Source organism: Lingula anatina, unplaced genomic scaffold, assembly GCF_051362555.1.
Source record: "Lingula anatina isolate TDL-2025a unplaced genomic scaffold, LinAna3.0 unanchor82, whole genome shotgun sequence".
Classification (NCBI taxonomy): domain Eukaryota; kingdom Metazoa; phylum Brachiopoda; class Lingulata; order Lingulida; family Lingulidae; genus Lingula; species Lingula anatina.
This window is the reverse complement of record NW_028257603.1, coordinates 6,332,032-6,476,210: the sequence shown is the minus strand read 5'-3', so window position 1 is coordinate 6,476,210 and position 144,179 is coordinate 6,332,032. Positions and strand designations below refer to the sequence as shown.

Below are 144,179 nucleotides of genomic sequence, written 5' to 3'. Positions count from 1 at the left end.
AATGTTGACACCACCACTCTTCCAGCACTTTATTCTTACTACAAATGACCGAACACACCTACCTGACACTATAATGAAGAAAAAAAATTTTCATCCCTACCTGGCCAAAATTGAAGAAATCTCACAGTGCCGGCACTGTTCAAAATCACTCAAAATCACCAAAAATCGACCCGTCTCTGATTTTTCCAAAAAGTGACGAAAATCAATCTACCACACCTGTCATTCATAAAAAATGTGGAAACGCGCCCGGGTCACTTCATCAAGGCCCCCAATTCTAGCTTTAAAGATGATCCAAAAATAAGCTCTGAGAACAGAATCTGAGAGGGGGGGGGGGGAGAGAGAGTTTTTGCTCTATTTCTTCCTTAATGTTGACACCACCACTCTTCCAGCACTTTATTCTTACTACAAATGACCGAACACACCTACCTGACACTATAATGAAGAAAAAAAAAATTTCATCCCTACCTGGCCAAAATTGAAGAAATCTCACAGTGCCGGCACTGTTCAAAATCACTCAAAATCACCAAAAATCGACCCGTCTCCGATTTTTCCAAAAAGTGACGAAAATCAATCTACCACACCTGTCATTCATAAAAAATGTGGAAACGCGCCCGGGTCACTTCATCAAGGCCCCCAATTCTAGCTTTAAAGATGATCCAAAAATAAGCTCTGAGAACAGAATCTGAGAGGGGGGGGGGGGGGAGAGAGAGTTTTTGCTCTATTTCTTCCTTAATGTTGACACCACCACTCTTCCAGCACTTTATTCTGACTACAAATGACCGAACACACCTACCTGACACTATAATGAAGAAAAAAAAAATTCATCCCTACCTGGCCAAAATTGAAGAAATCTCACAGTGCCGGCACTGTTCAAAATCACTCAAAATCACCAAAAATCGACCCGTATCGATTTTTCCAAAAAGTGACGAAAATCAATCTACCACACCTGTCATTCATAAAAAATGTGGAAACGCGCCCGGGTCACTTCATCAAGGCCCCCAATTCTAGCTTTAAAGATGATCCAAAAATAAGCTCTGAGAACAGAATCTGAGAGAGGGGGGGGAGAGAGAGTTTTTGCTCTATTTCTTCCTTAATGTTGACACCACCACTCTTCCAGCACTTTATTCTTACTACAAATGACCGAACACACCTACCTGACACTATAATGAAGAAAAAAAATTTTCATCCCTACCTGGCCAAAATTGAAGAAATCTCACAGTGCCGGCACTGTTCAAAATCACTCAAAATCACCAAAAATCGACCCGTCTCCGATTTTTCCAAAAAGTGACGAAAATCAATCTACCACACCTGTCATTCATAAAAAATGTGGAAACGCGCCCGGGTCACTTCATCAAGGCCCCCAATTCTAGCTTTAAAGATGATCCAAAAATAAGCTCTGAGAACAGAATCTGAGAGGGGGGGGGGGGGGGAGAGAGAGTTTTTGCTCTATTTCTTCCTTAATGTTGACACCACCACTCTTCCAGCACTTTATTCTGACTACAAATGACCGAACACACCTACCTGACACTATAATGAAGAAAAAAAAAATTCATCCCTACCTGGCCAAAATTGAAGAAATCTCACAGTGCCGGCACTGTTTAAAATCACTCAAAATCACCAAAAATCGACCCGTATCGATTTTTCCAAAAAGTGACAAAAATCAATCTACCACACCTGTCATTCATAAAAAATGTGGAAACGCGCCCGGGTCACTTCATCAAGGCCCCCAATTCTAGCTTTAAAGATGATCCAAAAATAAGCTCTGAGAACAGAATCTGAGAGAGGGGGGGGGAGAGAGAGTTTTTGCTCTATTTCTTCCTTAATGTTGACACCACCACTCTTCCAGCACTTTATTCTTACTACAAATGACCGAACACACCTACCTGACACTATAATGAAGAAAAAAAATTTTCATCCCTACCTGGCCAAAATTGAAGAAATCTCACAGTGCCGGCACTGTTCAAAATCACTCAAAATCACCAAAAATCGACCCGTCTCCGATTTTTCCAAAAAGTGACGAAAATCAATCTACCACACCTGTCATTCATAAAAAATGTGGAAACGCGCCCGGGTCACTTCATCAAGGCCCCCAATTCTAGCTTTAAAGATGATCCAAAAATAAGCTCTGAGAACAGAATCTGAGAGGGGGGGGGGGAGAGAGAGTTTTTGCTCTATTTCTTCCTTAATGTTGACACCACCACTCTTCCAGCACTTTATTCTGACTACAAATGACCGAACACACCTACCTGACACTATAATGAAGAAAAAAAAATTCATCCCTACCTGGCCAAAATTGAAGAAATCTCACAGTGCCGGCACTGTTCAAAATCACTCAAAATCACCAAAAATCGACCCGTATCGATTTTTCCAAAAAGTGACAAAAATCAATCTACCACACCTGTCATTCATAAAAAATGTGGAAACGCGCCCAGGTCACTTCATCAAGGCCCCCAATTCTAGCTTTAAAGATGATCCAAAAATAAGCTCTGAGAACAGAATCTGAGAGAGGGGGGGGAGAGAGAGTTTTTGCTCTATTTCTTCCTTAATGTTGACACCACCACTCTTCCAGCACTTTATTCTTACTACAAATGACCGAACACACCTACCTGACACTATAATGAAGAAAAAAAATTTTCATCCCTACCTGGCCAAAATTGAAGAAATCTCACAGTGCCGGCACTGTTCAAAATCACTCAAAATCACCAAAAATCGACCCGTCTCTGATTTTTCCAAAAAGTGACGAAAATCAATCTACCACACCTGTCATTCATAAAAAATGTGGAAACGCGCCCGGGTCACTTCATCAAGGCCCCCAATTCTAGCTTTAAAGATGATCCAAAAATAAGCTCTGAGAACAGAATCTGAGAGGGGGGGGGGGGGAGAGAGAGTTTTTGCTCTATTTCTTCCTTAATGTTGACACCACCACTCTTCCAGCACTTTATTCTTACTACAAATGACCGAACACACCTACCTGACACTATAATGAAGAAAAAAAAAATTTCATCCCTACCTGGCCAAAATTGAAGAAATCTCACAGTGCCGGCACTGTTCAAAATCACTCAAAATCACCAAAAATCAACCCGTCTCCGATTTTTCCAAAAAGTGACGAAAATCAATCTACCACACCTGTCATTCATAAAAAATGTGGAAATGCGCCCGGGTCACTTCATCAAGGCCCCCAATTCTAGCTTTAAAGATGATCCAAAAATAAGCTCTGAGAACAGAATCTGAGAGGGGGGGGGAGAGAGAGTTTTTGCTCTATTTCTTCCTTAATGTTGATACCACCACTCTTCCAGCACTTTATTCTTACTACAAATGACCGAACACACCTACCTGACACTATAATGAAGAAAAAAAATTTTCATCCCTACCTGGCCAAAATTGAAGAAATCTCACAGTGCCGGCACTGTTCAAAATCACTCAAAATCACCAAAAATCGACCCGTCTCCAATTTTTCCAAAAAGTGACGAAAATCAATCTACCACACCTGTCATTCATAAAAAATGTGGAAACGCGCCCGGGTCACTTCATCAAGGCCCCCAATTCTAGCTTTAAAGATGATCCAAAAATAAGCTCTGAGAACAGAATCTGAGAGGGGGGGGGGGGGGAGAGAGAGTTTTTGCTCTATTTCTTCCTTAATGTTGACACCACCACTCTTCCAGCACTTTATTCTTACTACAAATGACCGAACACACCTACCTGACACTATAATGAAGAAAAAAATTTTTCATCCCTACCTGGCCAAAATTGAAGAAATCTCACAGTGCCGGCACTGTTCAAAATCACTCAAAATCACCAAAAATCGACCCGTCTCCGATTTTTCCAAAAAGTGACGAAAATCAATCTACCACACCTGTCATTCATAAAAAATGTGGAAACGCGCCCGGGTCACTTCATCAAGGCCCCCAATTTTAGCTTTAAAGATGATCCAAAAATAAGCTCTGAGAACAGAATCTGAGAGGGGGGGGGGGGGAGAGAGAGTTTTTGCTCTATTTCTTCCTTAATGTTGACACCACCACTCTTCCAGCACTTTATTCTTACTACAAATGACCGAACACACCTACCTGACACTATAATGAAGAAAAAAAATTTTCATCCTTACCTGGCCAAAATTGAAGAAATCTCACAGTGCCGGCACTGTTCAAAATCACTCAAAATCACCAAAAATCGACCCGTCTCCGATTTTTCCAAAAAGTGACGAAAATCAATCTACCACACCTGTCATTCATAAAAAATGTGGAAACGCGCCCGGGTCACTTCATCAAGGCCCCCAATTCTAGCTTTAAAGATGATCCAAAAATAAGCTCTGAGAACAGAATCTGAGAGGGGGGGGGGGGAGAGAGAGTTTTTGCTCTATTTCTTCCTTAATGTTGACACCACCACTCTTCCAGCACTTTATTCTTACTACAAATGACCGAACACACCTACCTGACACTATAATGAAGAAAAAAAATTTTCATCCCTACCTGGCCAAAATTGAAGAAATCTCACAGTGCCGGCACTGTTCAAAATCACTCAAAATCACCAAAAATCGACCCGTCTCCGATTTTTCCAAAAAGTGACGAAAATCAATCTACCACACCTGTCATTCATAAAAAATGTGGAAACGCGCCCGGGTCACTTCATCAAGGCCCCCAATTCTAGCTTTAAAGATGATCCAAAAATAAGCTCTGAGAACAGAATCTGAGAGGGGGGGGGGGGAGAGAGAGTTTTTGCTCTATTTCTTCCTTAATGTTGACACCACCACTCTTCCAGCACTTTATTCTTACTACAAATGACCGAACACACCTACCTGACACTATAATGAAGAAAAAAATTTTTCATCCCTACCTGGCCAAAATTGAAGAAATCTCACAGTGCCGGCACTGTTCAAAATCACTCAAAATCACCAAAAATCGACCCATCTCCGATTTTTCCAAAAAGTGACGAAAATCAATCTACCACACCTGTCATTCATAAAAAATGTGGAAACGCGCCCGGGTCACTTCATCAAGGCCCCCAATTCTAGCTTTAAAGATGATCCAAAAATAAGCTCTGAGAACAGAATCTGAGAGGGGGGGGGGGGGGGAGAGAGAGTTTTTGCTCTATTTCTTCCTTAATGTTGACACCACCACTCTTCCAGCACTTTATTCTTACTACAAATGACCGAACACACCTACCTGACACTATAATGAAGAAAAAAAATTTTCATCCCTACCTGGCCAAAATTGAAGAAATCTCACAGTGCCGGCACTGTTCAAAATCACTCAAAATCACCAAAAATCGACCCGTCTCCGATTTTTCCAAAAAGTGACGAAAATCAATCTACCACACCTGTCATTCATAAAAAATGTGGAAACGCGCCCGGGTCACTTCATCAAGGCCCCCAATTCTAGCTTTAAAGATGATCCAAAAATAAGCTCTGAGAACAGAATCTGAGAGGGGGGGGGGGGGAGAGAGAGTTTTTGCTCTATTTCTTCCTTAATGTTGACACCACCACTCTTCCAGCACTTTATTCTTACTACAAATGACCGAACACACCTACCTGACACTATAATGAAGAAAAAAATTTTTCATCCCTACCTGGCCAAAATTGAAGAAATCTCACAGTGCCGGCACTGTTCAAAATCACTCAAAATCACCAAAAATCGACCCGTCTCCGATTTTTCCAAAAAGTGACGAAAATCAATCTACCACACCTGTCATTCATAAAAAATGTGGAAACGCGCCCGGGTCACTTCATCAAGGCCCCCAATTCTAGCTTTAAAGATGATCCAAAAATAAGCTCTGAGAACAGAATCTGAGAGGGGGGGGGGGAGAGAGAGTTTTTGCTCTATTTCTTCCTTAATGTTGACACCACCACTCTTCCAGCACTTTATTCTTACTACAAATGACCGAACACACCTACCTGACACTATAATGAAGAAAAAAAATTTTCATCCCTACCTGGCCAAAATTGAAGAAATCTCACAGTGCCAGCACTGTTCAAAATCACTCAAAATCACCAAAAATCGACCCGTCTCCGATTTTTCCAAAAAGTGACGAAAATCAATCTACCACACATGTCATTCATAAAAAATGTGGAAACGCGCCCGGGTCACTTCATCAAGGCCCCCAATTCTAGCTTTAAAGATGATCCAAAAATAAGCTCTGAGAACAGAATCTGAGAGGGGGGGGGGGAGAGAGAGTTTTTGCTCTATTTCTTCCTTAATATTGACACCACCACTCTTCCAGCACTTTATTCTTACTACAAATGACCGAACACACCTACCTGACACTATAATGAAGAAAAAAAATTTTCATCCCTACCTGGCCAAAATTGAAGAAATCTCACAGTGCCGGCACTGTTCAAAATCACTCAAAATCACCAAAAATCGACCCGTCTCCGATTTTTCCAAAAAGTGACGAAAATCAATCTACCACACCTGTCATTCATAAAAAATGTGGAAACGCGCCCGGGTCACTTCATCAAGGCCCCCAATTCTAGCTTTAAAGATGATCCAAAAATAAGCTCTGAGAACAGAATCTGAGAGGGGGGGGGGGGGAGAGAGAGTTTTTGCTCTATTTCTTCCTTAATGTTGACACCACCACTCTTCCAGCACTTTATTCTTACTACAAATGACCGAACACACCTACCTGACACTATAATGAAGAAAAAAAATTTTCATCCCTACCTGGCCAAAATTGAAGAAATCTCACAGTGCCGGCACTGTTGAAAATCACTCAAAATCACCAAAAATCGACCCGTCTCCGATTTTTCCAAAAAGTGACGAAAATCAATCTACCACACCTGTCATTCATAAAAAATGTGGAAACGCGCCCGGGTCACTTCATCAAGGCCCCCAATTCTAGCTTTAAAGATGATCCAAAAATAAGCTCTGAGAACAGAATCTGAGAGGGGGGGGGGGGAGAGAGAGTTTTTGCTCTATTTCTTCCTTAATGTTGACACCACCACTCTTCCAGCACTTTATTCTTACTACAAATGACCGAACACACCTACCTGACACTATAATGAAGAAAAAAAATTTTCATCCCTACCTGGCCAAAATTGAAGAAATCTCACAGTGGCCGGCACTGTTCAAAATCACTCAAAATCACCAAAAATCGACCCGTCTCCGATTTTTCCAAAAAGTGACGAAAATCAATCTACCACACCTGTCATTCATAAAAAATGTGGAAACGCGCCCGGGTCACTTCATCAAGGCCCCCAATTCTAGCTTTAAAGATGATCCAAAAATAAGCTTTGAGAACAGAATCTGAGAGGGGGGGGGGGAGAGAGAGTTTTTGCTCTATTTCTTCCTTAATGTTGACACCACCACTCTTCCAGCACTTTATTCTTACTACAAATGACCGAACACACCTACCTGACACTATAATGAAGAAAAAAAATTTTCATCCCTACCTGGCCAAAATTGAAGAAATCTCACAGTGCCGGCACTGTTCAAAATCACTCAAAATCACCAAAAATCGACCCGTCTCCGATTTTTCCAAAAAGTGAGGAAAATCAATCTACCACACCTGTCATTCATAAAAAATGTGGAAACGCGCCCGGGTCACTTCATCAAGGCCCCCAATTCTAGCTTTAAAGATGATCCAAAAATAAGCTCTGAGAACAGAATCTGAGAGGGGGGGGGGGAGAGAGAGTTTTTGCTCTATTTCTTCCTTAATGTTGACACCACCACTCTTCCAGCACTTTATTCTTACTACAAATGACCGAACACACCTACCTGACACTATAATGAAGAAAAAAAATTTTCATCCCTACCTGGCCAAAATTGAAGAAATCTCACAGTGCCGGCACTGTTCAAAATCACTCAAAATCACCAAAAATCGACCCGTCTCCGATTTTTCCAAAAAGTGAGGAAAATCAATCTACCACACCTGTCATTCATAAAAAATGTAGAAACGCGCCCGGGTCACTTCATCAAGGCCCCCAATTCTAGCTTTAAAGATGATCCAAAAATAAGCTCTGAGAACAGAATCTGAGAGGGGGGGGGGGAGAGAGAGTTTTTGCTCTATTTCTTCCTTAATGTTGACACCACCACTCTTCCAGCACTTTATTCTTACTACAAATGACCGAACACACCTACCTGACACTATAATGAAGAAAAAAAATTTTCATCCCTACCTGGCCAAAATTGAAGAAATCTCACAGTGCCGGCACTGTTCAAAATCACTCAAAATCACCAAAAATCGACCCGTCTCCGATTTTTCCAAAAAGTGAGGAAAATCAATCTACCACACCTGTCATTCATAAAAAATGTGGAAACGCGCCCGGGTCACTTCATCAAGGCCCCCAATTCTAAAAGATGATCCAAAAATAAGCTCTGAGAACAGAATCTGAGAGGGGGGGGGAGAGAGAGTTTTTGCTCTATTTCTTCCTTAATGTTGACACCACCACTCTTCCAGCACTTTATTCTTACTACAAATGACCGAACACACCTACCTGACACTATAATGAAGAAAAAAATTTTCATCCCTACCTGGCCAAAATTGAAGAAATCTCACAGTGCCGGCACTGTTCAAAATCACTCAAAATCACCAAAAATCGACCCGTCTCCGATTTTTCCAAAAAGTGAGGAAAATCAATCTACCACACCTGTCATTCATAAAAAATGTGGAAACGCGCCCGGGTCACTTCATCAAGGCCCCCAATTCTAGCTTTAAAGATGATCCAAAAATAAGCTCTGAGAACAGAATCTGAGAGGGGGGGGGGGAGAGAGAGTTTTTGCTCTATTTCTTCCTTAATGTTGACACCACCACTCTTCCAGCACTTTATTCTTACTACAAATGACCGAACACACCTACCTGACACTATAATGAAGAAAAAAAATTTTTCATCCCTACCTGGCCAAAATTGAAGAAATCTCACAGTGCCGGCACTGTTCAAAATCACTCAAAATCACCAAAAAATCGACCCGTCTCCGATTTTTCCAAAAAGTGAGGAAATCAATCTACCACACCTGTCATTCATAAAAAATGTGGAAACGCGCCCGGGTCACTTCATCAAGGCCCCAATTCTAGCTTTAAAGATGATCCAAAAATAAGCTCTGAGAACAGAATCTGAGAGGGGGGGGGGGGAGAGAGAGTTTTTGCTCTATTTCTTCCTTAATGTTGACACCACCACTCTTCCAGCACTTTATTCTTACTACAAATGACCGAACACACCTACCTGACACTATAATGAAGAAAAAAAATTTTCATCCCTACCTGGCCAAAATTGAAGAAATCTCACAGTGCCGGCACTGTTCAAAATCACTCAAATCACCAAAAATCGACCCGTCTCCGATTTTTCCAAAAAGTGAGGAAAATCAATCTACCACACCTGTCATTCATAAAAAAATGTGGAAACGCGCCCGGGTCACTTCATCAAGGCCCCCAATTCTAGCTTTAAAGATGATCCAAAAATAAGCTCTGAGAACAGAATCTGAGAGGGGGGGGGGAGAGAGAGTTTTTGCTCTATTTCTTCCTTAATGTTGACACCACCACTCTTCCAGCACTTTATTCTTACTACAAATGACCGAACACACCTACCTGACACTATAATGAAGAAAAAAAATTTTCATCCCTACCTGGCCAAAATTGAAGAAATCTCACAGTGCCGGCACTGTTCAAAATCACTCAAAATCACCAAAATCGACCCGTCTCCGATTTTTCCAAAAAGTGAGGAAAATCAATCTACCACACCTGTCATTCATAAAAAATGTGGAAACGCGCCCGGGTCACTTCATCAAGGCCCCCAATTCTAGCTTTAAAGATGATCCAAAAATAAGCTCTGAGAACAGAATCTGAGAGGGGGGGGGGGAGAGAGAGTTTTTGCTCTATTTCTTCCTTAATGTTGACACCACCACTCCTTCCAGCACTTTATTCTTACTACAAATGACCGAACACACCTACCTGACACTATAATGAAGAAAAAAAATTTTCATCCCTACCTGGCCAAATTGAAGAAATCTCACAGTGCCGGCACTGTTCAAAATCACTCAAAATCACCAAAAATCGACCCGTCTCCGATTTTTCCAAAAAGTGAGGAAAATCAATCTACCACACCTGTCATTCATAAAAAATGTGGAAACGCGCCCGGGTCACTTCATCAAGGCCCCAATTCTAGCTTTAAGATGATCCAAAAATAAGCTCTGAGAACAGAATCTGAGAGGGGGGGGAGAGAGAGTTTTTGCTCTATTTCTTCCTTAATGTTGACACCACCACTCTTCCAGCACTTTATTCTTACTACAAATGACCGAACACACCTACCTGACACTTATAATGAAGAAAAAAATTTTCATCCCTACCTGGCCAAAATTGAAGAAATCTCACAGTGCCGGCACTGTTCAAAATCACTCAAAATCACCAAAAATCGACCCGTCTCCGATTTTTCCAAAAAGTGAGGAAAATCAATCTACCACACCTGTCATTCATAAAAAATGTGGAAACGCGCCCGGGTCACTTCATCAAGGCCCCCAATTCTAGCTTTAAAGATGATCCAAAAATAAGCTCTGAGAACAGAATCTGAGAGGGGGGGGGAGAGAGAGTTTTTGCTCTATTTCTTCCTTAATGTTGACACCACCACTCTTCCAGCACTTTATTCTTACTACAAATGACCGAACACACCTACCTGACACTATAATGAAGAAAAAAAATTTTCATCCCTACCTGGCCAAAATTGAAGAAATCTCACAGTGCCGGCACTGTTCAAAATCACTCAAAATCACCAAAAATCGACCCGTCTCCGATTTTTCCAAAAAGTGAGGAAAATCAATCTACCACACCTGTCATTCATAAAAAATGTGGAACGCGCCCGGGTCACTTCATCAAGGCCCCCAATTCTAGCTTTAAGATGATCCAAAATAAGCTCTGAGAACAGAATCTGAGAGGGGGGGGGAGAGAGAGTTTTTGCTCTATTTCTTCCTTAATGTTGACACCACCACTCTTCCAGCACTTTATTCTTACTACAAATGACCGAACACACCTACCTGACACTATAATGAGAAAAAAAATTTTCATCCCTACCTGGCCAAAATTGAAGAAATCTCACAGTGCCGGCACTGTTCAAAATCACTCAAAATCACCAAAAATCGACCCGTCTCCGATTTTTCCAAAAAGTGAGGAAATCAATCTACGCACACCTGTCATTCATAAAAATGTGGAAACGCGCCCGGGTCACTTCATCAAGGCCCCCAATTCTAGCTTTAAAGATGATCCAAAAATAAGCTCTGAGAACAGAATCTGAGAGGGGGGGGGGAGAGAGAGTTTTTGCTCTATTTCTTCCTTAATGTTGACACCACCACTCTTCCAGCACTTTATTCTTACTTACAAATGACCGAACACACCTACCTGACACTATAATGAAGAAAAAAAATTTTCATCCCTACCTGGCCAAAATTGAAGAAATCTCACAGTGCCGGCACTGTTCAAAATCACTCAAAATCACCAAAAATCGACCCGTCTCCGATTTTTCCAAAAAGTGAGGAAAATCAATCTACCACACCTGTCATTCATAAAAAATGTGGAAACGCGCCCGGGTCACTTCATCAAGGCCCCCAATTCTAGCTTTAAAGATGATCCAAAAATAAGCTCTGAGAACAGAATCTGAGAGGGGGGGGGGAGAGAGAGTTTTTGCTCTATTTCTTCCTTAATGTTGACACCACCACTCTTCCAGCACTTTATTCTTACTACAAATGACCGAACACACCTACCTGACACTATAATGAAGAAAAAAAATTTTCATCCCTACCTGGCCAAAATTGAAGAAATCTCACAGTGCCGGCACTGTTCAAAATCACTCAAAATCACCAAAAATCGACCCGTCTCCGATTTTTCCAAAAAGTGAGGAAAATCAATCTACCACACCTGTCATTCATAAAAAATGTGGAAACGCGCCCGGGTCACTTCATCAAGGCCCCCAATTCTAGCTTTAAAGATGATCCAAAAATAAGCTCTGAGAACAGAATCTGAGAGGGGGGGGGGAGAGAGAGTTTTTGCTCTATTTCTTCCTTAATGTTGACACCACCACTCTTCCAGCACTTTATTCTTACTACAAATGACCGAACACACCTACCTGACACTATAATGAAGAAAAAAAATTTTCATCCCTACCTGGCCAAAATTGAAGAAATCTCACAGTGCCGGCACTGTTCAAAATCACTCAAAATCACCAAAAATCGACCCGTCTCCGATTTTTCCAAAAAGTGAGGAAAATCAATCTACCACACCTGTCATTCATAAAAAATGTGGAAACGCGCCCGGGTCACTTCATCAAGGCCCCCAATTCTAGCTTTAAAGATGATCCAAAAATAAGCTCTGAGAACAGAATCTGAGAGGGGGGGGGAGAGAGAGTTTTTGCTCTATTTCTTCCTTAATGTTGACACCACCACTCTTCCAGCACTTTATTCTTACTACAAATGACCGAACACACCTACCTGACACTATAATGAAGAAAAAAAATTTTCATCCCTACCTGGCCAAAATTGAAGAAATCTCACAGTGCCGGCACTGTTCAAAATCACTCAAAATCACCAAAAATCGACCCGTCTCCAATTTTTCCAAAAAGTGAGGAAAATCAATCTACCACACCTGTCATTCATAAAAAATGTGGAAACGCGCCCGGGTCACTTCATCAAGGCCCCCAATTCTAGCTTTAAAGATGATCCAAAAATAAGCTCTGAGAACAGAATCTGAGAGGGGGGGGGGAGAGAGAGTTTTTGCTCTATTTCTTCCTTAATGTTGACACCACCACTCTTCCAGCACTTTATTCTTACTACAAATGACCGAACACACCTACCTGACACTATAATGAAGAAAAAAATTTTCATCCCTACCTGGCCAAAATTGAAGAAATCTCACAGTGCCGGCACTGTTCAAAATCACTCAAAATCACCAAAAATCGACCCGTCTCCGATTTTTCCAAAAAGTGAGGAAAATCAATCTACCACACCTGTCATTCATAAAAAATGTGGAAACGCGCCCGGGTCACTTCATCAAGGCCCCCAATTCTAGCTTTAAAGATGATCCAAAAATAAGCTCTGAGAACAGAATCTGAGAGGGGGGGGGGGAGAGAGAGTTTTTGCTCTATTTCTTCCTTAATGTTGACACCACCACTCTTCCAGCACTTTATTCTTACTACAAATGACCGAACACACCTACCTGACACTATAATGAAGAAAAAAAATTTTCATCCCTACCTGGCCAAAATTGAAGAAATCTCACAGTGCCGGCACTGTTCAAAATCACTCAAAATCACCAAAAATCGACCCGTCTCCGATTTTTCCAAAAAGTGAGGAAAATCAATCTACCACACCTGTCATTCATAAAAAATGTGGAAACGCGCCCGGGTCACTTCATCAAGGCCCCCAATTCTAGCTTTAAAGATGATCCAAAAATAAGCTCTGAGAACAGAATCTGAGAGGGGGGGGGGAGAGAGAGTTTTTGCTCTATTTCTTCCTTAATGTTGACACCACCACTCTTCCAGCACTTTATTCTTACTACAAATGACCGAACACACCTACCTGACACTATAATGAAGAAAAAAAATTTTCATCCCTACCTGGCCAAAATTGAAGAAATCTCACAGTGCCGGCACTGTTCAAAATCACTCAAAATCACCAAAAATCGACCCGTCTCCGATTTTTCCAAAAAGTGAGGAAAATCAATCTACCACACCTGTCATTCATAAAAAATGTGGAAACGCGCCCGGGTCACTTCATCAAGGCCCCCAATTCTAGCTTTAAAGATGATCCAAAAATAAGCTCTGAGAACAGAATCTGAGAGGGGGGGGGGAGAGAGAGTTTTTGCTCTATTTCTTCCTTAATGTTGACACCACCACTCTTCCAGCACTTTATTCTTACTACAAATGACCGAACACACCTACCTGACACTATAATGAAGAAAAAAAATTTTCATCCCTACCTGGCCAAAATTGAAGAAATCTCACAGTGCCGGCACTGTTCAAAATCACTCAAAATCACCAAAAATCGACCCGTCTCCAATTTTTCCAAAAAGTGAGGAAAATCAATCTACCACACCTGTCATTCATAAAAAATGTGGAAACGCGCCCGGGTCACTTCATCAAGGCCCCCAATTCTAGCTTTAAAGATGATCCAAAAATAAGCTCTGAGAACAGAATCTGAGAGGGGGGGGGGAGAGAGAGTTTTTGCTCTATTTCTTCCTTAATGTTGACACCACCACTCTTCCAGCACTTTATTCTTACTACAAATGACCGAACACACCTACCTGACACTATAATGAAGAAAAAAAATTTTCATCCCTACCTGGCCAAAATTGAAGAAATCTCACAGTGCCGGCACTGTTCAAAATCACTCAAAATCACCAAAAATCGACCCGTCTCCGATTTTTCCAAAAAGTGAGGAAAATCAATCTACCACACCTGTCATTCATAAAAAATGTGGAAACGCGCCCGGGTCACTTCATCAAGGCCCCCAATTCTAGCTTTAAAGATGATCCAAAAATAAGCTCTGAGAACAGAATCTGAGAGGGGGGGGGGAGAGAGAGTTTTTGCTCTATTTCTTCCTTAATGTTGACACCACCACTCTTCCAGCACTTTATTCTTACTACAAATGACCGAACACACCTACCTGACACTATAATGAAGAAAAAAAATTTTCATCCCTACCTGGCCAATCACGGACTTTTATAACGAATGAAGTTCTGCTTGAAAAATTAGTGATTGTTTCCAGTTTTTTTCCTGCCTTTTTTGTGTGTTGCTAGTGGTTAATTTGGTGTCAAGTAGCAGGTTTGGGCCTAAATTGCTTCTTATTTTTGGCGAGACCTGGCTCAGTGCTATACAGTTTCGGACATCTGGCGGAGGGAGCTTACAACTGTGAGCAGTGCAGTGGTTTGTTTACAAACAAGAGAATGCACATGTTCAATTACAGTACTGCCGGTATGAAAAGTAACTTTTTGTGGCATTGGGAGTTACGTCAGTGAGTCTGCTGTCTATGAGAATAGGAAATGTTTCACCAAAATATTCTGTTCATGCAGTTTTGCAGGAATTTTTTAGTGCGGCCGTCAATATCTCCGCAGCTACAAAGCTGAATGACTTCTCACTGAATGCAGCTCAATAGAATTAGTCCCAAAAACATCTTTCATAAAATTTATAATTCTACAGAAATAGGGAGATTTTTTGCTCTGTTTAATAATTACATGAAAACTTATGTGGCGAAGGGAGTCACCGGGGTGTTTTGTCATGGGAATTAAAAAAATTATGCATTTATGCTCCTCTCTGTACAAACCTATGTACTTTTTGGAGTAGAATTGCAGTAGGCTATTATGCAAATATGCTCCCGCCGCTTTGCTACTTCGATACTACTGCATTTTCGTGCGGGTAACTAAAAAGAAATATATAATTATTAAAGGTGGGGGTGCAAATGTGTGTGCCTAGATACACAGCAGCTAAGAAATTCCTTAACCCGGGACATCTGTTATCACCTTGCCTTGGTCAACTACTTAAGGTAAAAATGTGCAGACACAAGACCCAAACTACCATCCTACTACCTACTACTAACTAACCAGACTAATTTCCTATAAACAAAACGTTGATGTATTACCAAAAAGTTAATACCACCACTAAAACAACCCATTTGCTACATAAATACAATTAATTATCTTAATTGAAGTTTGGTGGTTTCCGTTGTTATCATGATGTGTCAAACAATCAGTTTGAAAAAGAAACTGATTGTTGAAGAAATTTGCCCGTAGCTCCTTATAATTAGGCCTCACATTTTAGAATAAATTACATTTATGTGCTAATATTAGGATTTAAAACAAACTTTAAGTGCAAGAATCACACTGCGACACACCAGTTTGAAACTTTTTTTTTTTTTTTTTTTTTTTTTTTTTTTTTTTTTTTTTTTTTTTACCAGAACAGTCACCGAGTGGAATGAACGAAGTGACCAACAAGTTACTGCTGAAACTGTGGAAGGCTTTAGATCCGGCCTACACCGTCATTTCCCATGCGCTCCCTCTTCCCGTCTATCATATACCAGCAGTTTTTTTTTTTAAGATACAGATAGGTACCATGTGGCGGATCCAGGGACGGATCCAGGAATATTTTAAGGGGGCGGGCCGACCCCGCCCCCCCCCTCCCTGTACAGACAGCTTGTTCAAAATATACTATAAGAGAATGTTTACAACTGCTGATTCCCTGTGTTTACAGATCACGAAATTAATATGCGCCAGCAGGGCCATATCACCGTCGTTATTCGGATATTGATTTGTTCTTGATTTGTTTGAGCTTCTTTGTTCAGGCGAGGGTGAGGACCACTGCTAAGTCCATTCCTGATCCCAAATTAAGCGATATTGAAAACTCTGTTTCGGAGTGAGTGTCTTTTAAATGTGCTTAAATATCTCCAATAGATCTTATCAAACATATTTATATACAGGTACATGTATATATAAGGGTTGCTTTGCATTCTTTGCATTTGAAAAAGGGCACATACTTTAATAACATTATTACAATAATCTATTTTAATTTTGATAAAACACTTAATCAAAAACTTTATTGCAAATGTGTTATTTAAACTTTATGGATTAAATGGATTAATCTAAAATTTTAACTAAATGCGTGTTTTGTTTCTATATCAAGTGTACCCATGTCCACAAGTAGAAGCGGTGGATGGAAGCAGTGGTTCTGATGTTCTGGTTGTGACCAGTAGGCCTAAACCACAGCAGGGACTTAATTGCTATAAAGCAGACCGACATACAACTGTACATCTCTAAACAGATGGAACTTATATTGTCTTTCATTAAATAACATAAAGCTTTACATTTAAAGGCAAGACACACTTTGAGAAGGAATAAGATGAAAATAACATGGGTTGGCATCCTAAAATATAATTTGAGTATGACTTATTACCCTCTATTCCTTTGGAAATTATATATATATATATATATATATATATATATATATATATATATATCAACAAAAGGAACATGAACAATTTTATTTCTTAGAGGGGGGGGGTTACCTATTCAGCTGATAGCAGTGAAAATCCGTGCCAAGTCTGGTCGATCAATGTAGACCTGTGGTGTCTATAGGAATGTGTCCTAAATCCCACCAAGTGTTGTTTTAGGAATTGTCGCACCACATATTTATGATGTCCGTGTTTCGATATATCCCATTTATTCATAGTTGATGGCAGAATGGACAGCCCAGGACATAGTGCACAATATTGCGCGAGCATTATTGTTGACTATGAAACAGGGGATGTGTTGGAAGCAGAAGTTGTAAGGAAGAAAGAAACCAAGCTGAGTAGCTCTGTAATGGAGAAGGAAGGGTTTGTCAGGGCTATGGATTTCCTGAAAAAAAAAAAGGAATCAGTGCAACAGAAGTGGTCAAAGATGCCCTTGTTGCACACTTAAGTACAAAGTGCTGTTTAGGTCTTACTATAATAATTAGAAAGCAAATTTAGTATGTGAAATGTATCTACATGTATGTGATTATTTAGTTGCAATTCTTGCTATTTTTTTGTTATATCTCTCTATATATTTAGCTAAATTTTTCTTATTTCAGGAAAAAAAAATGAATCGGGATAAAACATTCGTGGGACATTTGGCATGGGGCAAAAATCTTGGAAAGAAGATAATCACTGTGAGTAGATATGCATGAGAACAACACAAACTATTGCACCATTTTCCATATCTTCAGGTAGAAAAAATAAATGAGTTTTTTCCATCATGGACATTTTCCTTTTTAATAGAGTTATGCATTTAGAATTAAATAGCTGTCTTGCAATTTTAGGCTGAACAGACAAGGAGGACAAGAGATCTGGTTGCATGGACCAAAGGCATATTACACTCTCACTTTTGGGAATGTGAGCAAGACCACAGATAATATTTGTTGAGATAATTCTGCAGTTTAGTGTTGTGTTTATTTATTTATTCACCATTTAGATATTGCTCCGGCATCTCAAACTTTTTTAAATCAACGGAAAGAATTCTTTTTTTTTTTTTTTTTTTTTTTTTTTTTTTTTTTTTGGTACTTTCGTTTGGCCTTTCTTCAGCACCGTTTATTTTTACTAAAATACTTAGACGTTTAGTTGGGTATTGGAGAAAAATGGAATCCCCATTGTTGTTTATTTAGATGACGGTATTGTGTCTGAAAATTCTCTAGAAAAATATATTACATTTAAAACTACATTCTAAAAAAATTAAAATGGATCTGTTTAAAGCAGATTTTGTTTTAAACGCTGAAAAAAGTAAATTAGAACCAGTCAACAAATTGGAATGGTTGGGGATTATTTGGGACATGGAAGTAAGGGGATTGTTTATTCCCGAAAGAAGGATTTCTACATGTACTAGTAATACTCTGTGTCTTTTAGACGAATTGGTTTCAGATTTACCGTATATAACAGCTATAAAATTGGCCAGGGTTACAGGTAAAATTATTTCTGTTTTATTATTATGTCTCCATTGATTGGAAATGTATCTAGATAAATAACTAGAGGAAGCATTGGGATTTTAATATTAATATTAAAGACGAATGTCTTGCATTAAAGAATTAATTTTTGGAAAGACAATTTAGTTTTCTTTTTTTTTTTAAATGAGAAAAGTCTACGTGTACAAAGCTTGCCTAGTAAGTTAAAAACGGTCTATTCAGATGCCAGAAAACCCGGTTTGGGACCATTTGTTTTAAATACGAATAAGTTTTTCATATTTAAAGGGATTTAAAGTAGATGAATAATTGGTCATCTGTTTATAGAATTTAAAACTCACTTTCTTCGAAGGAGAGATAAACAGACGATCACTGGATCATTGATATAATGGAGATGGCTTTGTTTATGTATTTCTTAGACCGATTTTGATGAATTTTTCAGGAACTGTACGAAGTGGGCCAAGGAAGAGATGATTATTTTTTGGTGGTGATCCGGATCAATAATCAATCAAAAATCAATAATAATAAAAAATCGCTGCCTTGGCGGAGGTCTGCGCTCTAGTTACCAATGGGTTATCGATACAACATGCTGTAATGGAGTTCTGCAACATTGAAGGAAGGAATGGAAGAAATGGCCATTAGGATCACAATCATTGATCAATGACAGTTAACATGGACATGATTATTGTCCAGGATGAACAGAGATTATGGGAACGATTGCTAGAGTTTTGTTTTCAAAAATTTTCTTTTTTTCTTTTTTCATGTTTTCTTGATAATGCTATCCTCCAAGACGTGGAGGTTACAAGCAATAAAAGTTTGAAGGCTTTAGCAGATTCATTACCAGATGTCATTTTGAAGTCAAGAGCAGACAACACAGTGAGAAAATATTCTTACGGCTTCCAAAAATGGCTTGAACGGTGTAATACGATCGGTGTGACCTCTTTCTTTACAGCGAAAGACTCGATTGTTGCTTTTTATCTTCAAAATTTGTCACAAACTTGTAATTATTCTGCTGCGGTTTAGACATCTTTTTACACTTTAAAATGGTTTCATGGTACAGCCAACTGTAAGAAAAATCCGAAATTACGAGTCAGTACTTTCCGTTTGTTTGATTTCATATGCTGGATTCTAATGCAGGGACTAAAGACAGACTGTTTAAGAAACACGGTAGATGGCGATCTGAAAACACAAAAGACGGTTATGTTAAGGATACTGTCGAAGAAAGATTATTAGTTTCTAAAAATTTGGGAATTTAATTTTTTTTACTTGTCTTCCTCTTTTTATGCTATTTCAAATGTTTTACTTCAGTTTGGCTTCTGTGGCAAGTACTACAAGTTTTAATTGTTGCTTTTTATTTATTTGAATCAAGAGTGAAGAGTTTACAAATTATTTATGAAATTGAATAGATAAATAAGAACATAATATTAATTTGTTTCACATTGCGCTCCTTCACACACCCCCCCCCCCCTCCCTTCTCTTGGGTACTTTTCCTTCTCTCTGTAATGTTTACGATCTTTTGTGAATACGACCAGTGTTAAAATAGGTAAATTTATTAGTATCTCTAAAATCTTAAATTGATTACTTCAATAACTTCCCTTAATCATGGTTATTTTTATTTAACTTTGACCACGGACCCGCAGAATCTTCGAGCGGGCCAGTTTATGTCTATTACTTACAATCGACAGCCAGGGGGGCGTACAATACAATATATTTCATCCTACGCAAAGCTACTCCCCGAATGTATGAGCATCATCATTTACTTGTTATACCTATCTTCATTGCTATTTTTAGTTTTTGATTTAATATAAACTAGTTGTCCTATTATGTATGGTGACAAATAGGTCTACGCGGGTAATAGCCTTGTCACAATAGTAAAATAATATTCCATAATTTCGCCGTTCTTTGAGACCAATTTCCACAGCAACTCCTCAAATGTGCCATGCACTGTACCAGTTGTAATTTGCATAAGAAAAAGTCGCGCATCGCAGTGCAAGCTATGCTCCTGGTTGGTCACTGGATAGCTAGACCCTGTTAGAAGACGACCTGCATTCAGTGGTGGTTGGAAGGGTATCACGTGATACGTCAAAAGATGCGCACGCACGTCAGTCATTTGACGTTTTGCCGTCGAAGAGTGAACATCGAAAGTGAGCTCCCGGCGACGTCTTCCTGCGTCTTCGTCCAGTAAAGCGTTAACGTTGGCGCAACTGTGTGCGATGCATTGTTTATTGGGGCATTTGCGTAACGTTACGCCGACTTTGTTTCATTATGTATAAATGTATATAAATATAAATATGGATGCTACAAACTAATAATGAAACACTTGAAAAAATGTGCAATTTATGATCAACAAACCGACGAGTAGAGTTGTAAAATGTCACCGTGGCATAGGTATCACATCTCTGTCAGTGTGTAGGCCTACTATCCTATATATAGTGACTGTAGCTTGGGCAGAGTAAAATTTGCTGGCAGTGTTGATTTGTTATTGACTTTAATTTTTCTGTGTATAATTGATAATTTCTTGTTTGAATAAGAATAATAATTAACTCTAGAAATTAAAATAGTAAATTATGACAAGTTGATAATTCAGATAACTATAAGAAAGGGCATGTGACAAAGTTTTTTTTTTTTTTTTTTTTTTGTGGAAAGTAAGCTTGACCAAAGTTTAAGGCAAAGAAAATGTAAAATGACAAAATTATCATAAACAAATGGAAGAACTTTGATATGATTATAAACTTTTTATTTCACATATTTCATAAAAACATAATTAACAGTATATTTTATTTCTTACATTTTTCTTATAAATTTTATAACTCATTTAAATATTCACAAAATATTGAAATAATATAATAATACTTTTTAAATGATTTAAAAGGGTGACAACCTACAAATACATACATAGCACAGGCAAGACTGAAATCCTGATAGAATTCAGATTACTTTAAATTCGTATTGGTCAGATTTTAATATCACTTTTTTAAAACTATAAAATATGCCTTGAATTTCAAGTTAGTTTGCCAGATGCGAACATTACTCAGAGTGAGAAATCATGGTAAATGCATATAATAAGAGACAGAAAATGTAATGTATTATCAACATTTACAAATCCTCATATCTGACAGAAATCACAATAAACGAAGTTTTTTCAAGATCTGCAGTATTTAATTTTCTCCAAGTTCATGAGACTTACTACTCACTTTACTTAATTAATCAAAACTTAACTTACAAAAGATGAGGGGAATTCTCTATGCAGATAATACAATATTTGATATTGTGACAAACTACTAATTTAACATTTGATGACTGAGTAATTAAAAAGCAATCATGTTTATTACAATGTCACACTCCATGAAGGCACAGATTTTGGAAATAACAAACATCATTCCTGTTATCTCAAGTCTCTAATTTCAGCTACAATCCATAGGCGGTATCCCATTATGAGGTTAAAAGCTGTTTCCATTCCCTGAAATTAAAAAGCAGTAAATGTTTTATATTTGATATTATTATTATTTAACTGGATAAGGCTTCAACTTTTTAGGTAACCTGTTACCATTATACTTAAATATGATTTCAATTTTTATGATAGTAAGATTAAAATGAAAGTTTAGGCAAAACAAACACAGAACATGTTTTTGTCAATGTTAACGAAATAGATGAGCAATGGAAACATAAGTCACAAGTTTACAACTATGGTATTCCGATGAATTACATCTCACCTTTATAGTGCACAGCATTTCAAAAATAAAAATTGTAGTCCATGCTGAAAAAGATATGAGACTATCATCAGTATTTAAAAAAAATGTTTATTTGATATGTACTTGAGCCAATTACTGTATGTGGCATAAAAGAGTGCTATTATATGGAGCTACAGTTGAGATATAATAGGCTCTTGTACATCATACACAGTGAATGACAAGTAGTTGTAACTGACTAATACCATGACTAGCCCTTCAACAGTTGTAGGAATGTGCTTGTATAGTGATCAGATTGCACATTATGCTTTAAAATACAGACAAGCATGTAAGTGATATACAAGTGCAATTATGCTGTTGTTATAAATGCTGGCTGTGGGATAACCAAAACAGTACTTTGGCATGCACTATATACAGCCTATAATTCTCAAGATCCTGGGGTGCCATTGGGTGCCATAGGCTCTTTTTGCTAACCAATATCTAAGCAACATTTCTGACAATTTTGAAAATAATTGTCCGATTGCTTTTTCAGATATTTGATTTGAAAGACGGGGTCTGCGTGATCCAAAATTCACTCAAACAAAAATGGCCGTAATTTGCCATGGCACTGCATTGTCTATATATCCCAAGACCCAGGGGTGCTGTCAGTTGCAGGCTACATATTATGTAAAAAGGTACACGAAAAACGTCAGATTAAGATTTGGAAAAAATCTACTGTTTACTTTTTCAGAAATATGCTTTTTAATGAGGGAGTTTAACATTATAAAGACGCATTCCTACAAAAATGGTCGTAATTGGGTATGAAGGATTATACCGTCTATAACTCCAAAGATCCAGGGGTGCCATCGGCACTTTTTGTCAACAAATAAATGAGCAACATTACTGAAAAGTTGGAAAAAAATCGTCCCAGTGCTTTTCGAGATATTTCACTTGAAAGAAGGCTTGTGGTGTGAAAACTTCAGTTTACAATTGTCAAACTACATATGAAGCTATGCCTAGTTTAAATTGTCATAAAAACATAAACAGACCAAACACTTGAAAATCACTTCACATGAGTTAAGTTGAGATGGTACTGATTGTTGTAAATAGTAAAATGCTTTTAAAATACCCACCAAATTTATGTGCATGCCTCCTAAATAAACAATCCTCCCGGTGCGTCGAACGTGCCATTTTGTTTACCTATAACGGAGTGTAAAATTCCTGCTTTTTTCATTGGCTCCCGAAAATCACGTGATACCCTTCCACCCACCACTGACCTGCATTGAAAGTTTTCAAGTGGGTCGAGTCCATTCGATTTGAGGGGTGACAGGTGGGACAAGTCCATTCCATTTGAGGGGTGACAGGTGAGGCGAGTCCATTTCATCTTAGGGGTGACAGGTGGGGCGAATCCATTTCATCTGAGGGGTGACAGGTGGGGCGAGTCCATTTCATCTTAGGGGTGACAGGTGGGGCGAGTCCATTCCATCTGAGGGGTGACAGGTGGGACGAGTCCATTCCATTTGAGGGGTGACAGGTGGGGCGAGTCCATTCGATTTGTGGGGTGACAGGTGGGGCGAGTACATTCCATTTGAGGGGTGACAGGTGGGACGAGTCCATTCGATTTGAGGGGTGACAGGTGGGGCGATTCCATTCGATTTGAGGGGTGACAGGTGGGGCGAGTCCATTTCATCTGAGGGGTGACAGGTGGGACAAGTCCATTCGATTTGAGGGGTGACAGGTGGGGCGAGTCCATTTCTTTATATCAAAGGATCAATTTATTTTAATTATGATTTTAATGAGACATTTTCAAACATATCAGAATATGCAGTTCTAAGTTTTGGGTGGAGGAGCAAATTTCATTGTTCCCATTTCAAAAGTGTGTCAAGATCTCTTATATTTTCGTTTTAATTTAAAATTGAAGCGTTCGTTTGATGAGAAGGTCGTGAAATTTGAAACAATTTTCTCTAGCAAACCAAAACCCTTAGAATATGGACTTATATTAAATTAAGAAAATTTTATCTGGGAGGATGAACTAATTTATAAATAGATATTAAAAAACCCGTCTCACTATAAAAAATGTAGGACAGATTTTTAAAAAAGCAATATCGTAAATTCATACAAATTGTATTTATAAATGTGGGCTGTTGGAAATCCTGTAGATGTATTCTTAAAATGCTCTCAATTATTTACAAAATACTGGGCATATTAACAAAACTTTTAATCCTTTCGATTTACGACATCCTCTGTTACTGGAGAAATCATCAATCCCAAACACAATGCTTACAGATCAGTTTTAGCAGATTTAATTTGAAAGTGCCCAAACAATAATATCTTTACAATTTTACCCCTAACCCTCTATTATTATTATTATTAATATTTTATCATCATTTCATATGGAAGTGAATAAGAACACAAGGAATGACAAACGTATTTATTCAATTTTAAAACAAAAGATGCATGGATGTGCGTAGGGTTCCAGAGGGTGAATGACAGGCTTGGTTGCTAGCAGCCAGGTGCCGTGCAGTTCTCAGTATCTCAGTGGACTTCTGAAATAAGAAGGTAATGTTAACAATATCTGACTTGTCCATAGTTCAGGCTCAGATAGCACCCCAAAAAAGCAATCGATTCTATGTTGCCTAACGCCACATTTAAGACCTGAAGTTAGTAATAAAGATATTTCAGATATCTTGCTTTGAAAAAAAAATAAATATTGAAAACACTCCTCTAGTTTGTGTAGGTTATCACTATTTATTTATTTTACCTACTATATAAAGTTGTAATATCTAAAATCGCTTTGCATCACGCGTTTGGGAACCATATTTCGCTTTAGAATAAATCATTTCCCCGTGTTTCAACACTGCTTACAAGCATTTTACAGGTACATGTATAATGAAATTAACAAACCTACTAAAACTGACTATCGTTCATTGTCTTAGGATCAAAAGCTCGGAACTGTGACAAGTACGGTACCATCATGTAAATATGTCCGTGATCTTTGTGGTAATATGCCCATTTACTAATTTGCTAAATAATATTTTGAGTGGCATAACAGAAACGACAGGCGACAGCGACAACAAAGAGTAGTAATATACCCGTAAATACTCGTCGCAAATTTCTTTGCATTTTTCTACTCTCTTTCTATCAACTGACATACGATACTGAAGAAAAAGTGCTACTTACGAAACATGCATTTGCTTCTACGCCTCATACGACTGCGTTGCGACTGCACCCGCACGTTGAACATTGCGTCTTCACCTAGCTGTGTCCTACTGCCTACTGAGCATTCGGAAATACAGCTCGCACTACGATGAGCAAGTAATTGTTATGCAAATTACAGACAGGCATGGCTCATTTCAGGCGAGGGACTGTGGTTGAAACTGTTCACGAATGTTCACGGTCTAATACATGTACATGGCGGATAAAGAGGGGGTGTCAGGGGGGATCCAGACCCCCTCCTCCCTTCGATTTCTGATAAAAAAATTACACCCAAAATCTATAGCTGAATAATAGTTATAAACCGTATCAAATGGAGATATTTTCCCTCTAAAACACCCTTTTTCGTGGCCCTCGAGCGTGCCCCAAACATAACTCCAAAGGGGTGAGGGTCGGCCTTGCACTCCGAGGCCTTGTCAATCCGTAAAAAAAACACCACCACCCTTCCAAAAAATCCTGGATCCGCCCCAGATGTACATGTGGATTTGACTTATTCATTCACACATTAATTGATCAATAAGACCACGGGCGCTAATATACATGTATATTCCATAATACTGTAAAATGTATTCATAAATTACTGTTGTACGCGCACCGATACTCCCCCTCGTCGTTATACAATTTTCATACATAACTGTCATTGTAACTCAACGATATTATATTTAAAATAGGCCATGTAAATTTGAAAAGCTGTAGCTAGGATCGAGGCCTACCAATGAAATCTAAATATTTTCAAGAACTTTTACTGGGCATAAATACGATTTAACCCGATTTATCAAAAGCCAATTGCCACCTCTATATCTCGACTTTTCAATAAGAAACTAGGTAGCATCTAAAAGCTTAAAGCTTCAAAAATTTTGAGACCATAACAGAGTCAGCCAAGGGCACGTTTCGGTGCCACATTTGATTACGTCATGATGGATATTTACAGGTGAAGGACCAGAACAGTCTGTCGGAAACAATATAGAAACAAGGAGTCTGTTGTAACTCATTGGTAGAAATAAGAGACTGAATTTGATCTGAGGACCAGGATAGATCCGTAAATGACGCGTTTCCCATTCACTGTTCCTGAATTCTAAAATCTAGAGTAAAAATATGTACTTTAGCATTGTAGCAGGACGTTAACCAATCCACTTCATGAGGACCCCATATCTTATCAAAATGTGAGAATAATTCTTTAGAAATACCCCAATTGTCAACATCCACACTTCTACTTATATAATCTGCATGGGTATTCTCTTCTCTCAGTATCCTTTCATTTCTATTGAATAACTCCATTAGAAGAAAAACATCAAAAATAATAGGTTGTAATTTACTCCTCATGCTACTTTTTTCTTTAATGTTTACAACATCTTTGCTATCAGAAAACCACTTCAATCTCAAAACACTCAACGTGTTTGCCATGGAGAACAGGGCCCTGAAAACAGCTATCAGTTCTCTGTAAGTAGAGCTCTCCGTCGCTTCGCCAGCTGACCATTCCCCGCAACACACCCTTTTAGGTGTCTCCACACAATATCCTCCAAACCCAGTACTACTAGCATCAGAATAAACTACCTTATTGCACTGAGGTGAAAACTGTAAAATTCTGATTTACTACACCAAGGTCTAATTTGACTGCATGCTTTCACACACATTTTCTGATTCTAAGAAAAAGCACTTGAAATAACCATGCTAATATAATTTGTCATTAGTTGTTTTACACTTCCCAACACATGAGACATAGTATAATCCGACCGACATAGCCAGACCTCTGCTCACTTTCGTGCGAATATAATGTCAGATCTCTTAGCACTTGCTAATCTAATATCAAGAACTTTGATTTCCCCAATACTAATATCTATTTCGATGCCTATAAATGCCAGACTCTGTACCTACGACCAAAAAGTATTCTCATATATTTACATAAAACCTGACTTAGCAATATCATCTTTGATCTCAGCACCCTGATGCTCCAATCTATCTATGTTACTGCAGTACCACAGACCGTCATCCAATTACATCGAACCATTCTTTGATTAATTGCCAAGTCAATTTTGAAAAAAAATATTAAGTGCTAATGATAACCCAAATGGAAGAACTAAGAATCAAAAATAAATCTGCTGATCTTGAATTTTCCATGAAAAACCTCAATAATCCGTATGAGGATAATAGATATCTAGATGTTGATTAGCTGAATCAAATTTAATCAACCAACCACACAGTTTCATAAACATAAGAGCCGTTCTCAAATGTCCGTAACTACCAGACTGCTTACGGACATGTTTGTTTACTTCTCGTACATCTAAAATCAATCTATTTTTTTCACTGCTATGCACTGCTTCTGTTTAAGGGTTATCAACAATTGGTTGTTTGCTACACCTTTTAATCAAACGCATCTTTTTCAATTCAAGAATAGCTTTTTAACAAAAAACTTATTTTTCAATGGTGAAAGCTGTTATCTTTCCTCATCCCACAGGGTGTTGCTATAAACGGAAATTTATAACCATTTTTATCAAGTCTAGAATAAAAAATGAATACCCTACTTCTTCCCAAAAACTTAAATTGGTTCTTAACCTACTTTTCACGGGTATGAATTTCTGATTTTGCTCATGTTCATAATTATGCAACTCTTGATTGAAACTAACGCACTCATACATGTACCGGGTACTTATCTATTTTTCAATGCTTCCGCCTTCTATCCCATTCCAGATGTTCCTTTATCTCTGGGGTTGGACTCTGGTAGAATAACTTTCCCCTCTGTAAGTTGGTCACTCAAGCATGAAATGGCCCTTTCCTCAACAAGCTAAGCAAAGTCACGACCCGCTGCTGCGATAAAGACTTCTCCGCTGAGAAGTATCGCCCACCACACCTATCGGTCGGTCTGCTGATATAACCTTATTTTTTTGGCTCCCTTTTTGTTTTCTTTTATTTTCTTTGTAGCTCTCTCGCTCTCAGAATCACAAGCAAGAGGATTAACAGTATGTTCCTTAACAGTGTCGAAAGTGTCAGCAATTCTGATAAGTTTGTTTCTCTTGCCAAGACTGTAAGGCACTGTCAGTTTGTTCACCACAATAATCTTATTTTCAAATACTGTTGAGTCAAATTGCTGGTGATTACCTTCTATTTTCCAAGATAAATATTGTCGACTTTCAGTTTTTACCGGCTTCGGCATTAAAAGTAGACAGTCTATGGTCGAAATAGTCTTTCGTCTCTTTCTTTTTACTTTCCATTTTTTTCATTACATCAGCCAAGGTAAAGTGTTCGCCTCCACTGGACTCATCAACCATGTCGTCTACGGAGTCGTAATCATAAGCGTGTTAACAGTACCGTGTCAATCGCCTAAATGACACGAAAACTCCCCTACACCAATCCCGCCCTCTTCTGGCGTGTCATAACCAGAGAGAAATTAATTTCACTTTAATTCCTCTCGTCAACCGATTGAAATTATATTTATATTGACTCGCTACATCGAGCTGTACGTGACGCAGTTTAGATGGTACAGAACAAAAGATTTGTGCCAGTGGTGGATTTAGGAGGGTCGGTGGGGGCGGGGGGGGGGGGGGGAGTTACGACCCCGACTGAATTTTTATAAATATAATATACATTTTTTTTTTTAGAAAATCGAACTCCCCTACACTCGATAAAGTCAGGTTTGCTTATTTCTCAAATTCGTTCCAAGGGTTCGTTACTACTCCACTCGTTTAATTCAATAGATCAGGTGATGGTCGTCGGCGTAACACTGATTACTGTCTCATAAACAAAGGTGGCTGACCGTGATTCTTACTTCGCGTTAAAGGGTAGGTACTTTAATATTTATAAAACTTAAGTTTAAAGCTTAAATGCACAAATGCCAGATATGTAATTAACCTGTGTCCACCGAGGTCCATTGGTAGTTGCAGTGGCGGATTGGGAGGGGGGGGTCAGGGGGTCCTGACCTCCTCCCCTTCAGTTTCTAAAAATAATCACACCGATGGTCCCCTTATGAAATAAGTATTTTCTCTAGCCGAATCATAGTTCTAAAAAGTACCAAATAGCACCGTTCGCCCTCTAAGATAAGGGTCGGTTTTGCATCCGTGGACCCCCCTTCAAATAATCCTGGTCCCGCCCCTGGGTTGGTCGCCCTTGTAACCTACAGCAGGTAAGTGATTCTTGCTATTGTCTGTTTTTGATAATCGCCTAAGATATCAATCAAGTTGTTGTATTTGTAGCGGCAAAAGGTTTCAATCTAACGCTCTTAATGGCTAAAATTAATCTGCAAACCACGTGCACTTAGTACAACTGGAAATTTTAAAAGGTGGCGATTTTATAATGAGCCGCGCAACTTTGCAACTTTTCTATCTCCAAAACTAGCAGAGATATGACCATAATCACTATTGAAATTGAATAGGCAGTCATATGCTGACAATCTGTGTTCTTGAAATTGAGCTTTGACCTACTTTTTGCCATGAACTGCACTTCACAAATTTGAATTTAAACTTTTACTTTTCCTCATGATTTTGTTTTAAATGGTAATTTTCAACAAAACTATTTAGAACTTTTGCTTACTGCATGTAGAGCTTGTCCAGCACAACACTGGAGGTGGTGTCCCTTTTTTCACTTTTCTATACGAATGAGCTTACTCCAGCTGGTGGTACAATACCCTCAGGCGGTATCACCTCTCTGATCCTCTAGTTTTCATGGTTTTTCAAATTCATGCTTCATTTGACAAGATAAAGTGGCGTAATAAACAAAGCATTTTGTTCTGTCACACAAGTATGTTATTGCTTTTTAACCTCATTCACGGATCGTTGTGGAAATGAAATTAGGGGGTGTGAAAAATACATGGTTACCTAGAAATTCAGTGTTCAGACCAGGCTTTCTCTTACTGCCTACCAGCTTGCTGCTTACTTTTTTCGTTTTTCTTACATTTTAGTTAAACATGTTTCAAACAACAAAAGCTCTAGATATTATAAAGGTTTGACAAACATTTTATTTCGAAACTTGTACATGTACCTGTTAAGTTTCCGTTTTGCTGATTATGTGACCATCTCCATAAATAGAATAGGCCTGCATTGGTGCACATGGACGCGGTCGCAAATTACAGTGGAATGCTTTTTATTTCGAACAAAATTAATACACATTGCTAAGTTTAACTAGAAAAGCAAATATATAAATGGGCATTCAAGGTGTGTTTACATTATCGCTAGTAGAGTCCGAATTACTGGTTGCCTATGTGTGGACGAAAACCGCAGTGAGCCATCCTGAAGTATGTATAATTTCTTTATTTAGTATTCTTTACTGAGAAATGGACCATGTAATGCTAAATGCCATCGAACTCCTTTCGATTTTTTCCTTCAGCTGCCTTCAAATAGTGCCTCTACCCCCTACATCTAAACAGCCATACCCAAGTATGTCGTGAGATCATCTTAGATGTAGTCTGACAAGCGACTTTGCGGCATAAATCTTGCATTACTAATCATCATGCATCGTTATTTTATTTGATTTAATTTTAATGAATATTAATTCAATTAATTTATTCAATGTTAAAAATGAACCGTTCCGTCCACGTAGAAGCGGGGTCAATAAAAACTAACCACCTAGTCTTCGAAATCCTGGATTCGCCCCTGAGAGCTGTTCGTTATTGATTTCTTAATAACGATCTTGCTGCATACTGGCAATAAACACAATCGGATTTGTTATCTATTTTTTTAAGGATTTATGATGTTACATTCAAGTTGTAATTTTTTCTGTCCTAGATTTCTATTACAAACAGAACCGTAAAGAAAAAACAGTAATTTAAGCGCATTATACTGTAGGTGTTCAGTCACAATGTTTTTTTGTTGTTGTTGTTGTTTCAATTTCTTTGTGGGTGGTTCCTACAATCGCCCAAGGACAGCCTAAATTGTAGAATCTCACATTTCCTGGAGGACAAAGGCGGCAATTTCTCGCTTAAACAATGTTTTTTTTTTGTTGTTGTTGTTTCAATTTCTTTTACGAATAGAGTGGCCCCTGAAGAAAAGATTATGTCGTCTTTGCTATCTTTTGTTAAAAACATACTTTTAGTAAAATAATTAATAAACAAATCAAGAAGATGCACATATTGTATACAGTAACCACTGTTGAAGAACGAAGTGAAGTATACAGATATTTCTTAATAATCACAAAGCCGAGCTGCATACATATTAGATCGACTATGTACTTTGTTACTAAGCAGACCAACTTTAGTAATTCCCTTATTTTTCCACAATATTTCTAATGAAATGTGTCACTTTTGGGTCCCAAGAGGGTGGTGCACTTTCGGAAAAATAGTATTTCGAGAGTTTTTAGATCAATCATTGTGTTTTGTTGGTAGCAGTTTTAACCAATTACAAAGGCTGTGAGAGAGTATCGTTGCAGGAGCTTTAAGATGCGGGTGAGGTCGATGGAGTGTAAGGGGTAGTATAGGCCTATCGGTGCGAGGGAGTAATGGTGCGGAGGAGTATCAGTGCTGAGACGGAAAGGGATCATTCACAATAATTGTCTAAACATATCAACATCTCATCATTAAATCCCCAAATTGCATCTTTATAGTACTTCAAAAAGCTCCTCAGGGGTTTGAGGTTGGGGAGGGGGATGGAAAAATATTTTTTTTAATTCACAAGAAATATTGGGAAAAAAAATTACCTGTGGATGGCTAGAAAAAACAAAACACACCTTCCTGACATCATTATTTTAATTATTTTAAAAAGACCCAAACTTCATCTTTATATTATTTCAAAAAGCTCCCCAGGGGCTTGAGAGTGGGAGCTGGAATTTCATCCCGTGGGAGTTCCAAGTCTCACGAAGAAAATGCTAATATGTGAAAAAAAAAATATTTTGAAAATAATAATAATAAATAATAATAATAATGATAATTAGATAAATAAATAACTCTCAGAAAAAGAATGCAATCAGTTCAGTTTTCTAACTCAAGCTGTATTTCAGTCCAATTTACCTTTTCTGTAAGATTGAGATCCATGAGTAACATGGTTTTACTTAAATTGTCATCAGTGTTCAAAATGGGGTTTCTTTAACTTTGACAAAATCAGCCCAGATCATCATGTGAAATGTGATTTATGTGAAATGTGTTCAAAAATAAGCATTAAAACCTGTCTTTATAGATATTGATGTTTGCTTTTAAAATCTCATTTGAGGCAGGAGTGGGGCATCCAGACAAAGTTGTTCATTTAACTAATATGCTGACAAAATCACATTACCTCATAAAGACCCAAAATAACAACATTGTGCTTTAAAAAAAAACGTAATTAACTAGAAGTGCACAAATGATTTCATGCATCTCACCTGGATATTAAGAGAATGTATATTGTGTAACATTATATAAGTATAATTTTTTTTTCTCTTTCATTTACTTACTATCCTTACTATCTTTCCATATGTATAATGTATAGTAGCTAGAGAGCTTCTAAATGTAAAAACATTTCAGTGCTCAATAAATTATTATTATTTAACCCAAAACTTGGGAAATCTGCCAAATTTGCGTAAGCACCCTCAAGTGGAAATAGCAAAAAAATAAATGAATAAATAAATAATGATAATAATTAATCAATGAATGTTCATTCATTTCTCATTATTGCCAAAAATACAAAATGTGGAAATCTTTTCAGAGTTTTTGTTCACAAGGAAGTATCAGTTCATAAAAAATGCACACTCAAAGTTAATTAAGCCTTCTCTAATAATTGCAATAGTCGTTTTTCTAATTTCCAAAAAGAGATTTCAACATGATTTTAATGCATGGACTTATGGCTGTTTTTTCTTTTTAACTTCCAGATTAAGCTGCTGGTTTGTACTTTCTATACCAAGGGTTTGAAGACCCACTATGCAAGTACCAGAACCTGCTATAGACAGTTGTCTTGGAGCCTCCAGAACACTTGCAATCCATATCCCTATCATCAAGGGGTCATTTCTTCGATGACATGCTGCGGCGTGGGGCGAGTACCTTAAAGACTTTGATGCTTTTGGACCTTTAATATATTGTCCATACTGACTTACATCATACTAGTCCTTGGAAGGCTTGGAATACTTGATTTGACCCTTTGACACCGGTTTGCAAAGCTAAGACCATTTCTGCTTAATTTGACTGATGACTTGTAAAGCACTCTTCAAACTCTTTGGTGCTCCTGTGCTGTAAGTAACAGGATTCGTTTGACAGCACAGGCAAGGTGTCTCGGGAACAGTAATGGCTGCTGAAATTGTTGGAATAAAAAAGACAGACAAACTGAAAACTTTTGTTCCAGGTTTTAAAAAACTGATACGGTAATTATTTTAAAAAAGGACTATGTATATAGGAAAGGCATCATAAAATTCGATAAATTAAAGATAAAATAATAATATAGCAGGAATCTGTATACATAGTTTTTGCTTTATTTCTTCAATAATGTTGACACCACCACTCTTCAAGCATTTTATGCTTACTACAAATGACCAAACACACCAACCTGACACTATAATGAAAAAAACATTTTTTTCATTCCTACCTGGCCAAAATTGAAGAAATCTCACATGGCTGGCACTTATGAAAATCACTCAAATTAAAAAAAAATGTCATGAAAATCAATCTATCACACCTATCATTAATAAAAAATGTGGAAATACGCCCGGGTCACTTCATCAAGGCCCCCAATTCTAGCTTTAAAGATGATCCAGAAATAAGCTCCGAGATCAGAATCGGAGATGGGGGGAGACAGAGTTTTTGTTCTATGTCTTCCTTAATGTTGACACCACCACTCTTCCAGCACTTTATTCTTACTACAAATGACCAAACACACCTACCTGACACTATAATGAAGAAAAAAAATTTTCATCCCTACCTGGCCAGAATTGAAGAAATCTCACAGTGCCGGCACTGTTCAAAATCACTCAAAATCACCAAAAATCGACCCGTCTCCGATTTTTCCAAAAAGGGACGAAAATCAATCTACCACACCTGTCATTCATAAAAAATGTGGAAACGCGCCCGGGTCACTTCATCAAGGCCCCCAATTCTAGCTTTAAAGATGATCCAAAAATAAGCTCTGAGAACAGAATCTGAGAGGGGGGGGGGAGAGAGAGTTTTTGCTCTATTTCTTCCTTAATGTTGACACCACCACTCTTCCAGCACTTTATTCTTACTACAAATGACAGAACACACCTACCTGACACTATAATGAAGAAAAAAAATTTTCATCCCTACCTGGCCAAAATTGAAGAAATCTCACAGTGCCGGCACTGTTCAAAATCACTCAAAATCACCAAAAATCGACCCGTCTCCGATTTTTCCAAAAAGTGACGAAAATCAATCTACCACACCTGTCATTCATAAAAAATGTGGAAACGCGCCCGGGTCACTTCATCAAGGCCCCCAATTCTAGCTTTAAAGATGATCCAAAAATAAGCTCTGAGAACAGAATCTGAGGGCGGGGGGAGAGAGAGTTTTTGCTTTATTTCTTCCTTAATGTTGACACCACCACTCTTCCAGCACTTTATTCTTACTACAAATGACCGAACACACCTACCTGACACTATAATGAAGAAAAAAATTTTCATCCCTACCTGGCCAAAATTGAAGAAATCTCACAGTGCCGGCACTGTTCAAAATCACTCAAAATCACCAAAAATCGACCCGTCTCCGATTTTTCCAAAAAGTGACGAAAATCAATCTACCACACCTGTCATTCATAAAAAATGTGGAAATGCGCCCGGGTCACTTCATCAAGGCCCCCAATTCTAGCTTTAAAGATGATCCAAAAATAAGCTCTGAGAACAGAATCTGAGAGGGGGGGGAGAGAGAGTTTTTGCTCTATTTCTTCCTTAATGTTGACACCACCACTCTTCCAGCACTTTATTCTTACTACAAATGACAGAACACACCTACCTGACACTATAATGAAGAAAAAAAATTTTCATCCCTACCTGGCCAAAATTGAAGAAATCTCACAGTGCCGGCACTGTTCAAAATCACTCAAAATCACCAAAAATCGACCCGTCTCCGATTTTTCCAAAAAGTGACGAAAATCAATCTACCACACCTGTCATTCATAAAAAATGTGGAAACGCGCCCGGGTCACTTCATCAAGGCCCCCAATTCTAGCTTTAAAGATGATCCAAAAATAAGCTCTGAGAACAGAATCTGAGAGGGGGGGGGGAGAGAGAGTTTTTGCTCTATTTCTTCCTTAATGTTGACACCACCACTCTTCCAGCACTTTATTCTTACTACAAATGACCGAACACACCTACCTGACACTATAATGAAGAAAAAATATTTTAATCCCTACCTGGCCAAAATTGAAGAAATCTCACAGTGCCGGCACTGTTCAAAATCACTCAAAATCACCAAAAATCGACCTGTCTCCGATTTTTCCAAAAAGTGATGAAAATCAATCTACCACACCTTTCATTCATAAAAAATGTGGAAACGCGCCCGGGTCACTTCATCAAGGCCCCCAATTCTAGCTTTAAAGATGATCCAAAAATAAGATCTGAGAACAGAATCTGAGAGGGGGGGGAGAGAGAGTTTTTGCTCTATTTCTTCCTTAATGTTGACACCACCACTCTTCCAGCACTTTATTCTTACTACAAATGACAGAACACACCTACCTGACACTATAATGAAGAAAAAAAATTTTCATCCCTACCTGGCCAAAATTGAAGAAATCTCACAGTGCCGGCACTGTTCAAAATCACTCAAAATCACCAAAAATCGACCCGTCTCCGATTTTTCCAAAAAGTGACGAAAATCAATCTACCACACCTGTCATTCATAAAAAATGTGGAAACGCGCCCGGGTCACTTCATCAAGGCCCCCAATTCTAGCTTTAAAGATGATCCAAAAATAAGCTCTGAGAACAGAATCTGAGGGCGGGGGGAGAGAGAGTTTTTGCTTTATTTCTTCCTTAATGTTGACACCACCACTCTTCCAGCACTTTATTCTTACTACAAATGACCGAACACACCTACCTGACACTATAATGAAGAAAAAAATTTTCATCCCTACCTGGCCAAAATTGAAGAAATCTCACAGTGCCGGCACTGTTCAAAATCACTCAAAATCACCAAAAATCGACCCGTCTCCGATTTTTCCAAAAAGTGACGAAAATCAATCTACCACACCTGTCATTCATAAAAAATGTGGAAATGCGCCCGGGTCACTTCATCAAGGCCCCCAATTCTAGCTTTAAAGATGATCCAAAAATAAGCTCTGAGAACAGAATCTGAGAGGGGGGGGAGAGAGAGTTTTTGCTCTATTTCTTCCTTAATGTTGACACCACCACTCTTCCAGCACTTTATTCTTACTACAAATGACAGAACACACCTACCTGACACTATAATGAAGAAAAAAAATTTTCATCCCTACCTGGCCAAAATTGAAGAAATCTCACAGTGCCGGCACTGTTCAAAATCACTCAAAATCACCAAAAATCGACCCGTCTCCGATTTTTCCAAAAAGTGACGAAAATCAATCTACCACACCTGTCATTCATAAAAAATGTGGAAACGCGCCCGGGTCACTTCATCAAGGCCCCCAATTCTAGCTTTAAAGATGATCCAAAAATAAGATCTGAGAACAGAATCTGAGAGGGGGGGGAGAGAGAGTTTTTGCTCTATTTCTTCCTTAATGTTGACACCACCACTCTTCCAGCACTTTATTCTTACTACAAATGACCGAACACACCTACCTGACACTATAATGAAGAAAAAAATTTTCATCCCTACCTGGCCAAAATTGAAGAAATCTCACAGTGCCGGCATTGTTCAAAATCACTCAAAATCACCAAAAATCGACCCGTCTCCGATTTTTCCAAAAAGTGACGAAAATCAATCTACCACACCTGTCATTCATAAAAAATGTGGAAACGCGCCCGGGTCACTTCATCAAGGCCCCCAATTCTTGCTTTAAAGATGATCCAAAAATAAGCTCTGAGAACAGAATCTGAGAGGGGGGGGGGGGAGAGAGAGAGTTTTTGCTCTATTTCTTCCTTAATGTTGACACCACCACTCTTCCAGTACTTTATTCTTACTACAAATGACCAAACACACCTACCTGACACTATAATGAAGAAAAAAAATTTTCATCCCTACCTGGCCAAAATTGAAGAAATCTCACAGTGCCGGCACTGTTCAAAATCACTCAAAATCACCAAAAATCGACCCGTCTCCGATTTTTCCAAAAAGTGACGAAAATCAATCTACCACACCTGTCATTCATAAAAAATGTGGAAACGCGCCCGGGTCACTTCATCAAGGCCCCCAATTCTAGCTTTAAAGATGATCCAAAAATAAGCTCTGAGAAGAGAATCTGAGAGGGGGGGGGGGAGAGAGAGTTTTTGCTCTATTTCTTCCTTAATGTTGACACCACCACTCTTCCAGCACTTTATTCTTACTACAAATGACCGAACACACCTACCTGACACTATAATGAAGAAAAAAAATTTTCATCCCTACCTGGCCAAAATTGAAGAAATCTCACAGTGCCGGCACTGTTCAAAATCACTCAAAATCACCAAAAATCGACCCGTCTCCGATTTTTCCAAAAAGTGAGAAAATCAATCTACCACACCTGTCATTCATAAAAAATGTGGAAACGCGCCCGGGTCACTTCATCAAGGCCCCCAATTCTAGCTTTAAAGATGATCCAAAAATAAGCTCTGAGAACAGAATCTGAGAGGGGGGGGGGAGAGAGAGTTTTTGCTCTATTTCTTCCTTAATGTTGACACCACCACTCTTCCAGCACTTTATTCTTACTACAAATGACCGAACACACCTACCTGACACTATAATGAAGAAAAAAATTTTCATCCCTACCTGGCCAAAATTGAAGAAATCTCACAGTGCCGGCACTGTTCAAAATCACTCAAAATCACCAAAAATCGACCCGTCTCCGATTTTTCCAAAAAGTGACGAAAATCAATCTACCACACCTGTCATTCATAAAAAATGTGGAAACGCGCCCGGGTCACTTCATCAAGGCCCCCCAATTCTAGCTTTAAAGATGATCCAAAAATAAGCTCTGAGAACAGAATCTGAGAGGGGGGGGGGGGGAGAGAGAGTTTTTGCTCTATTTCTTCCTTAATGTTGACACCACCACTCTTCCAGCACTTTATTCTTACTACAAATGACCGAACACACCTACCTGACACTATAATGAAGAAAAAAAATTTTCATCCCTACCTGGCCAAAATTGAAGAAATCTCACAGTGCCGGCACTGTTCAAAATCACTCAAAATCACCAAAAATCGACCCGTCTCCGATTTTTCCAAAAAGTGACGAAAATCAATCTACCACACCTGTCATTCATAAAAAATGTGGAAACGCGCCCGGGTCACTTCATCAAGGCCCCCAATTCTAGCTTTAAAGTTGATCCAAAAATAAGCTCTGAGAACAGAATCTGAGAGGGGGGGGGGGAGAGAGAGTTTTTGCTCTATTTCTTCCTTAATGTTGACACCACCACTCTTCCAGCACTTTATTCTTACTACAAATGACCGAACACACCTACCTGACACTATAATGAAGAAAAAAAATTTTCATCCCTACCTGGCCAAAATTGAAGAAATCTCACAGTGCCGGCACTGTTCAAAATCACTCAAAATCACCAAAAATTGACCCGTCTCCGATTTTTCCAAAAAGTGACGAAAATCAATCTACCACACCTGTCATTCATAAAAAATGTGGAAACGCGCCCGGGTCACTTCATCAAGGCCCCCAATTCTAGCTTTAAAGATGATCCAAAAATAAGCTCTGAGAACAGAATCTGAGAGGGGGGGGGAGAGAGAGTTTTTGCTCTATTTCTTCCTTAATGTTGACACCACCACTCTTCCAGCACTTTATTCTTACTACAAATGACCGAACACACCTACCTGACACTATAATGAAGAAAAAAAATTTTCATCCCTACCTGGCCAAAATTGAAGAAATCTCACAGTGCAGGCACTGTTCAAAATCACTCAAAATCACCAAAAATCGACCCGTTTTGGATTTTTCCAAAAAGTGACGAAAATCAATCTACCACACTTGTCATTCATAAAAAATGTGGAAACGCGCCCGGGTCACTTCATCAAGGCCAACAATTCTTGCTTTAAAGATGATCCAAAAATAAGCTCTGAGAACAGAATCTGAGAGGGGGGGGGGGGAGAGAGAGTTTTTGCTCTATTTCTTCCTTAATGTTGACACCACCACTCTTCCAGCACTTTATTCTTACTACAAATGACCGAACAAACCTACCTGACACTATAATGAAGAAAAAAAATTTTCATCCCTACCTGGCCAAAATTGAAGAAATCTCACAGTGCCGGCACTGTTCAAAATCACTCAAAATCACCAAAAATCGACCCGTCTCCGATTTTTCCAAAAAGTGACGAAAATCAATCTACCCACCTGTTATTCATAAAAAATGTGGAAACGCGCCCGGGTCACTTCATCAAGGCCCCCAATTCTAGCTTTAAAGATGATCCAAAAATAAGCTCTGAGATCAGAATCTGAGGGGGGGGGGGGAAAGAGAGTTTTTGCTCTATTTCTTCCTTAATTTTGACACCACCACTCTTCCAGCACTTTATTCTTACTACAAATGACCGAACACACCTACCTGACACTATAATGAAGAAAAAAAATTTTCATCCCTACCTGGCCAAAATTGAAGAAATCTCACAGTGCCGGCACTGTTCAAAATCACTCAAAATCACCAAAAATCGACCCGTCTCCGATTTTTCCAAAAAGTGACGAAAATCAATCTACCACATCTGTCATTCATAAAAAATGTGGAAACGCGCACGGGTCACTTCATCAAGGCCCCCAATTCTAGCTTTAAAGATGATCCAAAAATAAGCTCTGAGAACAGAATCTGAGAGGGGGGGGGGGGAGAGAGAGTTTTTGCTCTATTTCTTCCTTAATGTTGACACCACCACTCTTCCAGCACTTTATTCTTACTACAAATGACCGAACACACCTACCTGACACTATAATGAAGAAAAAAAATTTTCATCCCTACCTGGCCAAAATTGAAGAAATCTCACAGTGCCGGCACTGTTCAAAATCACTCAAAATCACCAAAAATCGACCCGTCTCCAATTTTTCCAAAAAGTGACGAAAATCAATCTACCACACCTGTCATTCATAAAAAATGTGGAAACGCGCCCGGGTCACTTCATCAAGGCCCCCAATTCTAGCTTTAAAGATGATCCAAAAATAAGCTCTGAGAACAGAATCTGAGAGGGGGGGGGAGAGAGAGAGTTTTTGCTCTATTTCTTCCTTAATGTTGACACCACCACTCTTCCAGCACTTTATTCTTACTACAAATGACCAAACACACCTACCTGACACTATAATGAAGAAAAAAAATTTTCATCCCTACCTGGCCAAAATTGAAGAAATCTCACAGTGCCGGCACTGTTCAAAATCACTCAAAATCACCAAAAATCGACCCGTCTCCGATTTTTCCAAAAAGTGACGAAAATCAATCTACCACACCTGTCATTCATAAAAAATGTGGAAACGCGCCCGGGTCACTTCATCAAGGCCCTCAATTCTAGCTTTAAAGATGATCCAAAAATAAGCTCTGAGAAGAGAATCTGAGAGGGGGGGGGGGGAGAGAGAGTTTTTGCTCTATTTCTTCCTTAATTTTGACACCACCACTCTTCCAGCACTTTATTCTTACTACAAATGACAGAACACACCTACCTGACACTATAATGAAGAAAAAAAATTTTCATCCCTACCTGGCCAAAATTGAAGAAATCTCACAGTGCCGGCACTGTTCAAAATCATTCAAAATCACCAAAAATCGACCCGTCTCCGATTTTTCCAAAAAGTGACGAAAATCAATCTACCACACCTGTCATTCATAAAAAATGTGGAAACGCACCCGGGTCACTTCATCAAGGCCCCCAATTCTAGCTTTAAAGATGATCCAAAAATAAGCTCTGAGAACAGAATCTGAGAGGGGGGGGGGGGGGGGGGGAGAGAGAGTTTTTGCTCTATTTCTTCCTTAATGTTGACACCTCCACTCTTCCAGCACTTTATTCTTACTACAAATGACCGAACACACCTACCTGACACTATAATGAAGAAAAAAAATTTTCATCCCTACCTGGCCAAAATTGAAGAAATCTCACAGTGCCGGCACTGTTCAAAATCACTCAAAATCACCAAAAATCGACCCGTCTCCGATTTTTCCAAAAAGTGACGAAAATCAATCTACCACACCTGTCATTCATAAAAAATGTGGAAACGCGCCCGGGTCACTTCATCAAGGCCCCTAATTCTAGCTTTAAAGATGATCCAAAAATAAGCTCTGAGAACAGAATCTGAGAGGGGGGGGGAGAGAGAGTTTTTGCTCTATTTCTTCCTTAATGTTGACACCACCACTCTTCCAGCACTTTATTCTTACTACAAATGACCGAACACACCTACCTGACACTATAATGAAGAAAAAATTTTTTCATCCCTACCTGGCCAAAATTGAAGAAATCTCACAGTGCCGGCACTGTTCAAAATCACTCAAAATCACCAAAAATCGACCCGTCTCCGATTTTTCCAAAAAGTGACGAAAATCAATCTACCACACCTGTCATTCATAAAAAATGTGGAAACGCGCCCAGGTCACTTCATCAAGGCCCCCAATTCTAGCTTTAAAGATGATCCAAAAATAAGCTCTGAGAACAGAATCTGAGAGGGGGGGGGGGGAGAGAGAGTTTTTGCTCTATTTCTTCCTTAATGTTGACACCACCACTCTTCCAGCACTTTATTCTTACTACAAATGACCGAACACACCTACCTGACACTATAATGAAGAAAAAAATTTTCATCCCTACCTGGCCAAAATTGAAGAAATCTCACAGTGCCGGCACTGTTCAAAATCACTCAAAATCACCAAAAATCGACCCGTCTCCGATTTTTCCAAAAAGTGACGAAAATCAATCTACCACACCTGTCATTCATAAAAAATGTGGAAACGCGCCCGGGTCACTTCATCAAGGCCCCCCAATTCTAGCTTTAAAGATGATCCAAAAATAAGCTCTGAGAACAGAATCTGAGAGGGGGGGGGGGAGAGAGAGTTTTTGCTTTATTTCTTCCTTAATGTTGACACCACCACTCTTCCAGCACTTTATTCTTACTACAAATGACCGAACACACCTACCTGACACTATAATGAAGAAAAAAAATTTTCATCCCTACCTGGCCAAAATTGAAGAAATCTCACAGTGCCGGCACTGTTCAAAATCACTCAAAATCACCAAAAATCGACCCGTCTCCGATTTTTCCAAAAAGTGACAAAAATCAATCTACCACACCTGTCATTCATAAAAAATGTGGAAACGCGCCCGGGTCACTTCATCAAGGCCCCCAATTCTAGCTTTAAAGATGATCCAAAAATAAGCTCTGAGAACAGAATCTGAGAGGGGGGGGGGGGGAGAGAGAGTTTTTGCTCTATTTCTTCCTTAATGTTGACACCACCACTCTTCCAGCACTTTATTCTTACTACAAATGACCGAACACACCTACCTGACACTATAATGAAAAAAAAAATTTTCATCCCTACCTGGCCAAAATTGAAGAAATCTCACAGTTCCGGCACTGTTCAAAATCAATCAAAATCACCAAAAATCGACCCGTCTCCAATTTTTCCAAAAAGTGACGAAAATCAATCTACCACACCTGTCATTCATAAAAAATGTGGAAACGCGCCCGGGTCACTTCATCAAGGCCCCCAATTCTAGCTTTAAAGATGATCCAAAAATAAGCTCTGAGAACAGAATCTGAGAGGGGGGGGGGGAGAGAGAGAGTTTTTGCTCTATTTCTTCCTTAATGTTGACACCACCACTCTTCCAGCACTTTATTCTTACTACAAATGACCAAACACACCTACCTGACACTATAATGAAGAAAAAAAATTTTCATCCCTACCTGGTCAAAATTGAAGAAATCTCACAGTGCCGGCACTGTTCAAAATCACTCAAAATCACCAAAAATCGACCCGTCTCCGATTTTTCCAAAAAGTGACGAAAATCAATCTACCACACCTGTCATTCATAAAAAATGTGGAAACGCGCCCGGGTCACTTCATCAAGGCCCCCAATTCTAGCTTTAAAGATGATCCAAAAATAAGCTCTGAGAACAGAATCTGAGAGGGGGGGGGGGGGGGAGAGAGAGTTTTTGCTCTATTTCTTCCTTAATGTTGACACCACCACTCTTCCAGCACTTTATTCTTACTACAAATGACCGAACACACCTACCTGACACTAAAATGAAGAAAAAAATTTTTCATCCCTACCTGGCCAAAATTGAAGAAATCTCACAGTGCCGGCACTGTTCAAAATCACTCAAAATCACCAAAAATCGACCCGTCTCCGATTTTTCCAAAAAGTGATAAAAATCAATCTACCACACCTGTCATTCATAAAAAATGTGGAAACGCGCCCGGGTCACTTCATCAAGGCCCCCAATTCTAGCTTTAAAGATGATCCAAAAATAAGCTCTGAGAACAGAATCTGAGAGGGGGGGGGGGGGAGAGAGAGTTTTTGCTCTATTTCTTCCTTAATGTTGACACCACCACTCTTCCAGCACTTTATTCTTACTACAAATGACCGAACACACCTACCTGACACTATAATGAAAAAAAAAATTTTCATCCCTACCTGGCCAAAATTGAAGAAATCTCACAGTTCCGGCACTGTTCAAAATCACTCAAAATCACCAAAAATCGACCCGTCTCCAATTTTTCCAAAAAGTGACGAAAATCAATCTACCACACCTGTCATTCATAAAAAATGTGGAAACGCGCCCGGGTCACTTCATCAAGGCCCCCAATTCTAGCTTTAAAGATGATCCAAAAATAAGCTCTGAGAACAGAATCTGAGAGGGGGGGGGGGGAGAGAGAGAGTTTTTGCTCTATTTCTTCCTTAATGTTGACACCACCACTCTTCCAGCACTTTATTCTTACTACAAATGACCAAACACACCTACCTGACACTATAATGAAGAAAAAAAATTTTCATCCCTACCTGGTCAAAATTGAAGAAATCTCACAGTGCCGGCACTGTTCAAAATCACTCAAAATCACCAAAAATCGACCCGTCTCCGATTTTTCCAAAAAGTGACGAAAATCAATCTACCACACCTGTCATTCATAAAAAATGTGGAAACGCGCCCGGGTCACTTCATCAAGGCCCCCAATTCTAGCTTTAAAGATGATCCAAAAATAAGCTCTGAGAACAGAATCTGAGAGGGGGGGGGGGGGAGAGAGAGTTTTTGCTCTATTTCTTCCTTAATGTTGACACCACCACTCTTCCAGCACTTTATTCTTACTACAAATGACCGAACACACCTACCTGACACTAAAATGAAGAAAAAAATTTTTCATCCCTACCTGGCCAAAATTGAAGAAATCTCACAGTGCCGGCACTGTTCAAAATCACTCAAAATCACCAAAAATCGACCCGTCTCCGATTTTTCCAAAAAGTGACGAAAATCAATCTACCACACCTGTCATTCATAAAAAATGTGGAAACGCGCCCGGGTCACTTCATCAAGGCCCCCAATTCTAGCTTTAAAGATGATCCAAAAATAAGCTCTGAGAACAGAATCTGAGAGAGGGGGGGGAGAGAGAGTTTTTGCTCTATTTCTTCCTTAATGTTGACACCACCACTCTTCCAGCACTTTATTCTTACTACAAATGACCAAACACACCTACCTGACACTATAATGAAGAAAAAAAATTTTCATCCCTACCTGGCCAAAATTGAAGAAATCTCACAGTGCGTTCAAAATCACTCAAAATCACCAAAAATCGACCCGTCTCCGATTTTTCCAAAAAGTGACGAAAATCAATCTACCACACCTGTCATTCATAAAAAATGTGGAAACGCGCCCGGGTCACTTCATCAAGGCCCCTAATTCTAGCTTTAAAGATGATCCAAAAATAAGCTCTGAGAACAGAATCTGAGAGGGGGGGGGGAGAGAGAGTTTTTGCTCTATTTCTTCCTTAATGTTGACACCACCACTCTTCCAGCACTTTATTCTTACTACAAATGACCGAACACACCTACCTGACACTATAATGAAGAAAAAAATTTTCATCCCTACCTGGCCAAAATTGAAGAAATCTCACAGTGCCGGCACTGTTCAAAATCACTCAAAATCACCAAAAATCGACCCGTCTCCGATTTTTCCAAAAAGTGACGAAAATCAATCTACCACACCTGTCATTCATAAAAAATGTGGAAACGCGCCCGAGTCACTTCATCAAGGCCCCCCAATTCTAGCTTTAAAGATGATCCAAAAATAAGCTCTGAGAACAGAATCTGAGAGGGGGGGGGGGAGAGAGAGTTTTTGCTCTATTTCTTCCTTAATGTTGACACCACCACTCTTCCAGCACTTTATTCTTACTACAAATGACCGAACACACCTACCTGACACTATAATGAAGAAAAAAAATTTTCATCCCTACCTGGCCAAAATTGAAGAAATCTCACAGTGCCGGCACTGTTCAAAATCACTCAAAATCACCAAAAATCGACCCGTCTCCGATTTTTCCAAAAAGTGACAAAAATCAATCTACCACACCTGTCATTCATAAAAAATGTGGAAACGCGCCCGGGTCACTTCATCAAGGCCCCCAATTCTAGCTTTAAAGATGATCCAAAAATAAGCTCTGAGAAGAGAATCTGAGAGGTGGGGGGGGGGGAGAGAGAGTTTTTGCTCTATTTCTTCCTTAATTTTGACACCACCACTCTTCCAGCACTTTATTCTTACTACAAATGACAGAACACACCTACATGACACTATAATGAAGAAAAAAAATTTTCATCCCTACCTGGCCAAAATTGAAGAAATCTCACAGTGCCGGCACTGTTCAAAATCATTCAAAATCACCAAAAATCGACCCGTCTCCGATTTTTCCAAAAAGTGACGAAAATCAATCTACCACACCTGTCATTCATAAAAAATGTGGAAACGCGCACGGGTCACTTCATCAAGGCCCCCAATTCTAGCTTTAAAGATGATCCAAAAATAAGCTCTGAGAACAGAATCTGAGAGGGGGGGGGGGGGGGGGGGGAGAGAGAGAGTTTTTGCTCTATTTCTTCCTTAATGTTGACACCACCACTCTTCCAGCACTTTATTCTTACTACAAATGACCAAACACACCTACCTGACACTATAATGAAGAAAAAAAATTTTCATCCCTACCTGGCCAAAATTGAAGAAATCTCACAGTGCCGGCACTGTTCAAAATCACTCAAAATCACCAAAAATCGACCCGTCTCCGATTTTTCCAAAAAGTGACGAAAATCAATCTACCACACCTGTCATTCATAAAAAATGTGGAAACGCGCCCGGGTCACTTCATCAAGGCCCCCAATTCTAGCTTTAAAGATGATCCAAAAATAAGCTCTGAGAACAGAATCTGAGAGGGGGGGGGGGAGAGAGAGTTTTTGCTCTATTTCTTCCTTAATGTTGACACCACCACTCTTCCAGCACTTTATTCTTACTACAAATGACCGAACACACCTACCTGACACTATAGTGAAGAAAAAAAATTTTCATTCCTACCTGGCCAAAATTGAAGAAATCTCACAGTGCCGGCACTGTTCAAAATCACTCAAAATCACCAAAAATCGACCCGTCTCCGATTTTTCCAAAAAGTGACGAAAATCAATCTACCACACCTGTCATTCATAAAAAATGTGGAAACGCGCCCGGGTCACTTCATCAAGGCCCCCAATTCTAGCTTTAAAGATGATCCAAAAATAAGCTCTGAGATCAGAATCTGAGAGGGGGGGGGAGAGAGAGTTTTTGCTCTATTTCTTCCTTAATGTTGACACCACCACTCTTCCAGCACTTTATTCTTACTACAAATGACCGAACACACCTACCTGACACTATAATGAAGAAAAAAAATTTTCATCCCTACCTGGCCAAAATTGAAGAAATCTCACAGTGCCGGCACTGTTCAAAATCACTCAAAATCACCAAAAATCGACCCGTCTCCGATTTTTCCAAAAAGTGACGAAAATCAATCTACCACACCTGTCATTCATAAAAAATGTGGAAACGCGCCCGGGTCACTTCATCAAGGCCCCCAATTCTAGCTTTAAAGATGATCCAAAAATAGGCTCTGAGAACAGAATCTGAGAGAGGGGGGGGGGGAGAGAGAGTTTTTGCTCTATTTCTTCCTTAATGTTGACACCACCACTCTTCCAGCACTTTATTCTTACTACAAATGACCGAACACACCTACCTGACACTATAATGAAGAAAAAAAATTTTCATCCCTACCTGGCCAAAATTGAAGAAATCTCACAGTGCATTCAAAATCACTCAAAATCACCAAAAATCGACCCGTCTCCGATTTTTCCAAAAAGTGACGAAAATCAATCTACCACACCTGTCATTCATAAAAAATGTGGAAACGCGCCCGGGTCACTTCATCAAGGCCCCCAATTCTAGCTTTAAAGATGATCCAAAAATAAGCTCTGAGAACAGAATCTGAAGGGGGGGGGGGGAGAGAGAGTTTCTGCTCTATTTCTTCCTTAATGTTGACACCACCACTCTTCCAGCACTTTATTCTTACTACAAATGACCGAACACACCTACCTGACACTATAATGAAGAAAAAAAATTTTCATCCCTACCTGGCCAAAATTGAAGAAATCTCACAGTGCCGGCACTGTTCAAAATCACTCAAAATCACCAAAAATCGACCCGTCTCCGATTTTTCCAAAAAGTGACGAAAATCAATCTACCACACCTGTCATTCATAAAAAATGTGGAAACGCGCCCGGGTCACTTCATCAAGGCCCCCAATTCTAGCTTTAAAGATGATCCAAAAATAAGCTCTGAGAACAGAATCTGAGAGGGGGGGGGGGGGGGAGAGAGAGAGAGTTTTTGCTCTATTTCTTCCTTAATGTTGACACCACCACTCTTCCAGCACTTTATTCTTACTACAAATGACCGAACACACCTACCTGACACTATAATGAAGAAAAAAAATTTTCATCCCTACCTGGCCAAAATTGAAGAAATCTCACAGTGCCGGCACTGTTCAAAATCACTCAAAATCACCAAAAATCGACCCGTCTCCAATTTTTCCAAAAAGTGACGAAAATCAATCTACCACACCTGTCATTCATAAAAAATGTGGAAACGCGCCCGGGTCACTTCATCAAGGCCCCCAATTCTAGCTTTAAAGATGATCCAAAAATAAGCTCTGAGAACAGAATCTGAGAGGGGGGGGGGGGAGAGAGAGAGTTTTTGCTCTATTTCTTCCTTAATGTTGACACCACCACTCTTCCAGCACTTTATTCTTACTACAAATGACCAAACACACCTACCTGACACAATAATGAAGAAAAAAAATTTTCATCCCTACCTGGCCAAAATTGAAGAAATCTCACAGTGCCGGCACTGTTCAAAATCACTCAAAATCACCAAAAATCGACCCGTCTCCGATTTTTCCAAAAAGTGACGAAAATCAATCTACCACACCTGTCATTCATAAAAAATGTGGAAACGCGCCCGGGTCACTTCATCAAGGCCCCCAATTCTAGCTTTAAAGATGATCCAAAAATAAGCTCTGAGAAGAGAATCTGAGAGGGGGGGGGGGGGGGGGGGGAGAGAGTTTTTGCTCTATTTCTTCCTTAATTTTGACACCATCACTCTTCCAGCACTTTATTCTTACTACAAATGACAGAACACACCTACCTGACACTATAATGAAGAAAAAAAATTTTCATCCCTACCTGGCCAAAATTGAAGAAATCTCACAGTGCCGGCACTGTTCAAAATCACCAAAAATCGACCCGTCTCCGATTTTTCCAAAAAGTGACGAAAATCAATCTACCACACCTGTCATTCATAAAAAATGTGGAAACGCGCCCGGGTCACTTCATCAAGGCCCCCAATTCTAGCTTTAAAGATGATCCAAAAATAAGCTCTGAGAACAGAATCTGAGAGGGGGGGGGGAAGAGAGAGTTTTTGCTCCATTTCTTCCTTAATGTTGACACCACCACTCTTCCAGCACTTTATTCTTACTACAAATGACCGAACACACCTACCTGACACTATAATGAAGAAAAAAAAATTTCATCCCTACCTGGCCAAAATTGAAGAAATCTCACAGTGCCGGCACTGTTCAAAATCACTCAAAATCACCAAAAATCGACCCGTCTCCGATTTTTCCAAAAAGTGACGAAAATCAATCTACCACACCTGTCATTCATAAAAAATGTGGAAACGCGCCCGGGTCACTTCATCAAGGCCCCCCAATTCTAGCTTTAAAGATGATCCAAAAATAAGCTCTGAGAACAGAATCTGAGAGGGGGGGGGGGGGGGGGGAGAGAGAGTTTTTGCTCTATTTCTTCCTTAATGTTGACACCACCACTCTTCCAGCACTTTATTCTTACTACAAATGACCAAACACACCTACCTGACACTATAATGAAGAAAAAAAATTTTCATCCCTACCTGGCCAAAATTGAAGAAATCTCACAGTGCCGGCACTGTTCAAAATCACTCAAAATCACCAAAAATCGACCCGTCTCCGATTTTTCCAAAAAGTGACGAAAATCAATCTACCACACCTGTCATTCATAAAAAATGTGGAAACGCGCCCGGGTCACTTCATCAAGGCCCCCAATTCTAGCTTTAAAGATGATCCAAAAATAAGCTCTGAGAACAGAATCTGAGAGGGGGGGGGGGGGGGGGAGAGAGAGAGTTTTTGCTCTATTTCTTCCTTAATGTTGACACCACCACTCTTCCAGCACTTTATTCTTACTACAAATGACCGAACACACCTACCTGACACTATAATGAAGAAAAAAAAATTTCATCCCTACCTGGCCAAAATTGAAGAAATCTCACAGTGCCAGCACTGTTCAAAATCACTCAAAATCACCAAAAATCGACCCGTCTCCAATTTTTCCAAAAAGTGACGAAAATCAATCTACCACACCTGTCATTCATAAAAAATGTGGAAACGCGCCCGGGTCACTTCATCAAGGCCCCCAATTCTAGCTTTAAAGATGATCCAAAAATAAGCTCTGAGAACAGAATCTGAGAGGGGGGGGGGAGAGAGAGAGTTTTTGCTCTATTTCTTCCTTAATGTTGACACCACCACTCTTCCAGCACTTTATTCTTACTACAAATGACCAAACACACCTACCTGACACTATAATGAAGAAAAAAAATTTTCATCCCTACCTGGCCAAAATTGAAGAAATCTCACAGTGCCGGCACTGTTCAAAATCACTCAAAATCACCAAAAATCGACCCGTCTCCGATTTTTCCAAAAAGTGACGAAAATCAATCTACCACACCTGTCATTCATAAAAAATGTGGAAACGCGCCCGGGTCACTTCATCAAGGCCCCCAATTCTAGCTTTAAAGATGATCCAAAAATAAGCTCTGAGAACAGAATCTGAGAGGGGGGGGGGGAAGAGAGAGTTTTTGCTCCATTTCTTCCTTAATGTTGACACCACCACTCTTCCAGCACTTTATTCTTACTACAAATGACCGAACACACCTACCTGACACTATAATGAAGAAAAAAAAATTTCATCCCTACCTGGCCAAAATTGAAGAAATCTCACAGTGCCGGCACTGTTCAAAATCACTCAAAATCACCAAAAATCGACCCGTCTCCGATTTTTCCAAAAAGTGACGAAAATCAATCTACCACACCTGTCATTCATAAAAAATGTGGAAACGCGCCCGGGTCACTTCATCAAGGCCCCCCAATTCTAGCTTTAAAGATGATCCAAAAATAAGCTCTGAGAACAGAATCTGAGAGGGGGGGGGGGGGGGGGAGAGAGAGTTTTTGCTCTATTTCTTCCTTAATGTTGACACCACCACTCTTCCAGCACTTTATTCTTACTACAAATGACCAAACACACCTACCTGACACTATAATGAAGAAAAAAAATTTTCATCCCTACCTGGCCAAAATTGAAGAAATCTCACAGTGCCGGCACTGTTCAAAATCACTCAAAATCACCAAAAATCGACCCGTCTCCGATTTTTCCAAAAAGTGACGAAAATCAATCTACCACACCTGTCATTCATAAAAAATGTGGAAACGCGCCCGGGTCACTTCATCAAGGCCCCCCAATTCTAGCTTTAAAGATGATCCAAAAATAAGCTCTGAGAACAGAATCTGAGAGGGGGGGGGGGGGGGGGAGAGAGAGTTTTTGCTCTATTTCTTCCTTAATGTTGACACCACCACTCTTCCAGCACTTTATTCTTACTACAAATGACCAAACACACCTACCTGACACTATAATGAAGAAAAAAAATTTTCATCCCTACCTGGCCAAAATTGAAGAAATCTCACAGTGCCGGCACTGTTCAAAATCACTCAAAATCACCAAAAATCGACCCGTCTCCGATTTTTCCAAAAAGTGACGAAAATCAATCTACCACACCTGTCATTCATAAAAAATGTGGAAACGCGCCCGGGTCACTTCATCAAGGCCCCCAATTCTAGCTTTAAAGATGATCCAAAAATAAGCTCTGAGAACAGAATCTGAGAGGGGGGGGGGGGGAGAGAGAGTTTTTGCTCTATTTCTTCCTTAATGTTGACACCACCACTCTTCCAGCACTTTATTCTTACTACAAATGACCGAACACACCTACCTGACACTATAATGAAGAAAAAAAAATTTCATCCCTACCTGGCCAAAATTGAAGAAATCTCACAGTGCCAGCACTGTTCAAAATCACTCAAAATCACCAAAAATCGACCCGTCTCCAATTTTTCCAAAAAGTGACGAAAATCAATCTACCACACCTGTCATTCATAAAAAATGTGGAAACGCGCCCAGGTCACTTCATCAAGGCCCCCAATTCTAGCTTTAAAGATGATCCAAAAATAAGCTCTGAGAACAGAATCTGAGAGGGGGGGGGGGAGAGAGAGAGTTTTTGCTCTATTTCTTCCTTAATGTTGACACCACCACTCTTCCAGCACTTTATTCTTACTACAAATGACCAAACACACCTACCTGACACTATAATGAAGAAAAAAAATTTTCATCCCTACCTGGCCAAAATTGAAGAAATCTCACAGTGCCGGCACTGTTCAAAATCACTCAAAATCACCAAAAATCGACCCGTCTCCGATTTTTCCAAAAAGTGACGAAAATCAATCTACCACACCTGTCATTCATAAAAAATGTGGAAACGCGCCCGGGTCACTTCATCAAGGCCCCCAATTCTAGCTTTAAAGATGATCCAAAAATAAGCTCTGAGAAGAGAATCTAAGAGGGGGGGGGGGAGAGAGAGTTTTTGCTCTATTTCTTCCTTAATTTTGACACCACCACTCTTCCAGCACTTTATTCTTACTACAAATGACAGAACACACCTACCTGACACTATAATGAAGAAAAAAAATTTTCATCCCTACCTGGCCAAAATTGAAGAAATCTCACAGTGCCAGCACTGTTCAAAATCACTCAAAATCACCAAAAATCGACCCGTCTCCGATTTTTCCAAAAAGTGACGAAAATCAATCTACCACACCTGTCATTCATAAAAAATGTGGAAACGCGCCCGGGTCACTTCATCAAGGCCCCCAATTCTAGCTTTAAAGATGATCCAAAAATAAGCTCTGAGAAGAGAATCTGAGAGGGGGGGGGGGGAGAGAGAGTTTTTGCTCTATTTCTTCCTTAATTTTGACACCACCACTCTTCCAGCACTTTATTCTTACTACAAATGACAGAACACACCTACCTGACACTATAATGAAGAAAAAAAATTTTCATCCCTACCTGGCCAAAATTGAAGAAATCTCACAGTGCCTGCACTGTTCAAAATCACCAAAAATCGACCCGTCTCCGATTTTTCCAAAAAGTGAGGAAAATCAATCTACCACACCTGTCATTCATAAAAAATGTGGAAACGCGCCCGGGTCACTTCATCAAGGCCCCCAATTCTAGCTTTAAAGATGATCCAAAAATAAGCTCTGAGAACAGAATCTGAGAGGGGGGGGGGGGGAGAGAGAGTTTTTGCTCTATTTCTTCCTTAATGTTGACACCACCACTCTTCCAGCACTTTATTCTTACTACAAATGACCGAACACACCTACCTGACACTATAATGAAGAAAAAAAATTTTCATCCCTACCTGGCCAAAATTGAAGAAATCTCACAGTGCTGGCACTGTTCAAAATCACTCAAAATCACCAAAAATTGACCCGTCTCCGATTTTTCCAAAAAGTGACGAAAATCAATCTACCACACCTGTCATTCATAAAAAATGTGGAAACGCGCCCGGGTCACTTCATCAAGGCCCCCAATTCTAGCTTTAAAGATGATCCAAAAATAAGCTCTGAGAACAGAATCTGAGAGGGGGGGGGGGGAGAGAGAGTTTTTGCTCTATTTCTTCCTTAATGTTGACACCACCACTCTTCCAGCACTTTATTCTTACTACAAATGACCGAACACACCTACCTGACACTATAATGAAGAAAAAAAATTTTCATCCCTACCTGGCCAAAATTGAAGAAATCTCACAGTGCCGGCACTGTTCAAAATCACTCAAAATCACCAAAAATCGACCCGTCTCAGATTTTTCCAAAAAGTGACGAAAATCAATCTACCACACCTGTCATTCATAAAAAATGTGGAAATGCGCCCGGGTCACTTCATCAAGGCCCCCAATTCTAGCTTTAAAGATGATCCAAAAATAAGCTCTGAGAACAGAATCTGAGGGGGGGGGGGGGGGGGGGAGAGAGAGTTTTTGCTCTATTTCTTCCTTAATGTTGACACCACCACTCTTCCAGCACTTTATTCTTACTACAAATGACCGAACACACCTACCTGACACTATAATGAAGAAAAAAAAATTTTCATCCCTACCTGGCCAAAATTGAAGAAATCTCACAGTGCCGGCACTGTTCAAAATCACTCAAAATCACCAAAAAATGACCCGTCTCCGATTTTTCCAAAAAGTGACGAAAATCAATCTACCACACCTGTCATTCATAAAAAATGTGGAAACGCACCCGGGTCACTTCATCAAGGCCCCCAATTCTAGCTTTAAAGATGATCCAAAAATAAGCTCTGAGAACAGAATCTGAGAAAAGGGGGGGGGGGGAGAGAGAGAGTTTTTGCTCTATTTCTTCCTTAATGTTGACACCACCACTCTTCCAGCACTTTATTCTTACTACAAATGACCGAACACACCTACCTGACACTATAATGAAGAAAAAAAATTTTCATCCCTACCTGGCCAAAATTGAAGAAATCTCACAGTGCCGGCACTGTTCAAAATCACTCAAAATCACCAAAAATCGACCCGTCTCCGATTTTTCCAAAAAGTGACGAAAATCAATCTACCACACCTGTCATTCATAAAAAATGTGGAAACGTGCCCGGGTCACTTCATCAAGGCCCCCAATTCTAGCTTTAAAGATGATCCAAAAATAAGCTCTGAGAAGAGAATCTAAGAGGGGGGGGGGAGAGAGAGTTTTTGCTCTATTTCTTCCTTAATTTTGACACCACCACTCTTCCAGCACTTTATTCTTACTACAAATGACAGAACACACCTACCTGACACTATAATGAAGAAAAAAAATTTTCATCCCTACCTGGCCAAAATTGAAGAAATCTCACAGTGCCGGCACTGTTCAAAATCACCAAAAATCGACCCGTCTCCGATTTTTCCAAAAAGTGACGAAAATCAATCTACCACACCTGTCATTCATAAAAAATGTGGAAACGCGCCCGGGTCACTTCATCAAGGCCCCCAATTCTAGCTTTAAAGATGATCCAAAAATAAGCTCTGAGAAGAGAATCTGAGAGGGGGGGGGGGGGAGAGAGAGTTTTTGCTCTATTTCTTCCTTAATTTTGACACCACCACTCTTCCAGCACTTTATTCTTACTACAAATGACAGAACACACCTACCTGACACTATAATGAAGAAAAAAAATTTTCATCCCTACCTGGCCAAAATTGAAGAAATCTCACAGTGCCTGCACTGTTCAAAATCACCAAAAATCGACCCGTCTCCGATTTTTCCAAAAAGTGAGGAAAATCAATCTACCACACCTGTCATTCATAAAAAATGTGGAAACGTGCCTGGGTCACTTCATCAAAGCCCCCAATTCTAGCTTTAAAGATGATCCAAAAATAAGCTCTGAGAACAGAATCTGAGAGGGGGGGGGGGGGGGGGGAGAGAGAGTTTTTGCTCTATTTCTTCCTTAATGTTGACACCACCACTCTTCCAGCACTTTATTCTTACTACAAATGACCGAACACACCTACCTGACACTATAATGAAGAAAAAAAAATTTCATCCCTACCTGGCCAAAATTGAAGAAATCTCACAGTGCCAGCACTGTTCAAAATCACTCAAAATCACCAAAAATCGACCCGTCTCCAATTTTTCCAAAAAGTGACGAAAATCAATCTGCCACACCTGTCATTCATAAAAAATGTGGAAACGCGCCCGGGTCACTTCATCAAGGCCCCCAATTCTAGCTTTAAAGATGATCCAAAAATAAGCTCTGAGAACAGAATCTGAGAGGGGGGGGGGAGAGAGAGAGTTTTTGCTCTATTTCTTCCTTAATGTTGACACCACCACTCTTCCAGCACTTTATTCTTACTACAAATGACCAAACACACCTACCTGACACTATAATGAAGAAAAAAAATTTTCATCCCTACCTGGCCAAAATTGAAGAAATCTCACAGTGCCGGCACTGTTCAAAATCACTCAAAATCACCAAAAATCGACCCGTCTCCGATTTTTCCAAAAAGTGACGAAAATCAATCTACCACACCTGTCATTCATAAAAAATGTGGAAACGCGCCCGGGTCACTTCATCAAGGCCCCCAATTCTAGCTTTAAAGATGATCCAAAAATAAGCTCTGAGAAGAGAATCTAAGAGGGGGGGGGGGAGAGAGAGTTTTTGCTCTATTTCTTCGTTAATTTTGACACCACCACTCTTCCAGCACTTTATTCTTACTACAAATGACAGAACACACCTACCTGACACTATAATGAAGAAAAAAAATTTTCATCCCTACCTGGCCAAAATTGAAGAAATCTCACAGTGCCGGCACTGTTCAAAATCACCAAAAATCGACCCGTCTCCGATTTTTCCAAAAAGTGACGAAAATCAATCTACCACACCTGTCATTCATAAAAAATGTGGAAACGCGCCCGGGTCACTTCATCAAGGCCCCCAATTCTAGCTTTAAAGATGATCCAAAAATAAGCTCTGAGAAGAGAATCTGAGAGGGGGGGGGGGGGAGAGAGAGTTTTTGCTCTATTTCTTCCTTAATTTTGACACCACCACTCTTCCAGCACTTTATTCTTACTACAAATGACAGAACACACCTACCTGACACTATAATGAAGAAAAAAAATTTTCATCCCTACCTGGCCAAAATTGAAGAAATCTCACAGTGCCTGCACTGTTCAAAATCACCAAAAATCGACCCGTCTCCGATTTTTCCAAAAAGTGAGGAAAATCAATCTACCACCCCTGTCATTCATAAAAAATGTGGAAACGCGCCTGGGTCACTTCATCAAGGCCCCCAATTCTAGCTTTAAAGATGATCCAAAAATAAGCTCTGAGAACAGAATCTGAGAGGGGGGGGGGGGGGGGAGAGAGAGTTTTTGCTCTATTTCTTCCTTAATGTTGACACCACCACTCTTCCAGCACTTTATTCTTACTACAAATGACCGAACACACCTACCTGACACTATAATGAAGAAAAAAAATTTTCATCCCTACCTGGCCAAAATTGAAGAAATCTCACAGTGCCGGCACTGTTCAAAATCACTCAAAATCACCAAAAATCGACCCGTCTCCGATTTTTCCAAAAAGTGACGAAAATCAATCTACCACACCTGTCATTCATAAAAAATGTGGAAACGCGCCCGGGTCACTTCATCAAGGCCCCCAATTCTAGCTTTAAAGATGATCCAAAAATAAGCTCTGAGAACAGAATCTGAGAGAGGGGGGGGGGGAGAGAGAGTTTTTGCTCTATTTCTTCCTTAATGTTGACACCACCACTCTTCCAGCACTTTATTCTTACTACAAATGACCGAACACACCTACCTGACACTATAATGAAGAAAAAAAATTTTCATCCCTACCTGGCCAAAATTGAAGAAATCTCACAGTGCCGGCACTGTTCAAAATCACTCAAAATCACCAAAAATCGACCCGTCTCCGATTTTTCCAAAAAGTGACGAAAATCAATCTACCACACCTGTCATTCATAAAAAATGTGGAAACGCGCCCGGGTCACTTCATCAAGGCCCCCAATTCTAGCTTTAAAGATGATCCAAAAATAAGCTCTGAGAACAGAATCTGAGAGAGGGGGGGGGGGAGAGAGAGTTTTTGCTCTATTTCTTCCTTAATGTTGACACCACCACTCTTCCAGCACTTTATTCTTACTACAAATGACCGAACACACCTACCTGATACTATAATGAAGAAAAAAAATTTTCATCCCTACCTGGCCAAAATTGAAGAAATCTCACAGTGCGTTCAAAATCACTCAAAATCACCAAAAATCGACCCGTCTCCGATTTTTCCAAAAAGTGACGAAAATCAATCTACCACACCTGTCATTCATAAAAAATGTGGAAACGCGCCCGGGTCACTTCATCAAGGCCCCTAATTCTAGCTTTAAAGATGATCCAAAAATAAGCTCTGAGAACAGAATCTGAGAGGGGGGGGGGAGAGAGAGTTTTTGCTCTATTTCTTCCTTAATGTTGACACCACCACTCTTCCAGCACTTTATTCTTACTACAAATGACCGAACACACCTACCTGACACTATAATGAAGAAAAAAAATTTTCATCCCTACCTGGTCAAAATTGAAGAAATCTCACAGTGCCGGCACTGTTCAAAATCACTCAAAATCACCAAAAATCGACCCGTCTCCGATTTTTCCAAAAAGTGACGAAAATCAATCTACCACACCTGTCATTCATAAAAAATGTGGAAACGCGCCCGGGTCACTTCATCAAGGCCCCTAATTCTAGCTTTAAAGATGATCCAAAAATAAGCTCTGAGAACAGAATCTGAGAGGGGGGGGGGAGAGAGAGTTTTTGCTCTATTTCTTCCTTAATGTTGACACCACCACTCTTCCAGCACTTTATTCTTACTACAAATGACCGAACACACCTACCTGACACTATAATGAAGAAAAAAAATTTTCATCCCTACCTGGTCAAAATTGAAGAAATCTCACAGTGCCGGCACTGTTCAAAATCACTCAAAATCACCAAAAATCGACCCGTCTCCGATTTTTCCAAAAAGTGACGAAAATCAATCTACCACACCTGTCATTCATAAAAAATGTGGAAACGCGCCCGGGTCACTTCATCAAGGCCCCCAATTCTAGCTTTAAAGATGATCCAAAAATAAGCTCTGAGAACAGAATCTGAGAGGGGGGAGGGAGAGAGAGTTTTTGCTCTATTTCTTCCTTAATGTTGACACCACCACTCTTCCAGCACTTTATTCTTACTACAAATGACCGAACACACCTACCTGACACTATAATGAAGAAAAAAATTTTCATCCCTACCTGGCCAAAATTGAAGAAATCTCACAGTGCCGGCACTGTTCAAAATCACTCAAAATCACCAAAAATCGACCCGTCTCCGATTTTTCCAAAAAGTGACGAAAATCAATCTACCACACCTGTCATTCATAAAAAATGTGGAAAAGTGCCCGGGTCACTTCATCAAGGCCCCCAATTCTAGCTTTAAAGATGATCCAAAAATAAGCTCTGAGAACAGAATCTGAGAGGGGGGGGGAGAGAGAGTTTTTGCTACATTTCTTCCTTAATGTTGACACCACCACTCTTCCAGCACTTTATTCTTACTACAAATGACCGAACACACCTACTTGACACTATAATGAAGAAAAAAAATTTTCATCCCTACCTGGCCAAAATTGAAGAAATCTCACAGTGCCGGCACTGTTCAAAATCACTCAAAATCACCAAAAATCGACCCGTCTCCGATTTTTCCAAAAAGTGACGAAAATCAATCTACCACACCTGTCATTCATAAAAAATGTGGAAACGCGCCCGGGTCACTTCATCAAGGCCCCCAATTCTAGCTTTAAAGATGATCCAAAAATAAGCTCTGAGAACAGAATCTGAGGGGGGGGGGGGAGAGAGAGTTTTTGCTCTATTTCTTCCTTAATGTTGACACCACCACTCTTCCAGCACTTTATTCTTACTACAAATGACCGAACACACCTACCTGACACTATAATGAAGAAAAAAAATTTTCATCCCTACCTGGCCAAAATTGAAGAAATCTCACAGTGCCGGCACTGTTCAAAATCACTCAAAATCATCATAAATCGACCCGTCTCCGATTTTTCCAAAAAGTGACGAAAATCAATCTACCACACCTGTCATTCATAAAAAATGTGGAAACGCGCCCGGGTCACTTCATCAAGGCCCCCAATTCTAGCTTTAAAGATGATCCAAAAATAAGCTCTGAGAACAGAATCTGAGAGGGGAGGGGGAGAGAGAGTTTTTGCTCTATTTCTTCCTTAATGTTGACACCACCACTCTTCCAGCACTTTATTCTTACTACAAATGACCGAACACACCTACCTGACACTATAATGAAGAAAAAAAATTTTCATCCCTACCTGGCCAAAATTGAAGAAATCTCACAGTGCGTTCAAAATCACTCAAAATCACCAAAAATCGACCCGTCTCCGATTTTTCCAAAAAGTGACGAAAATCAATCTACCACACCTGTCATTCATAAAAAATGTGGAAACGCGCCCGGGTCACTTCATCAAGGCCCCTAATTCTAGCTTTAAAGATGATCCAAAAATAAGCTCTGAGAACAGAATCTGAGAGGGGGGGGGGAGAGAGAGTTTTTGCTCTATTTCTTCCTTAATTTTGACACCACCACTCTTCCAGCACTTTATTCTTACTACAAATGACCGAACACACCTACCTGACACTATAATGAAGAAAAAAAATTTTCATCCCTACCTGGCCAAAATTGAAGAAATCTCACAGTGCCGGCACTGTTCAAAATCACTCAAAATCACCAAAAATCGACCCGTCTCCGATTTTTCCAAAAAGTGACGAAAATTAATCTACCACACCTGTCATTCATAAAAAATGTGGAAACGTGCCCGGGTCACTTCATCAAGGCCCCCAATTCTAGCTTTAAAGATGATCCAAAAATAAGCTCTGAGAACAGAATCTGAGAGGGGGGGGGGGGAGAGAGAGTTTTTGCTCCATTTCTTCCTTAATGTTGACACCACCACTCTTCCAGCACTTTATTCTTACTACAAATGACCGAACACACCTACTTGACACTATAATGAAGAAAAAAAATTTTCATCCCTACCTGGCCAAAATTGAAGAAATCTCACAGTGCCGGCACTGTTCAAAATCACTCAAAATCACCAAAAATCGACCCGTCTCCGATTTTTCCAAAAAGTGACGAAAATCAATCTACCACACCTGTCATTCATAAAAAATGTGGAAACGTGCCCGGGTCACTTCATCAAGGCCCCCAATTCTAGCTTTAAAGATGATCCAAAAATAAGCTCTGAGAACAGAATCTGAGGGGGGGGGGGAGAGAGAGTTTTTGCTCTATTTCTTCCTTAATGTTGACACCACCACTCTTCCAGCACTTTATTCTTACTACAAATGACCGAACACACCTACCTGACACTATAATGAAGAAAAAAAATTTTCATCCCTACCTGGCCAAAATTGAAGAAATCTCACAGTGCCGGCACTGTTCAAAATCACTCAAAATCACCAAAAATCGACCCGTCTCCGATTTTTCCAAAAAGTGACGAAAATCAATCTACCACACCTGTCATTCATAAAAAATGTGGAAACGCGCCCGGGTCACTTCATCAAGGCCCCCAATTCTAGCTTTAAAGATGATCCAAAAATAAGCTCTGAGAACAGAATCTGAGAGGGGGGGGGAAGAGAGAGTTTTTGCTCCATTTCTTCCTTAATGTTGACACCACCACTCTTCCAGCACTTTATTCTTACTACAAATGACCGAACACACCTACCTGACACTATAATGAAGAAAAAAAAATTTCATCCCTACCTGGCCAAAATTGAAGAAATCTCACAGTGCCGGCACTGTTCAAAATCACCAAAAATCGACCCGTCTCCGATTTTTCCAAAAAGTGACGAAAATCAATCTACCACACCTGTCATTCATAAAAAATGTGGAAACGCGCCCGGGTCACTTCATCAAGGCCCCCAATTCTAGCTTTAAAGATGATCCAAAAAAAAGCTCTGAGAACAGAATTTGAGAGGGGGGGGGAGAGAGAGTTTTTGCTCTATTTCTTCCTTAATTTTGACACCACCACTCTTCCAGCACTTTATTCTTACTACAAATGACCGAACACACCTACCTGACACTATAATGAAGAAAAAAAATTTTCATCCCTACCTGGCCAAAATTGAAGAAATCTCACAGTGCCGGCACTGTTCAAAATCACTCAAAATCACCAAAAATCGACCCGTCTCCGATTTTTCCAAAAAGTGACGAAAATTAATCTACCACACCTGTCATTCATAAAAAATGTGGAAACGTGCCCGGGTCACTTCATCAAGGCCCCCAATTCTAGCTTTAAAGATGATCCAAAAATAAGCTCTGAGAACAGAATCTGAGAGGGGGGGGGGGGGGGGAGAGAGTTTTTGCTCCATTTCTTCCTTAATGTTGACACCACCACTCTTCCAGCACTTTATTTTTACTACAAATGACCGAACACACCTACTTGACACTATAATGAAGAAAAAAAATTTTCATCCCTACCTGGCCAAAACTGAAGAAATCTCACAGTGCCGGCACTGTTCAAAATCACTCAAAATCACCTAAAATCGACCCGTCTCCGATTTTTCCAAAAAGTGACGAAAATCAATCTACCACACCTGTCATTCATAAAAAATGTGGAAACGCGCCCGGGTCACTTCATCAAGGCCCCCAATTCTAGCTTTAAAGATGATCCAAAAATAAGCTCTGAGAACAGAATCTGAGGGGGGGGGGGGAGAGAGAGTTTTTGCTCTATTTCTTCCTTAATGTTGACACCACCACTCTTCCAGCACTTTATTCTTACTACAAATGACCGAACACACCTACCTGACACTATAATGAAGAAAAAAAATTTTCATCCCTACCTGGCCAAAATTGAAGAAATCTCACAGTGCCGGCACTGTTCAAAATCACTCAAAATCACCAAAAATCGACCCGTCTCCGATTTTTCCAAAAAGTGACGAAAATCAATCTACCACACCTATCATTCATAAAAAATGTGGAAACGCGCCCGGGTCACTTCATCAAGGCCCCCAATTCTAGCTTTAAAGATGATCCAAAAATAAGCTCTGAGAACAGAATCTGAGAGGGGGGGGAAGAGAGAGTTTTTGCTCCATTTCATCCTTAATGTTGACACCACCACTCTTCCAGCACTTTATTCTTACTACAAATGACCGAACACACCTACCTGACACTATAATGAAGAAAAAAAAATTTCATCCCTACCTGGCCAAAATTGAAGAAATCTCACAGTGCCGGCAATGTTCAAAATCACCAAAAATCGACCCGTCTCCGATTTTTCCAAAAAGTGACGAAAATCAATCTACCACACCTGTCATTCATAAAAAATGTGGAAACGCGCCCGGGTCACTTCATCAAGGCCCCCAATTCTAGCTTTAAAGATGATCCAAAAATAAGCTCTGAGAACAGAATCTGAGAGGGTGGGGGAGAGAGAGTTTTTGCTCCATTTCTTCCTTAATGTTGACACCACCACTCTTCCAGCACTTTATTCTTACTACAAATGACCGAACACACCTACCTGACACTATAATGAAGAAAAAAAATTTTCATCCCTACCTGGCCAAAACTGAAGAAATCTCACAGTGCCGGCACTGTTCAAAATCACTCAAAATCACCTAAAATCGACCCGTCTCCGATTTTTCCAAAAAGTGACGAAAATCAATCTACCACACCTGTCATTCATAAAAAATGTGGAAACGCGCCCGGGTCACTTCATCAAGGCCCCCAATTCTAGCTTTAAAGATGATCCAAAAATAAGCTCTGAGAACAGAATCTGAGGGGGGGGGGGGAGAGAGAGTTTTTGCTCTATTTCTTCCTTAATGTTGACACCACCACTCTTCCAGCACTTTATTCTTACTACAAATGACCGAACACACCTACCTGACACTATAATGAAGAAAAAAAATTTTCATCCCTACCTGGCCAAAATTGAAGAAATCTCACAGTGCCGGCAATGTTCAAAATCACCAAAAATCGACCCGTCTCCGATTTTTCCAAAAAGTGACGAAAATCAATCTACCACACCTGTCATTCATAAAAAATGTGGAAACGCGCCCGGGTCACTTCATCAAGGCCCCCAATTCTAGCTTTAAAGATGATCCAAAAATAAGCTCTGAGAACAGAATCTGAGAGGGTGGGGGAGAGAGAGTTTTTGCTCCATTTCTTCCTTGATGTTGACACCACCACTCTTCCAGCACTTTATTCTTACTACAAATGACCGAACACACCTACCTGACACTATAATGAAGAAAAAAAATTTTCATCCCTACCTGGCCAAAATTGAAGAAATCTCACAGTGCCGGCACTGTTCAAAATCACTCAAAATCACCATAAATCGACCCGTCTTCGATTTTTCCAAAAAGTGACGAAAATCAATCTACCACACCTGTCATTCATAAAAAATGTGGAAACGCGCCCGGGTCACTTCATCAAGGCCCCCAATTCTAGCTTTAAAGATGATCCAAAAATAAGCTCTGAGAACAGAATCTGAGAGGGGAGGGGGAGAGAGAGATTTTGCTCTATTTCTTCCTTAATGTTGACACCACCACTCTTCCAGCACTTTATTCTTACTACAAATGACCAAACACACCTACCTGACACTATAATGAAGAAAAAAAATTTTCATCCCTACCTGGCCAAAATTGAAGAAATCTCACAGTGCCGGCACTGTTCAAAATCACTCAAAATCACCAAAAATCGACCCGTCTCCGATTTTTCAAAAAAGTGACGAAAATCAATTTACCACACCTGTCATTCATAAAAAATGTGGCAACGCGCCCGGGTCACTTCATCAAGGCCCCCAATTCTAGCTTTAAAGATGATCCAAAAATAAGCTCTGAGAACAGAATCTGAGAGGGGGGGGGAGAGAGAGTTTTTGCTCTATTTCTTACTTAATGTTGACACCACCACTCTTCCAGCACTTTATTCTTACTACAAATGACCGAACACACCTACCTGACACTATAATGAAGAAAAAAAATTTTCATCCCTACCTGGCCAAAATTGAAGAAATCTCACAGTGCCGGCACTGTTCAAAATCACTCAAAATCACCAAAAATCGACCCGTCTCCGATTTTTCCAAAAAGTGACGAAAATCAATCTACCACACCTGTCATTCATAAAAATGTGGAAACGCGCCCAGGTCACTTCATCAAGGCCCCCAATTCTAGCTTTAAAGATGATCCAAAAATAAGCTCTGAGAACAGAATCTGAGAGGGGAGGGGGAAAGAGAGTTTTTGCTCTATTTTTTCCTTAATGTTGACACCACCACTCTTCCAGCACTTTATTCTTACTACAAATGACCGAACACACCTACCTGACACTATAATGAAGAAAAAAAATTTTCATCCCTACCTGGGCAAAATTGAAGAAATCTCACAGTGCCGGCACTGTTCAAAATCACTCAAAATCACCAAAAATCGACCCGTCTCCGATTTTTCCAAAAAGTGACGAAAATCAATCTACCACACCTGTCATTCATAAAAAATGTGGATACGCTCCCGGGTCACTTCATCAAGGCCCCCAATTCTAGCTTTAAAGATGATCCAAAAATAAGTTCTGAGAACAGAATCTGAGAGGGGGGGGGGGGGAGAGAGAGTTTTTGCTCTATTTCTTCCTTAATGTTGACACCACCACTCTTTCAGCACTTTATTCTTACTACAAATGACCGAACACATCTACCTGACACTATAATGAAGAAAAAAAATTTTCATCCCTACCTGGCCAAAATTGAAGAAATCTCACAGTGCCGGCACTGTTCAAAATCACTCAAAATCACCAAAAATCGACCCGTCTCCGATTTTTCCAAAAAGTGACGAAAATCAATCTACCACACCTGTCATTCATAAAAATGTGGAAACGCGCCCAGGTCACTTCATCAAGGCCCCCAATTCTAGCTTTAAAGATGATCCAAAAATAAGCTCTGAGAACAGAATCTGAGAGGGGAGGGGGAAAGAGAGTTTTTGCTCTATTTCTTCCTTAATGTTGACACCACCACTCTTCCAGCACTTTATTCTTACTACAAATGACCGAACACACCTACCTGACACTATAATGAAGAAAGAAAATTTTCATCCCTACCTGGGCAAAATTGAAGAAATCTCACAGTGCCGGCACTGTTCAAAATCACTCAAAATCACCAAAAATCGACCCGTCTCCGATTTTTCCAAAAAGTGACGAAAATCAATCTACCACACCTGTCATTCATAAAAAATGTGGAAACGCACCCGGGTCACTTTATCAAGGCCCCCAATTCTAGCTTTAAAGATGATCCAAAAATAAGCTCTGAGAACAGAATCTGAGAGGGGGGGGGGAGAGAGAGTTTTTGCTCTATTTCTTCCTTAATGTTGACACCACCACTCTTCCAGCACTTTATTCTTACTACAAATGACCGAACACACCTACCTGACACTATAATGAAGAAAAAAAATTTTCATCCCTACCTGGCCAAAATTGAAGAAATCTCACAGTGCCGGCACTGTTCAAAATCACTCAAAATCACCAAAAATCGACCTGTCTCCGATATTTCCAAAAAGTGACGAAAATCAATCTACCACACCTGTCATTCATAAAAAATGTGGAAACGCGCCCGGGTCACTTCATCAAGGCCCCCAATTCTAGCTTTAAAGATGATCCAAAAATAAACTCTGAGAACAGAATCTGAGAGGGGAGGGGGAAAGAGAGTTTTTGCTGTATTTCTTCCTTAATGTTGACACCACCACTCTTCCAGCACTTTATTCTTACTACAAATGACCGAACACACCTACCTGACACTATAATGAAGAAAAAAAATTTTCATCCCTACCTGGCCAAAATTGAAGAAATCTCACAGTGCCGGCACTGTTCAAAATCACTCAAAATCACCAAAAATCGACCCGTCTCCGATTTTTCCAAAAAGTGACGAAAATCAATCTACCACACCTGTCATTCATAAAAAATGTGGAAACGCGCCCGGGTCACTTCATCAAGGCCCCCAATTCTAGCTTTAAAGATGATCCAAAAATAAGCTCTGAGAACAGAATCTGAGAGGGGGGGGGGAGAGAGAGTTTTTGCTCTATTTCTTCCTTAATGTTGACACCACCACTCTTCCAGCACTTTATTCTTACTACAAATGACCGAACACACCTACCTGACACTATAATGAAGAAAAAAAATTTTCATCCCTACCTGGCCAAAATTGAAGAAATCTCACAGTTCGTTCAAAATCACTCAAAATCACCAAAAATCAACCCGTCTCCGATTTTTCCAAAAAGTGACGAAAATCAATCTACCACACCTGTCATTCATAAAAAATGTGGAAACGCGCCCGGGTCACTTCATCAAGGCCCCCAATTCTAGCTTTAAAGATGATCCAAAAATAAGCTCTAAGAACAGAATCTGAGAGGGGGGGGGGGGAGAGAGAGTTTTTGCTCTATTTCTTCCTTAATGTTGACACTACCACTCTTCCAGCACTTTCTCCTTACTACAAATGACCGAACACACCTACCTGACACTATAATGAAGAAAAAAAATTTTCATCCCTACCTGGCCAAAATAGAAGAAATCTCACAGTGCCGGCACTGTTCAAAATCACTCAAAATCACCAAAAATCGACCCGTCTCCGATTTTTCCAAAAAGTGACGAAAATCAATCTACCACACCTGTCATTCATAAAAAATGTGGAAACGCGCCCGGGTCACTTCATCAAGGCCCCCAATTCTAGCTTTAAAGATGATCCAAAAATAAGCTCTGAGAACAGAATCTGAGAGGGGGGGGGGGGGAGAGAGAGTTTTTGCTCTATTTCTTCCTTAATGTTGACACCACCACTCTTCCAGCACTTTATTCTTACTACAAATGACCGAACACACCTACCTGACACTATAATGAAGAAAAAAAATTTTCATCCCTACCTGGCCAAAATTGAGGAAATCTCACAGTGCCGGCACTGTTCAAAATCACTCAAAATCACCAAAAATCGACCCGTCTCCGATTTTTCCAAAAAGTGACGAAAATCAATCTACCACACCTGTCATTCATAAAAAATGTGGAAACGCGCCCGGGTCACTTCATCAAGGCCCCCAATTCTAGCTTTAAAGATGATCCAAAAATAAGCTCTGAGAACAGAATCTGAGAGGGGGGGGGGGGAGAGAGAGTTTTTGCTCTATTTCTTCCTTAATGTTGACACCACCACTCTTCCAGCACTTTATTCTTACTACAAATGACCGAACACACCTACCTGACACTATAATGAAGAAAAAAAATTTTCATCCCTACCTGGCCAAAATTGAAGAAATCTCACAGTTCGTTCAAAATCACTCAAAATCACCAAAAATCAACCCGTCTCCGATTTTTCCAAAAAGTGACGAAAATCAATCTACCACACCTGTCATTCATAAAAAATGTGGAAACGCGCCCGGGTCACTTCATCAAGGCCCCCAATTCTAGCTTTAAAGATGATCCAAAAATAAGCTCTAAGAACAGAATCTGAGAGGGGGGGGGGGGAGAGAGAGTTTTTGCTCTATTTCTTCCTTAATGTTGACACTACCACTCTTCCAGCACTTTCTCCTTACTACAAATGACCGAACACACCTACCTGATACTATAATGAAGAAAAAAAATTTTCATCCCTACCTGGCCAAAATTGAAGAAATCTCACAGTGCCGGCACTGTTCAAAATCACTCAAAATCACCAAAAATCGACCCGTCTCCGATTTTTCCAAAAAGTGACGAAAATCAATCTACCACACCTGTCATTCATAAAAAATGTGGAAACGCGCCCGGGTCACTTCATCAAGGCCCCCAATTCTAGCTTTAAAGATGATCCAAAAATAAGCTCTGAGAACAGAATCTGAGAGGGGGGGGGGGGGGAGAGAGAGTTTTTGCTCTATTTCTTCCTTAATGTTGACACCACCACTCTTCCAGCACTTTATTCTTACTACAAATGACCGAACACACCTACCTGACACTATAATGAAGAAAAAAAATTTTCATCCCTACCTGGCCAAAATTGAGGAAATCTCACAGTGCCGGCACTGTTCAAAATCACTCAAAATCACCAAAAATCGACCCGTCTCCGATTTTTCCAAAAAGTGACGAAAATCAATCTACCACACCTGTCATTCATAAAAAATGTGGAAACGCGCCCGGGTCACTTCATCAAGGCCCCCAATTCTAGCTTTAAAGATGATCCAAAAATAAGCTCTGAGAACAGAATCTGAGAGGGGGGGGGGGAGAGAGAGTTTTTGCTCTATTTCTTCCTTAATGTTGACACCACCACTCTTCCAGCACTTTATTCTTACTACAAATGACCGAACACACCTACCTGACACTATAATGAAGAAAAAAAATTTTCATCCCTACCTGGCCAAAATTGAAGAAATCTCACAGTGCCGGCACTGTTCAAAATCACTCAAAATCAACAAAAATCGACCCGTCTCCGATTTTTCCAAAAAGTGACGAAAATCAATCTACCACACCTGTCATTCATAAAAAATGTGGAAACGCGCCCGGGTCACTTCATCAAGGCCCCCAATTCTAGCTTTAAAGATGATCCAAAAATAAGCTCTGAGAACAGAATCTGAGAGGGGGGGGGGGAGAGAGAGTTTTTGCTCTATTTCTTCCTTAATGTTGACACCACCACTCTTCCAGCACTTTATTCTTACTACAAATGACCGAACACACCTACCTGACACAATAATGAAGAAAAAAAATTTTCATCCCTACCTGGCCAAAATTGAAGAAATCTCACAGTGCCGGCACTGTTCAAAATCACTCAAAAACACCAAAAATCAACCCGTCTCCGATTTTTCCAAAAAGTGACGAAAATCAATCTACCACACCTGTCATTCATAAAAAATGTGGAAACGCGCCCGGGTCACTTCATCAAGGCCCCCAATTCTAGCTTTAAAGATGATCCAAAAATAAGCTCTGAGAACAGAATCTGAGGGGGGGGAGAGAGAGTTTTTGCTCTATTTCTTCCTTAATGTTGACACCACCACTCTTCCAGCACTTTCTCCTTACTACAAATGACCGAACACACCTACCTGACACTATAATGAAGAAAAAAAATTTTCATCCCTACCTGGCCAAAATTGAAGAAATCTCACAGTGCTGGCACTGTTCAAAATCACTCAAAATCACCAAAAATCGACCCGTCTCCGATTTTTCCAAAAAGTGACGAAAATCAATCTACCACACCTGTCATTCATAAAAAATGTGGAAACGCGCCCGGGTCACTTCATCAAGGCCCCCAATTCTAGCTTTAAAGATGATCCAAAAATAAGCTCTGAGAACAGAATCTGAGAGGGGGGGGGAGAGAGAGTTTTTGCTCTATTTCTTCCTTAATGTTGACACCACCACTCTTCCAGCACTTTATTCTTACTACAAATGACCGAACACACCTACCTGACACTATAATGAAGAAAAAAAATTTTCATCCCTACCTGGCCAAAATTGAAGAAATCTCACAGTGCCTGCACTGTTCAAAATCACTCAAAATCACCAAAAATCGACCCGTCTCTGATTTTTCCAAAAAGTGACGAAAATCAATCTACCACACCTGTCATTCATAAAAAATGTGGAAACGCGCCCGGGTCACTTCATCAAGGCCCCCAATTCTAGCTTTAAAGATGATCCAAAAATAAGCTCTGAGAACAGAATCTGAGAGGGGGGGGGGGGGAGAGAGAGTTTTTGCTCTATTTCTTCCTTAATGTTGACACCACCACTCTTCCAGCACTTTATTCTTACTACAAATGACCGAACACACCTACCTGACACTATAATGAAGAAAAAAAATTTTCATCCCTACCTGGCCAAAATTGAGGAAATCTCACAGTGCCGGCACTGTTCAAAATCACTCAAAATCACCAAAAATCGACCCGTCTCCGATTTTTCCAAAAAGTGACGAAAATCAATCTACCACACCTGTCATTCATAAAAAATGTGGAAACGCGCCCGGGTCACTTCATCAAGGCCCCCAATTCTAGCTTTAAAGATGATCCAAAAATAAGCTCTGAGAACAGAATCTGAGAGGGGGGGGGGGAGAGAGAGTTTTTGCTCTATTTCTTCCTTAATGTTGACACCACCACTCTTCCAGCACTTTATTCTTACTACAAATGACCGAACACACCTACCTGACACAATAATGAAGAAAAAAAATTTTCATCCCTACCTGGCCAAAATTGAAGAAATCTCACAGTGCCGGCACTGTTCAAAATCACTCAAAAACACCAAAAATCAACCCGTCTCCGATTTTTCCAAAAAGTGACGAAAATCAATCTACCACACCTGTCATTCATAAAAAATGTGGAAACGCGCCCGGGTCACTTCATCAAGGCCCCCAATTCTAGCTTTAAAGATGATCCAAAAATAAGCTCTGAGAACAGAATCTGAGGGGGGGGGAGAGAGAGTTTTTGCTCTATTTCTTCCTTAATGTTGACACCACCACTCTTCCAGCACTTTCTCCTTACTACAAATGACCGAACACACCTACCTGACACTATAATGAAGAAAAAAAATTTTCATCCCTACCTGGCCAAAATTGAAGAAATCTCACAGTGCTGGCACTGTTCAAAATCACTCAAAATCACCAAAAATCGACCCGTCTCCGATTTTTCCAAAAAGTGACGAAAATCAATCTACCACACCTGTCATTCATAAAAAATGTGGAAACGCGCCCGGGTCACTTCATCAAGGCCCCCAATTCTAGCTTTAAAGATGATCCAAAAATAAGCTCTGAGAACAGAATCTGAGAGGGGGGGGGGAGAGAGAGTTTTTGCTCTATTTCTTCCTTAATGTTGACACCACCACTCTTCCAGCACTTTATTCTTACTACAAATGACCGAACACACCTACCTGACACTATAATGAAGAAAAAAAATTTTCATCCCTACCTGGCCAAAATTGAAGAAATCTCACAGTGCCTGCACTGTTCAAAATCACTCAAAATCACCAAAAATCGACCCGTCTCTGATTTTTCCAAAAAGTGACGAAAATCAATCTACCACACCTGTCATTCATAAAAAATGTGGAAACGCGCCCGGGTCACTTCATCAAGGCCCCCAATTCTAGCTTTAAAGATGATCCAAAAATAAGCTCTGAGAACAGAATCTGAGAGGGGGGGGGGGGGGGAGAGAGAGTTTTTGCTCTATTTCTTCCTTAATGTTGACACCACCACTCTTCCAGCACTTTATTCTTACTACAAATGACCGAACACACCTACCTGACACTATAATGAAGAAAAAAAATTTTCATCCCTACCTGGCCAAAATTGAGGAAATCTCACAGTGCCGGCACTGTTCAAAATCACTCAAAATCACCAAAAATCGACCCGTCTCCGATTTTTCCAAAAAGTGACGAAAATCAATCTACCACACCTGTCATTCATAAAAAATGTGGAAACGCGCCCGGGTCACTTCATCAAGGCCCCCAATTCTAGCTTTAAAGATGATCCAAAAATAAGCTCTGAGAACAGAATCTGAGAGGGGGGGGGGGAGAGAGAGTTTTTGCTCTATTTCTTCCTTAATGTTGACACCACCACTCTTCCAGCACTTTATTCTTACTACAAATGACCGAACACACCTACCTGACACTATAATGAAGAAAAAAAATTTTCATCCCTACCTGGCCAAAATTGAAGAAATCTCACAGTGCCGGCACTGTTCAAAATCACTCAAAATCACCAAAAATCGACCCGTCTCCGATTTTTCCAAAAAGTGACGAAAATCAATCTACCACACCTGTCATTCATAAAAAATGTGGAAACGCGCCCGGGTCACTTCATCAAGGCCCCCAATTCTAGCTTTAAAGATGATCCAAAAATAAGCTCTGAGAACAGAATCTGAGAGGGGGGGGGAGAGAGAGTTTTTGCTCTATTTCTTCCTTAATGTTGACACCACCACTCTTCCAGCACTTTATTCTTACTACAAATGACCGAACACACCTACCTGACACAATAATGAAGAAAAAAAATTTTCATCCCTACCTGGCCAAAATTGAAGAAATCTCACAGTGCCGGCACTGTTCAAAATCACTCAAAAACACCAAAAATCAACCCGTCTCCGATTTTTCCAAAAAGTGACGAAAATCAATCTACCACACCTGTCATTCATAAAAAATGTGGAAACGCGCCCGGGTCACTTCATCAAGGCCCCCAATTCTAGCTTTAAAGATGATCCAAAAATAAGCTCTGAGAACAGAATCTGAGGGGGGGGGAGAGAGAGTTTTTGCTCTATTTCTTCCTTAATGTTGACACCACCACTCTTCCAGCACTTTCTCCTTACTACAAATGACCGAACACACCTACCTGACACTATAATGAAGAAAAAAAATTTTCATCCCTACCTGGCCAAAATTGAAGAAATCTCACAGTGCTGGCACTGTTCAAAATCACTCAAAATCACCAAAAATCGACCCGTCTCCGATTTTTCCAAAAAGTGACGAAAATCAATCTACCACACCTGTCATTCATAAAAAATGTGGAAACGCGCCCGGGTCACTTCATCAAGGCCCCCAATTCTAGCTTTAAAGATGATCCAAAAATAAGCTCTGAGAACAGAATCTGAGAGGGGGGGGGGAGAGAGAGTTTTTGCTCTATTTCTTCCTTAATGTTGACACCACCACTCTTCCAGCACTTTATTCTTACTACAAATGACCGAACACACCTACCTGACACTATAATGAAGAAAAAAAATTTTCATCCCTACCTGGCCAAAATTGAAGAAATCTCACAGTGCCTGCACTGTTCAAAATCACTCAAAATCACCAAAAATCGACCCGTCTCTGATTTTTCCAAAAAGTGACGAAAATCAATCTACCACACCTGTCATTCATAAAAAATGTGGAAACGCGCCCGGGTCACTTCATCAAGGCCCCCAATTCTAGCTTTAAAGATGATCCAAAAATAAGCTCTGAGAACAGAATCTGAGAGGGGGGGGGGGGAGAGAGAGTTTTTGCTCTATTTCTTCCTTAATGTTGACACCACCACTCTTCCAGCACTTTATTCTTACTACAAATGACCGAACACACCTACCTGACACTATAATGAAGAAAAAAAATTTTCATCCCTACCTGGCCAAAATTGAAGAAATCTCACAGTGCCGGCACTGTTCAAAATCACTCAAAATCACCAAAAATCGACCCGTCTCCGATTTTTCCAAAAAGTGACGAAAATCAATCTACCACACCTGTCATTCATAAAAAATGTGGAAACGTGCCCGGGTCACTTCATCAAGGCCCCCAATTCTAGCTTTAAAGATGATCCAAAAATAAGCTCTGAGAACAGAATCTGAGAGGGGGGGGGAGAGAGAGTTTTTGCTCTATTTCTTCCTTAATGTTGACACCACCACTCTTCCAGCACTTTATTCTTACTACAAATGACCGAACACACCTACCTGACACTATAATGAAGAAAAAAAATTTTCATCCCTACCTGGCCAAAATTGAAGAAATCTCACAGTGCCGGCACTGTTCAAAATCACTCAAAATCACCAAAAATCGACCCGTCTCCGATTTTTCCAAAAAGTGACGAAAATCAATCTACCACACCTGTCATTCATAAAAATGTGGAAACGCGCCCAGGTCACTTCATCAAGGCCCCCAATTCTAGCTTTAAAGATGATCCAAAAATAAGCTCTGAGAACAGAATCTGAGAGGGGAGGGGGAAAGAGAGTTTTTGCTCTATTTTTTCCTTAATGTTGACACCACCACTCTTCCAGCACTTTATTCTTACTACAAATGACCGAACACACCTACCTGACACTATAATGAAGAAAAAAAATTTTCATCCCTACCTGGGCAAAATTGAAGAAATCTCACAGTGCCGGCACTGTTCAAAATCACTCAAAATCACCAAAAATCGACCCGTCTCCGATTTTTCCAAAAAGTGACGAAAATCAATCTACCACACCTGTCATTCATAAAAAATGTGGAAACGCGCCCGGGTCACTTCATCAAGGCCCCCAATTCTAGCTTTAAAGATGATCCAAAAATAAGCTCTGAGAACAGAATCTGAGAGGGGGGGGGGGAGAGAGAGTTTTTGCTCTATTTCTTCCTTAATGTTGACACCACCACTCTTCCAGCACTTTATTCTTTCAACAAATGACCGAACACACCTACCTGACACTATAATGAACAAAAAAAATTTTCATCCCTACCTGGCCAAAATTGATGAAATCTCACAGTGCCGGCACTGTTTAAAATCACTCAAAATCACCAAAAATCGACCCGTCTCCGATTTTTCCCAAAAAGTGACGAAAATCAATCTACCACACCTGTCATTCATAAAAAATGTGGAAACGCGCCCGGGTCACTTGATCAAGGCCCCCAATTCTAGCTTTAAAGATGATCCAAAAATAAGCTCTGAGAACAGAATCTGAGAGGGGGGGGGGGAGAGAGAGTTTTTGCTCTATTTCTTCCTTAATGTTGACACCACCACTCTTCCAGCACTTTATTCTTACTACAAATGACCGAACACACCTACCTGACACTATAATGAAGAAAAAAAATTTTCATCCCTACCTGGCCAAAATTGAAGAAATCTCACAGTGCCGGCACTGTTCAAAATCACTCAAAATCACCAAAAATCGACCCGTCTCCGATTTTTCCAAAAAGTGACGAAAATCAATCTACCACACCTGTCATTCATAAAAAATGTGGAAACGCGCCCGGGTCACTTCATCAAGGCCCCCAATTCTAGCTTTAAAGATGATCCAAAAATAAGCTCTGAGAACAGAATCTGAGAGGGGAGGGGGAAAGAGAGTTTTTGCTCTATTTCTTCCTTAATGTTGACACCACCACTCTTCCAGCACTTTATTCTTACTACAAATGACCGAACACACCTACCTGACACTATAATGAAGAAAAAAAATTTTCATCCCTACCTGGGCAAAATTGAAGAAATCTCACAGTGCCGGCACTGTTCAAAATCACTCAAAATCACCAAAAATCGACCCGTCTCCGATTTTTCCAAAAAGTGACGAAAATCAATCTACCACACCTGTCATTCATAAAAAATGTGGAAACGCACCCGGGTCACTTTATCAAGGCCCCCAATTCTAGCTTTAAAGATGATCCAAAAATAAGCTCTGAGAACAGAATCTGAGAGGGGGGGGGAGAGAGAGTTTTTGCTCTATTTCTTCCTTAATGTTGACACCACCACTCTTCCAGCACTTTATTCTTACTACAAATGACCGAACACACCTACCTGACACTATAATGAAGAAAAAAAATTTTCATCCCTACCTGGCCAAAATTGAAGAAATCTCACAGTGCCAGCACTGTTCAAAATCACTCAAAATCACCAAAAATCGACCTGTCTCCGATATTTCCAAAAAGTGACGAAAATCAATCTACCACACCTGTCATTCATAAAAAATGTGGAAACGCGCCCGGGTCACTTCATCAAGGCCCCCAATTCTAGCTTTAAAGATGATCCAAAAATAAGCTCTGAGAACAGAATCTGAGAGGGGGGGGGGGAGAGAGAGTTTTTGCTCTATTTCTTCCTTAATGTTGACACCACCACTCTTCCAGCACTTTATTCTTACTACAAATGACCGAACACACCTACCTGACACAATAATGAAGAAAAAAAATTTTCATCCCTACCTGGCCAAAATTGAAGAAATCTCACAGTGCCGGCACTGTTCAAAATCACTCAAAATCACCAAAAATCAACCCGTCTCCGATTTTTCCAAAAAGTGACGAAAATCAATCTACCACACCTGTCATTCATAAAAAATGTGGAAACGCGCCCGGGTCACTTCATCAAGGCCCCCAATTCTAGCTTTAAAGATGATCCAAAAATAAGCTCTGAGAACAGAATCTGAGAGGGGGGGGGGGAGAGAGAGTTTTTGCTCTATTTCTTCCTTAATGTTGACACCACCACTCTTCCAGCACTTTATTCTTTCAACAAATGACCGAACACACCTACCTGACACTATAATGAACAAAAAAAATTTTCATCCCTACCTGGCCAAAATTGAAGAAATCTCACAGTGCAGGCACTGTTCAAAATCACTCAAAATCACCAAAAATCGACCCGTTTTGGATTTTTCCAAAAAGTGACGAAAATCAATCTACCACACTTGTCATTCATAAAAAATGTGGAAACGCGCCCGGGTCACTTCATCAAGGCCAACAATTCTTGCTTTAAAGATGATCCAAAAATAAGCTCTGAGAACAGAATCTGAGAGGGGGGGGGGAGAGAGAGTTTTTGCTCTATTTCTTCCTTAATGTTGACACCACCACTCTTCCAGCACTTTATTCTTACTACAAATGACCGAACAAACCTACCTGACACTATAATGAAGAAAAAAAATTTTCATCCCTACCTGGCCAAAATTGAAGAAATCTCACAGTGCCGGCACTGTTCAAAATCACTCAAAATCACCAAAAATCGACCCGTCTCCGATTTTTCCAAAAAGTGACGAAAATCAATCTACCCACCTGTTATTCATAAAAAATGTGGAAACGCGCCCGGGTCACTTCATCAAGGCCCCCAATTCTAGCTTTAAAGATGATCCAAAAATAAGCTCTGAGATCAGAATCTGAGGGGGGGGGGAAAGAGAGTTTTTGCTCTATTTCTTCCTTAATGTTGACACCACCACTCTTCCAGCACTTTATTCTTACTACAAATGACCGAACACACCTACCTGACACTATAGTGAAGAAAAAAAATTTTCATTCCTACCTGGCCAAAATTGAAGAAATCTCACAGTGCCGGCACTGTTCAAAATCACTCAAAATCACCAAAAATCGACCCGTCTCCGATTTTTCCAAAAAGTGACGAAAATCAATCTACCACACCTGTCATTCATAAAAAATGTGGAAACGCGCCCGGGTCACTTCATCAAGGCCCCCAATTCTAGCTTTAAAGATGATCCAAAAATAAGCTCTGAGAACAGAATCTGAGAGGGGGGGGGGGGAGAGAGAGTTTTTGCTCTATTTCTTCCTTAATGTTGACACCACCACTCTTCCAGCACTTTATTCTTACTACAAATGACCGAACACACCTACCTGACACTATAATGAAGAAAAAAAATTTTCATCCCTACCTGGCCAAAATTGAAGAAATCTCACAGTGCCGGCACTGTTCAAAATCACTCAAAATCACCAAAAATCGAGCCGTCTCCGATTTTTCCAAAAAGTGACAAAAATCAATCTACCACACCTGTCATTCATAAAAAATGTGGAAACGCGCCCAGGTCACTTCATCAAGGCCCCCAATTCTAGCTTTAAAGATGATCCAAAAATAAGCTCTGAGAACAGAATCTAAGAGGGGGGGGGGGGGGAGAGAGTTTTTGCTCTATTTCTTCCTTAATGTTGACACCACCACTCTTCCAGCACTTTATTCTTACTACAAATGACCGAACACACCTACCTGACACTATAATGAAGAAAAAAAATTTTCATCCCTACCTGGCCAAAATTGAAGAAAGCTCACAGTGCCGGCACTGTTCAAAATCACTCAAAATCACCAAAAATCGACCCGTCTCCGATTTTTCCAAAAAGTGACGAAAATCAAATTACCACACCTGTCATTCATAAAAAATGTGGAAACGCGCCCGGGTCACTTCATCAAGGCCCCCAATTCTAGCTTTAAAGATGATCCAAAAATAAGCTCTGAGAACAGAATCTGAGAGGGGGGGGGGGGGAGAGAGAGTTTTTGCTCTATTTCTTCCTTAATGTTGACACCACCACTCTTCCAGCACTTTATTCTTACTACAAATGACCAAACACACCTACCTGACACTATAATGAAGAAAAAAAATTTTCATCCCTACCTGGCCAAAATTGAAGAAATCTCACAGTGCCGGCACTGTTCAAAATCACTCAAAATCACCAAAAATCGACCCGTCTCCGATTTTTCCAAAAAGTGACGAAAATCAATCTACCACACCTGTCATATATAAAAAATGTGGAAACGCGCCCGGGTCACTTCATCAAGGCCCCCAATTCTAGCTTTAAAGATGATCCAAAAATAAGCTCTGAGAACAGAATCTGAGAGGGGGGGGGAGAGAGAGTTTTTGCTCTATTTCTTCCTTAATGTTGACACCACCACTCTTCCAGCACTTTATTCTTACTACAAATGACCGAACACACCTACCTGACACTATAATGAAGAAAAAAAATTTTCATCCCTACCTGGCCAAAATTGAAGAAATCTCACAGTGCAGGCACTGTTCAAAATCACTCAAAATCACCAAAAATCGACCCGTCTTGGATTTTTCCAAAAAGTGACGAAAATCAATCTACCACACCTGTCATTCATAAAAAATGTGGAAACGCGCCCGGGTCACTTCATCAAGGCCCCCAATTCTAGCTTTAAAGATGATCCAAAAATAAGCTCTGAGAACAGAATCTGAGAGGGGGGGGGGGGGGAGAGAGAGTTTTTGCTCTATTTCTTCCTTAATGTTGACACCACCACTCTTCCAGCACTTTATTCTTACTACAAATGACCAAACACACCTACCTGACACTATAATGAAGAAAAAAAATTTTCATCCCTACCTGGCCAAAATTGAAGAAATCTCACAGTGCCGGCACTGTTCAAAATCACTCAAAATCACCAAAAATCGACCCGTCTCCGATTTTTCCAAAAAGTGACGAAAATCAATCTACCACACCTGTCATTCATAAAAAATGTGGAAACGCGCCCGGGTCACTTCATCAAGGCCCCCAATTCTAGCTTTAAAGATGATCCAAAAATAAGCTCTGAGAACAGAATCTGAGAGGGGGGGGGAGAGAGAGTTTTTGCTCTATTTCTTCCTTAATGTTGACACCACCACTCTTCCAGCACTTTATTCTTACTACAAATGACCGAACACACCTACCTGACACTATAATGAAGAAAAAAAATTTTCATCCCTACCTGGCCAAAATTGAAGAAATCTCACAGTGCAGGCACTGTTCAAAATCACTCAAAATCACCAAAAATCGACCCGTCTTGGATTTTTCCAAAAAGTGACGAAAATCAATCTACCACACCTGTCATTCATAAAAAATGTGGAAACGCGCCCGGGTCACTTCATCAAGGCCCCCAATTCTAGCTTTAAAGATGATCCAAAAATAAGCTCTGAGAACAGAATCTGAGAGGGGGGGGGAGAGAGAGTTTTTGCTCTATTTCTTCCTTAATGTTGACACCACCACTCTTCCAGCACTTTATTCTTACTACAAATGACTGAACAAACCTACCTGACACTATAATGAAGAAAAAAAATTTTCATCCCTACCTGGCCAAAATTGAAGAAATCTCACAGTGCCGGCACTGTTCAAAATCACTCAAAATCACCAAAAATTGACCCGTCTCCGATTTTTCCAAAAAGTGACGAAAATCAATCTACCACACCTGTCATTCATAAAAAATGTGGAAACGCGCCCGGGTCACTTCATCAAGGCCCCCAATTCTAGCTTTAAAGATGATCCAAAAATAAGCTCTGAGATCAGAATCTGAGGGGGGGGGAGAGAGAGTTTTTGCTCTATTTCTTCCTTAATTTTGACACCACCACTCTTCCAGCACTTTATTCTTACTACAAATGACCGAACACACCTACCTGACACTATAATGAAGAAAAAAAAATTTCATCCCTACCTGGCCAAAATTGAAGAAATCTCACAGTGCAGCCACTGTTCAAAATCACTCAAAATCACCAAAAATCGACCCGTCTCCGATTTTTCCAAAAAGTGACGAAAATCAATCTACCATATCTGTCATTCATAAAAAATGTGGAAACGCGCCCGGGTCACTTCATCAAGGCCCCCAATTCTAGCTTTAAAGATGATCCAAAAATAAGCTCTGAGAACAGAATCTGAGAGGGGGGGGGAGAGAGAGTTTTTGCTCTATTTCTTCCTTAATGTTGACACCACCACTCTTCCAGCACTTTATTCTTACTACAAATGACCGAACACACCTACCTGACACTATAATGAAGAAAAAAAATTTTCATCCCTACCTGGCCAAAATTGAAGAAATCTCACAGTGCCGGCACTGTTCAAAATCACTCAAAATCACCAAAAATCGACCCGTCTCCGATTTTTCCAAAAAGTGACGAAAATCAATCTACCACACCTGTCATTCATAAAAAATGTGGAAACGCGCCCGGGTCACTTCATCAAGGCCCCCAATTCTAGCTTTAAAGATGATCCAAAAATAAGCTCTGAGAACAGAATCTGAGAGGGGGGGGGGAGAGAGAGTTTTTGCTCTATTTCTTCCTTAATGTTGACACCACCACTCTTCCAGCACTTTATTCTTACTACAAATGACCGAACACACCTACCTGACACTATAATGAAGAAAAAAAATTTTCATCCCTACCTGGCCAAAATTGAAGAAATCTCACAGTGCAGGCACTGTTCAAAATCACTCAAAATCACCAAAAATCGACCCGTCTTGGATTTTTCCAAAAAGTGACGAAAATCAATCTACCACACCTGTCATTCATAAAAAATGTGGAAACGCGCCCGGGTCACTTCATCAAGGCCCCCAATTCTAGCTTTAAAGATGATCCAAAAATAAGCTCTGAGAACAGAATCTGAGAGGGGGGGGGGAGAGAGAGTTTTTGCTCTATTTCTTCCTTAATGTTGACACCACCACTCTTCCAGCACTTTATTCTTACTACAAATGACTGAACAAACCTACCTGACACTATAATGAAGAAAAAAAATTTTCATCCCTACCTGGCCAAAATTGAAGAAATCTCACAGTGCCGGCACTGTTCAAAATCACTCAAAATCACCAAAAATCGACCCGTCTCCGATTTTTCCAAAAAGTGACGAAAATCAATCTACCACACCTGTCATTCATAAAAAATGTGGAAACGCGCCCGGGTCACTTCATCAAGGCCCCCAATTCTAGCTTTAAAGATGATCCAAAAATAAGCTCTGAGATCAGAATCTGAGGGGGGGGGAGAGAGAGTTTTTGCTCTATTTCTTCCTTAATTTTGACACCACCACTCTTCCAGCACTTTATTCTTACTACAAATGACCGAACACACCTACCTGACACTATAATGAAGAAAAAAAAATTTCATCCCTACCTGGCCAAAATTGAAGAAATCTCACAGTGCCGGCACTGTTCAAAATCACTCAAAATCACCAAAAATCGACCCGTCTCCGATTTTTCCAAAAAGTGACGAAAATCAATCTACCACATCTGTCATTCATAAAAAATGTGGAAACACGCCCGGGTCACTTCATCAAGGCCCCCAATTCTAGCTTTAAAGATGATCCAAAAATAAGCTCTGAGAACAGAATCTGAGAGGGGGGGGGAGAGAGAGTTTTTGCTCTATTTCTTCCTTAATGTTGACACCACCACTCTTCCAGCACTTTATTCTTACTACAAATGACCGAACACACCTACCTGACACTATAATGAAGAAAAAAAATTTTCATCCCTACCTGGCCAAAATTGAAGAAATCTCACAGTGCCGGCACTGTTCAAAATCACTCAAAATCACCAAAAATCGACCCGTCTCCGATTTTTCCAAAAAGTGACGAAAATCAATCTACCACACCTGTCATTCATAAAAAATGTGGAAACGCGCCCGGGTCACTTCATCAAGGCCCCCAATTCTAGCTTTAAAGATGATCCAAAAATAAGCTCTGAGAACAGAATCTGAGAGGGGGGGGGGGGGAGAGAGAGTTTTTGCTCTATTTCTTCCTTAATGTTGACACCACCACTCTTCCAGCACTTTATTCTTACTACAAATGACCGAACACACCTACCTGACACTATAGTGAAGAAAAAAAATTTTCATTCCTACCTGGCCAAAATTGAAGAAATCTCACAGTGCCGGCACTGTTCAAAATCACTCAAAATCACCAAAAATCGACCCGTCTCCGATTTTTCCAAAAAGTGACGAAAATCAATCTACCACACCTGTCATTCATAAAAAATGTGGAAACGCGCCCGGGTCACTTCATCAAGGCCCCCAATTCTAGCTTTAAAGATGATCCAAAAATAAGCTCTGAGATCAGAATCTGAGAGGGGGGGGGAGAGAGAGTTTTTGCTCTATTTCTTCCTTAATGTTGACACCACCACTCTTCCAGCACTTTATTCTTACTACAAATGACCGAACACACCTACCTGACACTATAATGAAGAAAAAAAAATTTCATCCCTACCTGGCCAAAATTGAAGAAATCTCACAGTGCCGGCACTGTTCAAAATCACTCAAAATCACCAAAAATCGACCCGTCTCCGATTTTTCCAAAAAGTGACGAAAATCAATCTACCACACCTGTCATTCATAAAAAATGTGGAAACGCGCCCGGGTCACTTCATCAAGGCCCCCAATTCTAGCTTTAAAGATGATCCAAAAATAAGCTCTGAGAACAGAATCTGAGAGGGGAGGGAGAGAGAGTTTTTGCTCTATTTCTTCCTTAATGTTGACACCACCACTCTTCCAGCACTTTATTCTTACTACAAATGACCGAACACACCTACCTGACACTATAATGAAGAAAAAAAATTTTCATCCCTACCTGGCCAAAATTGAAGAAATCTCACAGTGCCGGCACTGTTCAAAATCACTCAAAATCACCAAAAATCGACCCGTCTCCGATTTTTCCAAAAAGTGACGAAAATCAATCTACCACACCTGTCATTCATAAAAAATGTGGAAACGTGCCCGGGTCACTTCATCAAGGCCCCCAATTCTAGCTTTAAAGATGATCCAAAAATAAGCTCTGAGAACAGAATCTGAGAGGGGGGGGGGGGGGAGAGAGAGTTTTTGCTCTATTTCTTCCTTAATGTTGACACCACCACTCTTCCAGCACTTTATTCTTACTACAAATGACCGAACACACCTACCTGACACTATAATGAAGAAAAAAAATTTTCATCCCTACCTGGCCAAAATTGAAGAAATCTCACAGTGCCGGCACTGTTCAAAATCACTCAAAATCACCAAAAATCGACCCGTCTCCGATTTTTCCAAAAAGTGACGAAAATCAATCTACCACACCTGTCATTCATAAAAAAATGTGGAAACGCGCCCGGGTCACTTCATCAAGGCCCCCAATTCTAGCTTTAAAGATGATCCAAAAATAAGCTCTGAGAACGGAATCTGAGAGGGGGGGGAGACATAGTTTTTGCTCTATTTCTTCCTTAATGTTGACACCACCACTCTTCCAGCACTTTATTCTTACTACAAATGACCGAACACACCTACCTGACACTATAATGAAGAAAAAAAATTTCATCCCTACCTGGCCAAAATTGAAGAAATCTCACAGTGCCGGCACTGTTCAAAATCACTCAAAATCACCAAAAATCGACCCGTCTCCGATTTTTCCAAAAAGTGACGAAAATCAATCTACCATACCTTTCATTCATAAAAAATGTGGAAACGCGCCCGGGTCACTTGATATCCATTTCATTTCAATAAAAAGAGTGATAGTTTGGGGGAACTTACTTGATCTCCAACAAAGCAAACGCCAGGGTGTTTCTGACAGCAGTTGGCATACATGTAGGCCTGCAATTTGTACAGATTCACCAGTCTGGTGCAACAGCTGGTGACAATCCCCGCTTGAGCATCATTTTACGGACCTTTAAGTGAAGAATAGAAAGGAAATATTATTGACGACGCATACATCATCATGATAACTTGCAATAAATTGTTGTGAAATCGTTCTCTTATTCTAAACTATACCGGATTTTATCTAAAATTGCAAACTGTAATTTGTCCGGACCCAGGAGAGCCTGCATTCGTTTTCGCGGCTTTCCGTTTCCGGGACATGTCTTTAAGTCATCGAAGTTACCACGGAGTCGCAGAAACATCGTTGGCATGCTTTAAATCACTTGGAAACATTTAGCTTGTCACGGAGAGGACCAGATTGGATGTAATGTATAGATCTTCAATTAAAATAGATAGCCCGGGGACCGTACAAATGTTTTTCATCTCGCGCAGCGCTATTCCCCGAATGTATGAGCATCATTCACTTTAATACTATTTGAGTTGTTATATCTATCGTCATTATTATTTTCAAATTTTGATACAATCTAAACTGTTGTCCTTAAGTAATATGACGATGGTGACAAATACGTCTATGCAGCCAGGGTTATGGCCTTGTCACAATAGTAAAATAATATTGTGTAGATTCGCCGTTCTTTGAGACCGATTTCCATAGCAACCCCTTCAATAAAAATGTGCCATGCACTGTACCAGTTGTAATTTGCATAACAATAAGTCATGCATCGCAGTGCGAGCTGTGCTCCTGGCTGGTCACTTGACAGCTAGACCCTGTAACAAGATGACCTGCAAGATGATGTGTGGTTGAAGCTCGGACCCGTTGCGTACATGTTTGGTGGAACCACGATTGAAGATAATATGTTTTGTGAGTAAAGTATCGTCTTCTATCGTTTACCAGTGGAAAGAAATTAAATGATCCAATAATGTATTACGTGTACAGTGCATATGTAAATGTACGGCTTGCCTAAATTTTCGCCCTTAAATGTTACGATGTAGCTGTACTCAGTCAAGAAACTCGCACTGATTGATTTGGATTATTCAATTTATTCCCAAAACCCACCGTTAAATTAAAGGAAGAGAAATAAAACAAAAGAAGTAGACCTACCCGGTAACAGAAACCAAAGGTGTAACGTAAAATGTGCATGTAGAAATACTGGACACAAATTAAAATACAAGAAAAATAACGAAAAAATGAAACTGTAAATTACACGAAGTACATAGGAAAGTGTAAGAAAAAAGATAGACAGAAACGCTGTAAAGACCCAAAGCCAAAGAAGTTTACATCAGCGTTAAAATAGACTACAGTACCTTGTCCCCTGACTGAGTGAGCTAATATCGTTGTAAAAGGATAGACAGAAACGTTGCAAGGACCTAAAGTCGAAGAGGTTTACGTTTGAAATAGATTACCTTGTCCTCCTACTAAGTGAGCTAATATCTTTAGAAATAACCCTGTCCCGTTCTGTGTTTGTTATTAAAGCGAAAAAGAAGCAAGAGAGGAAGCCGTATATATACAGTGGAATGAGAACTGTTTAGTGCATTATGTGGCAGAGGCATGTGACGGTGCGGTTAGGTATGTGCAGTGGCCTGTAACGTTATAATTAGTAGAGCGAGAGAAAGCAAAGGAGGGCAAACGTGAAAGAAAGGAAAATGCAGTTCGTGTGAATAATATATAAACTAGAAAAGCACTCCGAGAGCGCAGACCTCCGCCAAGGCAGTATTTTTTATTATTATTATTGATTGATTATTGATCCGGATCACCACCATAAACTAATCATATCTTTCTTGGCCCACTTCTGACAGTTCCTGAAAAAATCATTAAAATCGGTCCATAACTTTTTTAATTATGTTGATGACTGACAAACAGGGGCGAAAACATAACCTCCTTGGCGGAGATAATAAAGGACACACTGTAAAAGAAAAAAAAATGATAATAAATAAATATATAAATGACTCCCATAAATGAAAACAAATAAAGAGTGTTACGGGCAGTTACACATATCGCAGGTAAGGCCTGATCAAGTCGCCCGGTGTTGTAGTTGTTGACTGTAGTTGTCATAAATATACACACCCAGTCAGAACTTGTGCCCCCCCCTCCCCGACGCACCTTGTACATGTAGTGTATGGTTTCCCTTTATGTACAATAAGGTTACATATAGCATGTGACGCAGAAAACTGAGGCAAGTATCAGGATAATTTACACACATCTTCCCTGCTATGATTTTAGTTTGATATTGCTGGTGTGTGTAATGCGTTTAATTTGTAAGATTTATGGAATGTTTTGAATAAACTCCTTTAAAATTAATGCGTTTTTTTTTTTGTTTTGTTTTCAATTTTTTTATCTCAGATCAAATTGCATTGCATTGGGATATCATTTTAATATTGTAATTAACATATTATTTTGATTTTTCAGAATTGTCAACTCTGCGGTGATCCTGCAAAATACACGTGCTTCTGACTGATAGAATCCTCCAAAGCCTCCTAGTCGGATTTTGGAACCTTGCACAGGCACACACGCACGCACTGACTCGCTCGAACCAACACGCAGCGCACTTGTAATATGGCGAAAATGGTATACGTTTTTATTGTGACTGTCAAAAAAATTTAGGACTACACCATGTGCATATCAGATTTGAACATATTTAAATGTTTTTCAAAAATGTGGTCGATCATGTTCCCTTTTCAAATTATATTCAGTAATTGAGCATTTTTCATTTCAAATTATACGTTAATTGGGATGCATCTGATTCTATTTGAACTCATCAGTCTTTCTCCAATTTTATTATTGTGCAATGGTGTTATTATTTAAGGGTTTAAAATGTCACTATGCATTTTTAAAGCATTTGTGTATCACAGCATTCAAACTTGAAGGTAAAAGTAACATTTCTACAAAGTTGCAGATTGAAGTTCGGGTAATTAATTAATTTACTTTGTTTACATTCATTTGATTTGCATTGTAGGAGTCATTTCTATTTTAAAATTTGTATGTGTTCTGTGCCCGATCCTGTGAATGGCGATCTTAGACATGAAAGCCAAAGTAATATCAATTACAGTCTTTTCTATATTAAATATATTTCGTTCCTTCAAATTGAAACAAAAAGAAAAAAATTGAATTTGTACAAATAAGTGTTGCAATTAACCATTTTTGTGCTGAAATCAAGATTAGAATTATGCGGTGAAGTATGTCACAAAATATATATAAATTCTGGATCTGCCAATTTTAAGATGTAGATTCATGTCTGCTCAAATAAAAAAGCATGTCGCTCTTGGTCTATCCTGTATACAGCAATAAATGTATACACAATATACAGTACTAATGATACTTTTAAATGTCCATGGAAAAACTGACATATTTTTTTTCCTTGAATTTTAAATTTAGCTCGACACTCTTTTTAATTCTAATATTGGTTCTTTAAGTATAAAGCGTGAATGCTGGTATTGAAATTCCAGTACAAATATAGAAAGTATTAGGAACAAGTTCCAATGCAAATCCAAACCACTTTTCCCAAATGTCAATAATTCATATTTTTTAAAATTATTTAACTAGAGTCTATGTTAATCTAAGTGTGCATATATCTTTATTGTAGTTCCTCACCATGATTTTCTGTCGCAAAAGATGTTCTAAATAAATAAATAAATAAGTAAATAAATAAATATCACACTAGAATGACTTTGTTTTATAGTTTCATAGGAGTCTGGTTTGTGTGATTGTATAGATGTGGGTGACATGAGAGGAATCCTTTTTGAAGTGTGACAAATGGGTCAAGTCCATTTAATTTGAGGGGTGACAGGTGGGGCGTGTCCATTTTGTCAGAGGGGGTGACAGGTGGGGCGAGTTCATTCCATGTGAGGGGTGACAGGTGGGGCGAGTCCATTCCATATGAGGGGTGACAGGTGGGGCGAGTCCATTCCGTCAGAGGGGTGACAGGTGGGGCGAGTCCATTCCATCAGAGGGGTGACAGGTGGGGCGAGTCCATTTCGTCAGAGGGGGGGTGACAGGTGGGGCGAGTCCATTTCGCCAGAGGGGTGACAGGTGGGGCGAGTCCATTTTGTCAGAGGGGGTGACAGGTGGGGCGAGTCCATTCCGTCAGAGGGGGGTGACAGGTGGGGCGAGTCCATTTCGCCAGAGGGGTGACAGGTGGGGCGAGTCCATTTCGCCAGAGGGGTGACAGGTGGGGCGAGTCCATTCCGTCAGAGGGGTGACAGGTGGGGCGAGTCCATTCCGTCAGAGGGGTGACAGGTGGGGCGAGTCCATTTCATTTAAGGGGTGACAGGTAGGGCGAGTCCATACGATTTGAGGGGTGACAGGTAGGGCGAGTCCATTCTGAATGAGGGGTGGCAGGTGGGGCAATTTAATCCCACTTGAGGTGTGAGATGTGGGGTAAGACCACTTTATTTGAGGAGCACATGCAAGTTAAATCATCACAAAATTACATTTTAATGCTGCTGTAATTAAGTGTATAAAGAACACATTTTTAATAATGTCACCAAAGTTTTAGGGTGATATAAACTTGTATGATGTAGAAATAGACATTAAATTTTTGGTCTCAAAATTTGCTTTTCCAAAATTTAATAAAAATGTTATCTTTTTGTCTGTGCATATGTGGAAATAAATATACGTCACAAAATTAAAGGGTCAATAAATTTTTTTATATTCTTTTAATTAGATCTTTAAAAGATATCGGAATATACAGATCCCATGTTTTGTTGGAGAAGCAGATTTCAACTGTTACCATTTCAAAAAGTGGTGCCGACTTTCTCATTTTTGTTTAAAATTGAAGCATTCATCAGATGAGAAGGGCGTAAAATTAGACCCGTATTAAATTATGAAAATGATATCAGGGATGACGAACTAATCCATTCCAAGAAATAATAAAATTAGCTATAGAATAAAATGAAGAATAGATTTTCAAAAAGCAAGATCGATAATTCATACAAATTGTATTTATAAATGTGGGCTGTTGGAAAACTGGGTAGATGTATTCTTAAAAAACTCAACTCAATTGTTCACAAAACACTGTACATGTTAACAATTTTACCCCTTTCCCTTTATTATTACTTATAATTTTATCATCATTATTTCATATCAAAGAGAAAATAAACAAGGAATTACAAACGTATTTATTCAACTTTATCAAAATAGATGCATGAATGCGCGTAGGGTTCCAGAACGTGGACGAAAGGCTTGGTGGCTAGCGGGTGGCTGTCGTGCAGTTCTTGGTATCTCAGTGGTCTTCTGAAATGAGAAGGTAATGTTAATGATATCTGACTAAACGGGCAGGCTCGGAAGATACATAGCATGCTTTTTACATCAAAAAGAAGAGGGAACTTGAAATGATGTGGGTGTTTACCAATTTGTCGGATGTTCAGGCTCAGATAGCACCCAAAAACAAGGCAGCAAAGCTGTCAAATGTACAGACAAAAACCAGAAAATAAAAATGCAGGAAATAGGATACTGTCAATTCTGATGCACTAATGTATTATGCTTACTGTAACTGCATAGCCAACATCAAATTCTAATTCTGCATAACAGTGGATTAGGATGAAAGTAAAATGTAACAAGCATTAGACTGAGTTCCCATACCTAGATCAATCTAACAAGATCAATCCAACTCCAAGGGGTTTCTCACTAAATTGCTTTCAGCTTAAGTGGCTTAGGATTCTGGCATGCCAGTATTAGTAGGCATGACAGACAGCTAAGCCACTAAGCAATTTGATTGCAATTAAGCGAGAATTCCCTTGGAGATAGATCGATCCACAGTTAGCGTGATAGGGTCTGGAAATAGTCCCTAAGGCTTCAGACTAATAAGAGTTAAACTATGGAAATGCTATATATATATATATATATATATATATATATATATATATATATATATATATATATATATATATTTTATAGAGCTGTTTTTCTTATTTGGGCTGTATGTCAATCCTAAGAATCATTCTTGTAAGTTAAAAAAATTACAGAAAATGATACAAAGTAACAGTACAGGACTCCTGGTGGATGGGAGTGATAAGACACATCTTGAAAATGCCAGTTTGAAAAATTAAAAATTAAAGAAAAAATTACAAAAATATTCCACTAAAGCTGACGTTCAGTCTAGCTGCATAAACATGATATGAATCACCCAACTTGAGTTTAAACAGTGTAAACAACTCACAGAAATATAATATACTTTGTTTTACCACAAAAAGGGCAGTCATAGCTATTATTCTGATATCTAAACTTGTCATCAGACCATGTGACCTCCATAGATGGCTATACTTTGTAATTATTTCTTAAGACACTTTTTAGAAAAAAAAAAATTATTTGCCAAAAAGAACAGTTATTATCCCTTTAACTGCAAAGTCAAGTTGCAAATATTGCACAACAGGTAGTATCAGTAAAAGTGAACTGTTACATGCCCTTGGGAGTTAAAAGTCCCACAATGAAAATGCCAGTATGTGAAAGATAATTTTTTCACAAATTGTACAACAGAATAACATGGTCAATAAGATTACAGTTTCAGGACCATATGTGAGAGTTCAAATTCACATAATGAAAATCCCAATATGTGAAAAAAGATACATAAAAAGTGCAAAAAAATAACATAATTACACAATGTTTAAATACATAAAAACCAACACAACTCCTATTGTGAAAAAAAAACAAAAAAAAAACAGAAAATGCACAGTGCTTCTGGTGGATGGGAGTTGAAAGTGATATCTTGAAGATGCTAGTGTTTGAAAAACAATTAAAAGAAAATGTAAAATAAAACATAACAAAAAATTCCAATAAATCTGCTATTCAAACTTTTAAACTAGCTGTGTAATTACTACCATGACATTTACCTGCATAATAATCATTGATTCCTATGTGACACAGTTAAGAGAGATAAACCCAGGGGACTTTACAATGAAATCTCAACGTGTGTTTTATGTAATCTTATTTAATGGCCAATTGCAAATTAATTAAGCAAATTACTTTATAACTCTAAAATAACTTGAAAATTAATTAAGCAAATTACTTTATGACCCTGAATTAATATACTGCCGCTATCCATATACATTTATTGCACCATATAGCACTATAGAACTGCATTGCTTCCAAAACAGAAACAAACACACTGGTTTTCCAATGCAAGCTGCACTTCAGTCTTATGAAACTTTTCAGTAAGTTTGAGTATCATAAGTAACATGGTTTTCCCTTAATCGCTATCCTGGCAGCAGTGTCCAAAACAAGGTTTTCTTCAACTTTCATGCAATATAACATAATACTTAACAGCATAATGACCATCAATCTTTTTATTAAAAAATAAAAGTATCATGGATATTCAGAAAATGTGATATGGGAAGGTCTTCAAGGCCATGGAAGTTCAGAGTCACACTTTCAAAATGCCAAAATGTAAACAAGAGATAACTGTACTGAAATGATTTTCTTTTCATTTTCAACACCTCTTTTACATAAAACAAAACAATCAATTTACTGTCATTTTTAAATGATCAACTAGGAAAATTGTTGACATAGGAAAAATATCAATAGAACAATTTTAAATGTCCAATTTGCTCCATTCACAGATTCTGAACATAGTGAATGATTGAATCTGATGAACTGCAATGATGAATTCCTTTCCATTTTTGATACTTTATTACACAATGCACATTAACAGGTTACTGTCATTTTCATATTATCAACTAACAATATTGTTAAGAAGCAGAAAATGTAAAAACAACACTTTTACATATCTAATTAGTTCCATAATGGGACTGTTAACATGCCCAAGAATTAAATCTGAAGAAAAAAACACTTATATACAAAAAGGCTAATAACTTCTTCAAAACTTAACTGATCAAGCTTATTTTAAAACTTGACCTGTATACTAGTCAGACTAATCACTCCTTTGAGTTGCAAGACAAAAGGCCGATTGGTTTTCCTTAAAATTTGTTATCAGTGTTGCATATAAGAGAAAAAACAGCATTTATTTATAACTTTTGTAAAAATAGTCCAATCAAGCCAATTTTCGAACTTGACCTACGTATTATGAATATTCATGTAAGTTTCAACACAAAAGAAAAAACAGTTTTCCATTTATTGTGTTATCGGTGCTGCATATATGCTGAAAAAAGTGAAAAAACAGCATAAATTCCATAAAATTGACCCAATAGCTCTGATTTTCGAACTTGACCTGCGTATTATAAATATTCATCAGTTTTATAAGTTTCAAGCCAAAAAGTAAAAAGGTTTTTCACTTATCGTGTTATCGGTGTTATAATAATGCCAAAAAAAGTGAAAAAACAGCCTAACTTCTCTAAAAAACATGCTGATTTTCGAACTTGACCTGCGTATTATGAATATTCATCAGTTCTGTAAATTTGAATACAAAATGTACAACTGTATTCCACTTATCGTGTTATCGCTGAGTGCACGGCGACGACGGCGACGACGGCGACGGCGACGACAGACGCAGGTGACGGCTATATGTACAGACACGTCTGTGTCTGTACATAAAAATCAATCGATATCAAGGTTGCCTTACGCCAAAGTTAAGACCGTAAGTTAATGATAATCGTATTTGAGATATCATGCTTTGAAAAAATAAACATTGAACACATTTCTTTAATTTGTGGAGGTTATTACTAGCGACGTTAATTCATTTTACCTCCCATTTCATGTTGTAACATCTAAAATCGCTATGCATCACACGTTTGGGGGCCATATTTTTCTTTATCATAAATCATTTTCTCCGTTATTCAACACTGCTTACAAACATTTTACGGGTACATGTATAGTAGAATAAACAAATCTACAAAAACTGATTTAAAGAAATGAAATGAAACCTCAACGAGACCAAATTAACAATAAGATAATTTAATTCGAAAGGGTATTTTATTTCTTTTTAAACTATCGTGATTGTCGTAAAAGGAGACGTTTGAATTTTTGATAAACTTTGACTATTAAATTTGACCATTAAAATCGATGGGTCAAAAGTTCGGAACTGTGACAAGTACCGGTATTACTATTATCACTTAAATTAGCCCGTGATCTTTGAAATAATATGCCTATCTACTAATATGCTAGCTAACATTTTGAGTGACATGTAAGATGTACGTAAAATATACGTAAGTCGGAATTGTCCCTTAACTTACTAATTTTCACACAATTCTTTTGTCCTCTAAAGGGGCGTACGTAAGACAACTTAATCGTTTTTGTCGTTAGCGTATCCGTAATGTCACTTTCTCCGCACACAGAAACGATAGGCAAAATATAACAAAGAGTCGTGACATAAACACTTGTTGTAAATTCTCTTGCATTCTTCTACGCTTATTTCATCTACTGTTATAGGTCACCGAAGAAAAAGTAATACTTACAAAACGTGCATTTGCTTCTACGCCTCATGAAAGTTCCACCTTGCGACCGCACCACACATACTTATTGCGTCTTCTTCCTGCTGTGTCCTACTTCCAACTGAGCATTCGAGAAGACAGCTCGCACTACGGTGAGCAACTTATTGTTATGCAAATTACAGACAGGTATGGTCCATTTTAGGTGAGGGGCTGTGGTTGAAACTGTTCACAAATGTTCACGGTCAATATTACAGGGACGAATTTAGGGGGTGTCAGGGGGTCCGGACCCTCCCCTTCGATTTCTGATTTACAAAAGTCGTACCAAAAACGCCTAGCTGAATCATGGTTCTAAATGCGCGCGATTTGTCCTCTTAAGCACTAAATTTTTGAGGCCCTAGAGCGTGCCCTGAACCTAACGCCATTGGGGTGAACCGGACCCCTCCCCCTTTAAAAAAATCCAGGATCCACCCCTGATGTACATTTGGCTGAGGCCCACTTGTTGTCAAAATACACCACTTTATTCCACAAATATTGCGCATGCATCTTCCATCATGCATACTTTCATATTTCTTCGATACATTACTGTCACAAAACTCAACACCAGGGAAATAAGGTGAATTTTGATATTTTATCCATGAATAGGTATACCCCCCCCCCCCTTAATATCGATTACAACATGCTGTTTCAGTGAATGAGTCGTAAAACAATTCTTTGCTTAGCCTTAGAAAACATTTTGACATTATAAGAAACATTTTTGGGGAGGGGGGCGTGGGCGAGACGTAGTTAATGCCTGCTTACTGGTATAACACATTATCTGCTGGGCTGTACGTTACTACACTATAATTAAGTTAAATTTGTTACGATCTGCAACTTTTGTTCATTTAGATCGCAAGACGAAGTTAACGCCTGAGCTAAATAGTAACCCATAATCCTTATTAACCATTATTTAATCGTATCAAAACTTTTGATATGCAACATTCATTAATGTCATAATTTTGGCGATCATTTAAAACCCTATTTGTACAAAGTTAGATAGCATCAGTTAAGCAACCATTGCGAAGAACGATTCCTTTTTAAGTGAGACAAGACACCCTCCTCACACTAAATAAATCACTTTTATCAAGACATTATGCCACAAGGCAAAGGAGTTAGATAGGGTCTCTTGTAACTCTTTTAAGTTGTCTGTCGTTTAGAACTCATTAAAAAAGGGGCCCAAACGGTGGCGAAGATCAATCCAAGTGAAATCTACACCAGAATTATTTACAAAATAGATCGGCAGTGGGGTTAAACATCATGCCACTTGCTAATTGCAAACTATTTACTTATAATTATTCAACATATAACACTATTATTTATTCATTAATTTATTTATTTACCTGTGCAATTGTACAATATGTACTTAAACAATATGTAGCTTGATAATAATATGTATAAAAACCCACTGTTGTGAGCCGTTGACTCGGCAGTGAGATTATGGTTTGGGTACATTTTTTTTTTTTAATATTTACTCTCTAAATCAAACTGTATCATGTATTTATTCTTCTATTTATTTGTGTAATTGTAATTTCATCATTATGACATGTAGCTTGATAATACCATTTACACTATGGTCTATATTAATGAAGTTCTTCTCAGGTAAACATTTTCTTTTACTTTTTCAGCAGTGCTTCCATTCATTGTGAACTTAAGATGATGTTTTATTTTATTATTATTATTATTATTATTATTATTATTATTATTTAAAGATCATAATAACTAAAAATCAGGTATATAATATTATTTGTACTGCTTTAATATTTTGCGCACAAGTCTGACATGGTTCTGATCTGGAACTTCTACTTAAGCAATTACAGCTTGAAATTAATAAGAAATTATGATCGTAATCAGTTTGCCACTTCCAAAATAGGCAACATAAATACCTGATCATAAGAGTAGTAAGTTAGCAGTAGAAAAGATTTGTATGGTCAAGTAGGTATAATGAAAACACAATGAGTTATAGAGATGGATTTTTACCAGTTTTAACTCGAAATTAAAAAATTAATAATTACCTTTTAATACATAATATTTTATTTTCACATTTTAAACTTCAGAATTTTCTATTGTCATTATTATTTCTTTCAATCACTTTTTAGAGCTCTGTCAATGTTCAAATTTCTGATATATATTTTGTTCATATATATTAACTGAAAAAATTTTTTTTTTTCATTAATACTGGAAATGGTAGACAGCCTGGTAACAGACAGGTCAGTTAACCTGTAAGACTCGGGGTGACTGAAACACCCTCCAAACCAAACATCCTCTATTTGACAGCTAAATGGTGAGCACTGCAACCTAATGTACCCTGTGTTATGAGTCTTATAAAGAGTCAATTTAACTTGACCTTCCGTATGCCCACTGGTCCATATCACCCTTGAATATCACCTTCACTGGGTCCGTAGCTGCAGAGAACTTCTGTACCACGTCCTAGAATATTGATGTTAGGAAAACATGTTTTAAGAAACATAATTATTTTATATTATGGTTATATAATGTCTTATGGATATAGGGGAATAGCTGTTGGAATCACTTTAAAAGACATTTACAGAAACTTCCCCTCAAAAAATCAATATGTTTATAACTCTCTCACTCTCTCTCTCTCTCTGAGAGAAGCTATTTGTTTTCTCCAAAAATTCCCTTCACTCTTTCATTACCTTGAGACAAAACATTTTCTTAAAGGGAATTTTCTTTACAGCCAACAATAGCCATATATGGATCCAACCACCAAACTTAGCCGGAGGTTCTGACCCACATGCATTCATGTACGCACGCACACACACACATACACACACACACACTAGCGTACGCGCACACACACACTAATAGTAGGGTATTAAAAATATCTTCACCTCTGGCAAGGTCACTCTCTGGCAATTCTCTACCACCTGCTGCGGGTTAGAAGCTCCAACAATGACTGACTTCACACATGGCTGCTGTAGTAACCATGACAATGATGCTGTTGCCATGGGAATGTTGGCTTTGGCACACACCTCGCGGATTTCACTGATGGCCTAGAGCATTGGAAACATGATTATGTGTTTATCCTTTTATGTTTCATATATACAGTTTTTTTAATCACACATGCATCTGATATTTCTATAATTTATTCTAGCTCAGGTTTGATATGGATCAACAATTTTCAACCGTGAAATATGGGCTGTTGGAACCACTGGAACCTATTTGTTTCTTGTTTCAATACGGATGAAGATCGAAAAAGCTCTTCAGTTTGAAATGTGTTACATGACTGTACTGTGTTGTGCATAATAATAACCTATATCTTCTAAAATGTACATTATATCTATAATAATAATATTCAAGAAAGAGAATGACATGATTTTTTGTATTTTCTACTGCTTATCTGTTATCTGTTTATAATAAACTGCTCAAGCTGTGATAAACTTTCTGAATATACTTTTTTGTTCAAACAGAAAAAAAACAAACAAAACATTTATTACATTTTCAACCTCATCATTTTCAACCTCCCAGACCCACTCTAGTGTAATAACAAAATTAACTCAGATCCTAAATAAGTTATAACCTGACAAAGAAAAGTATAAACAAATTTACCATTATTATAAATATGCATCACTCACACAGTCACACAAATTTTGATTAATTTTGTCTAAAAATGTCAAGACCTTTGATAAAATCAAAGGAAATGTTATCATAGAGTGCAATCATATAATTGAAAATCTGACATTACTCTTTATACAACTTTTGTCTGCACTTGTAAACTATGCCTGTCTCTGTTATGAATGTTTTAGTCAATACGTAGCCCTAGATGTCTGGACAGACAATCAAAGGAAAACATGCTTGTGGGACTACTTTATTTATAATCTTTTTAACTGTCTTCTATACAAGCGTGTAATACTTTTATGTATTTCATTTTATTCCATCTCATTCCAACTTATTTAATTAGTTTTTTTTATTCATCTCGTTTTAAATAAATAAAACATCAAATATTATACCTGAAACACCTCTTTTTCTGCTCCATCATGGCCGTGGCGAGCAAGGGGGGTACTTGAAAAGAAATATTGTTAAAGTGTAAGTTTGGTCAAACAAGGACTTATGCCCATATGATAGACCCCATTCCCACAGATTTTAGATCGATCTATCCCCGTGGGGAGTCTCGCTAGATTACTGTCAGCTTGGCCGGCTTACATGTCTGTCCTGCCTACTAAAAGCTGTAAGGGGGTAATTAACTTCCATGCGCGGTCGGCTGACAGTAATTTAGAGTGAACCCCCTGGGAGTTAGGTCCATTTCGAAAAGTGTGTTATCAGGCAAGAAAAAGGCCTACATATGCTGTAGTTAGAGACACACAATAAATGGTGCTTGACTCAGTAAAAAAAAAATTCATATCAATCATGTAAGATCGTCTCAAGCAATTTTATCTCCCTTTTTTATAAATGAATAACATGTTGAAATTTTGGGAGTAGAAAACCTAAAATAAATACAGCTTGAAAATTTAACTCAAAAACATACACACTAAAAAAATAATGTGCAATGGCCCATATATTTTGTACCTGTCCTTATGAAATAACTTCCCTCGCCTTCTTCCCTCAGGGACATCAGACGGCTTCTGGAACTTCCCTGTAAGTAGTCCCTGCTGAAGTGGTGAGTAGGGGAGGAGGGATATGCCTTTCTCCTGGCAGAGAGGAAGTAGTTCCTCCTCTATGGACCTCCACAGAAGATTGTAGCACACCTTTAAATATCATCACATTATAAGAAAATGAAGTTAATATAATGAATAAATAAGCCAAGTCACTTTAGGGAATATAGTTTTAAAAACATTTAATTTTCAGACTCTGAAGGTTTACAGAAAAGGTTTACAGATTGTTATTCTGGGACCAGTTCTGAATATGTAATACCTTGGTAATTAATGGAAATATAAGTAAAATTTCCATGCGTGAAAATTGAAATTTTCCAATATGATGGTCTATAATGCTCATTATGCACCTTTTAAGAAATAGCCATATCTTAAATGCTCTGAATTAAGGGTCTATGGGTACCACACCTGGTTAGAGATGGGCTGTCCTCCTGCTTCAAGAAAACCTCGCAGATCATTGGGTCCAAAGTTGCAGACGCCATAATATCTTATTCTCCCCTTGGCTTGTTGTCTCTTCAGCTCAGCAACAGTTTCGTTCACATCTGCCATGATTGTTGGCCAGTGGACCTAGAAATAGAGCAAAATATGTTAAGTTTTAAGAACAGTTAAATATACTAATTGATTTCAAATATTTTGTCAGCATATTTTATTATTTTATATATATATATATAATTTAAATTAATAAATAAATATAAAAACAAGAGACACATATTTAAATTAATAAATAAATATAAAAACAAGAGACACGTATCAGCCCGACTCCTGAGTTTCACAGGCATAACCAGAAGGCATGCCCGATTATTTGAAACTCGGAGTCAGGGTTGATACATGTCTCTTGTTTTTTTATTTATTTATTAATTTGAATTGTGCATAAATGCTTTGGACAGTTGAGCACACTGTACCACAGACACACACACACTTGATATATATATGTACTTTTATTTACAAATGATCACCTCACAGCTGTGAACTGTTAGAAATAGTGCTTTTTATCACGGATACCGTGTCTAACATGATTAATGGTTAAAAAAATTCAAAATAGTGGTGAAAATATACATATTTTATACCATTTAGTAAAATTTATAAGAGGTACCCCCTCAAATCGACTGTTTCACTGTTACTTCTACAGATGTAAAGAAATGTCTATAAAATTGAAAAGGTGCCATCAAATGTCACCAAATTCACACACAATTAGCATTAGGTTGTGCTCGTTAAAGATCACGTGCCTAACAGCGTGTGCATCTACCACGTACTGCAATTATCTCCTGTAGACGGCGCGACAAGCCTTCAACATGGGTAACAATTCTGTTATGTGGGATATTGTCCCATTCATCCTAAAGAGTGTGGCGGAATTGGTCAAGATTATTTAGGAATTGGTTCTCCTCTGCAATGCACATTCCAATTTATGCCACAGGTGCTCAGTAGGATTAATATCAGGACTCAAAGACGGTTGTCCCATCCCCAGAGCCCTGTGTTTCTGCAACAAATCGTTTGCCAGACAAGAGCTGTGAGCAAGTGCGTCGTCACAATGAAGCCAGTAGTATCCCTGAAGTTACCTCTTGCAAATGGAGTGAGATTTCTGTTGAGAATGTTACATCAAATTGCCCCTGTTACGTTTTGTTCCAAAAGGAACAATGTACTAATACCATGGGCTTGGAATGTTCTCCAAATGCGGATTGATCTAACACCTCAGGGGATATTATCCTGCACACACCCTTCCAAGAGGCATTTTTTAACATGTCTATGGACCCTCTTTGACCATCGATGGGATACAAGAAATAATTTGATTCTGCATCAAAATCAACTTCCTTCCAGTGATGGATGGCCAGGTTCAGGTGCCTGTGCAATTACTGAACATAGCATTCTCAGCTGATATCTCATTCCATCTTCAAGAACTGACTTTGGGGTTAACTTCAGGCTTTATCATGACTGCACACTTGCTCACACCTCTCGCCTGGCAAGTGTTTGTTGAAGAAACACAATGCTCCAAGGATGGAACCACCATCTTTGAGCCCTGATATCAAACTAACTAATCAACTGTGACATGTATTGGAGTGTGCAATGCAAAGGAGAACCAACCCCATAAAAACGTGGACCAACTCCCCCAACTTGTTTAAGAAGAATGGGACAATATCCCACAAAACAGAATTGTAACCCGTGTTGAAGGCTTGTCGCGCCGTCTACAGGAAATAATTGCAGTACGCGGTAGACGCACACGCTGTTAGGCACGTGATCTTTAATGAGCACACCCTAATGCTAATTGTGTGTGAATTTGGTGACATTTGATGGCGTCTTTTTAATTTTATAGTCATTTCTTTACATCTTTAGAAGTCACAGTGAAACAGTCGATTTGAGGGGGTACCTCTTATAAATTTTACTAAATGGTATAAAATATGTATATTTTCACCACTATTTTGTATTTTTTAAACCATTAATCATGTTAGACACGGTATACGTAATAAAAAACACTATTTCTAACAATTAAGAGCTGTTAGGTGATCATTTGTAAATAAAAGTACATGGAAATGGGAGTGGGACAACCTTTTTGACCAATGCTGTATATATATATATATATATATATATATATATATATATATATATGCAGTTCATGCCATTAAGCTTGCCATACTGATATGATAGAATGCTCAAAATGCAAGAGGTGGATTCACAGGTAGGAGGAATCATTGTAATTAAAACAAGGAGGAGAAGCATCATTTAAAAGCCAACATATACATTTTAAGACATTGTTTAAAATTATGTTTCCTGTGATCATTTTGGTTTTTGCTAGTAAAGCTTTCTTAAGTAGATACCTTATTGACCTGCTTTCCTTTTTAAAAAATAAGGTCTTTAGAATTGTCTTTTTTATAAACACAAAATGGCACAAGAACCAAAGTATATTACTTTAAAAAAACATTTATAAATCAAAATGTATCATTTTCTAAATAACAAACCAAGTGTCACTGTTTTGCAATATGAAATTCACAAAGATCAAATACATTGAAACCAGTCTATTCAATTGTTAAAATGATTCATTTTAAGGAACGAAGTCTTCAAATTAATGATTAGTTTTTGTGATTTAAATAAATTACTACAATTACAATCCTTTATTATCCCTAGGTTGTGTGTTCCAATGTCAGAAGAACTGTTTTCTGAATGGAGCCAATAAGATGTGCAATTTATTTGCAAGTCCTGTGCTTTTACAAGCGACATGGACTATGATTTTGATGGTGCATGCAGACGTCTTGTGGCAGTCTCCACTCAGGTATTTACCCAGCTCTATATTCATAGCCATGATTTTATGATATATAATTTTCATACCAGATTTTGTGTCTGAATTGATGTGTATTGTATGTCAGATTGATTGTTAGCTGTTGCCTGTGTAAAGATGCAGATAATTCTGGTCATCATCCCTCAACCCGATCAGATCATCACTCTTGCACCACCCAACCACTGTCTCAACAGATTCTCTTTAGATGTGCGGGTTTAATGTTTTCGGAATGAATACTTCTATAATCAGTTTACAGGTTAAGTTTAAAGAAGTCAGTTTGTTCAGAGTCACACTAGGTACATGTAACGTTACATGTACTCATTTAAACAAAAAGCCATATCTTTAATTTACAAATACATCCACCTCGCATGTATTTTAGGAATGGTCCTCTGCCTATTGTCCAGTAGTAGGAGCCATTTAGTACTCACTCTGGAAGTCTTCTCTATCACATGTTTAATTGAATTAAAGTGACCACTCCGGCAACCCACCTGGCTGGGAAGCCAATGTAGTGTAATATGTGAAGGTATATAAAGATAGAAATAAAGGTAGACGTAAGTACTATAGTCAGTACTCAGAGAGAGGACACTGTATGCTGGTCTCTAGAAAGCAAAACATGACGTTACGTTAGATGTTTGTCTATGGTATGATTACCATCCTCCTTAATAATGGTAATGGAAATAGCAAGGGCTTCTCAAATTTGTTCTATGGCTACATGGTCAGCACATGTGTTGTCCCGACTTATTTTGTCTACATATTTTGGGAAAGGTTCTATTAGAAACTGTGTGAGATCATCTTTTTTCTCCTGGGGTAATCTGTTGCCCATTCATTCTTAAGAAGATCAAAACCAAATATAATGTACTATAAAACTAGATAAGCACTCTGAGAGTGCAGACCTCTGCCAAGGCAGCAAAGTCTCTACCCAATGCTGTTTCATCCCTAAATTTTCATTCTATAATGATGTAGTTTTTTATTTTTGATTATTGATTGATTGATTACTGATCTGGATCACCACCAAAAACTAATCATCTGTTCCTTGGCCCACTTCTGACAGTTCCTGAAAACTTCATCAAAATCGGTCCATAACTTTTTTATTTTTGATTATTGATTGATTATTGAACCGGATCACCACCAAAAACTCATCACTTCTAAACCCATTTCTGACCTACCCTGAAAATTCCATCAAAATTCGTCCATAACTTTTTGAGTTATGTTGATGACAAACAAACAAACAAACCTGGGGTGAAAACATAATCTCCTTGGTGGAGGTAATAAAAATTAGTTTATTTTTAAGCATATCTTACTTTTAAGGTGATGAAAGTGCTTGTTATGGTATTTTATTTTATAACTTTTTCTAAAGAAAGGTCTTACTCAGCTTCATTAAGTGTGTACAACCGTTCTAATACTAGTATTTACATCATATTAAAATTTGGTAAAACGACATTTTGTGCAGCATTATTGAGAGTGTGCTTTGGGGAAAAAACAGCTTTTTTAATAACTATTTTTAGTACAATAACTAAAAACTGAAAAGCAAATTTTCTGTAACGGATGTACGTTGACCTGCACACCAAAAGCTTGTCAAAAATTATCAGTACTCATCCTTTAGGTTGACCTTTTATCAGAAACACCTTTATAGTATATGTGCACCAAGTGGTCTGTATACTCATTGTGTCGGAGACATTTAATAAGTCATAGACAATTTCAGTAATTTCAAGTAAATATTATTATTTTTGTATAATAAATTTATTGGGAGGAATAGGAATCTTGAACTGGCCGCATAATGGTCATAAAGGGCTAATCAACCAGACCCTCTTATCCCGCGGGAATAGTCACGTGACTTACCACTGGCCACCGAAAAGGCCATCTGGTAAAAAGAACAGACAGATTCTTTATTGACAAACACCTTCGCATAAAGGTACAATCAATTACAATACGATACTAGTGGCTAGAATATAGAACAGACAAATAAATAGATAAACAGACAGAAAGAAGCCTCTGCCATTTCTGCAGCAACACACGAGCAGCGTCAGCCTAAGAGCAACTCTAGCTATATTACGTACAAACAGAACTGGTAAGTACAATTAACAATTCTAAAGCTCTCGCCGTCGGTGTAAGGTACGAAAGCAGCACTAGATCCGCTACAATATGAGCGAAATTCAATTGTAGCTCAGATTACTCCTATCACGGAACAAAGGGTAACACCAAACCCACTACGCCAAAATTTGCTCTTTTTGTGCCCCTCATTCATTTCCCCGTCTGTCAGTCTCCTCGCCCAGGATTTTCTTTCACAATTCATACGAAAACTACAACCGAATATACTGCTTACACGGTGCTCCTTAGGTCACGCGCAAAACAACAACAACAACAACAAAAAAAAATTATGCCATGCGAGGGGTACATCCACTTATTGGAACAGCCTCCACTCTTCCATTACGAGACGATAGCTCAGTTCCCGGATGTCGTGCTCTTTCCTTAATGCACGAAGGGGTTGTGCTCAGTTGCCTCAATACCCATTATATTTTAAGCAATTGCCCCTACCCCTCTAGGAGCAATACCTACCTAAAGTAATCATTGCATTGCTGCTTTCGTACCTTCCATGCAATGAGATTACCATCCATACGATCGTTTTTCGACTACCACATCAGGCAAGGCGCTTGCACTGGTCCCTGCATGGCTAGCTTAAGGTAATTCTTCTGTGCTTTAGGCCATCACGCACCCATGCTGCATTCACAGACGCAATAAATTCGGAATAACGACACCCCCCCCCCCTTGCATAAACTTGTAGCTGCCACCATTTTTCACTGCAGCCCCGTAATATATCGCGTGCCCATACTATGTCGTATGCGCTGTTGTCTTTAACTTCGAATCTCTCTTTTCACTGCTCATAGTGACTGCAGCATGGGAAATGAATGCCACTCCAAGACCAACGCTAACTCCATCATTAATGTTAACTAGCTTCCTTTATTTAACGATCTGCTTACTTTATATTAAGAAGAGCTCCCAGTATACCCTTATGGCCATATGCTGGCTGTTCTCCCCAGCACTTTGTCTGCATTTCTAAACAACCAGCCACCAGGCCCTAAGACATGTTTTTTTGTTTCACAAGCTCCATATTCTGCATGACTTGTCTCACACAATAGGGTATATTCGCACGCAACGCACGCAACATAAGCACGCTACCTGGGCCTGCTTGCTGGTGCGGATCCATGAGCGAATAACTGCTTTATTTTCACACGCATGGTATCCTGATCACCTATATCCATATGCTAATTTTGATGCGCATTTGTCCATTTGTTGGTGGACCTCTGCATGTTGTTTTGCACGCAAATTGACTTGGGTCCATATTTCGCACGCTACATTATGGCAACCATCCCTACTATAAATATTTCAATTCAGCCCGCTTATACGATATTCGCCACACTCAGAGGCATTAATATATCCATGGACGAACGCTTCGCACGCAATTGGTCCTATCGCTTACTATCGCTGGCTGCCCTATCGCTGGCTGCTAATTTTTGGGCTTGCCTTATTCGCACGCTGATTCACCCAGGTTTAACATATATATATATATATATATATATATATATATATATAAATAAATGCATACATTAAGGCACTTTTTCGCTCTGCCTCCTGGGCTGAATGCATGACCTTTTCGCACGCTCTGGGCAACATTTTTACTATTCTGCACCTACACATGTAGCCTTAGGTGCATCGCCGCTGATATGCACACACACTGGGCTACGCCCTGTTCCGTTTTTACCCCCGCAGGGTTGACTTTATGTCATCGTCTCGCTTAATACCCTACCTACTTCTGACGTGCAGATTTCAAGCATACCTAGTACTTCGACATTAAGATGTGAATGCTGCCCTATTGTAAAGTATCTACCCTTTCCTATCCTGCATGTTTCACTTAATAGTCACTCTAACACACTCCATTTTTCAGGGTATGTCGCGCCCTCATTTACTACTGTTGGGCAGCAGCCTCATTAAGCAAATGGCGAACCCTGTAAACATTGACCAAGATACTATCGATAGATGTCCTCCAGACCTGGACCTCTGAGACAAATGCAAAATTACGATGATTGGCCTCAGTGGTGGAACACTACGTACAATAAAGGAACTGCCAGTGCTGCGTAGACTTCAGAATTTTGATGGCCTCTTCTGCCAAATGCTGGGCAATGCTATCGCCTGGAATACGCCCAAAACCCAACTTAAACAGATAGTTACCGAGTATGTGACATTACTGACAACCTGGGCTGCCCAACTACAAGTGGTTTTTGTGGGCCAGTTGATACCCAGACGACACTCCCTTACGCTCAGCAGCAGGATCAAGACCCCAGCACAGGAAGTCCAGTACAGATTGAAAGTGAAGTTCGCCAACACGTTCTTACGACGGGCTTTGCAGACCACAACAAACATTAAATTTTGGAAAATGAAGGGTGCCTATGAAGCTGCATCTGCCATGGTGTGCATGGACGGCACACATTTTAACGCTTACGGCCATTCCAGGTTTTGGAAAAACCTCAAGTCTGCTTCTAGCACTATGGCTAATAGTAAGTTGCCTAGTATTTTGCTCCCATCCTAACTGCATAGTTCTATAGGCTCATTCATAACCGCATGGTAATGTTAAAAAAAAAAAAAAAAAAAAAAAACTCAACCCATGTGGAGGGCGGGGCCACTGCCAATAGGCTAAACCTGCCAGGTAGGAGTCGTTTATTAATGTATGTTTTTCCCTTTAGGAATCAAGAATGAACCCTCCAGGGATCCCCCCTGTAGGGCCGCAGATGGGACCATTTATGCAGCTGCTGATGGGCAATCAACCAGCTGGACAGGCAGCACCACAACAGCCGCTGCCCCAGCAACAGCCACAACCACAACAACAGCAGCAGCAACAAGGCCTACCCAATCAGCAGGCCAACCCACCTCAGCAACAGGCCCCCCTTCAGGCGCAGGCCCCTATGCAACAACAGCAAGGGCTGCAAAATGCAAACATGCAACAAGGGGCAAACCAGGCACAGGGCCAAGCTCAAAATCCAGCACTAGGCCAACCACCAGGCCAAGCCCAAGGTCTAGCTCTAGGCCAAGCACTGGGTCAAACGCAAAATCCAGCTCTGGGTCAAGCCTACAATCCACAACTTCAACAACAACCAGGTCCAATTGGACAAGGGCCAGGGTTTCTAACAGGTGTAGGCCAACCCCTGGGGGCTCCTCAGCTTTTCACACAAGGGACCCACAACCAGATACCCTTCGGCGGTGGAGGCATGCAGTACCCTCAGGCCATAGGGAACCAGTACATGGCCACAATGGGGTGGCTGGGAACAGGAGGGGGGCAGCCTCCTCAGGCTGGCGTAGCCCAGCAATTTCTCCCCGGCACCGGAATGGGCATGGTAGGGAGGCAGCTCCCTCACACTGGGGTAGCCCAGCAGCCCATTCACGTAGCAGGCCTTGGTGGGATAGGGGGGCAGCCTCCTATAGCTGGTGTAGGCCAGCAACCCACCACGGTCGCCGGCCTTGGACCCGGGATGATGCAAGCTGGACTGACAGGTAACCACCTAACCCTTCTTTCCACCCCTCTGGACTCGCACATTCCCCAACCTATCCGAGACAAAATTGCCAGGGAAGAGTATGTGGACTTTCGGCAACTCCTCAACAAAGAACAAAAAACAAAAAATATCATACAATGGTGAGGTAGAAGAAAATGGAAATCTCCAATTTGTCATTGCTACCCCAGCCTCTAAATCTCCACTGACCCTCACAGATTGGCAAGCGGCCTTTTATGTTTTTCAAACTATTTATGTCAGACTTTTCCCCCATCAAGCCCTCAACCTTCTCAAATATGGGGATTATATTCTCCACCTGAGCAAAATCGCCGGGATGGACTGGCAGAAATATGATAGAGAATTTCGTCAGAATAGGCTGTACGGGTTGCCATGCATGGGAAATCCCCAACCAAGAACTTACGCTGTGATGTGCCACCCCTCCAAATACCACTACCTCCTACCCCACAAATCAAAGGCCGCCCTTTCGTTCAACCCGCTCTTCTTTGGCCCAAACCGCCACCAACCCCCCAATATGCTGAAGATGGAACAGGGGCGATTTTTGCGACAAATTCCAATGCCGCTACCAACACGTGTGCAGTAAATGCCTTCACCCCACCCACCGCCATATCAACTGTGGCCGTCACCACTGCACACAGAAAAGGAGCCGTTCATTTGGAAATAGGGGCGGCAACAACAACGGGCCTTCTACCAGGCCCTATTAATGGGTCACATCTCTTTAGCCAACATGGAAGTTCCCACCTTGGACCTGCACATCCCTCAGGACCCAATGCAAGACTCCAATAACCCCATCATTCCCTTTATTTTGGAGAACCGTGAACACCTCGTTTGGCTTTCCAGAATGCCCACACCTATTCGACCGCTAGCTCTGCACAATGCCCTACACAGCTATGATGTAACCAAGAAAAACTTTCTAGTCAAAGGCTTTACGGAAGGGTTCAAAATCCCTTATTTTGGTCCCTTACCGCTTTCATCCAAAAACAATCTTAAATCTGCAGATGAACACACGACCATCCTCTTAGAAAAAGTTAACATGGAAATCGCTCAAGGAAAAATTGCTGGACCTTTTACAAAAAAACCAACGAAACATTTCATAATTTCTCCAACGGGTGTGGTCCCCAAAAAAGTTCCCGGCAAATTCAGACGAATCCACCACCTCTCTCACCCAGAAGGACAATCAGTTAATGATGGTATTCCCCAGGCCTTCTCGGCGGTGCAATATCAAACAGTACAAGATGCTATTAATATTATTCTCCACTTAGGACCAGACACCCATATGGCCAAAATTGACATTGAAAATGCCTATCGGAACCTCCCCATCCATCCGGACTTTTATTTTCTTCTTGGTTTCACCATTGATGGCCTTTTTTACTACGATACCACTTTGCCCATGGGAATCTCAAATGCTTGCCAACTTTTTCAAATTTTTAATAACGCCATTGCATGGGCAGCAAAAAAGAATTGCCAAATTCACGATGTTGTCCACCTGTTAGATGACTTCCTCATCCTTGGTAATACTGCAGAACAGTGTCAGGACAGATTGTCCAAATTCACCACCTTGTGTGAGTCACTAGGTATTCCCTTGGCGCCAGACAAAACTTTTGGGCCAAGTCAAGTTATGTCCTTTTTAGGTTTGGAATTAGACGTTCGGAAATGCGAAATCAGACTTCCCCAAGACAAAATTGATGCCTATGTTAGCCTCTTATCGCAATATTCAAAAAAACAAAAAATTACACTGGAAACCCTGCAACAAATGACAGGAGCATTGGCTTTTTGCTGTACAGTGATTCCCGGTGGAAAAGCCTTTTCCTGCCTATACACGCTCATGTCACAAAAAATGACATAAAGTTAGGCTAACGAAAGAAATTCGCCGGGACATACAAATTTGGATAACTTTTCTAACACAATTCAATGGTCGGGCCTTCATCCATGACAACGATTGGTCTCAAAACGCTTGGCACATTTTTAATGATGCCTCCCAATCCTTTGGCTATGGGGCAATTTTTGGCAACCATTGGATCCAAGGCCGATGGCAAAATGGAGAAAATCTCATCAATGTTGCCATCCTTGAATTATATGCCATTTTTGCGTCTCTTACAACCTGGGCTAAACAGCTGCAAGACAAAAAAGTTGTTATTCACACAGACAACGAGGCCACAGTTGCCATCCTCAACAAATCCTCTGCCAAGGATAGCAACTTAATGCAAATTGTCAGACCTCTAGTATTACTTATTATGTCTCATAACACTGTATGTAAAGCAGAACATATAGCAGGCATTGACAACACTGGCGCAGATGCAATCTCAAGAAACCATATGCAAAAATTTTTTCAGTTGCACCCAGAGGCCAATCCACAGCAGGACCAACTACCACCACTGATTTCCTCCAACAGATTACTGCAAAGCGTAACGCACTCCTGAGACAGGCAAAAGCTCCTAGTACAACATCCACTTATGGACAAGTGGAGAAATATATAGACGCCTTTTGAGTTAAAATCTGGACTAAAATTATTCCCAGGTGATGCAGTCACAACATCATTATTTGTCACTTTTCTCAGTGAATCGCTAGCCCCTGGGACAATATGTACGCTACTATCAGCGCTATCATACAAATACAAAGTTGCATGCTGGCCAGACCCAACTAAACATTTTTTAGTAGTGGAAACATGGAAGGGTCATTATAAACATGCGTATGCCAAAGCCAGAGACTCCCCATAACGCTGGATGTCCTCACTAGACTCCACCAACGGTGTGCCCACCTTTTCCCACGCCCCTATGACGTCTGCCTTTACCAGACAATTATGTTACTAGCCTTTTACGGCTTGCTACGAATTAGCAAACTTGTTCAGACAACTGCGGGGCATGCTGTATTAGCTGAGAATGTGGAAATCCACAGCAATAAAGCAATTCTCACACTGCAGTCTCATAAACACAGCTCCTCCTACCTAGCCAGTAAAATTACTCTCTGGAGACAACAATATCTGCTGTGTCCAGTGCAACAGCTGGAGCACTATTTGGCAATCAGACCATACCCAGCCTCATCTCAGCTTTTTGTATCTCACTTGGTCTACCCCATATCAAGAGCACAATTTGTTACGGCTCTCTCTCACCTTTTCCATTCCTTGCAATTAAACAGTAATCAATTCAAGAGCCATTCTTTTCGCATAGGTGGTGCAACATTTGCGGCATCCTTAGGTATGTCTAGTGAGGTCATTCGGCAGCTGGGACACTGGACATCTTCAGCATTTACCAAATACATTAGGTATTAAAATGTATCGCAAGCCATACGGCCACACACTTGGTAGCCATCAAGACCTTCCCTATCACAACGCAGGAACTTATAATATTGTGCTACGCCAAATAAGTGCCATTGATAGCCTTTAATTATGTTGTACATAATGTTAACAAGTGCGCGCTGATATTATCTACTGATCAAGCGGTGTACAGTAGCCTCCATGTAGAGTCATTAGCCAAAGGGCACCACAGGACCACAACTGAGTAGCACCCGAACAACTGTATATAGGCCCACTTGTACCATATAATGCTACTACAGTCTAGTCTGGCCCATATTACTGCTCTCAGTCTCATCCTTGGGTGCCCATTAGCATACTGTGATGTTGTTTCTTTTGTTATCATACGTGCCCACCGTCCACCCCCAATAGCACTTTCCTAGTTCGTCATTCATAACATGTAAATAAAAGTGACTATAATCTGGAAACTACTACCTTTGTCATTAGTCTCGAAATAGGGTGGGGGAACAGGAAACCAGTTATGGCGTTTTTTGCAGAACCCACCTTATGCCATGGTAATTATCAGTTTATTCAGTTACTTTAAATATATATATGTTAAAACCAAAAAACAAACGCTCAGGCACGGTCAGCTCACGACTCCTATCTTCCAATTCAGTAACAGTTAACATAAACTGATCCTGGCATAACCGAGCTATTTCAAACAATAAAATATTATTATGCTTGTATAATAAATTTATTGGGAGGAATAGGAATCTTGAGCTGGCCGCATAATTGTCATAAAGGGCTAATCAACCAGGCCCTCTTATCCCCCGGGAATAGTCACGTGACTTACCACTGGCCACCGAAAAGGCCATCTGGTAAACAGAACAGACAGAAAGAAGCCTCTGCCATTTCTACAGCAACACACGAGCATTGTCAGCCTAAGAGCAACTGTAGCTATATTACGTACAAACAGAACTGGTAAGTACAATTAACATTTCTACCCTAGTTTTTAAGTTATGTGATGGACAGTTTCACTGATAAAGTTTAGCATAAAAACCTGTAAACAAAAATCTAGAGGGAGAGCTAGAGAGAGGAGAAGAGATGTCATACTTGCATCATGTAACTTTTAATGTAGCAAAATATATTCTGTTGAAGTTACAACATGGAGTCATTTCATTATTTTCCATGTGCAGAATTTAAGACAAGGAACCTGGGAATCTCTATAGCAGTATCACAGATAGCGTTATCCAAAGATGTGAGCCCAACCCCTGGGGTTATTTTATTATAAAGGGTATTTAATGTAATGTGGGGCCCCGGGATGGTCTTAAGGGGGTTCCTCACAATTGCTTACTTCTACAGAGCATTGTCATTTTTTATCATTTTAGACCTTTGGAGGTGGGCACAGATGGTAACTGCTTCAACAGAGCCTTATCTCTGGGGCTTTATGGCACTCAAGAACACCACAAACACCTAAGACTTCTAACAGCTTTGGAAATTCTAAGCTACAAGGACCATTATGATACTGAGTGTGTAGGATATAAAAGGGACTTGGACATCACTCTGACAGAACCCTGTGCAGATGAAGTGAGGGCAGCCTGTAACCCAGGAAGCTGGTCTGGAATGACACCAATTTATGCTGCCAGTGCTGCACTGCAAATTGCCTTGAGGTAAATTTTTACTTCTTGTTGTGCAATATGGGTATATTATTTATACATGTAAAGTCATGCTTATCCCACAGTCAAAGCATTCATTAATCTTCAATTTTCATTCTTTAGAAAAACCTAACTAGTTTCTTAGGATTAAAACATGAGAAAGGCAAATTGAAAGCAACAAGGAGACAAGTAATTATAAATAATTCATTCAGTGCTGAGAAATGTAGGAAACACAAACATTTTCAAACCTCTCACCCAAAAAACTCTTTGTGCTCACAATGACACTACCAACTTAAGTATGCTTAGAATTAATATTTTTTTCAGAAAAAAAAATTAAAGATGTAAGTTAGATATTGGAAAAACTGAAATTTTATTTTGAAATGTTTAGTATTGAATCTAGTATATTGAGAAATAAAATAATTTTTAAAAAACATTTTTAAAAAGTTACACATGTTCCATTAGAAGGAAATTATTTTTATGTGGGAATCGTCTATACAAGCAGTCTTTACAATTCAGTATTGACAAAGGTTCCCATGTACTTTTCGTGGAACTTGAAGGCAAAGAACTTGAAGGCAAAGAAGAAGAAAAAGAGTATCCTTTTCAATGCAAAATAAAGTATGTAAAATGTAAAAGTGGGACCTTGAATTTTTGCCTTAAAAATTGTTGAAGTAAATACAGAGAATCATTCACAATATAAACAAAAGCAAACCTATCAAGTATATAGACAAAAAGCAGAATATAATAATGAAGTACTCTCAATTTTGATGCAATAAAACATTATGCAAAGTCTACATCAAATATCAATAATGCACAACAGCAGTATGTCAATCTTGTAAGGTAAAAAAAATATATTAAGTAAGTTTTCATAACGTTTGTTGTGGCAGTGCACAAAGGTTTTTTGGTCAATTTTGATGCAATATTACATAATGATAAACGGCAAAATTACCACCAAATTTTAATTATCAAATAAAAATAACATGAACATTCAGAATATTTGATTACCAATCAGTTTCTAAGTACCCCATTGCAAATGCCCTCCCCAAAAAAAAATAAATAAAGACTAATTTGCCTGCTTTTTCTAGGCTGCATTTTAGTCTGATATTCCCTTTTGTAGTTCAGAAACAGGTAACATGGTCACTATGGTAGCGATGGCCAAAATAGGGTTTTCTTAAATTTTGATGTAATATTACATAATGCTTAACAGTCTGATTACCACCAATTTTAGTTATCAAATACAATAACATGTACATTCAGAAAATGTGACTAGCAAATGGCTTCAAGCCAATGGAAGTTCAAAGTCACACCTTGAAAATGCCAACAAGAGATAACTGTACTGAAATAAGTTTGTCTCCATTTTCAACACATAATACATAATACAAAATGACCCGTATACTTTCATTTTCATGATGAACTAACAAAATTGCTGAGATGTGAAAATTTTCAATAGAACAATTACAAATACACAGCTTGCTCTATTTTGAGATTCTGAACATAATAAAAGACTGAATATGATAACTGTATTGAAATATATGAGACTGTTTATATGACACAGATATGACACGATACTCATTAACAGTTTACCATCAGTTTTATATAATCTAACTAACAATATTGTTAAGGTGCAGAAAATGTCAAAAGAACACCTTCATGTATTATCTTTCTGAGCCTGTTAACATACCTAAGAATTAAAATTGAGGAAAATCCACATTTGTATGACAATAATCTTACATGATTGTATTTCTTGCAACATGGTTCCCAATGTCTATTTATAGGGCAAATTTTTTGTCCAATTTTTGATTAATTATTTTTGTTTTTTTAGGTCATATTGCCCCCCTGTATTGAATGAGCATTTTTTGAGCACCCCCCTATCAAGAAAAGTAGCTGGAAGAGGAGTCAGTAGCTCTCCCTTACCACAAGCCATCATGATGTGGACGAATACTAAGGTGCCCCACACTATGCAGGAATTCAGTCCAAACCATTTCTCTCTTCTCTTGGAGATACATACGGAACATTGAATCACCGATAATAGATGTAGACATTAGCAGTGAACAGGAATCTGATCTAGACCAAGAATGCATCCTCAACAGCAGTGATATACCTGAAGAAGAAAACCTTGACCCATTGTCGTGTGGAAAAAAGCTTACAGGGGGGAAATTTGTAACAGAAGCAGAAGTGTTAGAAATACTCCATTCAGCAGAAGACATACTTACATGCATTCCAGATGGTAAAAAGGAAAATGTAATGTTCAAAATAAATAACAAGAAAAACGTAGAGCGTCGTGCCGCTGGACCTAGCAGTAATTTCATAGACGATTGTGGGGCTTGGGGTGGGACCCACTCACCCACAACTTACAAAGCCAAGGTAGAGTCTAAATGGCTAACTGTTGTTAAAAAGCATGTTCACTAAAGAACTAATGTAAATTTCCTCTTAACCCGGTTATCTCACATCTAGGGCGCTGGGATGCAGGGTGCTTCCCTAGGACTGGATTATTGAGATTTTGTTAATCATTTTATAACTGTAGATGTAGTGACGTAGCGTAGTTTCGAAGCTATAATAAACCTGTGTTGTTGTTTTAAATAGGGCAAATTTTTTGTCCAATTTTTGATTAATTATTGTTGTTTTTTTCAGGTTATATTGCCCCCCTGTATTGAATGAGCATTTTGAGCACCCCTCTATCAGGAAAAGTAGCTGGAAGAGGAGTCAGTAGCTCTGCCTTACCACAAGCCATCATGATGTGGACGAATACTAAGATGCCCCACACTATGCAGGAATTCAGTCAAAACCATTTCTCTCTTTTCTTGGAGATACATACGGAACACTGAATCGCCAATAATAGATGTAGACATTAGCAGTGAACAGGAATCTGATCTAGACCAAGAATGCACCCTTAACAGCAGTGATATACCTGAAGAAAACCTTGACCCATTGTCGTGTGGAAAAAAGTTTACAGGGAGGAAATTTGTTACAGAAGCAGAAGTGTTAGAAATACTCCATTCAGCAGAAGACATACTTACATGCATTCCAGATGGCAAAAAGGAAAACGTAATGTTCAAATAACAAAAAAAAAAACAAAAAAAACGTAGAGCGTCGTGCCGCTGGCCTTAGCAGTAATTTCATAGACGACTGTGGGGCTTGGGGTGGGACCCACTCACCCACAACTTACAAAGCCAAGGTAGAGTCTAAATGGATAACTGTCGTTAAAAAAGATGGATTGTTTTGTGTATACAGACAAACAAATAAGAAAAGACATGCTGTTCCCATGGAACCCCAACCTTCCCAAGTATTACAACTTCACAGATACTATACTAGTTCCAAACGCAATCCTGAATACAGAAGAAGGATAACAATGATTGAAGATATGCAACCAGCCATCGCCCTTGTTGAATACATTGGGACATAGTAGTGTCCACGGTAATGCTAAAGTCACAGTAAACCCCTATTACCGCACTTCAGACTATGTCATGGACTGCATAAGTGCTGAACGTGATGCCAAACCACGTGAACTTTACAAAAAGCTGGTCCGTGAAGCCGACTCAGAAAACAAAAGACCATCAAATTTGAAACAGATTGCTAATAAAAAGTGTTACGAAAGAAAAAAGGCTAGCTCTTCGACTTCTGGACCTTCTAATATAGCAAAAGACTTCATTATCTTACACAATTCACTCCATGAACACCCTTTTATTCATAGTATAAATCACATTAAGAGCAAATCCCCAAGTGTTATGTTGTACACGGATGAGCAGATCGCCGACATCACACAATTCTGCTGCGCTGCTCCCAACATCAGCACTACAGTTTTGGGAGTCGACAAAACATACAACCTGGGACAACTTCACGTGACTTCTTTGACATACAAGCACCTAGGATTAATAAGAACCAAGACCCAAGACCACCCCATATTTTTAGGACCTATTCTTATCCATGGACAATCAGACTGGAAGACATTTGGGAACTTTTTCAATTCTATCGCAATGGAAATTCCAATAAAAAATCCAAATTTAGTCATCGGAAGTGATGAAGAAAAAGCAATCAAGAAAGGTGCAAACTTTGGCCTTGGCAAAAACACTGATCACATTTCTTGTTATCGACACATAAAAAACCATGCTGTAAATTTTTTGAAAGATAAAACTGGGGCCAACGAAAAAGAAAGAAACAAAATAATTTCAGCGATATTTGGCCAAAATGGACTAATATATTCAGACAATCAAGTCATTTTTTGAGGAAAGGAGCCAGACAGTACTAAGAAATATTGAAAATTTCCCCCAATTTGAAAAACATTATTTAGAGAATATCCTTCTGCTGTTACAGGAAAACTTCAAAACTAAAGAAAGACACCAAGATTTACCCATTGCATGGACAAACAATATTTGTGAATCAGCAAATCACATTATCAAGATGAAAGTAAATTGGCAACCTCAAGATACTATGACTCTGGTTAATTCACTGTATGAAATTGTCAAGGGACAATATTTGGACATGGAGAGAGCCTTCATTGGGAGGGGGGAATTTCGACTGGACTCATATTTCGATAGATTCAGTGTAGACAGGTGTGCATGGGCAGGTAAAAGTGCAGAGTCAAGGAAAAAACACACTCAAAGGTTTTTTAATATGCCCAAAGATAGGCGAAATATGGTTTCTGCCTGTGGGTTGAATTTGATCGGAGGAACATGCAATGGGAAAAAGCCTAACCAACGAAAGAGAAAGAGAGCAGATAGAACAGTAACACTTCCAAGGGAGTCAGCATGCAGCAAAATTATCATGTAGGGGTCTTATCAGTGTTTTGGATTTAGACTTCAGATGTCTCTGAACTGCTTTTTTTAGGTTAATGTCTTCAGAATTTGTCTTGCAGTGATTGTAATTTATATATATTTTTTTGGTTGCTTGAACTGAACTGAACAGAGTATAATCACTGGTGAAGATTGCAGTAGTATATAGTGGAGTCACTGTCAATACAAAGATTTATGATATATTGTAACAACAGTTTTGTTTGTTCTGTACTTATTACTTTTTAGTTGCCTGTGCTTTGGTGACTGATCTTAAGATTCCTAGGTCCTAGGGTTAATTGTTTTGAAAAATCAATTGTATGCACATCCAACGAACTTAATTTACTTTATAGCCAGTATACTATATATATATATATATATATATATATATATATATATATATATATATATGCTTTATCCATGCATTAATTTGGTCTATCGAACCTTTAGCCCAATGAACCTTTGGACTTTTGCTATATGGCCTCTTCGATATTTATAGAGGTAAAAGAAGTTTTTCATAGTTAAGCATATTTATCTCCAGCAAATAAATTCATATGAAAGTAATTTCACATTGTTTCTTGGTCACAATGGGGGTGTGCAAAGGCCCAAGAGCTACTGAACTAAACCTACTAACTAGCCTGAGCAAATAAGACGAATCATTTGTCATAAATGCAGTTTAATGATCTCAAAGAAAAATTTCTCTTAATCCATCCGCTATGCAGTTAACTTAAGAACTATTCAATAAATGCATTCTAAACAGCTCACAGAAATAATAAATTCCATTTTACCACCAAAAGGGTGGCTAATGCATTATTATTGAGTTTGTGCTGGCCAACACATACATGTAACATGACCTCCGTAAATAGCTATATGCACTCACCAATAATCTCCTTTAATGCGGGAATGGATTCATAAACTAATTGGCTATATAGTAACAGAAAATTGTCCTTTGCTGCATTTTGGCAAAAATGAACAGATGTTCTCCCAAGTCCCCTTTGGATTTAATTTTGAGCATGTTAGGTCGACCATTCCATGGGTTTGAAAACCCCTGACCCAAAACTGCTGATTAAAGCTATCCACAGTGCCGATCCACAGCTTCTTATAAACAAAATATATATTCTAAAATGTACCAGATGTTGATACTTCAATAGAAGCTGGGAGATGGATGCTGGTTACATTATTATGCCTGACAAGAGTGGTTGTAAACAATAAATCATCCTTAATTATTTTAAAGGTTGAATCCAAGGGCAGAGAGGGATTGTCATATTATTCCTAAGAATAAAATGTCCTCATTTCCCTGGGAAAAAAATTCATTTCATTGGGTAAGTGGAGTCACCCTGTAAATAAAGTCAATGGTAGACATGAATTGGTAGAGTATGAATTTGCAGTGGTCCTGCGTCACTTTAAAATGTTAGAAATGTATCTGTGATGAGATTCAAACTGTGGAACATGTTTTATTTTTGTCCTATGACAGCTTGCATTTGCAAGGATTTTAGCTTGTAAAACATCTTTGGAAAATTGATTTGGATCCTCTTGTTCAGCTTAAAGCAATGAGGACTTCGATTGTATATCAAAATCCATTTTAATTGCATGTATATCAAAATCCAAGTAAAAACTAGAGGATCAGAGAGGCGATACCGCCTCCAAATATTGTACCACCAGCTGGAGCAAACGCATTCGTATAGACCCCCACATACACAAAATAAGGGACACAGCCACCAGTTTTGTGCTTGACAAGCTGTAAAAATGCAATCAACAAGAATTTTTAAACTATTGCAAAAAATATATATGGTACAATCAAGGAGTTATAACAGAAGGAGATTACACGCGTGGGGGCGGAGCCCGTATTACGGTCTCTCATTGGTCGGAATGAATAGAACCCAGAGAACAATGGATGCCTATCTCTGTTACGCTTAATTGCTGTCTCGTTTAAATCTCGTTTGTTAGTATCTGTGCCTTCGTCTGTTGATTTTTGAGGACAGAAACAGAAACGGAGTCCCAAGTTTCTAAAAAATGAGAGAAATACAGAATTTATATGATATTACGTTGGACAAGGTTTTCAAAAAACAGGTAAGTGCTTTTAAATGCATAACTACACGAAATATGAAGATAAATTGCAACTTTTATGTCGCAGGGTCTCACTGTGTAAGTGTCCAGCTACACGTTGATCTCGCGAGGTGGTGTGTGGAGAATAAATATTGCACGAAAAATATTTCCCACTCATAACAAGTGCCTATAAATATAGTATCAGATGAAGAAAGTTTGGTCTTTATACAGTTGCAATTGTTAAGTAATTTGTGGCAATAGCAAAGAATAAAACTTAGGTGCAGTTTCAGTAGCCGAATAACAAGCAGATGCTTAAGCTGCCATCTTGCTAATTTTTCGAAAAAAAAATTACTCCAAAAGACATTTTCCTCCTACTTTTTGAAACTTGTGTCACATGACAGTCATAAAATTTAACTAATTGTTATGTGTGCAACACACTTGCTTGAGCAGTATTGTTTTTTTTCTGCGATTTTACATGTGGTCTAGCTTGGATACGACAATTGACAATTTTCATGAGTTCCGATCAAAAAGTGTTACGCTTGTTACGGCCGAAAGCCTTACCGCTTTTTGTACTTTTCAAATGCAAGATTATAAAAAAAATTGGTGTGTTTAGATTCTTGAACATTTTGGTCGTGGCGTGGTATATATTGCATGGATACTGCTCCAATATTTCTTGAAAAAAATAACCCGATTTGTTCAGAATACCAATTTTTTACTCTAGTGTTATGGGTAAATGTACCATTTTGGCCTTTACCTTTTTCATGTCTAAATCTAAAAAGACTTATCATGACAGTTGGTCATCATTTTTCTTCTCACCATGGTGGGTGGCTTTGGAGTGGTAACTTTGTTGTTAAAGTAAAGTGCTCAGTTTTTTTGACTGGAAAATTTTGCCTCCACCCAGCATTTTCCATCATGGCGGTCTAACAGGAAGTTTGACTTCACAGTGTCTTTGGTATAGTTATTTTTAACTTATTTAGTCTTCTTTTTACATATATATGTTTTAATTCATATTAAACCTTTGAAAAAAGAACACACATGAATCCTGGTGCTTCTTAATTTAAAGTCTTAAGGTTTTAAGTTCACCTAGGCTCCACCAATTACTTTACCTGTTATCTCACTACACATCTCTCTTTGAGTCGAGGTGTGTAAGACACACCTTATTGTGTAAGACACCTCTATAATTAAGGGGTACTTGCTTCTCTACTTAAATTATACTTCACTACTTTGGCATGTTAGGTGGCAAGCTTGGATGTTTCAGTTCATTTTAAGAAAGAAGCTTTGCCTTGGTGGTTACAAAAGAATAGAACTCTATTAAGGTTTATTCATTACTTGAAATTAAATATTTCATCTTGTAGTGTTGAAACAGAAATTCTCTCAAAATTGATAATGAATTTGACATGCATATCTTAACACTACTCAAGTTTTTTTTTCTATTATAGATATGGGAGAAGGCTGCATTGAATATATGAATTATGGTCAGGCTGGAAAAAATTAAAATATGTCAATGAAAAAAGGAGGTCAGTGTGTCTGGGGTAAGTTACTTTTTGTCATAATGCCTAAGATGCATTAAACATTCACTAACAACAGTACCCTTTTTAATTTTTTTTTTCAAAATACAACAACCTTGGGCATTTTCCTTTTAGCAACCAGCCTCTCTGAAATCCCCTTTTTGTCCTGTCAGAAGAGTAGGGACCAGGGCGGATTTAAATAATTTCTTGTAATAAGTACAATTTCTTTCAATTTCTTGGGGTTATTAGCTTGTAATCATGAATCTTGATGTTCCATATAAATTTAGTTGTAAATTGTTCATTTATGTGGTGAACATTATTTCAGTCAAGTCATAACAAGACACATAAAACTTCACTGCATAATTCCATAATGTCTACATGGATACTAGTAGTTCATAATGCTATTATTATGTTTTTTTTTTCTAACCTACAGGTTTCTCTCTTTTCTGAGTGGCATGGCATTAGCAAAGCAGAAGAAAAGGCCCTGAAGAAATTCTCACTTGAGTTGTCCTTTTTGGAGAAGAAACTGGATAAGACTGGCCAACAGAGATTGCATTAAATTAATAGTGCTCCTTTATGACATTTTAAAATATTTTCAGTCACCTAACTGACTCTATACATTTCAAAAGTGGACATAAATTTTATGTTACTGTTACGTGGAAAAAAATTCAAAACCTATATATATAAATTGTTGAGTGCCATGGTATAACAGTCTACCTGATTGCCAGTGAAATTTCTGTTTCAGTGAAATTTCTTTAAAGCAGTCACTTACTGCTTACTTACCAGTTAATTTTTTCAGCTGTTACATTTTATAAATGTTCTTACTAAGTGTTGTCTTGATCTATAATAACCTTTTGAAAATCCCATGTTTTTCATCCTATTTGTAAGAATTAACCACTTTATCTTCTAGGATTTTTTTTTTTTCATTCGGCCCATTAGATTCTCAGACCTTGCTGGCCTGTAAGTGGAATAGTATCTGGCACAGACTGGTATCAGCAAGTCAGATAAAAAAGAATATAATTATTTCTATTTGCACGGTTGAAAAAAATGCCATTATAGACTGCATAAAACTGGAAAACTGTAGCAACTTAATCATTCTTATGACTTCATTTATTACTGCTTATGTGTAAAATTTTTGTTTTTGTTCTTCTATTGATATAATAAAATGGTTTTACTCACAGATGCTACTTTCATGAGTATAGAGTGCTTGAGTATAGAGTTGACTTAAAAGATATTTTAAGTTAATATAGTAAATAATAGTTTGAAATTCAATATTCTCATCTTTATTTGTTTCACTTTAAAGAGCTCAGTGAATACTAAAATTTCTGATATATTTTGTACATAAATATATTTCTGAATGAATAAAAATTATTCTTAATGTATAGCACTGTGCACTTGTTTACCGACAAATATGAACAGTGTTAGTACGTGTCAAATAATCCTGAAAAAAAGGGAAATTTCCAAGATAAAGAAATTTATAACGAGTATTCAGTAAACTGACGTGTCGTGGCATTGCCTCAACCTTGGATTAAAATTTTAATTAAATGCATTATAATATTAAAAATAAAATTATACCGAGTGAGAGATAAAATACTTTAAGAAATTTAAAACCAGACACAAAGCGTAGGCACTGTCACAATGTATATGTTCATGGGACCCAAGGGCAGGAGGGTCCAAACGTTAATGTATTAATATTATGTCCTTTGGCAGTGAGGACAGACGTTCACTTGAACGTCATTTTCACAAACCACAGTTGGGACGTTTTCTTTTGACTTCTCCTTGGTGATTTTTCACCGGGTTGTGCCATAAAAAAGCCATCTATCACCGACTAAAAAAAGCTCATGGCGACCATCCTCAGTCACCACCTTATAATCGCTTTCTATGATATCGTTCCCTTCCAGCACATCGTCCAAATAATTACCTGTGAAAAAAATCGTCAGCATACAGCGGCGCTTTGACATTACTGATCTCGAATTCTAACGCGAAATAACGCATATAAAATCAATCTCCAAGCTGAGGAGAGCGACGCAGACGAAACCTTGAGACAGGAGGCCCCCCGTAGCTAGCTCCGCCCACCGTAACAGACATCGGACAATAGAAAGGCTTGCGTGTAATCTCCTTCTGTTATAACTCCTTGGTACAATCAAATTTTAAGTTCTTCGTAAGGTAGGTCAAGGGTCAATTTCAAGGTCACAGTAAATTGCCAGTATATGACTTCCTATTCAAGTTCAAGAGTAACTATGGACCTATCTCTGTCAAGTTTGAAGTTAAAAGAGAAAGAAATAAACAGAGTTCAGTTCATGATAAAAAGTAGGTCAAAGGTCAATTTCAAGGTCACACTTAGATTGCCAGTATAGGACTTCCTATTCAACTTCAATAGTAACTATGGACCTATCTCAGCCAGTTTTGGAGATAAAAGGGAAGCAAAATTTGTAAAATTTAGTTCATGGTGAAAAGTAGGTCAAAGGTCAATTTCAAGGTCACATTTAGATTGCCAGTATATGACTTCCTATTCAAGTTCAATAGTAACTATGGACCTATCTCAGCCAGTTTTGGAGATAAAAGGGAAGAAAAGTTTGCAAAGTTCAGTTCATGGTGAAAAGTAGGTCAAAGGTCAATTTCAAGGTCACATTTAGATTGCCAGTATATGACTTCCTATTCAAGTTCAATAGTAACTATGGACCTATCTCTGCCAGTTTTGGAGATAAAAGGGAAGCAAAATTTGCAAAGTTCAGTTTATGGTGAAAAGTAGGACAAAGGTCAATTTTAAGGTCACATTTAGATTGCCAGTATATGACTTCCTATTCAAGTTCAATAGTAACTATGGACCTATCTCTGCCAGTTTTGGAGATAAAAGGGAAGCAAATTTTGCAAAGTTCAGTTTATGGTGAAAAGTAGGTCAAAGGTCAATTTCAAGGTCACATTTAGATTGCCAGTATATGACTTCCTATTCAAGTTCAATAGTAACTATGGACCTATCTCAGCCAGTTTTGGAGATAAAAGGGAAGAAAAGTTTGCAAAGTTCAGTTCATGGTGAAAAGTAGGTCAAAGGTCAATTTCAAGGTCACATTTAGATTGCCAGTATATGACTTCCTATTCAAGTTCAATAGTAACTATGGACCTATCTCTGCCAGTTTTGGAGATAAAAGGGAAGCAAAATTTGCAAAGTTCAGTTTATGGTGAAAAGTAGGACAAAGGTCAATTTAAAGGTCACATTTAGATTGCCAGTATATGACTTCCTATTCAAGTTCAATAGTAACTATGGACCTATCTCTGCCAGTTTTGGAGATAAAAGGGAAGCAAATTTTGCAAAGTTCAGTTTATGGTGAAAAGTAGGTCAAAGGTCAATTTCAAGGTCACATTTAGATTGCCAGTATATGACTTCCTATTCAAGTTCAATAGTAACTATGGACCTATCTCAGCCAGTTTTGGAGATAAAAGGAAAGCAAAATTTGCAAAATTCAGTTCATGGTGAAAAGTAGGTCAAAGGTCAATTTTAATGTCACATATAGATTGCCAGTATATGACTTCCTATTCAAGTTCAATAGTAACTACGGACCTATCTCTGCCAGTTTTGGAGATAAAAGGAAAGCAAAATTTGCAAAATTCAGTTCATGGTGTAAAGTAGGTCAAAGGTCAATTTTAAGGTCACATTTAGATTGCCAGTATATGACTTCCTATTCAAGTTCAATAGTAACTATGGACCTATCTCTGCCAGTTTTGGAGATAAAAGGGAAGAAAAATTTGCAAAGTTCAGTTCATGGTGAAAAGTAGGTCAAAGGTCAATTTCAAGGTCATAGTAAGATTGCCAGTGTATGACTTCCTATTCAACTTCAATAGTAACTATGGACCTATCTCTGCCAGTTTTGGAGATATAAGGGACTAGATGTTATAATTTTGGAGTTACCATAATGTGCCTTAAATTTCGTACAGAAAAAATTAATTAAAATAAAGAAAATGTCATTTTGGTCAAAATTCTTGAAATAGGAGGTGCTCTGAAGTTTCAGAAGTTCAAATTTGATGAAATAATGTCATTTTTGAACACAAGTTGTCTGCTTTGCCAAGCCTTATGTTTTATTTTTTCAGAGTTCAAAATTTATTATCCATTACCGTACTGCACATTTTGCTTTTACCACCAATATGTACTTTTTGATACAGTGTAACTCGAAAACCGTATGGAATACAAAAAAACCGAGACCACCTCCAGTGTTGGGCTTTACATGCTCTACAAAATGCAAAAAAGAATGGGTCTCTAGCATTAACGGTTCCCGAATTAGAGACAGTTTTCAGTTTCGGTATCTTATGGCCGCTACTCCCGTGAAAATGCACCGATTGACCCCAAATTCATGGAGATGAAAGATGACCTGAAGGGTAACACTTTCCAATAATATTATTGGTTAAGTCTCTGTGGTGTCTGAATAACAGGGCAAAAAAATTTTTTTTCGTAAAAAATTTCATTTTTTTGAAAATTTTGGCCCATTTGACCTTGAAGTAGAGGTCAAAGGTCAAATCCAAGGGTATATTTGAAATCTACACATATGACTTTTGGAAAGCCGTCTATAGAAATTTTTCCCATAACTCCTTCCGTAGGGTAGATAATTAGCATTTAATTTTGCCATTTTTAGACAAGGGTGCATTGCAATGAGTGCCACACCCAGACCCCAATACCGACAAAGCCCAAATTTTACGTGGAACGAGTTGAGATTATAGGTGACCTAAATCCATGAGATGGGTACGGGGGCCCTTACCATCTAGGAGGAGAAGCGGTAACGGTAGCCGTCCGGCGGAGCCAACGGAGCCGGCGGAGCCGGCGGAGCCGGCGGAACGATCCGGACGGGACCGAAACCATGTGTACCGCCAGCGCTAACGCTGGTGGTACAATTAAAGGAATAAATAGTGAGAAAATAATAATATAAAATAATCATACCCCTGAGATATTTGAGAAAACTAGTTGCTACCCTGATGTACATTGCGCACATGCATCATTCATCATTGCTGCTCTTAAATTTAATTTTTGTAGTGAGTGAAATATGAATGATGTAAATGATGAGTTTGTGACAAAAATTAATATGTTCATTAATAGGTTTATACATTGTGGGAGAAATTTTGAATATCAAATTTGATATCTGAATCCTCTCCAATGCATTTTTAAAATATTGAAATACAACATCCATGTACTGAGTACTGCTGAATTTTAAAGAGCTTAGAAAAGCAAATGCCACAAATTAAACCCTCGTGCAAACTGAAAATAAAAAGAATGATAATAATCATCTTAAATATATGCATGAGCCTTCACCAAAACAAAAATTAAAAAAGCAGAAATTACCTGAGAAAAAATTATAAATACACATAAAACTTACACTTAAATTTGAAGTAAATTTAGCATTCATGTACATGAGTCTTCTGTTAATATGGGCTTATTAAAGTTATTTGAATTAAACTAATAAAAAAATTAGATTACCCAAGACTGCTGGTATCATTTTCTCCATGTTTATCTTAAATTGTAAAATTTATTAATGCAAACAGTCATACAACAGCCCATTTAAAATGTTCATCATATTATATATTTTCACACAAATGAAAGAGAGAAAATCAATCCACTGTTAATTGAAATTTACGCATTGAATGGATTCATTTAAAATCCAGTCTGATCAGCTGCTTCTTATGATAAATATAAACATAAAAATATGAAAAAAAAAAAAAAAAAAAACGATAAGTACACAAAAATAAAATCAACATTAATTTATTAAGCTGATAAAGTCACAAAGAAACTCTGAAACTAACACCAATAGATGCTGATAGCTCCACTAGGGTTTTCAATATGGCGAAAGACCCGACCATTTTATAGGTATAAGGCTGATGGTACCAACAGCTGAAGTTTGGCAAAAGATATTTTTTATCCAGCAATACTTCTCTTTCATATTAACCTGTTTTAATGTTACAGACCTTTTCTAGTATTTACTCACTCTCGCTTTCGTTTTTCCCAGTGTATTGTGCTGTATTGCGTCGTATTGCGCATTTCAGCTCTACCCAATAATAATTGTATGATAAAATGTTTTTTTAAATCAAACTCTTTCTGAAAAGCTCACAAGAGGGAGTAAGTCATGTACAGTAATCAAGACAATCTGATGAAGGGTAATGTGTGATGCTTCATAGGTAAACATATTTTTGATCTTTCTTTGCCTTTTATTTGGTTTTAAAATAATTTTTTGGCGAAAGGCAAGTACTTTCTCTCAGAATTGCCATAAATTCACTGCCAGCCTGTCACAATATTTGCCTTAAACCACTAGCTGACACTTGGGCTGTTCTCCCATAACTCACAATATCACTCAGATGACAGAGTGCTATCTCACACATTACACATGATTTTTCTGTGAAATGCTGGCACTTACACTATGTATCTCAAATAATGCTCTCTGGCAATATATGCCTTGAATAGCTTGGTGATATACTGTGTACATTGCAAGGATGACAGTGTGATACTGTTATCTCACAAATTACTTTATTCTATATGTATAATTAATGTATGTATAATTAATGCATAATTACTAATAATAATAAGTAAGTTTCCTTGGTTGTGGTCTGCACTCTCTGGGTCTTTTTATTTTCTGCTTTTGGTCTGTACATTTGACAGCTTTGCTGCCTTGTTTATCATAATAACCATTATGATCAACAACATGCACAAGTATGTTATCAAAATCATGCATTCATTCACATGTGCCTCGTGACGACTTACCTGGTACAGATCAATATAATCCGTCTTCAACTTTTCTAGACTGGTCGTAACGGCTTGGTCTATGTCTTCAGCAGTGTATGGCGCACTATTTGCGCCTTTTCCATTGCCAACCTTGGAGGCTAGTACAATATCTCTTCTCTTACTGGGGTCCAATATCTGCCCCAGAACAGAATGGGAGTTCAGATATGCCTGTAACATAGAATACAGAAATAAATAAATAACTTTGTTATATGATTGCGTGAGAGAGACACACAGACACTGTGTGTGTGTGTGTGTGTGTGTGTGTGAGAGAGAGAGAGAGAGAGAGAGACACTGCATGTGTGTGTGCACATGCAGGGACTGGGGAGGGAGCCAAAAGCTGCTGATGTAAGTACTGGTGCTCAATTCTTTTTAATCAAGATGATAATACCGACCAAAAAACAGCTAGTGATTTAATAATTTATAAAAAGAAACAAAATCATAAATTTTTCTATATGGATTTACCCAAACTGACAGTCTGACCATTATCACTCTCACCTCAGCAGTGTCTATAAAGTTTATGCCAGTCTCCAGTGCTTTGTCCCATATTTTCTTAGATTCCTGTAAAATATTAAAATTTATATTTACACAATTTGTTTAATTAAAACATGTATCATATGTATAAATTTGTAAACAATAAAATGTATGTGTGTTCAATGGTAGATCAATTAAAATTTGACAGATTATGAGAAGAGGACACCTGTCCTAGCCTCTGAGGTACCCTCTCCCCCTCATCCCCTTCCCCTCCTCCCCAAGAAATGATTAAAAAAGCAAATCAAGGCAGTATCAAGAATTTTCTACAATCACTGACGATTATATTACAGTGGAAATATTATCCAAATCATTTACATCTATTGTTTTCTAGTCCCATGCAAAGTGAGACAAAATGGCTAATACATGCATCCCACCCCCACCCCGCATCTAAGGCTCTATTCCCATAGATTTTAGATCGATCTATCCCCGCGGGGAGTCTCACTAGATTACTTTCAGATAATCCGACTTAAATGTCCGTCCCGCCTACTACAAGCTGTAAGGGTGTAATTAACTTTCGTCTCCGCCCGGCTGACAGCTATTTAGCGTGAACCCCCAGGGAGTTAGGTCGATCTAAAGTAGGTTGATCTAATCTATGGAAATGGGGTGTAATACTTGGCCTTCCCACACTTGTCTACATTTTTAATAAAAGTTATCATACAAGCAGGACTGATCTACCTCTGTGGGGATTCTTGCTTAAATCCACTCAGTGTAATCAGCTTTATTGGCTGGCATGCCCCCCTTGAGAAGCTTGGGGAAAATTAATTCTTTAGAGTAGGGGAGGAGGCATCTTGATAGTCCGAGGGTTAACTGGTCTGAAAATGGTAACATTTTCATCGGTTTTTTAATCAACGGTTCATTGGTCCGAAGGGGGCGTCTCAATAGTCTGAAGGTTCATTGGTCCGAAGGTCCATTGGTCCGAAAAACGGTAACATTTTCATCGATTTTTTAATCAAGGGTTCATTTGTCCGAAGGTTCTGTAGTGAACATTCGGACCAATGAACCTTTGGACTATTGAACCTTCGGACTATTGCTACGGCCCCGGTCCGAAAGTTCTATAGTGAACATTAGGACCAATGAACCTTTCGATTACTGAACCTTCAGACTATTGCTACTGCCCTGGGGAGAGGTGGTTGCTCTGCATTTGTGCACTAATAATACACTGTAATTGCCCCTAGTCTCTCAAGGGGGTGTGTACATGAGACAAATAGGCTGATCACACTGACTGCATTGTAGGGAGAATTACTGCAGAGATAGTTCGATCCTACTAGTTTATGATGATTTTAGAGTGCATTCCCAGAGATTTAGATCGATCTAACTAGATCGGCCGGGGTACGCACATTTGGCTGCGCACATTTCACATTAAACCTCAACTTTCAGGCCCATAGCCAGGGGGGGGTTCGGGGGGTTCGAAAGAACCACCCCTTTTGCTGGGAAAAGGTCCACTCTGGGTAAAATTTGATCTAGGAACATGAAGTTTTTATGGGAAAAGGTCCACTTTTTCAGAAAAAGAACCCCCCTTTTGAAACTGCTGGCTACGGGCCTGACTTTAAAAATCAAAATTATTTTAACTGCATTGTTTTAACCATTAAGACACGCCGCACTTTACCTCCACGGACATCGCTCCCCAAGTTTTGTCCCCGCCAACCTGGCCGCCATTGAACTGCCAGGTGCCCAGGCAGATAGGGGACACATTCAAATCACTCCCTGGCAAGTTGACTCTCTGCATCCTCAAAGTTTCAGTGCACTTACAGTATGTCGCTGGTATTAATACAGACAGGTCTCGGAAAGCGTGGATGTTTTACAAATTACGGTGCATTTGCCCGGGATTAACCAGCGAGGCACAGTTCGTCACTGACAGACTCTGTGAGATATAGAGGTCAAGCAAACAAACTGTGTCTGCTGGAGTTAATATTGTTCCAGATGAAGTAGCGTGTATTCTATTCAACAGAGATAAAGCCGACGATTTAACGGCCCGCACTTTAAACAGATAGTGTTTCTTTTTTCCTTTGATTAAACAATTAAAAGCATGACCATAAAACTGATGTACACTTTAAAATTAAAATGGGGGCATATCAAGAAAAACTTTCCTTTAATATAATAAAGGAAGTAAGAAGAATATGTTTTATTAGCCTGTGACTGTAGGAGTGCGGAGCTGCCTTGACCTAGTTAAAATTTCAGGATACTGTCACATGACAGTAACGTGATGAAGTAAGCACAGATAAGATCTGCCTGCTGACTACTCACGGATAAATAAATAAATAATTAATTAATTAATTAAAAAAATAGACCAATAAATAAATTAATTAATAAGTGAAGAGATTAAAAAACACTGTATCAAAAAGATTATTGATCAGGAATGGAGTGATGATCAAAATCTACAAGATTAACAAGCCGCCATGCCACTGACGACAACGTAAACATGACTTTTCATGTGTTAAACACTTGTAATTGATCCTGTTACCTTTAAATACATATGACTTTTTTAATTTTTGCCTCGTTTGAAAAAGGATAGAATATTATCTTCTCAAGAAGACAACATATATACGGACAAATTTTAATTGATTAAGATCAAGGGTTTTATTAATGATAAATTGATGTTCTAGTGTGATAACACTACTGGTAAACAGGTACTGAACTTATTGAATACTAGTACATCATATTTAGGACAACTTTAACAAAATCACGTGGAAAAATTAAACTGCCGGCATCATAGAAAAAATATTTTCTCTGCCTTTTGTTCATAGCAAAACGTAGTAGGGTATATTGCCAATTAATATCATACATGTATGTTTACTGAAATACGTATCTAAACCTTACACTTTAAATAACCCTTTTAAATTCTTAGGTTTGTGTGCGTTCGTGTGTGTGTGTGACACCCAATTTACAAAGCAACAAAATTGACGATTTGCGCATAAGCAAGTTAGATTGTAAATAAAACAACAGAAAAGGAGTTTGTGCTCTAAAAGTGTATTGTTGTGTTTTGCGCCTGTCAGTTTAATTTATTTATTTAACGTCATCTTGCATTAAACTGCCCGCCCATTTGCCACTTCCAATTAGGCCTAACTATAAGGCTCTATTCCCATAGATTTTAGATCGATCTATCCCCGCGGGGAGTCTCACTAGATTACTTTCAGATAATCCGACTTAAGCGTCTGTCCCGCCTACTAAAAGCTCTAAGGGGATAATTAACTTTCGTGTCCGCCCGGTTGACAGCTATTTAGCGTGAACCCCCAGGGAGTTAGGTCGATCTAAAGTAGGTCGATCTTATCTATGGAAATGAGGTGTAAGGGAGCTTTTTGCATTCAAGTGTCCCCAGACGAGCGTGCTTTCCTTTCAATTTCAATTAACGCTACAAACGGGAGCTTTTCCGCCGCCGTGCTCGTCCTTTTAGGGCTCCCGTTACCGCTATAAATACATACGGTATTTCCTAGTAACAGAAGATAGATTAAGGAGATAGAGAAGAGTAGAGCGTGAGGAAATAAGATAATGTATACAGTTGAGTCAGTGTGTAGAAGCAGTAGAGAGTTTGTTAAGTCAGCACTGCAGAGTAGTAACAGTGTTGGGACTTTCAAATAGAAGTTTGATCAATAAACCTTACAGTTTTATTTTAACTGGAGGCGTCGTACGTTTGTTTGAAATCGACCCATCGCGTTCGGAGAAAAAGAAAAGAACGCGACAGTATATTTTTATTGAAATAATATTAAGGTTAGTTTTTTCACATAAAAGAAATTTCACATAAAAGGTATTTTGACAAGTTTAGTTTTCAATGTACTAGTGTACTTGGTATCTACATATTGTATACCCCTTAAAAACGAGAAGCACACAAACCCCGGTAGAATTTTATTTGCGCCGAGAAACTACGTATCGAGTTTGTATTTCTTCTATCCAAATATGCTCATGAATAAACTTCATTCAAAACTGTTTTTTTTTAAGGGGAAGCAAAATAGTTATTTCGTGATTAAAACACAATTTAGTAAATACTAGTACATGCAGTACAATTTATTTTTTTGTTTTACCCTTTTATGATTGTTTTAAAGTTGGGGCGTACACTTATATATAAAATAAAGATAAAATGAATTAAAACTTTGAAAATGCCCAAACTCAAATTTCGCCACTCTTCATTCTTTTTAATGTTAAAAATCCGTTTTATACAATGCGTTTCTCCTTTTCAGTGGCGGATTTAGGGGGGTGTCAGGTGGGGTCCTGACCCCCACCCCCCACCCCTTTCGATTTCTGAAAAAAATCACACCAATGGTGCCCTCTTGAAATTAGAATTTTGTACATGAATCATAGTTCTAAACCGTACCAAATGACATCGTTCACCCTCTAAAATACCAATTTTTTCGGGGCCATTCAGCGGGGCCCGAACTTCACGCCAAGGGGTGTGTGCACGTGGGTGGGTGGGTGGGTGGGGGTGGGGGTGGGGGGTCGGCTTCGCATCTGCGGACCCCCCCCCCCCCCCTTAAATAATCCTGGATTCGCCCCTGATTTTTTAATATTTTTCTTTCGCCCTTAAAAATACTAAATAAATCAATAAATACCGGGTATCTAACTAGTTAGGCCTATAATGCACCTACTTAAACTGACCTTCAATATTTTAGGATATAGCATCGTTTTGAAATCAAGGGAAAAATTAAAGTTTTACCGAAACCAAGGAGTTATAACAGACTTGCCGAAACGCAGAGTAAAGAGAGGGGGGAGGGGGAGTAAACAGCAAACACGTCCATGCACGCGTAACGTGACAGCACGGCAATCTCGTCTTGACCTAGTTTTGCGTTGATATTATCGGCTCTCATACCACATGACAGCAATATGACCTAACTGGGACGGACGGGACCATGGGGAAAGAAGCTCGTACAAGAAATGTTTGGCGACAACGAAGGAAACGTCGAGAAGTTATATTCCTCGTGCTAGCAGGACTGATGCTTTGTGCTACGATCGTGGTACAGATACTAAAGCCAGCTGGACGGAGTGTTGAGGTTTCGGCGGTCGATGGGAGGACGCAGCACAATGAAGGAAGTCGCGTTAAGAGAGCTATTGAACTGTCAGCGACAGGTAGACGTTTTGTATTATATATACATACCGGTAGTCACATGAGAGCTTAGAGACAGGTGTTTTGTTGATCGCGTGTGTACTGGTATGTTTGTTGCAAGCGTTTTATGAAATGAGTCAGACATGTTTTCAGAGCATTAATTAGAAGCACAGTTCAGTGTTTCTTCTTCTCCTTCTTTTTATAATACATGTATATCTTAACTTTTATAAAATTCATATCATTAAGCATGTTATGTACGGATACGCTATAAGTGCAGAGTGTGTGTCATTTCATCTTTGGGAAAGGGGTGAATCAGATTAATTTTGTTATATAACACCTGTATTATTTATTGATTATTTTATTTAAGCTATTACTTACAATATTATATAAGTTTTATTTCAAAGAATCAAAAGAAATGACCTCTACCTCTCACATCCCTGTGCCCATGCAAGGCAGTTGTTGATTCACATGTACTCTGTAGACAGGGTTCATAATATTACTGCAATCAATATATCCCTGCCCCTTGAATTCAGCTTGTGGCCTTAAAAAGTGCTTAAAATTAATTGCTATAATTAAGACTTGAAAAGGGCTTGTATTTCGCAATTTAGCACTCCTATTGACGATTTTGATATGTACTGCCTGTGCACAGCCAGTAAGTATCAGAATCGTCAATAGGAGTGCTAACGCATGAATTTTCGTGCTAATCGCAATTATGTCCTTAAAATGTACTCTGATTTGATCACTTGGCAATTTGTCAAAATATTATTTTAAATCTTGTAGTTTTTAACCTGAATATTAACAATAACTTGCAGAAAGGGAATACTTTTTTTTAGAAATCACTTACAATTACTTTAAAATTTATTGTTTTCAGGTTTCATCATGAATATGTTAAAATACAAATTTAATATTTGAAATAATGTCTTTCTTTCTTTGGTACGAACACTTATAAATGACAGTAATTTGCGTTCAAAGTCCTTGAAAAGTACTTGAATGAGAGCTTCAAAGTCATTGAAAGTCCTTGAAAGTGTTATTGATGTTGTCGTATGAACCCTGCCATATACAAGTATCAGCAATTAACTTAATTGTCATACTGAACTTCTAGAGTTGATAAAGACGGAGATGATGGGTCAAGGGTATTGGACATTATATACCCAATACACCGACCTCTTCCTTTCACTAAATAAATAAGAAATGGGATGACTAAGATATAAATATCAAAGTCAGTGGCTTTAACATGTACATGTATATTTACACTGTATGGAGCACTTTATGCATAGATTTATCAGCATGTAACACACTTTCTGTAAGAGACTATTAAAAGATTAGGCGTTTTTCCTTTCCTGTACGTCCGCCATATTTAGGTCGTGGCTTTGTAGAGCCATGGCTCAACTCGATGTGAATGCGGCCTAACTGATCCACTGACTAAATTTGGTCGACCATGCTCAAAAGCAGCGCTGCTTAATCCTCTGATGATCTCCCTGCCATTAAACAGATTAGATATCAGCTCTGATGTTTAATTGCAAGGCCCCTACAGCAATGAATTAGCAGGAAGGCCGTCACGGAATTAGATGCTGCTGCTTTTAAGTAAGGTGGCCATATTTAGTCAGCAGATTTGTTAGCCCACCGATGAACATGTTCTGAATACCTCAAATTTCAGGATTCGTGGTTGAATCGTAATCAGTTCATGAAATTTGTCAATTCCTGGCCATTCGTGGGATTCGTGGTCTGTGTGAAATAGGGGCATAAGTCAAACTGACTCAACAAATCTCATTTCATATGTGTACTTATGTACTCAAGGAATCTCTGCAAAGATATTTATTCCCAGAGATTCCAATCATTATAGATCTTATTTTGGCATCCATATCTAAACTTTCTTTTTGGTTTGTGATCAAAAATGCCATTATTGTCTGCCCTTCTCTGATCAGGAAGATTACATACATATCTTGTCTTTGCCAGTGTGCCATCTACGATTATTTTGCAATGTTTAAAATATTAATGATTTGACTGAGTGTATAAAAATTTCAAAAAAATAATAATAATATCATAATAATACAGAGAGATAAACAAGTATAAATATAAATAACAAGAAAAGAAAAAGGCCCAAAAGGCTGTTAGATAAGGTGGGATACACTGGGAATTAAATTATCAAATGTATCACTTTGCAAATTTTATATATATTTTTTTTAATTCATTCAGAGGAGCCACAGAATTGCACAAAGCGTTCAGTGGAGGAATTTCCCCCTGATCTCTTCACCCTGGAGCAAAAACAGCGCTATGGCCTCATTTTTCTTCACTGTCTAGGAGCTTTGTACATGTTCAGTGCATTAGCTATTGTCTGTGATGATTATTTTGTGCCTTCTTTAGAACATATCTGTACAAGTAAGTATATTTTTATATTTACGTTTTTTTATTGTTTAGTCTGCTCTTATTTTTTTATGTTTCTAATTATGATCAAACTGATTTTTTATTCCCTTTAATTTGATTCCTAAATATATATGAATAGTATTTTTTAAGTTTTATTTATTTATTTATTTATTTATTTATTTATTTATTTATTTATTTATTAATTATACAGTCATAGTAACTGAAGAAATAAGGAAAAATGTCTTAAGATACTAAACATTTCAAGTAGTTGTATATTATTAACTAATTTAAAAGATACTAAACTATATATTTCTAGGGCTAGGTCTGTCACCAGATGTCGCTGGGGCAACCTTTATGGCCGCTGGAAGTTCTGCTCCTGAACTAGCCACATCAATAATAGGTAACCTGAGACACTTCTGATGGTGTTATTTTAGTTTTTAAGCTAAATGATTTTTTCACCAAATCTGATGCTGAGAAATTTTTAATATTATAGCACTTGCTCTTCCCATGGTGATGACATATAAACAGTGTTACATTTTGAAGTGAATATTTTGATTCATCCAGTTATATTATACTGAGATAATGAGAACATTAAATCTAAAACTGGATCTTGGTTTCAACGTAAAATCTAGTGCAAGATTGAATTTTTTCTTGTTATCTCAGTAGTTTACAGTATTTTGCCACTGCAGTATTCTGCCTTCTCATACAACTCATAAATTTAAACTATTTTGACATAACAAATACATCTAAACATGCATTGGCTTTGTGTGAATATCTATAAATTTTAATTCTTCCAGTGCTAAAATCTGTCTTCGTTGATTTTTTTGGCTATGTTATACTTGCTTTATATATTTTCCATCTGTACAAATCAAATCCATAATCTGTTTTAATTTTTGCAATTAAACATTAGAACCTGCGCTTTGTTAGATGCTTACCCAACCATATTAGTCTCAACCTTTGTTGTTGTGTACACTCCTTTATAGTTATTTTTTCAAGTCAAAGCTGTGAATGTGGCTTAATTTATGAATAGATTTTTGAGTCAAAGCTTCTCCATTTGTGATCACAGTTTCATAGTTACTTTTTAATTAATTAATTAATTAATTAATTGTAGTTATAGCTTGCCGTGATGTGGATGCAGCTTTTTAGTATGATTATTGCAGGTGTAATGGTATCAAAGAGTGATGTTGGTCTAGGAACAGTGGTAGGCTCTGCCGTGTTCAACATTCTGGTGATCGTAGGCATTTGCTCAGTGCTAACTGATTGGAAGGTGCTTAAATTGTAGAAATATTTGTTTTTATGTGTTCATGCTTTTGCGCAGGTGTTATTTCATTTTTTTTTTTGTGTGTGTGTGTGTGTGTGTGTGTGTATGTGCACTAATCAGTGGTAAAGGCAAAAGAGCCACTCTTCTAGCCCCAAAACAAAGTTGTTTTTGACAATAGATAGTATAAAAGTATTACCAGTAAATCATTTTGGAATGAATTTTGAAAGAGCTAGAGCTGGGACTGGGCATATATTAAAAGGATCGAAAAATGCAATTGAAATCAATTTTATTTGCTCCCTTTGCCTTAATTACTACTTATACTGCATGCTATAGCATTGATTAACCATCTAATTTGCTAACATTCCTTGCACAAAGTTATTACTTGCAAAATTAGTGTGATATTTTAATGATTAACCCATGGTCTGTGGCAATTGACCAGTAGATTAGGAATCAGGTAATAAAAAATTGAATTTTTTCCAATCCGTAAGTCTGATCAAAATTTCAAATTTGTGAGATTTTTAATGTCATTTTAGATTATCTTGCCACTGCGGACTTCATCCTTGACTATGTGGCTCAAATCTTATAACTTCAGACAGAAAGTCTTGTTGTGATCAGAAATCAATTTTTTTAAAGACTATCATTTATCACATTTCAGGCTATTTAATGTGAATCCCATTTGACCCCATTCCCATAAACACTACCAGTCAAGGTGGAATGCCCAACTCTGGGAGGACTCTTGCTAAGTGCAATCAGCTTAACTGAATGACATGCCTCCTCTTGTTTTCAACATACACATATAATTTATTTACCTACTTTTCTGTAATTACTTAATGTCTGGAGGAGGGATGTCTTTCAGTTAAGCTCATTGCAGTTAGTGATATTTTCTGCAGAGTTGGGTCAATCCACAAGATCGATTGTACATGTATTTATGGGAATGGGGCCTTGGGTTCTCTTTTCACTGCAGTGCTGCCCCCTGACTTCCTGCATGTTATTGGTTTGTTTCTATAGGTGTATTTATTGCACAGAGTGACGTCGGTCTTGGAACCATTGTGGGAAGTGCAGTCTTCAACATACTCATCATTGTTGCTATGTGTTCCCTTTTTGCTGGCATGGTATTAACTTTTTTTATACCGATATACAGTACATGTAGATCGCACATATAACACATTTATTGGAACTGGTCATTTTTGCCCCTTAAATGCAAAGACAACCTGTTATATGCAAACACTGTTCACTAAATCACATTCAGCTTAAGCAGCTCTGATGTCTGGCACGCCTACTGAAGTTGTTAGGAGGTAAATTAACTATTGTTTAACAGCTTCATGCCAGGCATCTAAGCCACTTAATCTGAATGCAATTTTATGAGAATCCCTTCTGAGATGTGTTGATCCTGCTAGATTGATCTAGGTTTGGGAATGGGGTCTAAGTCTTCTTTTAAAGTTAAAATCAGAAGTACTCCGGTTAAATAAAATATTGTGTATGTTTATCACAAGAAATATTTATCTCATGGTCCAGGCCAGTTTTCATATGGAAGAGGGATATAATTCTGTATTAACCATGAACTGAAGAAGACCAAAATTTTAGTGTGAATGTTTAGACCAGTTTTTGGAGTAAATTTCTTTTGTTTTATAAAATTATTTTCTTTTTTCAGCTGATCCAATTTTCTATTTATTCTTTCCTAAGGTGATTCCGCTCACTTGGTGGCCTCTGTTTAGAGATTGTTCCTATTATGCATTGTCTGTTATAGTGTTAACAGTAGTGATACAAGATGGGGAAGTTCACTGGTGAGTGCAAGAAATAAATTAATTTAAAAAAAATAAATAAATGATCATTATTGAAAACAAAAAGATGATATTATACATGATTTTGTTCTGAAACAATCTGATGATAGGTCAGCTTGATTCTAAATATTATGTCAAATGGCTAACGATATTCATTTTTAAATTGAAATGGTTAATTGAAAAATAAGTCACAATTTTCACCACATTTGTTGCGTTTGAAAAACTTTACATAAGTCATATTCTACTTGTCCCATTTCATTTAAAAACGAGGCAGTTAATGCTAACATGCATTTGCCACAACCAAGGACAATTTGAGGCCATCAGGCTTTCACCACTAATGCAGTGAAATGTTCCCATGAGACTATCTTGTTGATATGAAACCACAGTGACCTTTTTCTAATATGTCAAAGAGCTACAGACCAAAATGCTTCACAGGTTTTAAATTTTAAAAAAATGACCAATAATTTGATCAATTCCATTACAATTTTATATAATACTGTCAAGATGGTCATCCAAATTGAATCTCTTGCTGATGGTGAGGTGCATTATCACCCCCGTTATAACATATTTGTAGAAGTATATATTTATTTAATTTCACATTTCAGGTATGAAGCACTGATAATGTTTACAATGTACATTCTATATGTGACATTTATGTACTTCAACCCCAGAGTTAGTAGCTGGGCAATTGCAAAGGTAGGTTGTGCATTTCATTTTTTTTTTTATACCACTTATATTCTTTTCCAAGTGGTGTTTCCATCAGAAATCGAAAAAGATGCATATCAAAATCATCATAGTTACTATATTGTTAATATATACTACATTCAGGTTCATGAATTTCAACATAGACGTGGACATTTTCCTGGTAACTTAAAAGGGCACGCAGGAGAAGAATCCGCCCCACTTTTAGGAGAAGATGCAGAAAAATCCAGTGTCAGCTTCAAAAGTGGAGAAACAGAAACCCACTTTGGAGGAGAGAATTCTGCCACAGAAAGTGAAGGTAACAATTTAGCTGGTATTCCCCTGGTACTCCCCCCCCCCCCCCCCCCCCCCGCACTCTCTCACACACACACACACACACACACACACACACACACACACAAATAAAAATGCTGCTAAAGTCATGTTTGATCTCTGTCATGGATGATCTTATTATGGCACAGAATATTTTAATTTGTAATACCACATAGAAACCCTAAGGCTGAATTTATCTTATTATTTTTATATTACTTTAAGAACAGTAATGCCCCCATCTTTTCTTATCAATTTTTCCAGTGAATTATTTGGGAATTTTATGGTGATTTTACTGTATAGAATAGAGCTATAGGGCGACTTTCTTAATTTTGTTCCTACCACTCAATGGGAATGTTCTCACTTTAAGAATTTATTATTTTAAATAATGCAATATCTATATAAAATGCACAATTTTCCCCATTGGAAATACCAAGTCATTACCATGAAATATTCCATTTGTTGGCAATAAATAAGCAAAGATAACAGTTGTGGAATGGACAGTTTTTTTGCTAATTAAACAGGTAAGGCACATCTTGAAGAGCATGTGTCTGTGTTCAATGATACGTGTGTAGATGTTTTATACCAATTTAAAGATTTGTAGATCATCTTATGCAAAACATAGAATATTTTCTTACCTTAAGAACTTCTTTTTGTTTTATCCACACAGATGACGAGGACTTTGAATCCCCATGGACCATCCCAGAATCGTTTCTAAAACGTTTCTACTGGGTCGCAATGTTGCCTGTGTCGGCCTTGCTCTTCTTGACGGTTCCTGATTCTCGCAGAGCTGGAGTCTGGAAAAGACTTTTTCTGCTCTCGTTCATCATGTCAGTGGTGTGGATATCTGGTTTCTCCTACGTGATGGTGTGGATGGTTGCTATAATGGGTAAATTTTAAGTTATTAAGTGAAATTCAAGTTAATTTTTATTTAAATAAAAGTTTAAGAACTGCATTTATCTAACATTAATTTTTATTTAAATAAAAGTTTAAAAACTGCATTTATCTTAAGTTTTAACAATTGTTTACAATGTGATAAGGCAAAAAAAGTCATTAAACAATGCAGCAATAGTCAGATATTACAGGGCTCATACCCATTGAAACTATTGGTTTACATCAATTAATCCAGCTCCATATAGAGACTCATACTGAATGCAATAGGTGTAGAATATTACCACACCTCCCCTTGTTTCCAACATACTCCTATAATGTGAAGGCGTGTTAATCTGTTAATTTGATTGTATTGAGTGAGAGCACCTGCAGTATTGGATAAATCTGTGTAGACCGATAGTTATATTGGGAATGAGCCCTTAGTTAAAAGACTGCTAAATCTGATGCACATGGAAGAAAATGTTACAATTTATTATTGAAACTTTAAAAGTGCATATATGGATTTAAGAAGCTTTGGAATCTTTAATTCTTTATTTCTTCTACATTGTTTCTATTGTTTGATCTTAGGCTATGTTCAGGATAGAAGTTATGGTGATAGCAGGATCTATCAGCAGGGATTCTTGCTAAGGTGCAGTCAATGAAATCGGCCAACTTGCCTGGCATGCCCCCTTGCAGGGCAACATGAACAATGTCATGGACCCGAAAGTTTTCCCCGACTTTACCCAAGTACTTTGAATTACGATGGAGTGTGACATAAAGCTGATAACATTGACTGCACCTTAGCCAGAATCCTCACTGAGATAGATCGATCCTGCTAGTACGATAACATATATACTGAAAGCAGCCTTAAAAACTGTTGGCTTGCTTAATTAAATGATGAACTTGTCTCCTTATAGGTGACACCTGGAACATCCCTGATGCAGTGATGGGGTTGACAATTCTTGCTGCTGGCACAAGTGTACCTGATGCCATGTCCAGTTTGTTTGTGGCTAGAGATGGTAAGTTATTCATTTATTTAATTATTATTGCCTTACATATAAATTAGGTAAATATGTGTTTAGTTCCATTTGTCTGTCTGTAAGGAACATTTATGGAAACTGCTTTAGACGGATTTTTTATGAAATTTTCGGAAACTGTTTGGAAGGGACCCAGTACTGTAACTGAGATTTTGGTGGTGCACAAAATTAATCTTTGGTAGATTATTACATACATTCATTGTGCTTTTTAGGTTTTGGGGATATGGCAATCTCAAATTCCGTCGGGAGCAATATCTTCGACATCCTGTTGTGCCTAGGACTACCATGGATGATAGAGTGTTTCCGGATTGGCGCCCCGGTGGACATCAGTAGCAAAACCATTGTGTTTACGTCCATTTCCCTATTGGCAACTGTCATATTTCTTCTTGTAGCCGTGGCGGTCAATGGATGGAAATTGAATAAAAAATTTGGTATTATATGTCTGTTTGTATATGTAGTTTTTATGTTATTTTCATGTATGTATGAACTTAATGTATTTGGGGAAATTAACCTACCCTCATGTCCCAGGAATTTTGTTTAAAACATATTTCTTTTTAAGACATATCTTTAAAAATGTGCAATTAATTTGTCTATATGTCAGTTGGTAGCAAGTGAGATGTTAAATATTTATGTTGACTGTTAGTCCTTTATACTGCAAAGAAGTAATGTTCCAGTGAATATCATCATTTTACTTTAATTGTGTAGATGTACCATTATTATACAATTATGTTAACAAAATTACGATTTTTTGTTTTGTTTCAAGTTTCTAATTTTTGAGTCACTCATTTAACGGGGATGAAGACTGGTGAATTACACTTGTAATGTTAAAATGAAAGTTCAGAATTAATCATTTATAAAACGTAATTTTCTTCTTTGTTGTGGTGATAAAGTGAAAATTGTTGAGAATTCCAGGGATTTTTTTCTGCACAATGTTGTATGCATTTTTGAGATTTGTATGTTGTTTTTTTATTAAAAATAGATACTTACATCTTTTCGTAGCATACAGTTCAGACGCTTTTTTGTTTAAATTACTCTTATCGTGAAACGTTCCATTTGGTAGGGCGTCAAGTTCCCATTTTTTCTTCTTCACGTTTTTGGAGACATTCCTATTTATTCTTTGACGGACTTGATGTGGTTTTTGTTTGTCACTTCCATGTTGATCGTAGAAAAATAGTAATAGAGAACGTTTGGGAAAATTGCTTGTGGTACTGTAGCTTTGTCAATGTCAATGTCGTGCACCCTCTCTAAAAGACATTTTGAACTTGACGCCCTTTATTATTATAACCACAATTATTATAATTCCATTGTTTAAGTGTATGTATTTATTAGTATACAAAAAAATGTTTTCGTATTATGAAATATACGTATATATGTTAGTGCCAATTACGAAAATGAACAGTAACGTGCCAGTGTCAAATTTGAATGTCCGTATAGAAAATCAGGTTATGTAGAAAGTTGACAACTAGAATGTTTGTAGATTATGTACTGTTATACGTGTTAAAGACAGTTATTGAACTGTGGGTAATCAAAAGAGCCTGTATTCCAAATGATTGATTTCTTTTCACACGCGAAATAAAAAGTTAAATAAGACAAAAGACCGAGTTTCTGAGAATAAAGCATTTTTTTTCAACCATCAGCGGATATTGAAAGTGTTATGAATCTCTCATGTAACATTGTCTATCTACAGATTTTTAATCACAGAATCAGCTACATAGTTGGTAGATTGGAATCGGATAATCGGTACCAGTACCGGTAGAATAAAGTTAAAAGGTAGAACCCATGGGTTTGAAAATCATCCAAGTGCTTATTTTTGCCATCTACAGCTTGTTATAAATCGTACATACACCTTAAAATCTATTTAAATAGTTCCTTTGGCGTACCTGATGTTATTTCCATCGGAGTTTAGGAAGATAGTCGCTGGTTAAAATTACTGTCCAGTTACTTAAAAACTAAATCAACCTTTAGAAATTGCAATTAAAGTTCGAAGCCAAGTGCAGAGAAGGATGGACAAATTATTAGCGAGTGCATGAAATTTACTTATTTCCCCGGCAAAATCCATTTTGGCGGGAAAATCCCATGGAGTTGCCCTTCAAGCTCCCGCGCCACATAAAATGGTATTGTTATTCGTCATTACGCGTCAAAGAGTTGTGGCTAGGTGATCATTTAGGTGTCTCGATGAAAAAAACATTCAGCTTATACGAAATATCTGCTCTGGATTTACACTATGACGCGCACCTTCATTTTTCAAAAAGAAAATGTTTCCATTTGTATTGGCTGGGCAGAAGATGCCGACAAACTGCAAAACTCGAGATGGTTTCGTCCTGTTCAGCGACGGCCGCAAGTTTAAATAATAATTATAGTAAAATATTGATAACAACGAGCTTTATTGTCATAATCGAAGAGCCAATTAGAAGTATTTAAAGACCTGCAATTTGATAAACTCGATAATTTTTGCATTTTCCTACGCTTGACTCTTTTTCCTGAAGTATCTTCGAAAATACGCTTCCAGGAATGCCAGTCAAAACAGACATCGAAATCAAAATCGTTATACTGGCTTTTTGTCTTCCAAATAAAAAATTTATATTGATTATTGCATTTCATTTTTATAATCTGCTATAAAACTTTTGAAGATTTTTAAACATATTTTACTAACAACTGTCTTTGCGACGGGAGGGGGGATGGCTTTGCATTTAGTCTGTGTTGTAGTTCGTCTTTTTCGAATAGATGCATCTGCCGCACCAACGTTTCCTGGACGTTCAACAACGCAGGCGCGGGGGTTTTCTCCTAGGTTTGTCCAATAAGTCACTTTTTAGTGCGTGCTGGGGAGTAATAATATCTTGACACCTTCACCTTTCCCGCATTCACAACATAAGTTGATCCGCCGACTAGCAGATCCGAGGATCAAATATCGCCGACCCAAGCGCATTCCCCACGGATTATGCATACAGCGTCTATTAAGGGAAAATGCCACACGCTTTCAAGTGGGTCGGCCATATTTGATCCGTGGATCACCTTGTTCTGAAAGCGCCCACTGTGAGTCACAGCCCGTATTGTGCTAAGGGTGTACGCCAGGAATTGTTTTTCACCGTATGCTGAACTTACTATCCTTTTGCTTTTCATGCTGCATTTATTAGATGAAAACATATATATGGGCTATATCTCATTGTAGGGGTTGTTACTTGTACGTAAGTAAATCTTGTCTTTCATTTGGGCGTATGCTCACTCGATTGTTCTGTACAACACAGGAAACATTTCTTCACAGTTTTATCCAACGAATGAAAATAACGATGTATAAGGAAAAGTATGTCATGCCCATGTGCCCAATGTACAACATTTGCTGACATTATACTACTGTACTGTGCTGGTGCATGTATTGACAGCTTATCAATTCACAAACATGTACATGTAGGCATTTAAACTTAAAAATTTCAACACTTACTTGAACTGGTACCTCAACAAAGCTTTGGATCACTACTGTGACCTTCTTCGGTGTGTGCTCCTCTGAGACTGAGCACTTTTCACTAATGTCTCAGTGATAGTGCTGTCCCATATGTGACACAATTGGTGTGTCTCCCCCCGTCTCTG

At 38.7% G+C, this 144,179-nt stretch overlaps 3 protein-coding genes and 4 long non-coding RNA genes across 11 annotated transcripts; 4 read left to right on the top strand and 3 right to left on the bottom strand.

Annotated features, from left to right (window-relative positions):
- Positions 1 to 24,451: 24,451 nt before the first annotated feature.
- On the bottom strand, positions 24,452 to 26,271 carry LOC147759309 (uncharacterized). The gene is made up of 2 exons (XR_015331676.1): positions 25,216 to 26,271; positions 24,452 to 24,581 (listed from the first exon to the last, which is right to left on the bottom strand). It is a non-coding gene; the product is annotated as an uncharacterized LOC147759309 (long non-coding RNA).
- Positions 26,272 to 84,700: 58,429 nt separating this feature from the next.
- On the top strand, positions 84,701 to 87,623 carry LOC147759308 (uncharacterized). The gene is made up of 2 exons (XR_015331669.1): positions 84,701 to 84,824; positions 86,370 to 87,623. It is a non-coding gene; the product is annotated as an uncharacterized LOC147759308 (long non-coding RNA).
- Positions 87,624 to 87,796: 173 nt separating this feature from the next.
- Positions 87,797 to 93,874, bottom strand: LOC147759307 (uncharacterized). Its single transcript, XR_015331668.1, has 2 exons — positions 93,305 to 93,874; positions 87,797 to 89,192 (listed from the first exon to the last, which is right to left on the bottom strand). It is a non-coding gene; the product is annotated as an uncharacterized LOC147759307 (long non-coding RNA).
- Positions 93,875 to 94,991: 1,117 nt separating this feature from the next.
- Positions 94,992 to 129,222, bottom strand: LOC106156969 (uncharacterized). The gene is made up of 8 exons (XM_086998658.1): positions 128,845 to 129,222; positions 127,203 to 127,265; positions 126,687 to 126,875; positions 98,332 to 98,490; positions 97,841 to 98,019; positions 97,285 to 97,336; positions 96,166 to 96,327; positions 94,992 to 95,743 (listed from the first exon to the last, which is right to left on the bottom strand). The coding sequence occupies exons 1-8, from the start codon at positions 128,962 to 128,964 to the stop codon at positions 95,651 to 95,653; spliced, it is 1,017 nt and encodes a 338-aa protein (XP_086854784.1). The 5' UTR covers positions 128,965 to 129,222; the 3' UTR covers positions 94,992 to 95,650.
- LOC147759306 (uncharacterized) lies at positions 103,765 to 108,219 on the top strand. 2 transcript variants are annotated; one of them, XM_086998322.1, is made up of 3 exons: positions 103,765 to 103,872; positions 105,135 to 105,744; positions 105,931 to 106,828. In XM_086998322.1, exons 2-3 carry the CDS (start codon positions 105,270 to 105,272, stop codon positions 106,737 to 106,739), a joined length of 1,284 nt encoding a protein of 427 aa, XP_086854448.1. In that variant the 5' UTR covers positions 103,765 to 103,872; positions 105,135 to 105,269; the 3' UTR covers positions 106,740 to 106,828. The 2 variants fall into 2 exon arrangements, with proteins under 2 accessions (XP_086854448.1, XP_086854449.1); XM_086998323.1 differs by lacking the exon at positions 103,765 to 103,872 and having other exon boundaries at positions 105,528 to 105,744; positions 105,931 to 108,219.
- Positions 118,301 to 121,130, top strand: LOC147759305 (uncharacterized). Of its 3 annotated transcripts, XR_015331633.1 has the most exons (4): positions 118,301 to 118,466; positions 119,882 to 119,974; positions 120,086 to 120,159; positions 120,384 to 121,130. It is a non-coding gene; the product is annotated as an uncharacterized LOC147759305 (long non-coding RNA). The 3 variants fall into 3 exon arrangements; XR_015331631.1 differs by lacking the exon at positions 120,086 to 120,159; XR_015331632.1 differs by having other exon boundaries at positions 120,086 to 120,432.
- A 2,765-nt stretch (positions 129,223 to 131,987) lies between the features above and the next one.
- Positions 131,988 to 142,230, top strand: LOC106156974 (sodium/potassium/calcium exchanger 5). Of its 2 annotated transcripts, none has more exons than XM_086998612.1 (10): positions 131,988 to 132,293; positions 134,467 to 134,649; positions 134,951 to 135,034; positions 135,795 to 135,901; positions 137,579 to 137,679; positions 138,282 to 138,372; positions 138,505 to 138,676; positions 139,358 to 139,576; positions 140,475 to 140,576; positions 140,807 to 142,230. In XM_086998612.1, exons 1-10 carry the CDS (start codon positions 132,077 to 132,079, stop codon positions 141,133 to 141,135), a joined length of 1,605 nt encoding a protein of 534 aa, XP_086854738.1. In that variant the 5' UTR covers positions 131,988 to 132,076; the 3' UTR covers positions 141,136 to 142,230. The 2 variants fall into 2 exon arrangements, with proteins under 2 accessions (XP_086854738.1, XP_086854739.1); XM_086998613.1 differs by lacking the exon at positions 135,795 to 135,901 and adding an exon at positions 136,904 to 137,007 and having other exon boundaries at positions 131,989 to 132,293.
- The last annotated feature ends 1,949 nt before the right edge of the window (positions 142,231 to 144,179 follow it).

Coding starts and splice junctions, on each gene's coding strand:
- LOC147759306 (XM_086998322.1), top strand. CDS start 105,270: ATGATTGGCCTCAGTGGTGGAACACTACGTACAATAAAGGAACTGCCA. Junction 105,745..105,930: donor TTCTAGCACTATGGCTAATA/GTAAGTTGCCTA, acceptor TTTTCCCTTTAG/GAATCAAGAATGAACCCTCC.
- LOC106156969 (XM_086998658.1), bottom strand. CDS start 128,964: ATGCAGAGAGTCAACTTGCCAGGGAGTGATTTGAATGTGTCCCCTATC. Junction 98,020..98,331: donor GACAGCCCATCTCTAACCAG/GTGTGGTACCCA, acceptor TGATATTTAAAG/GTGTGCTACAATCTTCTGTG. Junction 96,328..97,284: donor CAGAAAAAGAGGTGTTTCAG/GTATAATATTTG, acceptor CCAATGCTCTAG/GCCATCAGTGAAATCCGCGA.
- LOC106156974 (XM_086998612.1), top strand. CDS start 132,077: ATGGGGAAAGAAGCTCGTACAAGAAATGTTTGGCGACAACGAAGGAAA. Junction 135,902..137,578: donor CAGTGCTAACTGATTGGAAG/GTGCTTAAATTG, acceptor TTCTTTCCTAAG/GTGATTCCGCTCACTTGGTG. Junction 138,373..138,504: donor GTAGCTGGGCAATTGCAAAG/GTAGGTTGTGCA, acceptor TACTACATTCAG/GTTCATGAATTTCAACATAG.